The sequence below is a fragment of the Budorcas taxicolor genome, chromosome 16, assembly GCF_023091745.1.
Source record: "Budorcas taxicolor isolate Tak-1 chromosome 16, Takin1.1, whole genome shotgun sequence".
Lineage (NCBI taxonomy): Eukaryota > Metazoa > Chordata > Mammalia > Artiodactyla > Bovidae > Budorcas > Budorcas taxicolor.
This window is the reverse complement of record NC_068925.1, coordinates 13,045,330-13,178,329: the sequence shown is the minus strand read 5'-3', so window position 1 is coordinate 13,178,329 and position 133,000 is coordinate 13,045,330. Positions and strand designations below refer to the sequence as shown.

General features: G+C 38.2%; 2 protein-coding genes across 2 annotated transcripts; one reads left to right on the top strand and one right to left on the bottom strand.

Annotated features, from left to right (window-relative positions):
- Positions 1-23,403: 23,403 nt before the first annotated feature.
- Positions 23,404-108,448, top strand: CDC73 (cell division cycle 73). The gene is made up of 17 exons (XM_052653707.1): positions 23,404-23,543; positions 26,109-26,214; positions 29,780-29,849; positions 31,814-31,876; positions 31,956-32,008; positions 35,131-35,219; positions 38,661-38,877; positions 42,494-42,592; positions 44,429-44,507; positions 46,070-46,134; positions 85,124-85,181; positions 90,491-90,526; positions 90,823-90,910; positions 99,033-99,194; positions 101,729-101,829; positions 106,986-107,127; positions 108,019-108,448. Exons 1-17 carry the CDS (start codon positions 23,413-23,415, stop codon positions 108,053-108,055), a joined length of 1,596 nt encoding a protein of 531 aa, XP_052509667.1. The 5' UTR covers positions 23,404-23,412; the 3' UTR covers positions 108,056-108,448.
- Positions 67,378-68,646, bottom strand: B3GALT2 (beta-1,3-galactosyltransferase 2). The gene has a single exon (XM_052653708.1). The coding sequence runs from the start codon at positions 68,644-68,646 to the stop codon at positions 67,378-67,380; it is 1,269 nt and encodes a 422-aa protein (XP_052509668.1).
- Positions 108,449-133,000: the final 24,552 nt, after the last annotated feature.

The window sequence follows — 133,000 nt, the reverse complement described above, 5'->3', positions numbered from 1 at the left end:
CAAAATTAAGCCATTGATTGAGAACTCGTAAATCAGCAATATTGGATTTTAGAAGAAAGTGATCCAATGTAGAACGTGCATTCCAAAGAAAACAAAATTGTATTTTAAACATAAAATTAGAAAATAAAACTTAAAGAAACCCACGAGTGTTCACTCTGGCTTTGAGAGCTGTTAATGACAGGATTGTGTCATTGAGTCATGGTAATAATAGCCCTTTATGCATAGCTAGGTAAAAAAGAGGCGTGTCGTCCTTTATTTACTGGCATTGAAATCTATTTAAGGTCAAAGGTCAAATAGTGTGTCTAAAATTCTAGGCAATTGTTAGAACAAACCAGACCTTTTTTTGATGGTTCATTCTCAATTAGCTAAATTTAAGATTCATGCTACCAAGTTTCAGAATGAGAACTTCTGTTTCTAATAGTTCTTTTCCTACTTTCAAGTGGACCATGTTTCATTACTTCATAAAAGGATGAAGATTTATTGCAAAATCAAATATCCCAAAAGGTGTAAAGCTTTCTTTATAAATCCAAAATTAACTTTAAAAATAAAGATATGTTATCTACAATGTCTCGGCATATTGTCTGTGTGTGTGTGTTTAATCAAACAACAGCTAGCAATTCAGGAAATTTACTATGACTTTTTTGTTTTGATGTAGAATTTTACCTTATTGTCTCAAATTGTGTATTGTGAGGTAAAACAATTATGTCAGACTTTGATTTGAATATAGTATAGATGGCCTAGATTAAGGGCAAAACTATGGACAGATTTTTTTAAAGGGAGTCCCAAATGAGAGTTGTTATTGTTCAGTCCCTCACTCCTGTCTACTCTTTGCAACCCCATGGACTGTAGCACACCACTTCCCTGTCCTTCACTATCTCTCGGAGTTTGCCAAAACTCAAGCCCATTGAGTTGGTGATGCCATCCAACCATCTCGTCCTCTGTCATCCCCTTCTCCTGCTGCCTTCAATCTTTCCCAGCATCATGGTCTTTTCTAATGAGTCGGCTCTTCACATCAAGTGGCCAAAGTATTGGAGTTTCAGCTTCAGCATCAGTCCTTCCAATGAATATTCAGGACTGATTTCCTTTAGGACGGACTGGTTGGATCTCCTTGCAGTCCAAGGGACTCTCAAGAGTCTTCTCTAACACCACAGTTCAAAAGCATCAATTCTTCAGCCCTTAGCCTTCCTTATAGTCCAAATCTCACATCCACACATGACTACTGAAAAAATCATAGCTTTGACTAGACAGACCATTCTTGGCAAAGTAATGTCTCTGCTTTTTAATATGCTTTCTAAGTTTGTCATAGCTTTTCTTCAAAGAAGCAAGCGTTTAATTTCATGGCTGCAGTGACCATCTGCAGTGATTTTGGAGCCCAAGAAATAAAATCTGTCACTGTTTCCATTGTTTCTCCATCTATTTCCCATGAAGTGACTAGATGCCATGATCTTAGTTTTAATTAATTAATTTATTTTAGTTGGAGGCTAACTACTTTACAATATTGTAGTGGGTTTTGCCATACATTGACATGAATCAGCCACAGGTGTACATGTGTCCCCTATTCTGAAAACCCCTCCCACCTCCCTTCCCATCCCATCCCTCTGGGTTGTCCTGGTGCACCAGCTTTCATGAGTGCCCTGTATCATGCATCAAGCTTGGAGTGGTCATCTATTTCACAGAGTACATCATGAGAAACGCTGGACTGGAAGAAACACAAGCTGGAATCAAGATTGCCGGGAGAAATATCAATAACTTCAGATATGCAGATGACACCACCCTTATGGCAGAAAGTGAAGTGGAACTAAAAAGCCTCCTGATGAAAGTGAAACTGGAGAGTGAAAAAGTTGGCCTAAAGCTTAACATTCAGAAAACGAAGATCATAGCATCCGGTCCCATCACTTCGTGGGAAATAGATGGGGAACAGTGGAAACAGTGTCAGACTTTATTTTGGGGGGCTCCAAAATCACTGCAGATGGTGACTGCAGCCATGAAATTAAAAGACGCTTACTCCTTGGAAGAAAAGTTATGACCAACCTAGATAGTATATTCAAAAGCAGAGACATTACTTTGCCGAATAAGGTCCGTCTAGTTAAGGCTATGGTTTTTCCTGTGGTCATGTATGGATGTGAGAGTTGGACTGTGAAGAAGGCTGAGCGCTGAAGAATTGATGCTTTTGAACTGTGGTGCTGGAGAAGACTCTTGAGAGTCCCTTGGACTGCAAGGAGATCCAACCAGTCCATTCTGAAGGAGATCAGCCCTGGGATTTCTTTGGAAGGAATGATGCTGAAGCTGAAACTTCAGTACTTTGGCCACCTCATGCGAACAGTTGACTCACTGGAAAAGACTCTGATACTGGGAGGGATTGGGGGCAGGAGGAGAAGGGGACGACCGAGAATGAGATGGCTGGATGGTATCGCTGACTTGATGGACGTGAGTCTGAGTAACTCCGGGAGTTGGTGATGGACAGGGAGGCCTGGCGTGCTGCGATTCATGGGGTCGCAACAAGTCGGACACGACTGAGTGACTGAACTGAACTGAACTGAATATACTTGTTTCAATGCTATTCTCTCAAATCATCCCACCCTTACTTCTCCCACAGAGTCCAAAAGGCTGTTCTTAATATCTGTATCTCTTTTGGTGTCTCTTGTATAGGGCCATCGTTACCATCTTTCTAAATTCCATATATTCGTGTGTTAATATACTGTATTGGCATTTTTCTTTCTGACTTACTTCACTCTGTATAATAGGCTCTGGTTTCATCCACCTCATTAGAACTGACTCAAATGCATTCCTTTTAATAGCTGAGTAATATTCTATTGTGTATATGTATCACAACTTTCTTATCCATTCATAAGCTGATGGACATCTAGGTTGCTTCCATGTCCTGGCTATTGTAAACAGTGTGGTAATGAACATTGTGTACATGTGTCTCTTTCAATTCTCGATGTGTATGCCCAGCAGTTAGATTGCTGGGTCATGTGGCAGTTCCATTTCCAGTTTTTTAAGGACTCTCCATACTGTTCTCCATAGTGGGTCTACTAGTTTGCACTCCCACCAACAGTGTAAGAGGGTTCCCTTTTCTTCACACCCTCTCCAGCATTTATTGTTTGTAGACTTTTTGATGGCAGCCATTCTGACTGGCATGAGATGGTTCCTCATTGTGGTTTTGGTTTGCATTTCTCTGATAATGAGTGATGTTTAGCATCTTCTCGTGTTTGTTAGCCATCTATACTTCTTCTTTGGAGAAATGTCTGTTTAGTTCTTTGGCCCATTTTTTTATTGGGTCGTTTATTTCGCTGGTATTGAGTTGCATGAACTGCTTGTATATTGTGGAGATTAATTCTTTGCCAGTTGCTTCATTTGCTATTATTTTCTCCCATTCTGAAGGCTGTCTTTTCACCTTGCTTATAGTTTCCTTCACTGTGCAAAAGCTTTTAAGTTTAATTAGGTCCCATTTGTTTACTTTTCCTTTTATTTCAATTACTCTGGGAGGTGAGTCATAGAGGATCTTACTGTGATTTATATCAGAGTGTTTTGCCTATGTTTTCCTCTAGGAGTTTTATAGTTTCTGGTCTTACATTTAGATCTTTAATCCATTTTGAGTTTATTTATGTGTATGGTGTTAGAAAACAAAATTGTATTAAAGATTTACTGAGCATGGCCCCACCCATCAGAACAAGACCCAGTTTCCCCCTCAGTCAGTCTCTCCCATCAGGAAGCTTTTGGAAGCTTCCTGAAGCAATAAGCCTCTTATCCTTCTCCAAAAGAGGGCAGACAGACTGAAAACCATAATCACAGAGAACTAATCAAACTAATCACATGGACTACAGCCTTGTCTAACTCAATGAAACTATGAGCCATGTCATGTAGGGCCACCCAAAACGGATGGGTCATGCTGGAGAGTTCTGGCAAAATGTGGTCCACTGGAGAAGGGAATGGCAAAACACTTCAGCATTCTTGCCTTGAGAACCCCATGAAGAGTATGAAAAGGCAAAGAGATAGGACACTGAAGGATGAACCCCAATATGCTACTGGAGATGAGTGGAGAAATAACTTAAGAAGGAATGAAGAGATGGAGCCAAAGCAAAAACAACACACAGTTGTGAATGTGACTGGTGATGGAAGTAAAGTCTGATGCTGTAAGAAGCAATATTGCATAGGAACCTGAAATGTTAGGTCCATGAATCAAGATAAATTTGAAGTGGTCAAACAGATGGCAAGAGTGAACACTGACATTTTAGGAATCAGTGAGCTAAAATGGACTGGAATGGGTGAATTTAACTCAGATGACCATTATATCTACTACTGTGGGCAAGAATCCCTTAGAAGAAATGGAGTAGCCATCATAGTCAATAAGAGAGTCCAAAATGCAGTACTTGGGTGCAATCTGAAAAACGACAGAATGATCTCTGTTCGTTTCCAAGGAAAACCATTCAAATCACAGTAATCCAACTCTATGCCCCAACCAGTAACGCTGAAGAAGCTGAAGTTGAATGGTTCAATGAAGACTAAAAGACCTTTTAGAACTAACACCCAAAAAAGATGTTCTTTTCATTATAGGGGACTGGAATGGAAAAGCAGGAAGTCAAGAGACACCTGGAGTAACAGGCAAATTTGGCCTTGGAGTACAGAAGGAAGCAGGGCAAAGGCTAATAGAGTTTTGCCAAGAGAACACACTGGTCATAGCAAACACCCTCTTCCAACAACACAAGAAAAGGCTCAACACATAGACATCACCAGATGGTCAATACCCAAATCAGATTGATTATATTCTTTGCAGCCAAAGATGGAGAATCTCTATACATTCAGCAAAATCAAGACTGGGAGCTGACTGTGGCTCAGATCATGAACTCCTTATTGCCAAATTCAGACTTAAATTGAAGAAAGCAGGGAAAACCACTAGACCATTCAGGTATGACCTAAATCAGTTCAGTTCAGTTCAGTCGCTCAGTCGTGTCTGACTGTTTGCGACCCCATGAATCGCAGCACGCCAGGCCTCCCTGTCCATCACCAACTCCCGGAGTTCACTCAGACTCATGTCCATCGAGTCAGTGATGCCATCCAGCCATCTCATCCTCTGTCGTCCCCTTCTCCTCCTGCCCCCAATCCCTCCCAGCATCAGAGTCTTTTCCAATGAGTCAACTCTTCGCATGAGGTGGCCAAAGTACTGGAGTTTCAGCTTCAGCATCTTTCCTTCCAAAGAAATCCCAGGGCTGATCTCCTTCAGAATGGACAGGTTGAATCTCCTTGCAGTCCAAGGGACTCTCAAGAGTCTTCCCCAACACCACAGTTCAAAAGCATCAATTCTTCAGCGCTCAGCCTTCTTCACAGTCCAACTCTCATATCCCTACATGACCACAGGAAAAACCATAGCCTTGACTAGACAGAATCAAATCCCTTACAATTATGCAGTGGAAGTGACAAATAGATTCAAGGGATTAGATCTCATAGACAGAGTGCCTGAAGAACTATGGATAGAGGTTCATGACATTTTACAGGAGGCAGTGATCAAGACCATCCCCAAGAAAAAGAAATGCAAAAAGGCAAAATGGTTGCCTGAGGAAGCCTTATGAATAGCTGTGAAAAGAAGAGAAGTAAAAGGCAAAGGAGAAAAGGAAAGGTATACCCATTTGAATGCAGAGTTCCAAAGAATAGCAAGGAGAGATAAGAAAGCCTTCTTCAGTGATCAATGCAAAAAAATAGAGGAAAACAATAGAATGGAAAAGACCAGAGATCTCTTCAAGAAAATTAGAGATACCAAGAGAACATTCCATGCAAAGATGGGCACACTAAAGGACAGAAACGGTAAAGACCTAACAGAAGCAGAAGATATTAAGAAGAGGTAGCAAGAATACACAGAAGAACTATACAAAAAAGATCTTCAGGACCTGGATAATCATGATAGTATGATCACCTAGAGCCAGACATCTTGGAATGTGAAGTCAAGTCAGCCTTAGGAAACATCAGTATGAACAAAGCTAGTGGAAGTGATGGAATTCCAGGTGAGCTATTTCAAATCCTGTAAGATGATGCTGTGAAAGTGCTGCACTCAATATGTGAGCAAATTTGGAAAACTCACCAATGGCCACAGGACTGGAAAAGGTCACTTTTCATTCCAATCCCAAAGAAAGACAATGCCAAAGAATGCTCAAACTACCACACAGTTGCGCTCATCTCACATGCCAGCAAAGTAATGCTCAAAATTCTCCAAGCCAGGTTTTAACAGTACATAACTGTGAACTTCCAGATGTTCAAGATGGATTTAGAAAAGGCAGAGGAACCAGAGATCAAGTTGCCAACATTGGTTGGATGATCGAAAAAGCAAGAGAGTTCCAGAAAAACATCTACTTCTGCTTTGTCGACTATGCCAAAGCCTTGATTGTGTGGTTCACCACAAACTGGAAAATTCTGAAAGACCACCTGACCTGCTTCCTGACAAATCTGTATGCAGGTCAAGAAGCAACAATTAGAACTGAACATGGAAAGAAGTACATCAAGGCTATATATTGTCACCCTGCTTATTTAACTTATATGCAGAGTACATCATGAGAAATGCTGGGCTGGATGAAGCATAAGCTGGAATCAAGATTGCCCGGAGAAATATCAATAACCTCAGATATGCAGATGACACCACAGTTATGGCAGAAAGTGAAGAAGAACCAAAGAGCTTCTTAATGAAAGTAAAGAGGAGAGTGAAAAAGTTGGCTTAAAACTCAACATTCAGAAAACTAAGATCATGGCATCCAGTCCCATCATTTCATGGCAAATAGATGGGGAAACAACGGAAACAATGTGAGACCTTATTTTGGGGGTTCCAAAATCACAGCAGATGGTGAGTGCAGCCATAAAATTAAAAGATGCTTGCTCCTTGGAAGAAAAGCTATTACCAACCTAGATGGCATATTAAAAAGCAGAGACATTACTTTGCCAACAAAGGTGCATCTACTCAAAGCTATGGTTTTACCAGTAGTCGTGTATGGATGTGAGAGTTGGACTATAAAGAAAGCTGAGTGCCAAAGAATTGATGCTTTTGAACTGTGGAGTTGGAGAAGACTCCTGAGAGTCCCTTGGACTGCAAGGAGATAAAACCAGTCCATCCTGAAGGAAATCAGTCCTGAATATTCATTGGAAGGACTGATGCTGAAGGTGAAGCTCGAATACGTTGGCCACCTGATTCGAAGAGATGACTCATTTGAAAAGACCTTGAAGCTGGGAAAGATTGACGGCAGGAGACGGGGATGACAGAGGATAAGATGGTTAGATGGCATCACTGATGCGATGGACATGAGTTTGAGTAAGCTCCGGCCTTGGTGATGGACAGGGAGGCTTGTCGTGCTCTAGTCCAAGGTGTCACAAGAGTTGGACACGACTGAGTGACTGAACTGTGTTGAACTCTGAGTAGCTACAGAAGTGGTGTTTCGGAGGCAAAATTGTGACGTCTACAATGACATAAGAAGAAATATGCCAGCTGTTTATTTACATGAAAGCTGTGGCTATAAGACGGGATGGCCAGTATAGGTAGATCAAGGATACATTGTTAATTACAACCTGTGAGTATGCCTGCTAAGTAGCTTCAGTTGTGTCCGATTCTTTGCAGCCATGTGGATCATAGAGCTGTCAGATTCCTATGCGCATGAGATTCTCTAGGCAAGAATACTCGAGTGAGTTGCCATGCCCTCCTTCAGAGGATCTTCCCAACCAAGGGATTGAACCCACATCTCTTACGTCTCCTGCATTGGCAGGTGGGGTCTTTACCACTTGAGCCAACTGGGAAGCTCCAAACACAGTTTTAGGCATTCTATAATTTTTTTTTCATGATTCAATGTGTTATTCATTAAAAGAATTAACATATCTTTCAATGTTTTTTCAAATTTGTTTTTTATATTTTAATTTTCAATTAAAGCTCACACATTGTGTTTACATTGAAAGCAGTGTTTTCCCCTTCCTAGCATTGAAAGTCACTAAGATCAGTAAATGAGATCTCCTTGAAAGAACCTTAGGGGAGTTTCTCTAGAGTGGGTCCAACCTGTGGACCTTAGCCATCTAGGAACCTTTGAAAATTCTTCCTCCAAAACTCTTCCTTTAAATAGAATGTGATCATGAGTCCTCAAGGATCAGCTATTGTATTGCTGTTGTTTCCTTAGGGCTGTTGTAAAAAGAAACTACCACAAACTTAAAAGAACAGAAATCTGTTCTTTCACAGTTCTGGAAGCCAAAAGTCCAAATTATGGCAGGGCTGTGTTCCTTCTAGAGGCAACTATAGAGGAGAATTAATTTCCTTCCTTTTCCACCTCTGGTGGCTCCAAATGTTCCTTGACTTGTAGCCACATCCCTTCAATCTCTGCCTCTGTCTTCATATCCCCTTTTCATCTGTTAGTCTCTTACAAGGACACTGTGAATAGACTGAGGGCCCAGCAGGATAATCCTGGATGGTTTCACCTCTAGGCCCTTCACTAAATTACCTCTGCAGACTCAGTTTTCTACATAAGGTAGCATTCCCAGGTTTCAGGGGTTTGACCTCCACATGGTGAGTGAAGGACCATTTTGCAATCTACCACACATAACCCAGCCTAGAGAAATCCTGATATTTCGTTGAAGTCCTGTGTGTTTTGTTAAAATCCTGCGGATTTCACATTATATTCATTTTCTAGGTTTGTTTTACTGTATTACTTCATCTTTTATTATGTCAGCCTCTGTTCTAGACATAGGATACAAAAAGGTATCCCTCATAATGAGGAACTAATAAGAAATAACACTCTTATCTTTTCAACAATTTTTATTTAATTTTTATTAGAGTATGGTTGATTTACAATGTTGTGTTAGTTTCAGGTGTGTAGCAAAGTGAATCACTTTTAGTATGTATATAGTATGTATGTGTGTGTGTATTTATATATATGGGCTTCCCTATGACTCAGCAGGTAAAGAATCTGCTAGCAATGCAGGAGACACAGGGTTCAATCCCTGGGCTGAGAAGATCCCATGGAGGAGGAAATGACAACCCATTTCAGTATTCTTAGCCAAAAAATTCCATGGACAGAGGAAAGGCTACAGTTCAAAGGATTGCAGAGTTGCACATAACTGAGCAATTAAGCACACACACACATACATACACACATATATATATTCTTTTTTTTTTTTAGATTCTTTTCTGATATAGGCCATTACAGAGTACTGTGAAAGTGTTAGCCACTCAGTCATGTCCGACTACTCTTTGCCACCCCATGGAGTGTAGCCCGCCAGGCTCTTCTGTCCATAGGATTCTCCAGGCAAGTAAACTGGAGTGGGTTGCCATGCCCTTCTCCAGGGGATCTTCCCAATCCAGGGACCGAACCCAGGTCCCCTGCACTGCAGGCTGATTCTTCACTATCTGAGTCACCAGGGAATTGACATATATACACTATTATATTTTATGTATAGTAGTGTTTACATGTCAATCCCAGTCTCCCAGTTTATCCCTCTCCTCCTTTATCCCCTGGTAACCATAATTTTGTTTTCTACATCTGTAACTCCTCTTCTGTTGGTAAATAAGCTCATCTGTACCTTTTATTTTTAGATTCCACATATAATTGATATGATATTTGTCTTTCTGTATCTGACTTACTTCACTCAATGTGACAATCTCTATGTTTATCCATGTTGCTATGAATGGCATTATTTTGTTCTTTTTTACGGTTGAGTAACATTCCATTGTATACATGTACTATATCTTCTTTATCCATTCCTCCATTGATGGACATTTAGGTTGGTTCCATGTCCTGGCTATTGTAAAGTGCTGCAGAGAACACTGGGGTGCATGTATCTTTTTGAATTCTGGTTTTCTTCACATATATGCCCAGGAGTGGGGTTGCTAAGTCATATAGTAGCTCTATTTTTAGTTTTTTTATAGAACCAGCATACTATTTTCCATAGTGGTTGTGCCAATTTAAATTCCCACTAATAGTGTAGGATTGTTCCCTTTTCTTCATGCTCTCTCCAGCATTTATTATTTGTAGGTTTTTGATGGTGGTTGTACTGACCAGTGTGAGACAATACCTCATTGTAGTTTTGATTAGCATTTCTCCAATAATTAGTGCTGTTGATGTTTTCATGTACTTTTTGGCCACTTGTACATCTTCTTTGGAGTAATGTCTATTTAGATCTTCTGCCTAGTTTTGATGGGTTGTCTGTTTCTTTTTTTATATTGAGCTGCATGAGCTACTTGTATACTTTGGAAATTAATGCCTTGTTGGTTGCTTCATTTGCAAGTATTTCCTCCCATTCTGAGGGTTGTCTGCGTGTTTTATTCATGGTTTCTTTTCCTGTGCTGTACTAAAACTTTTAAGTTTAATTAGATCCCATTTGTTTTTTGTTGTTTTTATTTTCATTCAATAAAAAGTTCAGTGTAAACTTCATTGTTTACAAAGAAGTGTCATATTTTTACTTTGACATTGCTGTTAAAAACACCCCCATCTGAAAAGGTAAAAACAAACTTATGTGTACCCATGCACTGTCTTATTCTGTCCAATGTCTCCCCCTTGTGTTTTCCTCTCAAATAAACTCCAACTCTAAATTAAAAGCACATTAGTTTAAAACTTGGAGAAGGCAATGGCACCCTACTCCAGTACTCTTGCCTGGAAAATCCCATGGGCGGAGGAGCCTGGTAGGCTGCAGTCCATGGGGTCGCGAAGAGTTGGACACATCTGTGTGACTTCACTTTCACTTTCCGCTTTCATGCATTGGAAAAGGAAATGGCAACCCACTCCAGTATTCTTGCCTGGAGAATCCCAGGGACGCGGGAGCCTGGTGGGCTGCCATTTATGGGGTCGCACAGAGTCGGATACGACTGAAGCGACTTAGCAGCAGCAACAGCAGTTTAAAACTATGCCTGAAATTCATTACAAGCTTTTTGGCATTACAGAGTTTCTCATTCAACAAGTACAAAAATTACAACACATTATTTCATAGGAAAGCTTGATAAGGACTCCGGTTTTTCAAACAGCATCATTTTCCAATGCTCTGACATCAACTCGGTGTTCTGCAATTCTATTTAATTCTGACACTAACTACCCGGAATTGACACAGACCCCAAAGATCAAGGGCTCAGTCCTACAACACTGTCTCCACTTCAAACACGAGCCACTAATGGGGTGTCCAGGCTGCCCACACTTCTGCCTAGCCAGTAAACTTACAAGTTACTATGACCTCACCTCAGGTTCAATAATTGACAAAACAAACAAAACTGTATTTACAATTACAGTTTTATTATGTAGGATACAATCCAAGAACAGGCAAATGGAAGGAATGCTTGGGATGCAGCTGGGAGGAGGTTGGGTTCCAAAGTCCAGCACCCTCTCCAGGAGCAGCACCCTCCCAGCAAATCACCTTGTTCACCAACCTGGAAGCCCCCTGAAACCTTGTTACTCCAGAGTTGTATTAAAGTCCCATTGGGTGGGTGACACAGATTGGATCACTGACTTGGTGGTACTTGAAATAGTCCCTTCCTTTGAGATGTGTGTTTGGGGAAGGGGCAAGAGACATCAAAAGTCCATCTTTTAAGCAGAGTTAGTGCTTCCCTTCAGAGAAGGCAATGGCACCCCACTCCAGTACTCTTGCCTGGAAAATCCCATGAATGGAGGAGCCTGGTAGGCTGCAGTCCATGGGGCCGCTAAGAGTCAGACACGACTGAGCGACTTCATTTTCACTTTTCACTTTCATACATTGGAGAAGGAAATGGCAACCCACTCCAGTGTTCTTGCCTGGAGAATCCCAGGGATGGGGGAGCCTGGTGGGCTGCTGTCTATGGGGTCGCACAGAGTTGGACATGACTGAAGCGACTTAGCAGCAGCAGCAGCAGCACTTCCCTTGAAACTAAATATGGGGCCATCAAGAATAATTTCACAGGGACTTCCCTGGTGGTTCAGGGTTTAAGAATTCTCCTATCACTGAAAGGGACACGGGTTTGATCTGGGAAGATCTTCGGTCTGGGAAGATCCCACTTGCCGCAAGGCAACTAAGTCCGTGTGCCACAACTACTGAGCCCGTGAGCTGCAACTACTGAAGCCCATGTGTCTTGGAGGCCGTGCTCGGCAACAGGAAAAGCCACGGCCTGCGCATCGCGACGAAGAGTAGCCTCTGCTTACTGCAACTAGAGAAAGCTCGAGTAGCAGTGAAGACCTAGCATGGCCAAAAATAAATGAATAATAAAAAAATAATAATAACTTCATTAACATAAACTCAGTTATGAGAGAAAGAGACTCGATATGGATAACAAGACACTTCAATCACGCAGGAAATTGCAAGAGTTTTAGGAGCTCTGTGCTGGGAACCAAACCAGAAGCAAAACTCAAATATATATATTTTTATTACACCACAAGGACCTATCTGATCTTTTTGTAGAAACCCAGGGTAAGCCATAATGAATGGGCATGTCAAACATTATTTAAGTTCTTATACTCAGAAGGCATATAGCTAAGGTTCCTAATTCAAGAATGAAATGAATAAGAAAATATCCTTGATAGGTAGATTAGAATATCAGCCAGCATAGCAAGAAGGGAAAGGATTATGTCAAAAGTTACTCAGAATCTTTAAGTGTCAAACTGAGAGATATTTAAATGCTCTGAGCCTGGAGAACAGGGGACAGAAAAACAGATAAGGAGTATTTTATACCTATATGGAAGACTTGGAATTCCCCAAACAAGTATGCCCTGGACATACTTAAGAAGGAAATGAAAGATAAATCATGAATTAGGGGAACTTTTAAAAAAGTAGCTCTACTACTTTAATTCACTGAAGATTTAGCATCCTGTAGGCTCTAATGAAGAGTTTCCTAGGTGGTGCTAGTGGTAAAGAACCCACCTACCAGTGTAGGAGACATGAGACATAGGTTTGATTCCTGGTTCAGGAAGATCCCCTGGAGGAGGCCATGGCAACCCATTCCAGGATTCTTGCCTGGAGAATTCCATGGACAAAGGAGCCTGGCAGGCTACAGTCCATGAGGTCATAAAGAGTTGGACACAACTGAGCAATACACACACACACACACACACACACACACACATGCTCTAATGAAAATATTTATTTAGCTTTTATTTTTTATCAAGAACTTCTTAACTTCTGTGTCATTTCTACATTCCTAATATGTGTGTCCTTAAGTCTTTGGTCAATACACTGACAAGACCAGAAAATATTATGTTTTGAAATGTGAGCAAATTGTTTTTTTAAATCTTGGGTGAACATACAGATACAGAGAGCAAACTAGTACTTACCAGTGGGGAGAGGGAGGAGAGGAGGAGCAAGATAGGTGTTAGGGATTAAGAGGTACAAACTACTATGCATAAATAGATAAGCTACAGAGAGAAGGAAATGGCAACCCACTCCAATATTCTTGCCTGGAAATTTTCATGGACAGAGGACCCTGGTAGGCTACAGTCCATGGGGTTGCAGAGTCAGACATGACTAAGCGACTTCACTTTCACTTTAAGGGTATGTTGTACAGTACAGAGAATAGAACCAATATTTTATAATAACCATGCATGGAGTACAACCTTTAAAAGTTGTGAATCACTAAATTGCATACCTGCAACTTCTATAATATTATAAATCAGCCATATCTCACATTAAAAAAAGATCTTGGGTAGTCTTTAAGCTTTGCACTAGACAAATTAGTAACCAGAGTGCCATCTGGTGTTGAACAAACAGCATCTGTGATAAATGTTTCCTAACCTTTGCATTGGAGAAGGAAATGTAAACCCACTCCAGTATTCTTTCCTAGAGAATCCTGTGGACAGAGGAGCCTGAAGGGCTGCCGTCAATGGGGGTCGCACTGAGTCAGACACGACTGAAGTGACTTAGCAGCAGCAGCAGCAGCAACCTTTGCATTCCAAAGTTTTATCTCTTCTCTCTGTCTGTATGGAGGTCAATATTGCTTTGTGCTGTCCTATCTGTTTTCTTAAGAGGAGGCTGTACTTGTTACAGAACTCAGGTTCACCTGTTTGCTGCTCAAAAGCCAATAATCTGAGGGCAAGTGCCAGTAGAAAAGAAAGGTGATTTAACCAGAAAAGTTGACAATCTGGACTCATATCCAGAGACCAACCCCAAAGATCCTGCTCAACCACGATGATTTTTAAAGGGAAAAGTGGGGTGAAGGGAAGAATCTCAGTGAACCATGGAGGCAGGTGGTTGGGTTGTGCATCAGTGTCCCTTATGAGCAGACAGCAGACTGGCTGATTCTTCAGATGTTATCTTACCTGCAGGATCCGCCTGCAGGTCCTTAGGAGGTCTTTGGGGAGAAAGAGTTAATCATTCTTCAATTATTTAATTCTTAATTCTTACTTCTTTTTATCTAGGAAAAGAACTGACAGATTAGACAAGGCATGGTGTGCATTCAGGAGAGCATAACTCTGGAGTTAGGTTATATTGCCTAGTGATCTCATTCTTAGGTTCTTTGAAGGTCAGAGGGGACAGAAATGGGTAAACAGGAAAGGGGCAGAAGTTCAGTTCAGTTCAGTCGCTCATTTGTGTCTGACTCTTTGCAACCACATGAACCACAGTACGCCAGGCCTCCCTGTCCATCACCAACTCCCAGAGTCCACCCAAACCCATGTCCATTAACTCGGTGATGCCATTCAACCATCTCATCCTCTGTCGTCCCCTTCTCCTTCTGCCCTCAATCTTTCCCAGAATTAGAGTCCTTTCAAATGAGTCAGCTCTTTGCATCAAGTGGCTAATGTATTGGAGTTTCAGCTTCAACATCAGTCCTACCAATGAACACCCAGGACTAAGCTCCTTTAGAATGGACTGGTTGGATCTCCTTGCAATCCAAGGGACTCTCAAGAGTCTTCTCCAACACCACAGTTCAAAAGCATCAATTCTTCGGTGCTCAGCTTTCTTTATAGTCCAAGTCTCACATCCATGCATGACCACTGGAAAAACCATAGCCTTGACTAGACAGACCTTTGTGGACAAAGTAATGTCTCTGCTTTTCAATATGCTGTCTAGGTTGGTCAGAAGAGCTGCTTTCAATGCCCCATTGTCAGACATCATTTCATTTCTATGAGGCTGGGGGCCAAGGTTTATCTTCTGTAATTTTCTCATGCTGACATAGGGTGCCATCTCCTCCGAGGGGAAGATGTCAACACGGGTCTGTAGCATCTCTTTGTGACAATTTTATTTGCCCCCTTTACGTATATGGGCAGAGCAGGTTACAATTATTTTGATGCCCACAAAGATAGATTACTATGAGCAATCATGTTAATCCCATGGTCTTGAGGCCAGTTCTTAGAATCGCACCAGCCATAGGTTCAGTACTGCTCAGGTTGGAATCGCTATGTCATGTCCTCTGGTGGCAGTTACAGTATCTGTAAAACAATTCAGCAATGTGCATCAAACACCGAGTCTCTGACTCTGTTGTCCTAATCATCAACTGCTCGAGAATGCTGCTCTGTGACTTTGGGAAGCCTGGGAGACTTCAGCTTTTCTACAAGCAAGAGATGGCACAGTTCTGGGTGGGGGAGGTGCAGAGAGGAATTTCCTGGTGAATCCACTGGTTAAGACTCCACTTCCACTGCAAGGGGGTGTGAGATCTGTCTCTGGTTGGAGAACTAAGATCCCATATGCTGGATGGCACGGCCAAGGAAATATTAAAACGATAGTAATAATAAAAAAAGTGGCAAGGGACATAGAGGGACTTTAGTAACCCGTTTATTTTTCCTTGAATTGTATCTTTTATCCTTTCTGGAAATACATACAAGACAATGTAGGCAGAATTATGAAGGGAAAATGTTTTCCAAAGAAAGGCGAGTCAATAGTAGAAAAAAAAAAAAAAAAGGACATTGATGAGAGTGAGGGAGTGAGAACTTACACAGATTCTTAGATTTGTAAGAGGAAAGATGTTGTTATCTTTCAAGGGACCAAATTCTCATGAATAGTCATGGTGGTAGCAGAAGTCAGATTAGAGGTGACTGACAAAGGGATTGATTGTGAAGCTGTGGATGAAGCAGGCCCAGGTGGTCTGGACAGCTGAAGTGAAGGAAGGAGAAAAAAAAGGTAAAGGGGCAGGTCCAAGGCACACAGAGAACCTCTCAGCAATGCTCCAGGTCTGAGCCAGAAGGGAGGGACCTGGAGCCTGTAGAAGACCACTGGTGTCTTCACTCCATCCTCCTACTAGGTAACAAAGATCAAAATGCCAGACCCCCGCTCAGGTGAAAAGGAGGTTATCAGCACCAGGAAGAGGGGAAAATAACTCACACTTAATGATATGTCAGATGCTGCATTTGAGTGATTCCAGTATAGAAACTCACATGGCAAACAACAGCTTACTTGGAAAATCCAGTTGACCCTTGAACAATGCTGGGGTTAAGGGCACTGCACAGTCAGAAATCCCCACGTGTAATTCCTAGTTGGTCTTCTGTATCCTCGATTTCTTTATATTTAAGGTTCTGCATCTAGGAGTCCAACCTACCTCAGATTGTGCAGGACTGTAGTATCTACTGTTGAAAAAAAATCCGTGTATGAGTGGACACATTAATTCCGAATCTGTTGTTCAAGGATCCAGTGTACTTGACATGTTCTTTCATTGACTATTGTTAGCCACTCTATGAAACAGGTTTGTTCTTACCTCCATTTTACATATAAAGAACCCAAAGCACCACGAGGTTAAGTAACTTGTCTAGAGTTATATAGCTGATAGATTCGGTTTTTAATCCAAGTAGTCTGAAACCAAACCCCATGATGAAATATTTCTATCTCTAACCAGTAATGAAAACAGGAAGGGCAAGTAACAGGACCAAGGCTATACTTACTGCTGACAGAATTGAAATTTGATCTCAGGTTTCTCTAATTCAAATCTCATCAACATTCCAGTATGCTATGAGGATCAAGTACAGAAAAAAAGGCCCATTGAACTGTTTGCTGTAAAGTGTAAATCTTAGTGGGCACCTGAGGTGGGCCCAGCTAGGCCTACAGTGAGAGAAGTCAGTCTGGCCCTCTGTCCATTTACAAAGAGAAAAGTTGTCCTTGCCATCTAGGGTCTGGGTCCACACAAACAGTGAGGCCATGATGCTCTCCTGCTAAATACAGAGAATTTTACAGAGAACTAACTTCAAATGAGATCACTCTGTGACCACGGTGGATCAAGACAAAACAAGATCACTCAGGAATCAGATCTGAGCACACATCAAAACATGAGCACTATCGGGGCTCCTTTGCCAGTTACAGCTTAGGTCTCACTTCATTCCTCTCGCCTTCAAGATAAGACCAGATCTGGACCTTGACTGTTTCCATATAGCCTTTGAGTGAAGAGTGGTTTTTAACATTTTTTAAAGGTAAAAAATCCCCCCAAAACAGAGAATAATATGTGAAAAAGACCATAGGTAACCTGCAAAGCCTAAAATGTTTTTTCCATCTGGCCATTTACAGAAAAAGTTTATCAACACTTGTGTTGGAGAAAATTAAGAAATCCAGTCATAGCTGAGAAAAGCTCCACATCCATAAATACTTCCCCAAATTACCTTAGTCAGGCCCCAAAGCCTACAGTAATCCTAACATCCTGTTATGGAGATACTGTACAGATACACATAATGCGTAGTCTTTCTTAGAGCAAACAGTCAATATGCCCAACTTCCTTTGACTAATAAATGTATCAAGAACAACAGCCAGCAAACTCAAGCCAAATCCTCTCTGTGGGCTGTTTTCCTGTGACTTGAAAGCTATGAGTGATTTTTTGTAAATCAAAGGATTGTTTCAAATTAAACAAACAAATGAGGAAGAATATGTAACAGAGACTATATATGTCTCACAAATGCTAAAATATCTCTTATTCGACTGTTCAAGGAAAATTTGCCAACTCCTGGTCAAGAACTGTGAAGGGTCTGAGATTTTATTGTACTTACAAGCTGCCAAGCTAATTTGCATCAGTTTCATAGATGATGATAAAAGACACAAGATTCCTGGATCAGAGAAGGACTTTATTTTTGGAAGCAGTGGCTAGACTGTCAGCATGTTTACACTGGTTTCCTGAGCCTCAGTTCTAACAGGGAGATGTGGAGGGCCAGATGACACCAGTATATTCAGGGTGTTACTTTACAGAAAAAGAACCCAGGGCTAAGCATCCAGCACTTTTCGAGCAATAGCAAAGGTTATAACAAGATGCCATTAAAACCAGTCTCTGCCTGCCGGCTGAACAGAAGTGAGGTTGCAGTTACTTTGACATTTAGTTGCCTCTATTACTTTACACAGAAACTATTTAGAATCAGAAGATGGGTGAGCCTTGCAGTCTGGCACCCTCAGAAAGAACACACAGGGGCTCCCAGGGCCCTTGGTGGACTGCCTCTCCCCTACAGTGGGCTCCTGGTGGTCACTCTTTGAAGGTCACCGACAGAAGTGAAATTTCCACCAAGATTGAGTTCAGATCTTCATGTCTACAAACAGGACCCACAACTTTCTAGGTTGGACAGCTGAAATCTCTTCCATAGTCTCCTGTTTAAAGCCCTCATTCCTGGAATGGGGAGGTAAACTGATGTTTAATTGAGCTCTAGTATTTTGCTGAGGGCCTTCGTGTTGGGTTTTACTTTCTTTTCTTCGGAATAAAGTGTCAGGGGATCCTTCTGTTATCCGATCAGAAGAGTATCTGTTATCAGATATCTGTTATCCGAACTGCTCCTTAGTAAAACTGTTTTCTAGCTTTCTAACATTTTTTTTCCTGAGGCCTGTCTGCTTCTTTTGTTGTCTTTTAGAGGGAAAGTCTATGGGAAGAGGACAGGCAGAGACCTCATAAGTCCTTGCTTGAGCTGGTCCTGGGGTGATGAGCATAGTCTCCTCGGACCAGTGTCTCTGAACCAACTTTGCCTCAAGTCTCTGTTTTAAAGTTATAATTCCACCTGCTTCAAAGCCAGAGGTTTGTCCAACTTGTGTTTGGTGATGCTGAGCCTTTGGGCAACTTCCAGAGATGCAGCGTTGCACAAGCATATCTTTGGGGAACACTGCAGTTCTCGTGGGTTCCTTGCAATTGAAAACTGCCACTTCCATGTCCCAAACCTTCTTCCTTCATGTTTCACACCACAATATTAATTTGTATGCTTAGCTTTCTAACTGGCATAGTTAGGAATATCTAGTCCAGATAAACAGTTAAAATATTAAAAAAAAAAAGTCATCAAAGTCTTAGCGTTTATTTTGTGAACCCTGAGAAGTGTTTATACTGAATAGCCCTAGTTATATGCTTATAAGAATACAAAGCTTAACTTAATTCCAAAAGAAGAGAAGACATCATAGTATGTATTTTACATTTTATTTTACTATATAAAAATAATGTCAACACAATATTTTGTTGTATACAGGACTAGGGTTAAACTTCTCTTAATTTAAATTTCTTAAATTTGCAAAGTTGGTTTTATGAGTTAAATGAAATATCATTGTTTCTACACCATGGTTAAAATCATATTCATACATGTGTGCATATATAAATACATATATAAAAATAAAATATATGTAATTGTATTTAACTAAATGAAATGGTAATAACAGATATCTTTTTCAATAAATTCTTAGAATGTTACAAATAATGAGGAATTAATGTGTTAGCTAAAAATCCTAAATTCCAGATCTTTAACTAACTTTAAGACATGAGACACAGAATTAAATTAATTAATAACTAATCTTTTGATGCCCAGACAATTTCTAACTAAAAAGCAGAATGAAAAACCACTGGTTACTAAACATAATTTTGTTTACTCCTATTTTTAGGAAAAGCAATGGATTAACAAATGTCTCTGGGTGGTATGTATGCTTATTTTTACTACCTCCAAATTATTAAAATGATATAAAAATGTACACTCATGGAGAAAAAAATTAGCGAGATAATTACTGGTTTCCTGTCCTCCGATATACTCTTTTTTAAAATTATTGTTTAAATTTTGGCTGTGCTAAGTGTTGTGGTGCATGGGCTTATTTCTCTAGTTGTAGCTTGCAGGGACTTCTTTAGTTGCTGTGCATGGGCTTAGTTGTCCCATGGCATGTCAGATCTTAGTTCTCCCACCAGGGATCAAACCCAGGTCTTCTGCATTGCAAGGCAGATTCTTAACCACTGGGCCACCAGGGAAATCCCACTGGGCTTTATTCTACTAGTAGACTTCAAACTGAGAATTGTTAGGAATTCTTTAGAAGATGATAATGACTGGAGAAAATGAGCAGCTTTCATTCTAAGACCAACAAACAAGGCTAATTTCTCAATATTTTTCTGTTTGTTGTTGTTCAGTTGCTAACTCATGTCTGACTCTTTGTGACCCCATGGACTGCAGCATGTCATGCTTCCCCATCCTTTACTATCTCCCGGAGTTTGCTCAAATTCATGTCTATTGAGTCAGTGATGCTATCTAACCAACTCATCCTCTGCGATTCCTTTCTCCCTTTGCCTTCAATCTTTCCCAGCATCAGGATCTTTTCTGATGTGTCAGCTCTTCGCATCAGGTGGCCAAAGTATTGGAGTTTCAGTTCAACATCAGTCCTTTCAACAAATATTCAGAGTTGATTTCCTTTAGGATTGACTTCTTTGATCTCCTTGCAGTCCAAAAGGACTCTCAAAAAAGGCTTCTCCAGCACAATTTGAAAGCACTAGTTCTTTGCTGCTTAGCCTTCTTTATGGCCCAACTGTCACATCCGTACATGACTACAGGAAAATTTTCTAATTTTTCAGCTCTACAACTGACCTTGCCTTTTATTGTATTTTGACAGCAACATTACTGAACCAACATTAGTGAGGCAGTTTTAAGGGATTTAAAAACTAACTCATCTACAATTTTCAGCCCTTTGACTGTTACAAGCAATAGATTATTAATGCTACATCTCACTACATTAAGTATCATTACGCTCAAGATGTGGAGAAATGGTACCCCCTCCTACACTGTTGGTGGTAATATAAATTGGTGCAGCCAGTATGGAGAGCAGTTTGGAGGTTCCTTAAAAAGGTAAAACTAGAACCACCACAGCAATCCTACTCCTGGACAAATATATGGAGAAAACTCCAATTTGAAAAGATACATGCACCTCAATATTCATAGCGGCACTATTTACAATAGTAAAGACATGGAAGCAACCTGAATGAATGGATAAAGAAGACATAGTATGCAATGGAATACTGCTCAGCCAAAGAAATAATGAAATAATGTCATTTGCAGCAATATGGATGGAACTAGACATGATCACACTAAGTGAAGTCAAAGAAAAATAGTATGACATCACTTACATGTGGAATCTAAAATATTATACAAATGGACTCATTTACAAAACAGAAACAGGCTTACAGACATAGAGAACAAACATGGTTATCAAGGGGGAAAGAGGGAGGGGTAAATTAAGAGTTTAGGATCAGCAGATACAAACTACTATATATGAAACAGATAACAAGGACCTACTGTATAGCCTAGGAAACTACATTGAATATCTTGTAATAAACTTTAATGGAATAGAAAAAAAGAATAATTACCCTTCAAAAAAACCCACATAATTTACTCCAAAAGAGAAACTGGTTTTGGTTATTGCTATAAAACTGAATGTTCGTGTTCTCCTCAAATTCATAAGTTGAAATTCTAATTCCAGAGTGATAGTACTGAGAGTGAGACCTTTGTGGGGGTGACTAGGACCTTGCTCAAAAAAGACCTCAGAGACCACTCTTCCCACCAGATGAGGATGCAATATGAAGACTCAGGTGTTTGAAGCAGCAAGCAGGCTCTCACCAAACACAGTCTACCGGTGCCTTCATTTTGGACTTCCTAGCCTTCAGAACTATCAGGAATAAATCTGTCTATAGGACACCTAGTATACGTCATTCTCTTGTAGCAGTCTTAATGGACCAAGTCATCGTTGGTGTGGGAAACAAAGTTCAGTATCTTCTGAGGAGACTCTAATTGACTCTCCTAATGTATCATAAAACCCTGACTTCCTTGAATTCCTCTGCGGTGAGATAGTCAAGTAGTACTGGATGCTCTGATACAAGTATAAATAGAGTAGATAGTACTGGGGATAAATAAAAAGGTTATTTTTAACGTATTTGGGGTGAAGTTTAGGAAAATACTATTGTAACAGGAAAATTTACAGAATAGTCAAAATTTCTCAAATTCAGCTGCAAAATGGCTGAAGAGTGAATACAGAAAAGTGAACCACATTCTACAGATCTCTCTGCAGTGCACATAACGAAAATTGCTTTCTTTCAAATCGGGTAAAAGAATTTGGTTATGTCAATCACAAAGTTGACTTTTTTCCTTTTCTGCTATAGTAAGACATTAAAAAAAAATGGCCCATGGGATATGTTTAAGGTAGACATGCCACAGTAAACTGAATTTGTATCAATAAACTGAGCTTGTGTTCTCTAACTCTCCTATTAGCATCTCGGAAGACAGCTATTAAACTGTAGCCCCTTGAGGCTGGCCAGGAGAAGGGGACAAGACGGAAAAAGCCACCATCTATGGAACTGAGAAGGGGAAGATCCTATATTTATGATTTTTTGATTTGCATGATGCTTTTAGCTTCCATGTTCTCCATTAACCAATTGATTCTGTGAGAAGGTGTGTAACTTGACTGAGGTCAAAAGGCAGCTAACAAACACCAGTACCCCGGCATTGATCTTTGGCCTTTTTCACTAGGCGAGTCCACTAAAAACACAAAATAAAAAATAACCCCCAAAGCAACACCTTTCCCCAAACACCTTTCCCTTCTACAGGGGTTTATCAAGAGGCCATTTGTTAGGTGGGTCCAACCTCGTCGGGACGGCAACCTTGGCTCTGCAAACCTCTCACCAGGCTGCAGCCTGGTTAAAGGAGAGACCACACTGCACTGGCCAGCGGCCAACACTGCGGGCCCGTCGAGGAGCACCCATTGCGCGCTCTGGGAACTGACGTCCCAGATTCCCCGCGCAGGTGCGCGCGCACCTGTCGCCTGCCGCGTGCGCGCTGCGCGTGGTGGGGCGAGTCGGGGGCGGGGGAAAGGAGGATGAGGTCCGCGCTCCCGCGCGTGCGCCGGGCGAGGCTCCCCCGTACGTGCGCCGTACGTGGGCGCTGCGTCCCCGCGCCCTATGAGTTGCGGGCCGGGAGTCGGCCCCGCGCGCCAAGTGGGAGTCTGGGCGGGGCGTTTCCCGGGCGGGCGCGGCGCCCCCTGGCGGCGGGCGGCGGCGGCGCGCGCGGTCAGGCGTTCTCCGCGGGCAGCCCGCGGCGGGGCCTTGCCTCCTAGCGCGGGGTCCTCGGCGGCCTGGGTGGCTCCTTCCCCCGCTGCTGGCGTAGGCGCGGACGGCTGCCAGTGCGACTGCAGTTGGCTCGCGGCGGCGGCGGCGGCGGCGGCGGCGGCCGAGGCAGAGGGGCGGGGGGTGGGGGGGGCTGAGGCGACAGGCGAAAGGGGCGGCGGGCGCGGCGGCGGCGGCGGGGCCCGGGGCCGGCGGCGGCGAGGGGGGCGAAGATGGCGGACGTGCTCAGCGTCCTGCGACAGTACAACATCCAGAAGAAGGAGATTGTGGTGAAAGGGGACGAAGTGATCTTCGGCGAGTTCTCCTGGCCCAAGAACGTGAAGACCAACTATGTGGTTTGGGGGTGAGTCTGTTGCGGCGGGGGGCAGGGCTGGGCGCCCCCGGGTCCCCCTCTCTCTCTCCCCGAACCCCTCCCCCCCGCTCCCCTTGCGGGTTGAGGAAAAGGGGTGCTCCGGGGAAAAGTTTTCCCGGGAGCAGAAGTTGCAGCTCGTCTGTGAGGAGGGCGCGGGAGGAGCGGCGTTCGGAGGGGTCCCTCCTCCGCGGCTCCGTGTGGAGGTTTCTGCCTCCGTGTGGAGGTCTCTGCCCCTGTGTGTGGAGAGCCGGCCGGGTGCATAGGTGCATATAAAGGAGCGCCCCGCCGGGTCCTCGGGCGGCTCTTTTTGTCCTTTAGTTGTTGTTGTTTTTTTAAATCTCTCTCGGAGGCTCTTCTGCGATGGTCTCTGCTGGCCCTTTGCAGCTCCTGGTCGGTTCCGTCTCCTTTCGCGATTCCCTCAAGCAGAGAGAGAAGGGAACCCACTCCGTCAGGTTAGGACGGGGAAGATTTCGGCGACCTGGGACAAGTCGTCGGAATCTGTTGGAGGTGAAGGCAGGGGTCTCCCTCAGGGAGAAAGTTCCTGCTGAAATGAAGTCAACTTTGCCATTCTAAGTGGGGAACGAATAGAGTGTGCGATTGTGTGGGAAATGTGTGTGAAGAGTGTGTGTCTGGGAATGTTGATCCCAGTGAGGGTTGCCCGAGTTTAAGTCCTTAAGGAAGACACCCGAAGGGAGGTCTGTAACCTACATGGGAAAAGTATCTGAAAAAGAATAGATATATGCATATGTATTTCAAAAGAAAAATAGGTCTGATCATCATGAGGGGCTTTTTGAGTGAACCCTTCCTCTCTCAGTGACGTTTCATTTGGATAGCTAGAGCCCTAGACGAAAACTTCCATACTTATTTTGCTTGATTGAATGGGAGCAGTGGGCTTTAGGAAGAGTTGATGAAAAGCTAGGGGAAGTTTAGTTCCTTGGGTTTTATTTATTTAATTTTTTTGGCATCTTGGGCTGCTTATGGTTTAATTAGCTTTGTGCAGATGCGTAAAATCATTCTGAGTTTTCTGTGTGTTTTTTTTTTTTCCTTTCAAAAGGCAGATTTACATTTTAAAAACAAATTAACAGCTTATGTGACGAAAAGTCTATTTGATTTGGGGAGTAACAAGCTGGAAGAGGTTAGGAAGTCCTCTGCCCCACACATTGTGTAGGAGCTCAGCGCTGATTGGATTTTTAACTGATTGGTTTTTCTTTAAAAAATGGTTGAGTATTCACAGTGTAAGGCTGTTCAGTCCGAGAACTGGAAAATATTTTGAAAACCTAGGTCGGTGCCTCAAAGGAGGTTATCTCAGTCAGAGTGGAAGAGATGACACATAACTTGATAAGAATCGAATTCCAGTTCCTAAAGAGAGCAATCACTTCTAACTTGGAAAGTTTTCATAGAAGTGTGTTTGGCCTATGGACATGCTAGGTTTTTCTTGAATAAATGAATGAACAAATGTTAAGGAATGGATAGGAATTCTGAGGGCGAAGTAGTGGGCTAGGTCTTTCCAGCTGAGGGAACGGCATGCTTAAAGACCTGAGAGCTGGAAAGGAAATGTTTTGATAGCTGAGTGAAGCCAGTAGTAAGAAAAGAGTGCTTACAACAGTAGATTTCAAACTTTTGCAGCAGTGAATCACACCAGTACATGTATTTTCATTGAGTGTTATTCTCTGTGTTTAGGGAAATGCACACATATGCATGACATTAATACTTACCTTTACTGAATGCAGTGCATTGTTTTTTTTTTTTAATATATCACGATATCACGAAGAGATACAACTTGTTACTCATGTATTATCTACTTCATAGTACAGTGATTGATAAGTGATACGTGGTTTGAAGTATATTGATTTAGAGAAAAAGTGGAAATACAGCCTAGAAAAATAAGTTTGGGACTGATTATATTGGGCCATATTCAGATGAATTTAAACAATACGTTGATATTTCTAGATGGGGAGAATGTAATAGGACAGTGGGATTGGACACTAACATTTGTTGAGCAAGTAGTAGTATGTATTTGCATGAAAGGGCTTGCACTCCTGGATGACTGTTTTATCACAGGTAGAATTAGTTTTGGTTTTACATCACTAGTTTAATTTGAGAGAAGTCATAAGAATCATATCTCTGAAGTTAATTGTAGTGTTAAAGAATGTTGGTAAGGGTGTTTTCTCAGCAGAATCTTACTTAGAAGACATGATAAGTTTCTTGTAAGTTTAGCCTGAGTGACTAGTAGGCTTCTTTTAATCAGTTTGTTTCTTTTATGGATCCTTCCTAACTGATTAGGTTTCTCTATTAACAAAGCCCAGAAGCTAATTTGGACCAAATTCTAAGAAGTCTGTAGTAATAAAGTTTGAATAGTACTTTTCTTACCTCTTGCTTTTTGTCATTGTTTGCATTTGTGTTCCTTTTGCCCAAATGACATTTTCACTTATTAGATTTCATACTCTTAAGAATATTTTTCTTTGGATAGCACCGTGTGTGTAGATAATGCTATATGATTAAGCTCAAGGAGTTGTATTAGAATTGTGAGTAAAAATCTTGTCTTAATCATTTCAGGACTGGGAAGGAAGGCCAACCTAGAGAGTACTACACATTGGATTCGATCTTATTTCTACTTAATAATGTGCACCTATCTCATCCTGTCTATGTCCGACGTGCAGCTGTAAGTAGAATTCATTTAGAGACTTGTTTGAATTTGATAGTTGATCCTATTTGGTGATAACTTCCCTCATGAGTTTCAGATCAAAAGAATGAAAGGTTTATCTGTAAGAAAGTCTCCTGGAGGGTCAAAGTTAGATCAATTTATGTGGATTTTTAAAAATTTGTGTTTTTTTTTTTTTTAAACTTGTGAGTTGTGGGTAACGTTTATAGTAGTAGGAGTTTCAGAGCTGTTTTTTAGGGATGTTTTAAAAATTGTGTAAGCCTGTGGGAAGACCTTGATATTCAGAACTCTAGTTTCAGTTCAGTGCAGTTGCTCAGTCATGTCCAACTCTTTGCGATCCTGTGGACTGCAGCACGTCAGGCTTCCCTGTCCATCACCAACTCCTGGAGCCTACTCAAACTCAAGTCCATCTTATTGTTGATGCCATCCAACCATCTCATCCTCTGTCATCCCCTTCTCCTCTACCTTCAGTTTTGCCCAGCATCAGGGTCTTTTCCAATGAGTCAGGTCTTCACATCAGGTGGCCAAAGTATTGGAGCTTCAGCATCAGTCCTTCCAGTGAATATTCAGGACTGAACTCCTTTAGGATGGACTGGTTGGATTTCCTTGTAGTCCAAGGGACTCTCAAGAGTCTTCTCCAGCACTACAGTGCAAAAGCATCAATTCTTTGGCACTCAGCTTTCTTTATAGTCCAACTCTCACATCCATACTGACTACTGGAGAAAAACCATAACTTTGACTAGACAGACCTTTGTTGGCAGAGTAATGTCTCTGCTTTTTAATATGCTGTCTAGGTTGGTCATACCTTTTCTTCCAAGAAGCAAGCATCTTTTTATTTCATGGTTGCAGTCACCATCTGCAGTGATTTTGGAGCTCTAGTTTAATCTCAAAGAAAAAAGGATTTTTTGGCATCAAAAAGAGTCAGATTTAGTAGACAGCTTTTTTCCCTTCCCCCCTTTTTTTCCCCCTTTTTTCAGGGATTCTAGTTTCCTGACCAGGGATTAGACCCATACCCCCCCTGTAGTGGAAGTGTAGAGTCCTTTCCACTGGACTGCTGGGAAGTCCCAGTAGACATCTTTTTAAAATGAATTTTTAATCAACAAACTTTCTTCATTATTGATAAATTTATTTGTTTTCAGATGCTTGAAAGGTGCCTGCTTTCTGCCTTAGAGTGCTTGAACACTGCTTCTCTGAACAAGAAATATATATTTAGTGTCAAGTGTGTATTGAAAAATGCAATATGTGGGGTGAAACTATTTGTGACTTGGAAAATTGTGGTATAAAATAGCAGCATCTATAAAGAGCAGCAGCTCTATAAAGCTCTGTTAACTTAGATCTTTAAAAATGAAATCAGGCACTGATTAGAATGTTTTGTTGAATAGGTCCATTCATTTTGAGGTAATAAAGATAGTCCACACTCTTTGTTTAGGTTTACAGTATGTCTCTGGGGAATGACTATAGCAGGTAACTGATGCCATAATTGTTACTGTGGTCCTTAGGACCTTTGGTCACAAAAGGTTTAACTGTCATTTCTCTTGAATATTTGCTAGATTGAAAGGGTAGAATTTGGAAAGTCTAGGGTTCTACAAAATTTTTAACTCCTTTGTTGCTCTTTTGAGCAGACTTTCTGAAACAACTTTTTCTGACTCATAGCTCCTGTTTTCTGTTGGTGATAACGTAATACATAATTCATTAGAGACTAAATGATCAAGTATATTATCAAACTTAGATACAGTAATTTAAAGAAAATTAATTCAAATCTTTTAACTGTTAATGGTAGTCCATGCAAGCCCCAAAAAACCTGGGCGCTCTTACTTGTTTATACTCCTAAGCAGAAATTAAAATTTAACCAAACTTTTAAAAGACAAATTAATTTCAAGTGATTAAATATTGTTTATCTCGTGTCATCAAGGTGTATGTGCAGAATATTTGGTGCAGTTAAATATGGTCAGTATTCAGTATAAGGTAATTAGCCAAAATATTAAGGGTGCTTATTTGTTGTTGCCCATATAAAGTAACAGAGTTTATAACTGTATAATCCTGTAACCAGCTTTTCTCTGTACTCTGCTATTGTTTGCTTACATTATGAAAACTGTGGGGAAAACTGTGGTAATAACACAATTCATTGATTTTATCGTCCAAGGATGACTTGGTGCCTAAAGTATACCATTTTATTTGTTTTGCTCACCTCTTTACAAATTGCTAATATAAGAGAATAAAGGAAAACTACTCATTTAGCACAATAGACACATTTTCCAGATTTAATGTTTTACTCTTTCTCCTGCTTACAAAATTTATACACACTCAACGGTAAGAAAAGAGATATGTAATGTAGAAAGTAAACAGATGTCATTAACATTTTACTGTATAGTCTCCTAAATTTTTTCCCATGCCTAAACCACACGTAAATGTTCTTTAGTCATTTTCTTTTTTTCTTTATTGAAGTATAGTCAGCATTAATAGTAGTTTCAGGTGTACAACATAGTGACTCTACAGTTATATACATTGTGACTTGATCACCACAGTAAGTCTAACTAGTAACCGTCTGTCATCCTACAACATCTTAACAGTATTATTGACTATATTCCTCATGCTCTACATTACATTCCCATGACTGACTTCATAATTGGATGGATTGTTTTTTGATATTGAGTTGTGTGAGTTACTCTATTTTGGAGCCTAATCCCTTATTGAATATATTGTTTGCAAATGTCTTCTCCCATTCAGTAGGTTGCCTTTTCATTTTGTTGATGGTTTCCTTCATGGTGCAAAAGCTTTTTAGTTTGACGTAGTCCATTTGTTTCTTTTTTTATTTTGTTGCCCTTGCCTGAGGAGGCAGATCCAGAAAAATACTGCTAAGATTCGTGTCAAAAAACACACTGCCTGTGTTTTCTCCCGGAATTTCATTGTTGTATTTAATCCATTTTGAGTTTATTTTTGTATATGTTATAAGAAAGTGGCCCAGTTTGATTCTTATTCCTGTAATAGTCCAGTTTTCCAAGCACCATTTATTGAAAAGCCTGTCTTTTCCCCACTGTATATTCTTGGGACATGTACTTATGTTAATTATGAAAATTTAGTTTTAGTGGCTAATTTAGTTTATTTGAAAGAGTTCAAGTACCATATTTTGAGGAGGTGTGGTTAGGGTGTGAGAAACAAAAGCACTTTGGAAACCTTAAATAAAATGAGCAGTCTATGGGTCTAAATCCAAAACATCATGAGTAGAATTAATAAATACTTATCCAAGGGAAAAATAAGAATATAATTGGTATTTTGAAGAGGGTTAGGATTATTGTTTTATTTCTAATGGTTATCTTTTGTATATGTTACTGGAATTTTGAATATGTTACTGGAACTGAGAATAAAGTTACCAAAAATTAATATGCCTAAAAATTTTCAAGATTTTATTAGATTTGTTCAGCCTGGTTATTTTCTAGAAATATGATTCTAATATATGTTGCCAAGATAAGTTGGAATAAAATTCAGATGTTAAAAGTGTTTAACTTTACTAAAGTTTCTTATAATTGTTATCGATTTGATATCTATTTTAAAATTTTGGCTTTAGACCGAAAATATTCCAGTGGTTAGAAGACCTGACCGAAAAGATCTACTTGGATATCTCAATGGTGAAGCATGTGAGTAATTTTTAAGTTGCTCTCACTTTTAAACAGGAGTTGGTTTCCACTCCCTGTGAAATAAGAATCAGTGGGGAGATATTGTGAATTCTCATTATAAACTTCCCCTGCCTGCAACTCTGTCCACGTGCTGCTTTCTCTTTCCTATTACCGTGTATGCACTTTACTCCTAGGACCAGCTAGCCCTTCCCTGCATGTGGAGTCCATCGCCTTTTGCACTCTCAGAGACTTTTCCTTTATATTGTTGCTTCTCTCTTGCATCATCAGTTCTCTTCTGAATCATTCCCTTTAGGAGGTACACGGTAATGTCTCTCATTAAAAACTTTAAACTCCCTCCTTCCTATTCGCTGGGCTTCCCAGGTGGTGCTAGTGCTAAAGAACCTGCCTGCCAATTCAGGAGACATAAGATGCAGGTTCTACCTCTGGGTAGGAAAGATCCCCTGAGGAGGAAATGGAAACCCACTCCAGTATTCTTGCCTGGAGAATCCCATGGACAGAGGAGCCTGGCGATACAGTCCATGGGGTCGCAAAAAGTGGGACACAACTGAGCAGACTTAGCACACACACGCTTCCTGTTCTCTACTGCTCCATTTTTCTTCTCCTTTTTATTACAGAATTCTTTGCAGGAGTTGCGTGGTATCACTGCTTCCTCTTTACCTCTGATTCTCTCTTGAGTCTACTCTTCCTCACTGTCTCACTCACATCACTCTTACAAGGTCAGTGCTGACGCATGATTGGCAGATCCTTTGGTCTCTGCTTTTCACAGCTAACCTGACCTCAGTAGCACTTGATACTGTTGACTGCTTACTCGCCTTTGGAAAGCTTTTCTTGACTTGGCATTTGGGGCAACAGACTCTTGAGGTTCTCTTTTTACTCATTGTTCACCTCACTTTTTTTTCTTGATTCCTTATCTCCAACATTGACGTTTTACTGAGCTTCACATTTATAAATTCACTGTCAGCATCTTCTCTCGGGTATTGAACAGGTGTCTGAAATGTAACATATCCTAAATAGAGTGCTGACTCCCTCTTTCCCTTCTTGCCACAGACAATGAAAGAGCAGGTGTGGTCTCCCAGTGTTTCCATCTCAGCAAATGGTCCCCCATTCATGTAGTGGCTTAGGCACAAACCCTGGAGAAATCTTTGATTCCTAGTCTCTCACAGCTCACATCCTTTCCACCAGCAAGTCCTTTCTTTATCTTTGAAAGTATGACAGGTTCTTAGCATCGTATAACCACCCTGATCCACCTTCTTCCTTAGACCATTGCACAGCCCTCTTGAAGGTCCTTGCTGTTTGTTTCCTACCATGTAGTCTCTGCTCACCACTTAGAGGGACCTGTTTTTGAAGAGCATCTGAACTTAATTGTGTCACTCACCTGCTCGAGGCCATGCTGTGCCTTCCCATCACACTTGGAATACAGCTCATCCTCCTTCCCTGACCTGCACAGTCATGCTTCTGTTCATCTCTGTGACCTCATCGGCTCTCAGTCTTCCTGGCTCTTGTAGCTTTTTTGTCTTTAGATCCTATGCACTTGCTATTCCGAACTCTGTGTTACATTTTGTTTTACATTGTCACATGGCTCACTACTCGCCACCTGATTCAGAGCTGTGCGCTAATGTTGATCCCTCGTGAATTAATATGTACATCTATATTTTTATTTATGTTTTCATACACTTCTGCATACCTACATTGTAATATGTGGGAATATGTTCTTTGTAGTTGATTTTGGTCAGATTGTAAGTTAAATGGTCAAAAATAGTTTGTCCTCTTACATAACTTTTTATTACAGATCAATCTTTTATAATAAAATACTTTTACAAACTTGCTTTAAAACTTAGTTTTTTAAGAGACATAATCCTATATTAAGTAAGAAATGTAACAGATCTTGAGTATTTCCCTTGCATAAATTTCTGATCTTACATATTCAAATATTCATCTTTTCGCATATCTTTTTAAATCTTCAGCAACATCGGCCAGTATAGACAGAAGTGCCCCTCTAGAAATAGGTCTGCAGAGATCTACTCAAGGTATGTCTTATTTCATGTTTATACTGAACTTTTAAACACCTGTCCCCAAACTGTACATTTATTTCTTCTTTTCTTATAGTCAAACGAGCTGCAGATGAAGTTTTGGCAGAAGCAAAAAAACCACGAATTGAGGTAATGGAACTTTATTTTTAAAGTGATTCTTTTTTTTTTTTTTTTAAATGGAGATTGAAATTGTGTATAGTAAGGATTCTTCGCTCATCGTAGTCCTAAGAGCTTTTTTTCTTGAAAAGTGGTTATATTTGCAGTTGATTAATAATTAGCTTAAGCTCTTATATTCTATAAGATCTCTCACATACAGGCTGCATGATGGACAAATTGTTTTCTTTGCCTTTATATCCTTGTTGATGGAAGTGTTGGACTAGATGAGTAGTCAGAGCCTTTTCTATAAAGGGCCAGAGAGGCCCTCCTTCAGGCTTTTGGGGCCTTGTCTTAATCCAGCTCCTCCCCTCTGCACTGTAGGCAGAGAAGTGCATGAATGACAAGGTGAGGCTGTACTCCAAAAAAACTTCATAAAACAGGCGATGGGCCAGATTTGGCCTTTGTGTTGTGGTTCACTTTCCCTTGGAATAAGGTGGTGTTGGAGTTTGCTTCCCTCTGAAGAGCTGTGAACAGTTACTTTTTCCAATGTTGACTTATCAGGTTAGATAATTTGGTAGTATTTTATAGCCAGCAAGTGGAATATTACTGTTGGTAAACAGGACAGTTCATGTTGAATAGAACCCTGTAAGAAATGCAGTTAATGTTGAAAAGATAATTTATTAACTAGCTCGGTTGTCATAAAACTTTACAAAGTTTTAAAATGTTAGGAATTTAAATTGTATAATTACAGTACTGTGTAAGTTTTTAACAAGCCTCAGATCACTTACATATAAACACTCTGAAAATGGAAGATAATGCATTAGAGGCTTACTTAAAATCTGAGAAATGACTAAATCGGCTATAAATAAATGACCAGTATAGGAATAACACTTGTAATCACTGGTAGGGTTAACATTACTAGAAACTGTAAATGTTTTCCTTTGACACTTGTGTAACAATCAAATAGTTGTACCTTTTGCCTGCTTCATGAACAGCAAAGCATCCACAGTTAGAGAAAGATAAGGAAAGTAACTCTAGGGGCAAAGCTGGTTGGTAAATACATACAGTAGAATCACTGACAAAATTTGATCCCAAGATTATGTGATTTTGCTTCAGTGTACCCTGAGACTTGTTTTTTCAGATAATGATAGAGATAATTAGCTCATTGTTGTTATTTTGCGCTAGGTCATACTCTATGTACTTTATGTACATGATTAATTCCTGTAATCCTCACCATCACCTCCTGAAATTGGCAGCCACACATGTCATCTGTGAGCTCACAGGCTCAGAGAGCAGTGACTTGCTGGGGAGCACATAACCGGGATTAGAGCCCAGGCAGTCTGGCTCCTGGCTGCTCCCCTCTGCTGGGTACAGATTTTGTAACAGCAAAACTGAAATTTTCCACAACTCTTTCTGTGTGAAAGGAGGTGTAACACATTGTGTACAAAATAAGTGAATTTAAAAACATGATTTATTGGGGAAAAACTGAAATTCATGGTTTAATTATTTGAAAGAGTTGAATATCTCAGAATTGCAGATTTGCTAGAATTCTGAAAACTTTAAAAATTAACAAGAAATAGCATAATGAAATTATTTCCGGAGTATTTATAGGGTTAAAATGAATTACATGAGTAGCCATATTATACACTGAGAGTTTTCAGTTCAGTAAATATCTGTTGAGGGCCTGCTAGGCACTATGCCAGCAGAGAGAAACCTTGGGATCTGGTTGAAACCTAGGCTGCAGTTGTCTTTAAAATCAGTCTCTTAAGGAACTTGAGTAATATGTGTTAAACTTTTATTTTAGATGTAATTTAACACATTTGTTGAGATATTAATTTTTTCATTCACCCCGGCAAGATGGCTGTTTTAAGTTTAACATGGTTAGAACACAGAGCACGACGTTTTTCTGGTTCTGTAGAATCTACTGATGGATTTTATACAATTTCGTATTCGTTAGCCATAGACACTGACTCTGGTTCTCAGTTTTCTCTTTTGTTGAATGTAGGCATTGAACTAGATCAGAGTTAGTAAGTTTTGTTTTTTAAGTAACCAAACACTTTTCAGACTTAACTTTTACCTGAGATTCTAATATCTAAATAAGGTAGAAGCTGAGTTGCAAAGGTTGAAGTCAGGTATGAAATGGCTCATGGGCACTTTGTAGGAAGCACCTGGTGTTCTGAAGAAGATCCTTTGAAAAACATTCAGCTTTTACTTCTGGTGTTCTATGCTAAAAGATTCAAGACCTGGGGCAACATACGAAAACCATCTTGATCCAAGATGAAAGTTTTAACTGTGGTGAAGGCTCCTCATCAGTTCAGTTCAGTCGTTCAGTTGTGTCTTGACTCTTGGCGACCCCATGGAATGCAGCACGCCAGGCCTCCCTGGCCTTCACCATCTCCCAGAGCTTGCTCAAACTCATGTCCATTGAGTCGGTGATGCCATCCAACCATCTCATCCACTATCATCCCCTTCTTCTCCCACCTTCAGTCTTTCCCAGCATCAGGGTCTTTTCCAGTGAGTCAGTTCTTCACATCAGGCAGCCAAAGTATTGGGGTTTCAGCTTCAGCATCAGTCCTTCCAATGAACATTTAGGACTAATAAAGTTTAGTTACTTTTCTGAGGGGAAGGAATTTTTTGTTGTATATTGTCTTTCCGAATAAGAGTAGCTATGATATATTATGAAAGAAGCCTTAATCATAGGAAAAACTTAATAAAGTTTGTTTGTAAGCTTTCAGTTCTAATCTTAGGTGCTCCAGCATACATTTGTTACTGTTTTTATGTTCAGTTCAGTTCAGTTGATTAAGTCGTGTCTGACTGCGACCCCCTGGATTGCAGCACACCAAGCCTCCCTGTCCATCACCAACTCCCACACTTTAATCAAACTTACGTCCATCGAGTCAGTGATGCCATCCAACCATCTCATCCTCTGTCGTCCCCTTCTCCTCCTGCCTTCAATCTTTCCGCATATCAGGGTCTTTTCCAATGAGTCAGTTCTGTATGTAACTAAAAGTATTATAAAATTGACCCAAGGCCAGTGATGCCTGGGACTTTGTAGGTGGGAACTTTGGCAAAAGTTACTTGCAGTGTTTGTTTTTTTTTTGTTGTACTAAAAGTTAAGTGAAATTTTAAAATATTTACTGACTGATTATTTTCAGGATGAAGAGTGTGTACGCCTTGATAAAGAGAGATTGGCTGCTCGTTTGGAGGGTCACAAAGAAGGGATTGTACAGACTGAACAAATCAGGTAAGAATTTCTTTGATAGAAAATAGGCAATTTAGGATATATATATAAGTGTACGTGGAAACAGGGGTATTAACATGCTGTCTACATGTATTGCATTCTTCAGTGTGTGTTTCCCTGCTCTCAGTTTGAAAGAAGATGCTCGAGTATTTTTTATGATGGAGGATTGGAAGCCATTGTGCTTATGCTTTCTGAAAGTTTGTTGATTCTGTTACGATATTGATCTTTTTAAAAACTATTCCATAATCCAAGCCACTCATTTGTCATGAAATCTCTTATTGGTTTATAGCAGTGATTAGCAGACTTTCCCTGTAAAGTACCATACGTTAAATATTTACATTTAATGTGATTATTAACATGCTTAATTCTAGGTCAATAATTTGCTGCTGTTTTCTCTTTGTCTCTCTGTTCTTTTCAAAATTTTGTTCCCTAAAATGGAAATTAACTTGATCTTGGATTAAATGCATATTTGCTGTGATTCTGTTCTACCCTTTCGTTGGCTGAGTAGTGTGTGCTGCTGTTCTCTTCGAGTGGTTGCTGGGGTTCATTGCGTGTGGTGTGTGGGGTCACGGTCTGCCTGCAGGGTCTGCCACCTCGTGTGCAATGCAGGAACCTCAGCACCAGGGGCTTCCTGTTCTCTCTTGGCATTTGTGCTGCTGTTGTCGTACGTTTTACTGATACACGTAAACACCACAGTGCATTGTTCTTACTCTTGTTTAAACATCTAGGGAAAATGCTGTGTACTATCTCCATGCCTCTTCTTCCCTGTTGTAGACTTGTGTACCCATTTTTTTTCTCTTTGGCCTGACTGACTTACTGTTTTTGTTTTTTTAATTTAATGTTCTTCTTTTAACATTTATTTCTGTTTAGGACTGCTGGTGTTTCTTTCAACTTTTTTATTTCAGAAAAATCATCTCCCCCCCTTTTAAAAAATTTTCACTGGATATGGAATTCCAGACTACCTCTTTTTAAAGTGTGATATACCACTCTCTCCTTGATTGTGTTGTTTTTGGTTAAAAATCTGCTGTTACCCCTTTTTCTTTTTTTGGTTGCACCTTGTGGCTTGTGGGATCTTTGTTCCCTGATCAGAGATTGAACCTGAGCTCTTTGGTAGTGAAAGCATGGAGTCCTGACCACTGAACCACCAGGGAATTCTCTTCTGTATCTTTAAATGTGGCTTTTTTCCTTTGACTTCTTAAAAAGTTTTCTGCATTGTAGGTTTGGAACTATTTAATTAATCACGTAACTTGGGAGAGTGTTCTTCATGTTTCTTGTGCTTGAGTTTTTGAGGGGATTTTTGGGTTCATAATTTTCAGTGAATTTAGAAAAGCTTTTATTCTGCTTCCTCAAATTTTTTTTTTTCCTTTTCTCCCCTCTTTCTGACCTAATTACTCGTACTCGTAATTATTCAACAGCTCACTGATGTTCTTTTCTTTTTTTGAATTGGTTCTTTTTTCTGTTCATTTTGGATAGTTTCTATAGTTCTGTATGTAGTTCTCTCATTTTTTCTTAATGTAATCATATTCTTATTATATTGGTAGTCTCGAGCATCGTATTTTTTACCTTTACAAGTTAAATATACAGTCCGTGTCTCTCTTTGTTGCGTGTGTGGAATAGTTGTATTATTTTGGTGCCTTTGTCAGTCCTGCAGTGTTTTTCACTTTAGATTTCTCCTCATTCTGGCTCACATTTTCCTGCTCCTTTATATGCCTTGTACTGTTTGGATACCAGTCCTGGCTGGTGGGACTAGGTTTTGCTCTTCCTCCTGTGTGGGTGCTGGACTCCGTTCCCTCTAGGTGGTTCTGTTCCTCACTTTAGTTTCCAACTACCTATGGGCTAATCAGTAATCTGCCAGAGTACTCGAGGTGTCCTGTGCAGCTCTCTCTTCTCAGGCACTCTGGCCTGTGAGTTGGTGTACCCTTTGATCTTACTGGAATCCCAGCTCTGTTTCCCCAAATCAGGATATATGGTAAGTTTCGCCTGAGTTCTCCTCCCTGTGCTGTGTTGGGAACTTTGAAGGCTGTAAATTGCAACCTCCATAGGGCTTACTTACTTAGTTTTCATGTGTGAGAGATCACTGTCTTTCATTACTTGATAGAAGATATTGAGTAAACTATTGTTTCATATATTTTGACTGATTGTTTCAAGGTAGGAGGATTAACCAGTCTCTGTTACTTCATCTTGGCTGGAAGTAAAACTCCAGAGCTTGTCCAGTGCACGTTTTGATTATAGTTTAGAAAAGTGTTTGAATTTGGCTCAAGGTGTGCTGGTATGCTTTTGATTTTAAGAGAAAGTTGCATAGTATTATATAAAATAAGTCAAATGCTGATACATATTGAGCATCTGCTGTAAAGTACTTCCATACCTAATGGAAATAAAATAGCATACTGCATAATACTACCATGTTTACACCTGCAGGAATTCCTGTCTTTTCCCCACATGTTGTTTAAACGTATTTCAAGATTGTCATCTTGTGTTTAGAGTAATAATTTTATCAACTGCGGTTAAGGTATCCAAACTCTTTTTCTTGTTTTTACGTTGTGAGAAATAACACTAAGCATATGATTTTAATGAAATCTATACTTTAATTGTTGTCTGTTTTTTTTTCATTACTTCTGAAAGCATAGCTTCTGTTTGCTATTTCAGTGCTCTTTGAAAATGAAGTAAAAGAAAGAAAATGAGAACTTCAAAGTATTGTTTTATCTTCCAGACTTTAAAAGGGGTATATGTTTATGTGGCACATAAATGTCTCTGTCAGCTGTAAAATTGACATGTTGTATATTATAACATAGATTGAAACCTTGAAATAAATTTCAAGGAAAACCTAAACTTTGGATTCTTTACAGAATGAAATTTTTCCCCCTGCCTTTCAATGTGTTGTGTGCACATGCTTATGGGGGTGTGTGTGTGTGTGTGTGTAATTTGTATGCAGGATGGGGAGGGTTAGCAAATAAAAGTCTCATATAAAAGGCTTTTTTGTGGAGGGAGAGCAGAGAAAGGTTTATTACAGGGCCACACAAGGACAGGTGGCTTGTTCTCAGAAAACCCAAACTCTGATGGGTTTCAGCAAAGTATTTTTAAAGACGGAGGGAGCCGTGTCCCAGGATATGTGATCGGCTTGTGCAGAATTCTCTGATTGGTTGATGGTGATCAATCTAAAAGGTTGTATTAATTAATTATTTGGATAGGGGAAGAGATTTTTAAAAATGTGAAAAATATTGTGCATCGTTCCTCCTAAAAATTACTGATTTGCTTATAGTGTTTTTATGTGGACCCCTACATGGTTGTAAGTTATCAAGTGTGTCAGTTTTATATATATATGGAGGAAATCTTAATTATTGCCACTTAAAGTATTATTACCAGGAAGTTATAAATGTAGCAAAATATTTTATAGTGTGCTCAAGAGATCCTTGCTGTGAATATTAAAAAAGACGTTGCTTTCAGGTCTTTGTCTGAAGCTATGTCAGTGGAAAAAATTGCCGCAATCAAAGCCAAAATTATGGCTAAGAAAAGATCTACCATTAAGACTGACTTAGATGATGATATAACTGCCTTAAAACAGAGGAGTTTTGTGGATGCTGAAGTAGATGTGACCCGAGATATTGTCAGCAGAGAAAGAGTGTGGCGGACGCGAACAACTATTTTACAGAGCACAGGAAAGGTAATTATATTCCACTTCTTGTTTGTTAGTGTCTGTGTGTGTTTCAACTACGGTTGATTTTAAAGTTGGTTAAAATTTCCTGTGAGGAGGAAGTTTTTTGTATCTAAGAGAGCAGTAATCATTTAGCTTTCTAACTGATCTGTTTACCATTCCATGCTAGTGTATGATTGGTGGTTGGTCACCAGAGAAGCTGATGAAAAAATCTGAGTCAAAGTGCGAGTCCCTTTCTTTGCGCTTTGTTTGTAAATCCAGAGATTTACAGTTTTCTTACTGGTGAGATTTTTTGCTTAAACCCAATGAACAGGGAATCTTGATGGTAAGCTCGCTGGTCATTAATACCAATATTGATTTTTTTTCCTCACAAAGTAGAGAACTTAATGAGAATGACCCAACAAACATTAATTTGTTTGTGTATTTGATACATTCTCTTCTGTTGGGTGGTTGTGGCAGTGTTTGCTGGTTCCTCATTAATGGAGTTGTTTTGTTTTTGGCTGCAGGATGGTGGGTTTTCTTCATTTCCTTTCCCCTTTTTTCCTGCCTCCTTCTCTCTCCTGTCATCTTCTCTCGTTTCCTATTCATGATTATAAATAACTGCATTTAAAAACATCCTTGTACATACACCTTCATGCGTTTATGACTACATAGCAGAGGCATTAATGCCTAGAAGCCAGTTGCTGGTTAAAGGAGAATGTACTTTAAATTTTGAAAGATAAGAAGTTGAAAGATACTGGATATTCAGTGTCTTAATAGATCTCCAAAAAGGTTAAATCAATTCTGTTTCACTTACCTATTTTTACTTCTCTTTTTCTCCCACACATCTGAATTTTCTCTTAAATGTTAATTCTTCACTGAGACACAGTTCACAGTGATGATTTGGTGAGAAGATTTTTTAGAAAATGTGAGATTATTGATGAAAGTGAACTTCTTCATTGGTCTAGGCAGACTCATTTTGTTTGCACATTTTTTGGATTCTGGCCCTAAGTTCACTGTGCCATTTTAGTAGAATAGCTACTAGAAGGAATATATGAAGGGAATAATTTTTTTCTCTTGTACTTTGACTTGTTTTGTAGAGCAGTTGGTGTCAAGATTAAGAATCATTCTCCAGAGCTTAGAATTATGAAGAAATCTGAAAACACGAGTAAATCTTAAGTTTGTATTTAAGTGATCTGTTGATGAAAGAAAGTGAAAGTCACTCAGTCATGTCCAACTCTTTGCGACCCCATGGACTGTATAGTCCATGGAATTCTCCAGGCCAGAATACTGGAGTGGGTAGCCTTTCCCTTCTCCAGCAGATCTTCCCAACCCAGGAATCAAACCCAGGGTCTCCTGCACTGCAGGCGGATTCTTTACCACCTGAACTATGAGGGAGCCATCATAGATAGATATGTTGATACTCATTTTTAATGCCTAGGGTGGCTAATAGTTAAGTATTATTACTTATATTCTACCAGTGTTCATTGTAATATTTGAAATGAATAACTTTTTTGAGCTCTAGGTGGCAGGATTGTACCACTATTTCAAAACTAAGTGTTGTAGTAGAGTTTAGCATTGTTGGCACCAATGTGTAATTTAAAAATAAGTTAGTATTAGAAGAACTGTTTTGTAGCTAGGTTTGCTTCTGTGAGTATTAACATTTTAAAAAATCAAAATGACGATTTTGACTGGTAGGTAGTCCCTCTGTATACTGTTTTCATCTGACAAACTCTTAAAAAAAAAACAAAAAACTTTTAGGTGCTTATTGCCCTGAATGGCCCTATGATTTTAAACAGATCTTCATTATTACCACCTATCAGGGTTTTCTTATTAGCTGAGTTTCTTGAGCAAAAGTTATTTTTTCAAAATTCCATTGCAAGCACGTCTCAAAAAAGCAGTCTAATTTTATGATACTGTTTAAGATATACTTTTAAATTTATACACACTAATATATAGTCATTGTTGAAAAATTGATAAATCACTAAAAGGAAGGTATAATACTCACTTGTAATTCTACCACATAAAATTAGTAACATTTTAATTTTTTTCTAGAGTTTTAAAATAGTGAAATTTGCTTTTCATGTTTTCAGCTGTTTTCTTAATAAGATTAAGACTTTATTTGCATTTGTCACTGTGTTGACCTTTGCATTTCTGGTGCAAAAGCAGTGGTTAGTTAACTGCTGGTATCTTGATGTGAATTAAAGCATTGGCTCCGGTCTTTGCTAGTGGCCATTTTGTTCTTCACTGCTAATGATGTCCTTGATGAAATTCAAAAATTCACTAATTTTATTAAATCTTAACCTTTAGGTATATTCTTACCAGTATTTTCTGTGATGAAATCAGAACATGCAAAGCACTTCTGCATACCAAAATATGATTGTCTCCATGAAAAGCACATGTGCATTTGGCATTTTTTGGAAAATGAGGGAGGAACGGCTGTTGATTCAAGAAATGAAATTGACAGTATTTTTTTGTCAGTTAAAAGAAAGTTAGAATTTGTGAGGTTCCTTTTTGCTACTGAGGCCATAGCAGTTTCCTAAATTTAACATAGTGTCACACTTGGCTTGTCATTAACATTTTGTACATTTTGGAAAATAGTTTTTCATGAAAACAAGTTATTTTTACTTAGAGTACCTTTTCCCCTCATTTTTGAAGGAATTGTTATTTTAAAAATAGTTCAGATCTCTAATTTGATAAATATTATAACCTGTATAAACAAAGTCTCTTTGGGTGTGCCATAATTTTTAAGAGTAAGTGGTTGTGAGATGTATGTTTGTTGTCCTAAAGAATTATAGGAACTAGTAAGTACTGTTCCTGTGGCAGTGGTTAACATTATGTTTCAGGCTGTCTCTCCTCTCCTATCCATGTTTATTTGTGTAACGTTTATGTGACATCGTCCAGCAGGCACATGGGGGCACTGACTGGGGGTGCCTTGGTCCTGGTTTTCACAAAGGTTATATTCTTCAATAGGAGACAGAATGTTGCTTAAAATGATAAGTGATTAACAGGCAGAGTTAGAAGAGCCCCAGGGGAACTGAGGGGGATAGTCTCAGGTGAAAGAATATTTCATGAAGGAGTGGTCAGATTTGTCAGCTTTGTTCAATGTTGCTAAGGTTGTTCATGTAAAAGTTGTTATGTTTTTAAAAATCTTTCCAACTCACACAGCTTTGAAAAGTGCCTGTTGACTCCTAACAGTATCTCGAACTTTCAACCTATGAAGTGTAGCAGTCTGAAATTAGCACTGGAGTTCATCAAGAAGAAACTTTAATAGTTGATTTCTTTCAGAAGAATTCATTTCTTCTACAACTAAGACGCCCCCTTGACAACAAATCTGCTATACTTTTGTTTTTAAATGTTACCTTGTTTGCTGCTTACATTTTTTGAATAAATGGAGAATATCAATGAATTTATAGCCAGCTGTGTACTTTAGGTAAAATGAAAATAAGTGAATAACATTGGGTTTATAATAACTGGTCTTTGGATGAATTTCCTAGTAGTAGTAGATTTTTACTTTCGTGTGTAGTAATCATGCCTCATTATGATGTAGTAAGGGAAGAATTAATAGAGAAAACTGAATCTGAAATTGTTTATTGAGTATTTAATTTTAAGTGGACTCAATAATTGAAATCCATTTCTGTTTCAGAATTTTTCCAAGAATATTTTTGCAATTCTTCAGTCAGTAAAGGCCAGAGAAGAAGGGCGTGCACCCGAACAGCGACCGGCCCCAAATGCAGCACCTGTTGTAAGAACATTTTGTTGCTTCTATAGTAGTTTTATTAAAAGTGATTATTCGGTGTTATAATATTGAAAACATCTTTAAGTATTTATCTACTTATTTATTTTAGAATTGAGACATACAAAATTATATTTTTTCAGGTATACAGCACAGTGATTTGACATTTATATATATTGCAAATTAATCAGAACCAGAAGTCTAGTAACCATCTGTTACCATACAGAGTTATTGCAATATTATTTATTGACTGTATTCCCCATGCGGTATATTGCATCCTTGTGACTTAATTATTTTATAATTGGAAGTTTGTACCTCCTAATCCCTTTTATTTGTTTTGTTCCAACTCCTCCCAACCCTTGTAATGACCGCACATTTGTTCTACATCTTTCTGTGAGTGTGTTTCTGTTTTGTTTGGTTTGTTGATTTGTTTTCTTTTTTTAGATTCCACATATAAATGAAATCTATGAAGCCAGTTTCATAAGATTCAGCAAAGGAAAAATAACATGCAAATAAAACCTTTTTCATTTTATAATTTCTAAAAGTATGTCAAAATTTGGTAGAGTACTAATACAGTCTTTGCAAGAGTAAGTAGGTTTATTTGTTCATGAAATTCTTGGTGTTTAACCTTTTCAAGGTAGTGAATTTTTGCTAGTATTTAGATAAACAGGTCAGGTGACTTGCTGGCCAGGTATTTTTTTTTTTAATTGGAGGATAGTTGCTTTACAGTATTGTGGTTCTTGCCATATGTCGGCATGAGTCAGCCAGAGGTGCACATTTTTAAGTGCCTCTTTTTGTCAGGCAGTGTGCCGACAGAGATACAAGATGTGTAAGAGTGAAAAGCTTCCTTTGCACTTAGAGTCTAGTGGGACATACAGATAAATAAAAAAGGCAGTGATAGGTGCTGTTATGCAAAACAGTGTTTATAATTATGAATTGGTGGACTTGTTGAATAGCAATTGGTAGGAAACTTACATCAACTCCTAAAACAGTTCAACTGTTACCTTTGTGGTTGAATATTCTCTGTATTCTCATAATCATTAAACTACTTGAAAATTTTAATGTTTGGCATTTGACTGTGGAAGTATATACCTAGTGACACTCTTGAATGAATATGTTTGATTTGGAGTAATAATTGCGGTAGCATCCTATTGTAACAAAATGAAGAATATTTCAGTCTTTACAAATAACATGAATTTCCCAAGCAATTTTGGGAATATTCTTTAAATATACTTTTTTAGTTTATCATAGACTTTTATAGAAAGTATTGTGAATTAATTATATGTTAGATTGGCAAGTTTTTCTGAGTGTTTTAAGAAAACAGCTTTGTTAACTTCAGCTTTGCACTGTACTTTGATAAATGGGTTTATTGTCATTATTTTATTTATTTAATATAAGGATTAATAATCTGGGGAATAATTCAGTTAAAAGACTCCAACATGCCAGTTGAATACGGTTCGAATTAAAAGTTTGTTTTTTGTGTTAAAGAAAAATAATTCATGATTGAAGTGAGTTTATTTTTAAAGAAATTTAATCATAATGAAATTATTAAGTGCACCCGTGTTATTTCTGCAGTTTCTGAGAATTCTGTTTTTTGCCTTGGTGCACATTTACTTGGTGTTCTTTACCTCCTCCCTAGTTGGGTTGGTGTTCCAGCAGTAAACAGTATCTTGAAAATCAGCTTCAGATGATTCCCCAGATTTGTCTACTCCTTGTTTTGGTCTTATTGGCCAAAATATTAAGAGGAAACCTTAGAAAACAATAGCTTTATTGTAATTTTTATTGTAAGTATTAAGTAACAGTTTAGACAATATTGACATATAACTTAACGATGTTTTTCTGCAGGATCCTACATTGCGTACCAAACAGCCTATCCCGGCTGCTTACAACAGATATGACCAGGAAAGATTCAAAGGAAAAGAAGGCGAGTTCCTTGATCTTTCTCTTCCTCTTCCTGTGGTTGTGCTGAACCCGAGAGGCAGCGTGACCTCATGTGGGAGCAGGAGTTGGCAAACGTCTGCAGGCCATGTCTGTGCCACTACATGTTTTTCTGAATTACGTTTGTTGGAAAACAGCCACACTCATTCATTTTTGTTTTACTCTTGTCTCTAGCACTGTGACAGCAGTGTTGAATTGTGACAGAGATCATGTGGCCCACAAAGCCTAAAAATACTGTCTGGCATTTTACAGAAAAGTTTTGATGTTACTTTAACAGTAGTCTGTCTCGGTTTCCTTCTGTGTGTCATTACAATACCAATAGTATTTAGTAGTAGTCCCTATCTCTTTGGGTTATTGTGGGGATTAAACTAGTTAATAAAGTCCCCAGAATAGTGACTGGTGTATATAATACGCTACCTATAAATAATTGCTATTGTTAGCCTTAATTCTATCTCTCAGAAGTTTAATTTAGGGTAGAAACTCTACATATCAAATCATATTTCCCCAGTTATAAAGGTGTGCATTGAGGACTTGGGTGCATAGACTGGAGTAACCACTTGAGGACTGGCTTTGTGATGGCTCCATGGCTCATTCAGCAGTGAGCCGTTGCCGTATCAGCAAGGTGCTTAGTGAGGGTGGGACTGATGTCAGTGTAACTTTTCTTGGGCTCTTCATTTATCTCATTCATGAAAAAATGAGAGAGAAGCAACTGTAAAAGGGTAGCATTTATGATTTCTTTCCTGCATAATCTGAAATCCCCGTAAGTTTATTAAAGAGTTTGTTGCCTTGATGCAGTGAATTTTGTGTGCTTGTTTCATTGGCTGGATAAAGGTATGTACTGAACATATGGCGTAGAAAGATGGTAGTTCATCCTTTTATCCAATTTTTCTCTTGGAATGACTTTTGTCAAGTAGGGGTTGGCAGGTTACAGCCCATAGACCAAATCTGAATCTCCTGGGGTAGAATCAGGCTGTACTCATTTGATTACTTACGTTGTTCATCCTGCCTTTGCACTCCAACTGCAGAATTCAGGAGTTGTGACAGACTGTATGGTTTGCAGTGTGTAAAATATTTACCTCTCTGACCTGTTACAGAAAGGTATACTGAGACTCTGTCCTGGAGTGCCTGTCAGTATTTAGTGTTGCTTTTCTACGAATTACAAAACGTGTACTGGTGATTGTTACTTTGGAACACAGATCTTTATGGTAAAGAGTTCATATTAGGACTAAATAACTTGGGGATTATAAAATATTTTATTCAGTTTAGCTTTTTGTATTTCCAACCAGCTATATGACTTGACCACAGTTGTAGAGACAGTCCTAACCAGCTTCTGTACTTTGGGCCCATTGGTGTGTATTGTTTGCATCTTTGAGCTGGTATTCCTTTGAAAGTTTCCATCTTCACAAGTATGTAATTTAACTGTATGTCTAGTAGATTCAAGGCTTTGTTATTCTGTTGAGCTATCAGATATAATGTAGATTATTACTTTAGATTTGCTATTTATCATAAAATATATAAAATCTAATGGTAATCTCACTTTCTTTATAGAAACGGAAGGTTTCAAAATTGACACTATGGGCACCTACCATGGGATGACTCTCAAGTCTGTGACGGTAAGTCACTCTGACTGCAGAGGTTCTTTTGTTCCAGTCATTTTATGTGAGTAGCAGATGTTGAAGGAAATCTGTGTTCTCTAGTAGTTTCTATTTCAGACATTTATCTTTAATGACCAGTTGTGCTGACAGAGCTGAGGGATATTATTTGATTCATGGGTGTCTTTTTTATTTTTTAAGCTGAGTATGTTTAAATGAAAGTTGTTTTGATTAACTTGCAAGTAGATTGGATGCTACCTGGTTGGAGATTTTAAAGTTAGTGATGAGATACGAGGTTCCATTTGGGAGAGTTCTTTGCCATAATATCTCATGTCCTGAAAAGACAGATGGTAGTAGTTCATGTCATGCTACAAATTGCATACTTGACACATCCGAATACTTAATGTCTGTGATTGTAAGCCTTTGGCTCAGTTTTAGCAAACTTGTCTTTTTTATTTTTTAACCTCCTAAAGATTATTATTTCTAGATGATCTGACCAAAGCCCTATTTTTTTTTTTAGAAAAAATAAGTTTCAGTTGTACAGCGTTGTAATTTAACATCTGTGTATGCTACTGAGCGATCGCCACAAGTCTAATTATCATGCAGCTGATCCCCTCACCCATGTCTCTCACCTCCCAACTACCTGTATTTCTGGTAACCACTTATGGTTAATGCAGTCATCTTTGTATCAGTGAGTTTTTCTTGAGTGTTTCCATTTGTTTTGTTGTGTTTTTTTTTGGTTTCTGCGTATGAATGAAATCACATGGTGTTTGTCTTTATCTCTGTTTTGCTAATACACTTATTTTTAAACTGTCATCAGATTTGATTTTATATTATTAAAACTGTATGAGGATTCCTTATTCATTCAACAAGTGCTTATTGAGTACTTGTGTCAGACATTGTTCTGGTTGCTAGGGTTGTTGCTGTGAATAAACCGATAGGACTCTTTAGACAGAGGAGTCAGAGAAGCCTCTCTGAGAAGGTGACAGCTGAGGAGAGAATTGGTGAAGAGCATTGTGTGAAAGACGTGCGGGGGTCAGGACTGAGGCCCCATATGCTGCAGAGTGCGGGCCAGGTCACCGGAGTAGAGTGGGTGAGGGGAACATGATAAAAGACAGGTAAACCATTTTATGAGATCTGCTTGGTTTTTCCTGACTTCAAAAGGTAACTCACAGCTGTAAGATTTAACTTAAATTCTTAAAGATTTATTTATTGACATTTATTTGGGGGCAGAACTTGCCTATTGGCCATTCTCCAAGTGAACTATAGAACTGATGCTGTTACGTAGCCATCAAAGTGAGGTTTTTGTGGTTATTTTTGTCACTGTTGGTTTTACTTTTGTCTCATCTGAAATGCTGTGAAATAGATTTCATAATTGAACTTCTATGCGAGTAGTAAAATCTGTGATAGTTTTTAATAGATGCTTTTTACAGAACCGTTTTTCTAAAATCCAAGACAGCTTCTTAATTAAACAGGGTGAGAATGATGAGGCTGTACTTCCTCATCAGAGTCTTTGTTCCTAAATATACTTGTAAGAGGCAAATTTAAACAGTTCTATGGTGTATGATTTTACAGGACTAATCACAGAAACACATTGTGTAGGAATGCAGCAGAAAGACTAAACATGGTTAAATTGCTAGTACTTTTAGTGTTTTAATGCCTGGTTTGAATCTCTGTCCTGCTTATGACCTGATTCATTTTAGCATTGTTAGAGAATAATACACTGAGAACTTTGACTCTAAAAGCTTTGAAATTTTAGTTGAACTTCTAACTCATCCTTTCAGTGTAATTTTTTTTCTCCCCCCCCCCTTTTTTTTTTAAATTATTACCTGTTTGTGAGCTTGTGAGTTTCACCAGCTTTCTACCTTATTCTCCAATTAAGAAAGTTTCTCCTGTGAGATCCACGCAAATGTACAAAGCTATTAAGAGTATGTTAAAGGCTTTGTTGTACAGATATGACTTCTTTACTAATTTATGTGCAGCTTATTTTTGCTACCCTTGTTCTTCAGGGTTTTGAAATGCCTCGTTGATATACATAGTTATTAAGGTTAGTTTCAGTCTTCATTAGGATTGATCTACATATCTTTTAAGTTCAAGACACTAGAGTTCTCTTCGATTTTAGACTAAACTAGTAAGTTGACTTATGCAGACTAGAAAATTTTTGTACAAATGAGTTCTCTACATGTATTATACAGAAGGAATATGTGGGTTGTTTTTTTTTTTTTTCTGCATCTTTTTTTGATGCCCTGTGATGCTTGAAGGATCTTAATTCCCTGACTAGGGATTGAACTCATGCCGCCAGAAGTAGAAGTATGGAGCCCTAATCACTGGACCACTGGGGAATTTCCAAGGATATGTGTTTTGATAATACTTCGTAAGAATCATAATTGAAATCTATAGAAGTAAAGGCCCAGGCAGTGTATTTTGTAACGTTTCATGAAGATGATGATTTGTTTAAGTTTATTATAGAAACAGAAGCTCAGGCATCTTTAAAGTCACAAGTTTGTGTAGTTGGGCCTCTGGTTAGCTTTTGAATCGTGCCAAGAAATGCAGGGGCACAGGACCGTTACGTTGAAGAATAGCTGGGGGCTTTCCTGGTTGACAGACTTCCCTCCACATGTGTCACTTGGGTATCTAATGTTCAAGAAATACTGGATTAAACATATTTTGTGGTACAGGAATGTCGTCATTTTAAAATTCTAAATATCTTAACTGAAAGAGTGTGGACTCTTTCCCGGGCTTGTTTAGCCCCCAGGTTGGTCCCTTTCTCCCTCCTGTTGAGAACATTGCAGAGAACCAGAGTTGCATGGAATCAGTTTAATTGACGTGATCTTAGGAGTCATGGTTTGGGAGTAGGAACCGTTCGCTATGGAGGACATCAGAGTATATTTTCATGAATTTCTTTAATGAAAGGGGCCTTTTTAGACTAAAAACATGCCACTAGAAAGTGCTTTTCATTGTATAGTAAATAAGAGCTGGTGATGAACCTTTTTTTGTTGGGTGGTAGCAAACCTATGGTTCCATTGGAGAGGGAATGAGAAGATGTGGCAATCCTTCATCACGAACCGCTTTATTTTAACCTCCCAGTCTAGCTTGTTTATGTGAAAGGGCCACATATTCTAGCTCCTGTTCTTACTGAATATCATTGACTCCTTTTGCTGTTTTTATTTTTGAGGAAACCTTTTGCACTCTGAAATCATACAAATGAAAAGCTTTCATTTCAGGTTGTTACTTGAAGCCACTCCAACACTCATCATAGTTCTTATGATCTCTTTTTTTGGGAAACCATTTTCCTGATCGTAAACTGGGGTGGGTTTCCCATATCTGTGCGAGAGGTCTAATAATAGCACCATCAATTTTCACTTTTCAGAAGGATCCAGAATCTCAGTTTTCACAAAGTTACATTGTCAGTTACATTTGCTCATCTGGGCTCGAATTGTACCAAATAGTACCGGGGCTACTGGGGAGGTGGGTCCGGAGCCCAGGCCAGTGGGAGATGGGGATAGCTGATCAAGACTTGTTATGTGAGACTCGCCTCCCTCTACTTTCCCTTCAGCAGATGTTTGCTGGGTGCTTGTTGTGTGCTAGGCTAGGCTCACAGCACTGGTGTGCACAACCAGACAAGCACGTGGACTCTTTTTAAATGGACTGTTGGAGATGTGTGCTAGGCTAGGCTCACAGCACTGGTGTGCACAACCAGACATGCACGTGGACTCTTTTTAAATGGACTGTTGGAGAGGCACATGGCTGTCGTGCAATTATGACTGTGCCAGGTGTGTGCAAACCCATTGTGCCATAAAACCTAAAATTGGTATTCTGTGGGAGTCAGAACACTTCACTGAGGGGGTAGCTCTTGAAGTAAGGTCCAGAGTTTGAGTAGGAGCTGACATAAGTATTGCAGAAGAGCACATTTTTACAGCGAAGGATCAGAAGGCAGGAAGGAGCAATGCCCGGGGGGAAGGATGTGTCACTTTGAAAGATTGGAAAGGAGATGGGTTACTCTGTGTGTTTGAAGGGTGCCTCTGGCAAAGGAACTTTCCAGAGCTAGGTGCAGCTTGCCTGTCTGTGCTTGCCTGGGCCTCTTGATGCATTTCTGGGGTCCTTCACTGTGGCCCCACATGAATTTTATTTTATTCACCAACACTTTAAAGATCAGAGTCTGTGACATAAACAGTTGGCATTTACAACCCCTTGAGAAGCCTCTGGGCCCACAGTCCAGCATGACAGCCCCATGTCCACCTGAGCAGTTTACTTTCTCTACCTGCTACGAGTTCTCCGGGTTGCTCCAAGCCTCACTACTCTGGTCTTTTATGTCACCTTCTTCCCTTCTGTACACCACTTAGATTCTATTGGCCTTTGAGTTTGAAATCCCTGCTGTAAATAAAGGCAGTGCTGGCTTGCTAAAAAGAAGTCAGTCAGTTGGAAACACAAATTTAAAGCTTTGAAGTCAGTCCTGGCTTTGAATCTCAGCTCTTCCATTCATTCTGCCACTAATTAAGTTGAGATGGTTGTGTAACCTTTTTGCCAGAGGTTTTGTTTTTATAATAAGGATAGAATTTACTTTATAGTATTATTAATGAGTGAGTAAAGTGCCTAGCACAGAAGGGACTCAGTAGATAAATGATGGCTACTTTTATTATGAGTTTATAATTTTATGTATAATCTCAGTTTGTTGTATGTGTAAATGTAGGCAACTCTGCTTCCAGTGATGAACTTAATATTACATGTCTAATGATACAATTTTCATTCAAAGCTATGAAGACTGGTTTATTTAAATATTATGAGAACCCTTTTCTTCTCCAGTAACTAGAATGTGTTTTTATAAGCTCTTTATTCTTTGAGATAAAATCACTACAAAGATGTTATCATATTGAGGGTGTGACAGCTTAGCTAGTTAGGCTTTTCCAAGTTTACCTGCTAGGGCTCATATATATAAAGAGGCTTAATTACTTAAACTATTTATTTTGATCCAAAAAGTATGTAAAGTATTGAGATTTTAATGTATGGTCACATAATTGTAAGTAAGAAGATTACTTTCACAATTTTCTGCATTCTATATTTAGATTGGCATGTTTTTGCTTGAGAACATTACACTTGAAATAATTTTCAGAACTTGCTGACTCTCTTGATGTTTTGGGGAATGAGAGGGGCACTCTGTCCTTTGTCAGCCTGAGCAACATAAAGGTGTACCCCTGAACAAAACAGAGCATTGTATGTTTTCTGTCAGTCACTCATTATATGTCTTAAGCTTTTGAAAGTCAATTGTATATCTTTACCTGTTACATGAAGTAAATACTTAACTTTTAACATATTAATATTTTGTGCATAGTTTATTTTTTATTATATCTGCATTTTCATAGACTTTTCTAAGATTTCACCATTAAATTGAATGTTTTCTTTGTACTCTTAGCTTCACTTGGATCCCTCTTATAGTAGTTCTCCCCAAGTGATTTTTCCATACTGGTTTTTAAAAATTCTTTCATAATGTGCTTATTGTAGATTTGGGGCATACTCTTGATATGAGGGAGAGTGAGGAGAGCACCTATTTTGATTTCTTTGCCTCTTTGTTGCAACAGATTAGGTATTGATTTTTTCATCTGAAAAATGGGATTATGGTAACCTCCTTTGAGGTCTTCAGGGTTTTAAATGTGCACAGATGTACCTAGTTTAGCATTCTTCTTTCAGTGCTGTTGGTAGCACTGAATTAATTGTAGTTATTGCAGGAATATTTATATTATAGGTATTTTATAAACTTTCTACACTGAATAATGCAGTGCCCCCAACTCTCTTTTTTAAAATAGTTGGGCGGTATGTAGAGAGAACACTTCTTTGGGTGGGTATTCATCTCCTAACACTGATATCTTCTTAAAGGTATTAAAATCTCATTTTACCTTAATAGTTTGTTAACAGAATTGGCATTTTGATGCTGATATACTCAGAAAAAACAAATAATAGTACAGATCATGTCAATAAGTGTCAGGGAATTTTAATGCTTATAAAGTAAAATATATTGCTCTTTTATACTGTTGCTTTCAGTTTATGTATCTTGTTAAGATTATTGAAAATCCATTACACAGTGGATAGTACTTTCAGTGTAAGCCTAGATGGTTAAATGCCATTAATGTAGCTTTTCATTTCATTAAAGAGTAGTTACCAGTTTATCCACAGTATCTTAAAATTTTAACTTTGTCTATAACATACCTTTTAAATTTATCCTACCAGTGACCATATAGTTAACAGTATGGTCACACAGCTCCTGAGACCTATTTTGAAAGAAGCATAGACAGAGTTTTTTCTTTTGTGCATATATGACTCATAAGTAGCTGTAGCATTTCTACTAACAAAATGACATATTTCCAAACTGGTTCTGTTTTCTTCTGTTCTCACAATAAACACTATTAAAACACCCTGAAACAGAGCGATCTTAACACTATTATTAAAAATTATACAACAATTATTTAAACTAATTCTAGCACATATGTCAAGAATAACTTTGTCTATATTCTTCTACCTGGTGGCTCAGATGGTAAAGCGTCTGTCTGCAATGTGAGCATACTACAGTATAGTCTTTTATTCCAATTTCTGTTTACCTTCATCACAGCAACTTTAATATATTCCGTTTTAACAGAATTACTATCAATATTGAACGTATTTCACCGCTTTTAAATTCTAACTTCTGAGTGTAGTTTTAGACTGACTGTTACTGTTCTTTAACTCAGACATGATTTTATTTTATATATTTTTCTTCATTAATTTGAGGGGAAAAGATTATATTCAATATATGATTTCGTGACATGATTTGAATCAGTTCATTCATATGAAAAACACATGGTATATTGATAACTAGTAATTACTAATAACTAGTGAAGTCACTCAGTCATGTCCGACTCTTAGCGACCCCATGGACTGTAGCCTACCAGGCTTCTCCGTCCATGGGATTCTCTAGGCAAGAATACTGGAGTGGGTTACCATTTCCTTCTCCAAGGGATCTTCCTGACCCAGGGATCGAACCCAAGTCTCCTGTATTGGAGGCAGATGCTTTAACCTGTGAGCGACTTCACTTTCACTAATAACTAGTAATCAGGCATTTAGATATTCTCTTGATGGGTACTTTTCTGTTAGGCTATTGTTGGCTGAGTTTTTGTTTGCTGTATCAATTTCTAGGTCTTCATAAATTGATTTAAAGCTTCAGTGAATTTCCAATCTTTTATATAAATCCTACATTCAAGTTTTATTTTCCTAGTGTCTTAATATTTTTCTCTTAAAACTCATTGGATTGTTAATTCATCCCTCACTATCCCCTCTGTCCTACACTCTGACAACCGCATTTGGTCTTTAATTCTAAGTTTTGGTTTCTTTTCCAGGTCATTTTCTTGATGGATGTTTCTTTTAGTGTTGTTCTTCTTGTCTTTCCTGCTTCTCATGTTCCTCTGTGAGTGACTGTTTCCATGTTTATTTTAAATACCTGTTTTTAAAAAACTTAGTCTGGACAAATCTTACTGTTTAACTAAGGTTTTTAGTTGAAATTTCAGAATGGTGCTTTACTGTGAATAAGTTGAAGACATACACATATGAAATGCTAAGGAATTAAATATTGTAACTTTTTTTTAGTTTTGTTTTAATTGGAGACAAACTGTAGAACTCAAGTAGTTGTCTTGCTGTTGAAGTCATATTTTATGTTGTCATTGAAAAAGCATTTGTTCCTTAACATTTAGGTTTGTGCAGAAGTGTATAAGACCAAACACAAAATTATTTTGAAATCAAGTCAGTGTAACATTTTTTACAGATTACTAGTTAAGCCAGAAAAGAGTTGATTTTGGTGTATTATCATCATTTATCAACAGTGAATTCTTGACACTATCACACTAATCATTTACCTCCCCTAATTTTGATATTTTAGATGGTTTGGTCTTCTTTCAGTGTCTGTTTGTCATTTCTCTCTTTTATGTGTGTTGCCATTAATATCCTATAATTCAATTTTGTATTTAATATACCAAGCTTGAGAATTTAAATTATGCAGCTCTTTGACTTTTCAGAAGAATTTTAACTTCAATTATGCCAAAAGATTTTAGTTTTCTTTATAAATCCCCACAGCACCAAATTCAGCTTCTGATATGATTAGACTATTATAATTAACCCTAAAAGGCAATACAGAATGCTTCGTCATATCCTTAGGAATTGTTGGCTTTTAACATAGAGAGCTACATTTTAATAACCAGTCATTCTGATGGTAAATTTGTGGATACATTATAATTCATCAATAACTTTAGTGTATGTTATCACATCCGCCCCCCCTCCCCAAGTAACTTTAACAGGGAAAGTAAATCTTAAAAGCTTAACTATTTAAATACGTTGATTTAGGGAACAGTTTTTCTTTATCTGGATTAAATGTAATAGATATAATCGATTTAATACCTTGTAATAAATTGATTCCAGTTTGGGGGAGATCTATGACATGCATTTGGAGGCTTTCACGGTGGCTGCCTTCAGTGTGGGAGACCCGGGTTCAATCCCTGGGTTGGGAAGATCCTTTGGAGAAGGGAATGGCTGGCTACCCACTCCAGTATTCTTGCCTAGAGAATTCCACGTACAGTGTAGCCTGATGGGCCACATTCCATAGGGTTGCAAATAGTTGGACACGATTGAGCAACTTTATGACACATACTTGACTTATTTATAAACTTCCTGAGTCCTGAGTAGTTTTGAAAAGTTCAATAATTTTTTTTAGAAGCACTCATCATCAGCACAAAGGTCATAGGATAGTAGATTTTACAAAAACGTGCTTCCCCGTGTAACTTCCCCATGTAGCACATGGTAGTGTTACACTTGTAATTTACATTGGAACCCTGTTTGTAGATTACTGAAGACCAGTCCCTGGTCATACAATCTGGTTGTGAGTACCTGAAGAATTTTCACCACTGTCTTTGTAGTAACAGATCAAAGCATAAATAACTGCTGGGGATGAGCAGCAGTGCAGAAGGTTATTCACCCTGGCAGAGATCAGTCGTGTGGATCCCAGGTTGCCTTATAAGGTGGCCTTTCTTTAGCAGTTTGCCTGGCCCAGAGCAAGGCTGAGAAACTGGATAATATTGGTGTTTCATTGTCAAGCTTGTGAAACAGTAACATTTCAAATGCTAAATGCTGATTTATCAGTTTCCAGTGAGGAAGGTAATTGCCAAGGACAGCAGGCACTCAGTTCCTCTCTCCCTCAGAAACTTCTCGGAAATCAGAGATAGTATTTGTGTTTCTTCAGTAAAGTCAGACCAAGTGCAAAGGCCAGGAGACCTTTAGTAGTGACTGAATCCCTCCCCACTGACACCCCCACCCCTCCTTGTTTCTTAATTATGAAAAATTTCAGATATAAATATAATTAGAGAAAGTAGTATATGATTTTTTTAATCTGTCCATCACACAGATTCTAGGATTATTTTTTAATCACTTTTACTTCAGTTGTTCACCTCTCCCCCTTCTCCTGGACTATTGTGATGCAAAACCCAGACACTGACATTTTGTTCCTATGTACTTTGCACTTCTTAGGAAGAAAAATGGTCTTTTTTAACCTCGCATTATTACATATAACAAAACAAATAGTAATGGTTGGTATCATCTAATGTCCAGTTCATTATCCAGCTTATTTGATTTTTCTGAAAAATCTTTTTGTAGTTTGTTTATTGGAAGTAGGATCCAAAGAACCACTAGTAGTTAACAGGAGTTGCATTTAGTTGATAGGAATCTTACATTTCTTTTATTTTGGGTTAGAAATTCATGATTTTTTTGGGGGGGGTGCCATGGACCCATTGAGTAGACTAATGAATCCTTTGAGTCCTCTCTCTATCATGTTTTTAATGCATGAAATACAAAAGATAACACAGAAAGCCAATTGTATTATCAAAATTAAAAAAATACAAATTTATGATAATGGTACTTTGTGCTGCTTTTACTAATGCATTATATAACAAGATATAGGGACAAAACTAATAAATGCCAGAATTTTAAAGTAGTACTATGTACACTGTTTGAATATATCTGTAACAGTTGTGATATGAAAATATTCAATTCTGTTGGTGACAAAGCCACAACCATTGTTAATAGTACTGTGGTTTATTGCCTACATTCATGAGAGAAGGCTGTGTCAATTTCTGTTAGATATTGGTGAAAATTAAATTGTGGATTTTTTTCCCATCCAAATTGGGAACTCTGAATTCTATCCACAACGCCCTACTCTAGAGTAAGCATATTAAGAAAGCCTGGCTGTAGGTCTGCCTCACTGGCTCATTTCTGATTTTTCTACAGACTTACCTCAACCTTCCTGGCCTTTGTCTTTTTAGTTCTGTTTGCCTGGCTCATTTTTCCTGTTGCTCTTCATAAGACTGCCTCCTCAGAATTCAGATCTCAGTTTAATGGTCACTTTACCAGGAAACCCTCCCAGTTTTTTTCTGCAAGTAATTTTACGTATTTGTATACATGGATGGTTTCTTTGCCAATGAGGGTCTGAAGTTAGGAAACACATCTTTCTTGCCCTCCACCACATCCCCAGTGCTGAGGACAGAGTAGTGGTTACATGGGTGTTGCTTGAAAAGTATTTATTGGATGAATGAATCTTAAGCTCTTATTATCCATATATTTCTAGTTACTTTCCATCCTTCCATATGCGTGTGGACTAGTAGTTAAAATTTATTATCATTATTGTCGGTACTTTGTGGTGTGTAGGCGGTCAGGCCACTTGACGGTCCTCTGTACAGTTTCCAGTGGCTTTTCACTATGTTATCCTCGATGAATCAGGTTGTCACACGGCATCTTCCCTCCTTACCCCCTCAGTGCCCTGGCCAGCATCTTAGGCCTTGCCACTCATTCCCTTTCCCTCACCTCCAATAGCCGCTTGTCTTGAAGGCCTCTGGACTTTGCTTGCTAACATCTCTGCAGTTCTTATTTCCACACCACCACCATCCTTCCTGGTCCAGCTATTTTTGTTTCTTCCCTGGATTGTGCGGTGGTCTCTGAATTGGTCTTCCCGTGTCACTCAGTTATCTCTTCAGGATGCCTCACACCGAGAGAGGAGCTGTTAGGCGTGTGCTAGCCTCAGTGTTTTCTGTTTCCCAAATACTGCTATATCTCCAGTGGCTTTCCACTTCTCTTAGGGATAAAAGCCATAGGTAATCCTTACTCTGTGCTGTAAGTCTTCATGTGATTTTACCTGTTTTTACCTTTTTGTCAACAATCTTCCTCTTTATTTTTGTGCCTTGGTTTACTCCAACCTGAGGGCCATTGTACCTGCGGATTCCTCTTATTGGAATTGTTCCCCCTTTGCCTGATTAGTTATTGCTTAGATGTTAACATAAACATTTCCTCAGAGAAGGCTGTTCTGACTCTAGGCAGCACAGATTGGGTCCTTCTCCTGTTATGCTTGCAGAGCACTGTGTTTCTGTCTTTTGTGATAGATAAGATAGTTGTCTTTTCCATTTGTTGCTATGAAGATCTGATTCATGACTTTCTCTATCAAAGGAGTATTACTGCAACAACTTAATGATTGTTTTTGTTTATCATTGTATCTACAGCTCATGTATTAATGCCCAGGCTCTCAGTAAATATTTATCAAGTGGACTTTTGGAAGTTTCTTCAACACTAAGGAGGGCTTGACTCAAGAAATTTCTATTGAGCTAGTGTTAGAGTTCTGGAATTTAGCATGGTGAACTGGTCTGTTTGGGAAATGATGTTTCATCGGCATTGAGTTTCTGTTGAGGAAACTTAACACTTCTTGATCTTCTTCAGCGTCATGGTCGCTGCTTAGAAATGCACTGTGATATGGGGGACCTTCACATTTGTAGAACTGATTATAGTAATTATTTTCAGAATACTTGTGCTTTCTTTTTGTCAACATGTATTTACCTTTATGTTGCTTTACTTACAATGTGGATGAGCCCGTATCCAAACCAGTGGTTGACTCATCACTGTAGACAGAAATTGATTTTGACATCTTAAAAATGTTTCCTTTCAAGTAAGATGAGAATGCTGCAAACCAAAAAGGTGAGAATGTTTTATGGAGTCAGGTTGCAGTTCAGTGTTTATAATCTAGGATTTTTTGGTTTGTTTATTACAGCAGTGGGCTTCCCTGGTGGCTCAGTTGGTAAAGAATCTGTCTGCAATGCAGGAACCCTGGGTTCGATCCCTGGGTTGGGAAGATCCCGTGGAGAAGGGAACAGCTACCCACTGCAGTATTCTGGCCTAGAGAATTCCATGGACTGTGTAGTCCATGGGCTCGGAAAGAGTCAGACACGACTGAGTGACTTTCACTTTCACTTTTTCATTGTGGCAATAAACAGCATCCCCATGAAAGCAGTGGGATGATTTGAATAGCTTTGTGGTTTTTAAAGTATTGTTTTGACTGCTGTATGAGAAACAGTTTGGGTGACTGTGAAGAAACCAGTTGTTAAGGTATTGCTCACTTGAACTACTGGAGGTGTGAGGTGAGGAGAAGTGGGTGGATTTCACCAGGAATCCAGGTCTTGGGGATAGATTGATATGGGTGATAATAAGAGGAGGCAGTGGCAAGGATGACTCTGGAGGCGAGGATGACTCTTGATATTTTTATGTGGCCACTGACTGGATGATAGGATCTTTTATTTTAAAAGTTCTTAAATTTGGAGATGAGAGACGATAACTGGGTTTAAATATACTGTTAAATGTTTGTACTTAGAGATGCTCAAAACATACAACTACTTTAATTTGGAGTTATACTTGTGAACTTTGGTTAAGAAATTTCATTTTATTTTTGTAAGAATTAACTTTTGTTGTCTTTTGCTCAGTTATTAGCTTTTTCTTTTCTAAATCTGCCAGGAAGAACATTGTAACTTATTTCTTTTAAACCTTAGGCTGAGATTGCAGACGGTAAAGCGTCTGTCTACGATGTGGGAGACTCGGGTTCGATCCCTGGGTTGGGAAGGTTCCTTGGAGAAGGAAATGACAATCCACTCCACTACTATCGCCTGGAAAATCCCATGGACAGAGGAGCCTGGTAGGCTACAGTCCATGGGGTCGCAAAGAGTCGGACACGACTGAGCGACTTCACTTTCACGTTCACGTTCACGTTCAAGGAGATGAGAAGATCTCTGATAAAGGAATAGTTTTAAACAGTAACTGTGAACGTGCATTGCAGGCTTCTCCCTGCATTCATTTCTAAGCTCACAGCATTTTACAGTGCTGGGGCTCAGGCAGCCATGCTGGTGGTGACTTCCCTGCTGGTGGTTATGTGGGAGACAGTGGGCTCTCCCCCACACTGGTATGACTAGAAACACAGCTCCCAAGCGTGTTTCCCTCCTTACTCTTCAGTAATAAAATATCGACAGCACCCTGCTCTTGGGAGTATTGTGTCATATGCAGAAAAGCTACTTTGTTGTTCTTGTGAGGCTTGGCCATGAATGTGGACTGTGAAGAACTCTACAATTTTCAGCCTGTTTTCTTTAACAGAGAAGTTGTTCTTGGACCCCTTTACGCTCCTGACTTGTTCACATGGTGACACGCACAGAGGGTATGGTCTTATGGAGTATTCTGGGGTCATCACAGGACCGAGGAACAACTTGATTACTGCAGCATTTGCTGGCCGTGGGTTTTCTCTCACATAGGATTCTTTGGTGATGAGAAAAAATTGACTTTGGCTAACTGAAGCCAGAAAAACAAAAAGTATCAGAATACTATGAGTGAGTTCATAAAATGAGAGAACCAAGTGGTAGAAGGGACAGGAACGATAGCAGCTCTGGGGATGTAGAGAGCAAGAATTGGTGGGTAATCTCTGCAGGTACTGAGCCCAAATGAATCAGCCCCAGCCGTTTTGTATATGTGGCTGCACCTCAGTATGTGTGTATGTGTGTATTTCCTTCAGAATTCACATTGCTGTGAGAGAGGGTCTCTGGTTGTGCCACAGAGGCACAGTGCCAGGCAGGGTGTCTCAATTGAAAGTTTCCTGGAACTTTCTCGTTGGAGGATGGTGTAGCTTCCCAAAGGACATCTGCAGGTAGGTTAGAAAAGTTCTCATTGCCGGTAGAGACGAACACTGATTCTGGTTCTTGTTATATTCAAATACATGTTTTTAGTAGTCTTTTAGGTATGACAGTGATGCAGACAACCCTTATTAATTTTATTACATTGTGTAAATTAGTGTGTTTTAAACATTTAATTAAGACGTACACAGATATGAATTTAAGATTTGGCATATAATGTTATAGCTTTCTGTTGTTTAACATTTATTTTTTGTGATGCTGCTGGTTTGTTTTCTCCTTTGTTTTTTTTTTTGTTTTTCGCCTCTCTTCTTTTCTCAGCTATTTGTAAGACCTCCTCAGACAGCCATTTTGCTTTTTTGCATTTCTTTTTCTTGGAGGTGGTCTTGCTCCCTGTTTCCTATACAATGTCATGAACCTCTGTCCATCGTTCATCAGGCACTCTATCAGATCTAGTCCCTTAAATCTATTTCTCACTTCCACTGTATAGTCATAAGGGATTTGGTTTAGGTCATACCTGAATGGTCTAGTGATTTTCCCCACTTTCTTCAATTTAAGTCTGAATTTGGCAATAAGGAGATCATGATCTGAGCCACAGTCAGCACCTGGTCTTGTTTTTGCTGATTGTATAGAGCTTCTCCATCTTTGGCTGCAAAGGATATAATCAGTCTGATTTCGGTGTTGGCCATCTGGTGATGTCCATGTGTAGAGTCTTCTCTTGTGTTGTTGGAAGTGGGTCTTTGCTATGACCAGTGCAGTCTCTTGGAAAAACTTATTAGCCTTTGCCCTGCTTCCTTCTGTCCTCCAAGGCCAAATTTGCCTGTTACTCCAGGTGTTTCTTGACTTCCTACTTTTGCATTCCGATCCCCTTTAATGAAAAGGACATCTTTTTTGGGTGTTAGTTCTAGAAGATCTTGTAGATCTTCAAAGAACTGTTCAGCTTCTTCAGTGTTACTGGTGGGGGCATAGACTTGGATTACTGTGATATTGAATGGTTTTCCTTGGAAATGAACAGAGATCATTCTGTCGTTTTTGAGATTGCATTCAAGTACTGCATTTTGGACTCTTGTTGACCGTGATGGCTACTCCATTTCTTCTAAGGGATTGCTGCTCACAGTAGTAGATATAATAGTCATCTGACTTAAATTCTCCCATTCCAGTCCATCTTAGTTCACTGATTCCTAGAATGTTGATGTTCACTCTTGCCATCTCCTGTTTGACCACTTCCAATTTGCCTTGATTCATGGACCTAACATTCCAGGTTCCTATGCAATATTGCTCTTTACAGCAATATTGCTTCTATTACCAGTCCCATCCACAACTGGGTGTTGTTTTTGCTTTGGGTCCATCCCTTCATTCTTTCTGGAGTTACTTCTCCACTGATCTCCAGTAGCGTATTGGGCACCTAGCGACCTAGGGAGTTCTTTTTTCAGTATCCTATCCTTCTGCCTTTTCATACTGTTCATGGGGTTCTCGAGGCAAGAATACTGAAGTGGTTTGCTGTTCCCTTCTCCAGTGGACCACATTCTGTCAGACCTCTCCACCATGACCCGTTAGTCTTGGGTGGCCCCACACAGCATGGCTTAGTTTCATTGAGTTAGACAAGGCTATGGTCCATGTGATCCAATTGGCTAGTTGTCTGCGAAAAACAAAGGAGAAAAGGAAAGATATACCCATTTGAATGGAGAGTTCAAAGAATAGCAAGGAGAGATAAGAAAGCCTTCCTCAGTGATCATTGCAAAGAAAAAGAGGAAAACAATAGAATGGGAAAGACTAGAGATCTCTTCAAGAAAATTAGAGATACCAGGGGAACATTTCATACAAAGACGGGCTCAATAAAGGACGGAAATGGTATGGACCTAATAGAAGATATTAAGAAGAGGTGGCAAGAATACACAGAACTATAAAAAAAAAGATCTTCACGACCCAGATAATCATGAAGGTGTAATCACTCACACTCACCTAGAGCCGGACATCCTGGAATGTGAAGTCACGTGGGCCTTAGGAAGCATCACTATGAACAAAGCTAGTGGAGGTGATGGAATCCAGTTGAGCTGTTTCAAATCCTAAAAGATGATGCTGTGAAAGTGCTGCACTCAATATGCCAGCAAATCTGGAAAACTCAGCAGTGGCCACAGGACTGGAAAAGGTCACTTTTCATTCCAATCCCAAAGAAAGGCAACGCCAAATAATGCTCATACTACCTCACAATTGCACTCATCTCACATGCTAGCAAAGTAATGCTCAAAATTCTCCAAGCCAGGCTTCAGCAGTATGTGAACTGTGAACTTGCAGATGTTCAAGCTGGTTTTAGAAAAGGCAGAGGAACCAGAGATCAAATTACCAACATCCGCTGGATCATTGAGAAGGCAAGAGAGTTCCAGAAAAACATCTATTTCTGCTTTATTGACTATGCCAAAGCCTTTGGCTTTGTGGATCACAATAAACTGTGGAAAATTCTGAAAGAGATGGGAATACCAGACCACCTGACCTGCCTCTTGAGAAAGCTGTATGCAGGTCAGGAAGCAACAGTCAGAACTGGACATGGGACAACAGACTGGTTTCAAATAGGAAAAAGAGTACGCCAAGACTGTATATTGTCACTCTGCTTATTTTACTTATATGCAGAGGACATCATGAGAAACGCTTGGCTGGAGGAAGCACAAGCTGGAATCAGGGTTGCCGGGAAAAATATCAATTACCTCAGATATGCAGATGACACCACCCTTATGGCAGAAGGTGGTAAAGAATTAAAGAGCCTCTTGATGAAAGTGAAAGAGGAGAGTGAAAAAGTTGGCTTAAAGCTCAACATTCAGAAAACGAAGATCATGGCATCCGGTCCCATCACTTCATGGGAGATAGATGAGGAAACAGTGTCAGCCTTTATTTTTTGGGGCTCCAAAACCACTGCAGATGGTGGTTTGCAGCCAGGAAATTAAAAGCCGCTTACTCCTTGGAAGGAAAGTTATGACCAACCTAGATAGCATATTAAAAAGCAGAGACATTACTTTGCCAACAAAGGTCTGTCTAGTCAAGGCGTTGGTTTTTCCAGTGGTCATGTATGGATGTGAGAGTTGGACTGTAAAGAAAGCTGAGCGCTGAAGAATTGATGTCTTTGAACTATGGTATTGGAAAAGACTCTTGAGAGTCCCTTGGACTGCAAGGAGATTGAACCAGTCCATCCTAAAGGAGATCAGTCCTGGGTGTTCATTGGAAGGACTGATGCTAAATCTGAGACTCCAGTACTTTGCCACCTGATGCGAAGAGCTGACTCATTTGAAAAGACCCTGATGCTGGGAGGGATTGGGGGCAGGAGGAGAAGGGGACGACAGAGGATGAGATGGCTGATGGCATCACTGACACAGTGGACATGGGTTTGGGTGGACTCCGGGAGTTGGTGATGGACACGGAGGCTTGGTGTGCTGCGGTCCATGGGGTTGCAAAGAGTCGGACATGACTGAACGACCGAATTGAACTGAACTGGTTTGTTTTCCTTTTTCAGTGTTCAGGACACCGTCTCAGGTGAAATTCAGGTTGAGAGTGTGGAGGGTTCAGTTGGAAGTTGAATTAAATTAGGTTAGTGACCAGATGGAGGCAGTTGCTTTCTCTCTGGTCATCCTTCAGTTTGGATATTTGCTAGTAGAGGGAGGAGAAACACTTCCTGCAAATACAGAAATGGTTTTCTTCCTTCTGTGGTAAATCACATCTTGAAAGTAATAAGGCTTATAGTTACCTTGCACTTGGGGGAGGGTGTGTGTGTGTGTGTGTGTGTGCTGATGAAGTGGGCAGCAACAGGTTTCTTGCCAAAACTCGTAACGTCCCTTGTTAATATTTGGTGTATTAATACATTATCCATCTTCTGAGAGTCATGTTAAGTGATACACTGATACTTTGTGAGGTATGTTAGGGTGTGTGTAAGGTAGAGACTTTTTTGGCTCCTTAAATCTGTGTTAATAGTCAAATGTTGTCAAACCACGAAAAACTGAAACTAACCTGAATCAGCTGGATAAAATGAGTGTTAACCACCTCATGACAAAACAGTGGGTGACTAACCAGTAGAGTGAGAAAATATGGTGCTGCTTTTGTCTACTAACAGTAATCAAATTATACTTGAAAAGAAGCACCGTTTGTATAATTTCTCAGTGCCACCTGCCTATTTGTTTACAGATGGCTCTCAGTGCCCAAAAGAATAAGAGATAAGCAGTAATTTGTAGCTTTTCTAAGTTTCTGACCCCCAGACATCAAAACTGAAAGGAAGAAGAAATGACTGAGGGACCAGCTTTCCTCTCCTTCCCTGTCTCTGAATTTGCGCTTTACTCCCCTCTCTATTTGCGCTTTACTTGACATCAGGTCTCTCGCCAGTGTGGGAAAATGGTTGTGCAGCCTGAGAGCCTCACAGAAGGTGACGGAGGAGTGCAGACTAGGAAAGAGGACAGGCCGTTTTGCTTAGCTCTTAGACTCTAGCAGGAATCATACATGCAGAGTGTAGCAGAAGAGCATAATGGTGAAGAATCTGAGCTGGAACCCTGCTGCTTTACTGTGTGTGTGGTCTCAAATATTTAACCTCTTGCAGTCTTTCCTGTCCTTTACTGTTACTTTGAAGAATTATATACGACCGTGTGTGCACAGTCCTTTAACACACTACCAGGCACACAGTGTAAACAGTTCCTGCTGCTCTGCTGGCACTATTTTTATAGGGGTTTGGGAATAGATTTTAATAAGATTCCCATTGATTTTATGTGATTATACTGTATATTCCGAGGTGAGAACTTTAAATTATTTACTTGAATTAAAATTTCACCACCTATAATTTTAATCAAAATAAACTAGTGTGAATAGTGAAACTTTTGGTATTTTTATCTTACATAATATCTCTTGACACTTTGAGCATAAAGATTACATAGTTGTTCCTATAATTTTTTCTTTGACCAGACGTAAGTGCAGTCATTAAAATTATATTTTCGTGTATAATAAAAGTTACATGGTACTTGGCATAATTAATATTTGGTGAGATGTTTGAATAAGTATTGTGTTTTTAAAATCATAATATAAACATGAAAATCTTGCTGAAGAAATCAGCTTGCATATTCAGAATGGAAGGTCAAAAATAAATTAATGATAGAATATTTATTTTAAAATAAAGATTTTCAGCATTACTAAAGTACTTTATTATTGGATTCAGTGCTCTTTGAGAACTTGGAGTGTCATCAGATTCCCATAAGTTTTCAAGATGGTGTTATTAGGGATATAGAAATGATTTTAAGTTGACACCTGAGATAGGAATTTATTGTCTGTTAAGAATTCTGTTTTTCATTAGTTATCTTTTTAAACTTGAATTTTTCTGGCAGGAAAATACTATGCACTGAATTTGAACGAATAGTGTTTGGATTCTGTTTCTGAGTGTGTATACCTGTGCGTGCACACATGTGCACGTACACTTTTAAAAAAGAATTAATAGAATTCTCTATACTGAGGGAAGGTTCCTTTTACTTTTCATCACACTAATTTGGTATTATCCTCCTATGTGTGACCTTTGTCTAGTAATTTTGGTACTTAGTAATTTTAGTCTTTTTATGACCATACAGAATAAAGTAAGTGAAAAACAGACCTTACCAAGAGGTGGGGTAATATAGCTCAGCATTCAGAATTATTGTGTGTAGAACAGAACATTTAGATGACTGAATTAAAAATGGGAGATAAGCTGAGTATCAGTAGAATTCAACACATTAAATTTTAAGTACTGAAACATTCTCTGTGATTCTGAACTTTAATAGATGTTTCAGTGGATAACTCTTCAGAATAGAATCAAGGATAAAAATGATTGATGTTAGAATTAGCATAAATAACATCCTTACTAAATCAAGATTGATAGATTTATATACTGGTATGAAATAAAAGCACTGTTTTAAAATTGATGGCTTAGTGTTTCTTGATTTTAAAATTTGTAATGGAACCAACAAAATTTCTGAAATATTTGGACCATAACACTCAGTGAAGGTTTTTAGTTTACCCTTTTTATTAAAAACTTGGTAAAAGTGCATTGTATACATTGTTCATCCTAGAGTCAAGTGTTTCATCAAACATTTGTAGTTTTTCCCCCATCCCTCCCCCAAAGTTTTTAATCGGTGGAACAGGATATTTGTCACCCACCAAATTAAAAACTGCAGGCAGTTTGTAAACTTGGCACTCAGAGAACAAAGTAGGTGCCATAAAATGATGAAGTATCGGCATGTGTACACTTGATGTCAGGAAATAAACTTCCCATATGTTGTGGTTTGGCAGTCATGCATCTTAAAATGTATTAAATGAAACTGCTGCTGCACTCTATCCTTTATCTGTTTTCAACCGTGCATCCTGTTTGTGCCTGTAAGTAACCAGCGATTGCTTCAGTTAGAGGAGAATGATTTTTTCAGATATGCTTGAAGTTAAGTGGTGATGCTTCTTGAGAGTGCAATAACTGGCTGATTGAGGAAATCAGTGAAGTACTAGCTTGGCCCTGAACACCAACGAGAAAACAAACTTTCTGTTTTGAACATTTAATTTTTTTTTTCTTTTTATAAAAACTAGAGCCTGAGACACATTGATTTTTCACATTTTATCACATCATGTCAAAATAATTTCCCCCAATAAATGTGAGTACTGATAAAAGAAAATGAACATCTCAGTTGTTTTTAGAAAGTAAATACTTAGATGAGAACTTCATTGCTAAAACCTCTGAACTTTATAACTATGTTTATGGAGTACCTCAATTAAATCTTATTGCATGGAATATGGTTTTTAGAACCCTAGAATAGGTCAGAAAATTTGTCCTTTGCACAATTATAAAGTTTCCTTAAAATTGACAGTAATGTTTTATTTACATATATTGAAATGGAAAACTAAATCTAAAATGAAGAGTCTTTTGACCATCTCCATTTCTTAAATTAAAATTTACTTGGAAAACATGCAGATACATCCTCTTGGCCCCTAACATAAGATTCGAACCATTGATGTATGCATGCCTGTTATTGCGTGTTCATACACAGAATCCCCCATGTGGATTTTTTAAGTAGATTTTTTAATAGGTTGTTTTGGGATACTTTTTTGTTATATAATGTATTTTTAAGAATTACCTTCTTCAGAAATTAAAAAATATATTTTTGGATTCCTTTATGTGATGAGTTTTAACTAAAACTTGTTCCTATGCATGTAATCATAATCATTTTAACTACACATGCTTTTAGCAATATTTTACAGGTTGCATGTTTTGGGGGAAGAAAAAAAGTTGTCTTTTCTAATGTAGTTTACGGTGGCGATACCTGCCTGCCTTTTCTTTTGCTGCATTGGCACAAGCATTGTGCTTATTTTGTTGTAAATGGTTCCAGTATTTTATCAGTTCACTAGGCTGGAACTGATGAGAGGTAATTAGGTGGCTGTATTTACAGCTTGAATAAGAAACTCGCCAGTGATTGAACACAAACTCATTGGGAGGGGGCACAGGATCAATTCTCAACTTGGCAAGACAGATCCCCACATATACATCTTCCAAGTGCAAACGACGGATACTTAAAGAAACTTTAAATATCTTCTCTGCCAGATCTCCAGAAAAAACATAACCAGTCCCGGAGCAGAAGACAGGGTAGCGTTCACTAGGGTAGAGGTCTGGTGGCATGTACCACTTGCTGTCTTTGTTTCGATTGGGTGCATATCCCCTCATTAGGTAACCAGTAAAATAGTTATGTCTAGGAGGCAGGTCTGGCTTCAATAACTTATGTATTAAATACTCAGTATTGACAAACATGTCACTGTCAGTTTTCATTACATAAGGAATACGCGGACAGTATGTTGCAACCCAGTTCATGCCCATGAGTGTTTTAATGGTCAGATTATAGTATGTATCTAAGTATTCCTGTTGGATAATATCATGGTACTGTCTGCTTTCTTCCAGTATTGCACGTTGAAGGTAGCCACTTGACTTAATACTTACGCCTAAAAGAAAAATCCGTGTGATTTGAATACCAGGTGCTAGACTCTCATTGCCCCAAGTTTGCCGAATAGCTCGTCTAGCTTCTATTTGTCCAGGTTCCGCAGCGATTAGTAGTATTAAAAAGGGGGTTTTCTCCTGGCACTTTTCAGGTTCATTGATAATGTATTTGAAATGGTAAGCATTTGGATGTCCAGTACCTTTCTCATTGTAAATGCTTCCATTGGCACCGAGCGTGTTCTCCAGCCCTGTGACTCCTTGCAGTGACAGATCCGTGTTGTTGGGGTCAGTTGCTGTTTGAGGCCTCAGGGTCTGAGGGACAGTTTCTTTCCAAATGTTCCGAAGAGAGCTGTGGTTCGTCTCACTTTTTGTAGAACGAAATCCACGGAAAGTGTATGTCACAGGGTTTTCTTTGAATCCAGCTCTGCCCGGCAGCCAGTCATGATGATTGAAAAACAAAAACATAGCAAAAAGAAACACAAGAGAAAGTACACCAATAAGATGGGTCCGAAACAGAGACCTCTTGGCATTCCAGCTCATCTTTGCAAAGCAGCAGTGTCTCCTCCTCCACTGAAGCATGTTGTAAATATCCAGTAATGGATGAGAGATACTGGTGGCTGGGGAACGTGTCCTTCTCCTGAATCAATACTGTTCTTTGGTAGTCATTTTCTAATTCGGTCACGTCGTCTCCCTCGCAGTCATTCTATAAAGATGAATCATAAAAGTTTACAAAATGCTAAATACCACAGAACTGCTTTAAAGAGACTAATAAAATTAGGGCAGATGGGAATTTTTAAGCTGTGAAAATATGATCACCCAGGAACAAAGTTTATAATTTGTCTTCCCTTGGCAACCTAATGTCCTGAGAACAGGATTAATTTCTTTAAAAATATACCTTTGGAGCGTAGTGAGCACTTTTAAGAGAGGTGATGGATTTTTCTTCCACTTATTTCATCATCTCAGTCGCTCTGATCATTTGTTCTTTTGACTAAAGTTAAAGACTGAAAGTTGTGTGCATGGAGGAGAGAGAAACGCTGCTGGATTCCTGGGAGAGGCCGTGTAAAAAGTCCTGAGAGCAGATGGAAAATGTATTGGCATTAATTAAAATTGATTTGACATACCATTGGTGGTATGGTGCACAGTCAGTGGCCTTTTTTATAAAATGGTCATGTATCGGTTGTGGGACAGACGGTGCAAGGTTGATTATGGCAGAGTTCTGTTAGTCACAGTACACTGCCTGGCATGTTTCCATTGGCCCCTACTGTGTGGAGAAAGTCAATGAGAAGATGCACCTGTCAAAATTAATTTTCAGGGTTCAGTAACTTCAGTGCAAGATCTTAAGACAGTAATAAATGATGAACATTTGCAAATACCCTTTTCTCATTTTAACCTTCCATTTCAAATGTGAGGCATTCAGATCACTGTCTTTACTTAGACTTTAGATTGATTTTTAAAATATAGCAACTAATTATCTGTGGCCTTCACAGAGTACTATCATGTACTTCATTTGAATCTCCGTATTAGAATTAGCAAACAACTGCTTTGAACAGTCTTCCAAGTTTTTCAAAATACAGACATTAGGTACTGTTATATCCTCAGTTGTTGAAAATTTTAAATTTCACAGAATGCATTTTAAAAGATTTTTGAGTTATGCTGTGTTCTGAATTTGCATGTGGAGAATTTATTACATTTGTAGGACTTGAATGACACTTAGAGCCCTACATTTAGAAGATAAGAATTATGAGCTGTCAGTATGGGAGATGCATGATGCCACGTATTAAGAACTGATCTTCGAAGAAGTTTTTTAGTTCGTAGCACAAATTTGTTCCTGTTTTTTCAATTCTTAGTTTTTCTGGACCAAGGTGTGGGGGTAGACGATAGGTGAGGAGCTGTAGCTTGAATTCTATTAAAAGAGAATGAAAACTTTTTGAAATGGGGACTAATGTTTAATTTTAACTTTTTCAACTTTTGTGAAAATTATTTAAGGAAAAGAAAACTTGTCAATTAAAAATTTATTGTTTAAAAGCATTTGTTTATTAGAAATTATGTATATATGTGTGTGTGCATGTATTTAGCTTGTGATACTGAGAAGTTTATGGTTAATACCAAATATACCTAACTTTGATATGAAATTTAATTATTTGTGGGAAATAATGGCATTTACATGGAAGTCCTCATAAAATTGAATAACTAGAATAACATTCACTTATATAATATGAAGTATTTATAAAATATTGGTTGAAAGTATTAGACACATGTATGAATGAAGGTACTACTATTCTAGTAACAGCCACTAGGAGGAGCAAGTAGGTGGGAATTTGAATGGACTTCTAAAGTATAATAGTATAGGCACCAGCTTTTGATAATTTCTAGTATATGAAATGTACTTTTAGAAGTTACTGTTTTTTTTTTCAGAAATAAGAAATTATTTAATCATCTTGTGAGATAGGAGCAGTGTTTTTTTTTAATTTTTCAGGTTTTAAAAACATAGAATCTAGTTATTTATTTATTAGGATTTATTCACTTAAAGTTTAATTTCACATTATTTTGATGAAGACCAAGACTTCACTGTACCAGTAAAACAGTTCTGTTGTTAATTCAGCTGAAAATAATAGGGCTGAGTGTTCTAGTTTAGAAACTCACTTTTTTTTTCTTATAGTTGACCATTCTGCTGAGATGAGAAAACTAAGCTTTTATTTTCAAATGAAATAATAGATAAATAATAATAATTCTTCCTCCACCCCGTAAAGAGGTCAGTAGCTATGAGGGTTATGTATGTAAATTTAAAAGAAACAAAACTTGCTTTTAATGTTTATTTGATAATCTATTTTAAACATTCCAAAACTAAATTAAATGTATCAGCTTTCTGTTGATAGAGAATGCTTGAAATCTGATTGAAGTCTAATCATTTAGATCTTTCAAGAGTGTAAATTAGATGGTTTAAGAAGCAATAAATAGAAGGTCAGATATTTGAATGAATAAAGGACTGGAAAATGAATGCAGGTAAATATATTAGTAAACTGTATTTTTATGAAAATATGCCTGAAGTGATGTTTCTAAAGTATTTCAGTGTTACAGAAAAGAGCCAGTTATTATATATTGTAATCTGGCATAGTGCCCATAGTTTATGGTCCTGTGTGATTTTGTAGCAATATGCGATGGGGATGCATCTTAATTTAAATTCATGATATTTGTATGTTTGTAAATATTAAGCTGCTCAAACTTGAAATCTATATATACCCATTTGACAGCTCTCCTGTTGGTAAATGTAGTGCATATGTGTAGCCTTTAAAAATTCTTTATTAAAGGTTTTTCAGGTATTTATCGTAGTTGTTTTGTTAAAAAGAAAGTACAATTAAAGTAACGATTTCTCCTCCTATTAAATGATAAAATTCTTTTCCAGTTACTGCCTGTCATACATCAATTCTTAAGTGGTAATAAAACTAGAAAGTTCAAATATTTTGATATTCTAAATAGTCTTTGCACTTTTACATTGTCACTGTAGCAGTAGCTTGGATTTATATTTTATGGCTTTTTATGATAATATTGTTAAGTTATTCATGTGTACTTACATCTTATGGGTTGACGCTCATGGAGAGGATGTTACTGTAAAATGTTGTTCCCTTTCTCTCTCACACACACTCATGCACTGTTTTTATTATCTGGCTTTTAAAAGTGTTGATGTTTTTAGTCTGTTGGAACAGTTCTAGAGTTTAGGGGTGCTTGAATAAAAAACTCTGCACTCCTATTTTGAGATAGCTAGCTAATAAAAATGTTTAATGGGTGACTTTAACATTGAGAGATAAAGGCTCTGAAAGAGACTTGAGGTTTTTTTGTTTGTTTAATGCTGTCTGATTTCATTCTTTAATGGACTAAATGCTGTGAGTGAGAGTTGATGTTGAACTGTAATAATAATAGGCCTGATAGACTTGTTTAATCTTAATTTTAGAATAGAATGCTTGCATATATCTTTAACATGTTTGCCTTTTGTGATTTTTAAATAATGAGTTGTGCTATGAAGTTGAGCAAAAATCAGAATCTTTGAGGACCTGTAAAAATTTTTAGAAATACATGAGTTCCTGAGCCATGAGCTGCTATTCTGGGATTGTTACTAAAATAGTAGATTCATTTTTGCCCTGCACACACATACTGTGCCAGTAGTTCACTGTTACATATTTATATAGCCTGGCACAGTGGCTACATTTAAGTTGAATTTTTTGACCTTGTATTGCTGTTACATGGATATTTTTATTCAGAGTATTTTCATATTATGTTTTTGAGTTTCACTTTAAAAATGATTACCAAAACCAATCTTATATTTTGATCATTTAGAATCAGTCTGTTGCCTAAAGTAAAGTCTTGCTTTTAGCAATAGGGGTAATAGTAGCAAATATGTATATTTCTTGGTTTGAAGTTGTATTCATGGACATGTAAATCTCCCGTGGTAGTGTGCTGCACATAAACACACACTGCTTTCTGTGATCCTGTACAAATGCCTTCCTTTTAGTATCTTACAGTTCAGTGGTACTTAAGATTTGTTGATAGTCTTCAGAGGTTGTGTTCCTTACTTTTATTTAGGGAGATGGACATAGGGAAGATTTTGTTACTAAAACCTGCTCTATATTAAGATTTTGCTTTAAAAGGACTGAAAAAGCTCTTAATATTAGGATCATTTTTTTAAATACCATTTAGTGTAATTTTACTGCATTGACTCCTTTGATAGCCATTTTAAGGAGAGCCCTTTAATTTACTGGATAAGGATTAAGCTTGACCTAATTTGATAGAGGATTGCTGTGTTTTCTTTAGCGGGTTTCAGATTTTTTTTTTAAGTTTCATTTTTCAGAGAAGCCTTTAAGCACAGCTTGTTACTCTTTGCCTTTTCTGTAATCCATAATTACTGCGAGCTACATATTTACTTGAATAAAGCAGTGACAGCTTGTCTTCTAAACAGTGACAAATTTTAAAATCATATTTAGAAACCGTCTCATAGTTTCAAGGACAGTGAAATGTATGAACTTGTTTATTAGAGATTAGTGCCTCCTGGCTTATAAAAAGGCAACAGACATTTAAATGAGTATCACACACAAGATATCGACATACCTTCCTTGGTCAGGCCATTTATGTGGCGAGGATTATGCCCACTGAAGATACTTTTGGCACGCCATCGCTCCAGCAAAAAGATGCTGTCGAATACGCACACCTCCCCCAACAGTCTGCCTCCTGCGATTGCTTTTCACAGTGTCCAAAGTGTCCATCTGTCTGCTTGTCTTCGAGTTCCCTTTCTTGTTCATATGGGTGCTAATCTTCTGAGGTTTTTGCTTTCTTTCATTTTCTCTTTCTTTAAACAAAAGAGCTGTGGTGGTTCTTTCTGTTTGGAGCACTGTCGACTCTTCCCCACAGTTGATGCATTGAAGCTTTTTACATCTGCTGTCTTCCTGGCCGGACAATGCAGTGCTCTATTCTCTTCTCAGTATCCATATTTCTAGTAAGAACCCTGAGCTGCAATGTAAAGCAGCCAGAGCTAGAATGGAGTGCTTCGATTGTATTGGAAAAGAGCAGGATTTAACTCTCTCGTCGTTGCCTGGCAGCTGCGGGAAGGATTTTGAGCAGTTTCACTGGGGTTTTAGTCTGTAACATGAAATCCACGGTTCCTCAGCTGCACAGGCAGGCAGCAGTTTAAATGTGGGCTTGACAGATGCTCTCTCTGACAGAGCAGAATTTAACGTCACTGCTTGGCTGAATCCCACGTGATAGTTTGCATTCATTTTGATTAAAAACCCAAGGTAGGGAGAAGCTTAGAGATTTTGCTTCTTTGTGTTAAATTATATGTAGTCAATGTAAGTGTAGTGATAAGTGAATATACAACAATGGAAGGATTATGAAGTGAATGGTTATTTTATTTTTTTCAGCTTATCCCCCCCCCTTTTTTTTTTAACTTTACGTTCAAGCACAGATTTTTTAAATGTTTTCAGTGTTAGATGTTGGTTTTCATGTTATCTGCATGATTATACCGTGCATAAGCCATATAACGTTAGTATGTGACTTGGTGTAATTTAACCCTTTCATCGCACTCCTTCCCTTGAATTTTTTTTTCCCCTCAAATTGTTCTAACTTTAATTTTACTAATATCTAGTTACAACCCATAGACCATTTTTAATGAGTAACTTAGACATCTCCCCATTATTTTCTGGAGTTTATATAAATCAGCTGCCATGAATTATTGTACTGACACATGGTTTGATACAGCCACTTCTTTTTTTAATGTGCAGTTTCTTTCTTGAAGGCAGCAAAACTGTATTTTTAATCATTTTTTAATGTCATTTATTTTTTATTTTTCTTTTTATTTAAAATTACTTGTATGGTGGAATTCAACAAAATAATGTAATAGATAAAGCATAGTTGCACAGGATCTTGGTGGGTAGTGAGATCATAGTAATCATATTTATTTGTCCTAATATTTCAGAATGGTTTAGTAACTTGCCATCAAGCAGAGTTTTCCATAAACACTAGATACTCAGTCTGAAATATTTCTTTGTATGATTAGTCTGTTGGGCACCTTGCTGCTTTTTTTCTACAAGTACTGGGGCATTGTCCTTTATTAAAATAACTTGAGTTATCAGTTTTTCCTCAGATTTTAGGGACATTAACTCATAGAAATTTACCATTTTGAAACTTAAGCTATATATTTGTGGTCATATATTTTTGGTCCCACCTATTTTCCTACTAATATATGTTGTTTCAAATATAGATTTATATTTCCTCTAATATTTTTATTTTTTGTTTTTGTCATATTTTTTAGCATAAATGACAAATTGTTTTTTGTAGTTTTAGGAATCCTAAGACTTTTTTTTTAAAGGATGTATGTGATTTTCCTGGAAATGTTAGTCGGAACATTAAGAGTTTTATAGATGGGAAACCTAAGGCCTGGAGCTTTGGCTTTTCCTGGTAAAGTGTGAAGGACAGAACTAAAATCCAGGTTTCTTGGCATTTAGTCCCTAAGTCCACACATATTACATGTTCACTACTCCGTTCTTATTAAACTTAAGTGGCAGAGCGATGGTTAAGTGCCTGCTTAAAATGACTTATTTTATAAAAGTATAAGTAGATCTTACTAGGTCACTATTTATCAGTAATTCCTGACGTAGGATTTGACTGTGCTAGTAGCAGCAGTGACTCAATTCATGTTGCGTGCCAAGCCTGCTTGAGCTGTTATATAAATGACTCTTTTTCTGATGAAGTTTTATTATTGTAATACCCATTTTGAAGATGAAGAACCAGTGTTTAGAGTTATACAACAATTATCCCAAATATCGCATGATTAATGATAAGAAAGAGTCCAGCTGGGAATTAAAGCAAAAAGTAAGTTGTTCTCAACCTTATGCTGCATGGCCCTGCTGGAGAACTGTGGGAATTTTTTTTTGCTGTTACTAGTACAGCATGGGGCTTCCCTGGTGGCTCAGTGGTAAATAATCTGCCTACTAATTCAGGAGATGTGGGTTCAATCTCTGGATTGGAAAGATCCCCTGGAGAAGGAAATGACAATTCACTCCAGCATTCTTGCCTGGGAAATCCCGTGGACAGAGGAGCCTGATGGACTATAGTCCATGGGGTCTCAAGGAGTCAGACGTGACTGAGCACACCAGCACAGCATACCCAGAGATCATTCATAGGATTTTAAATGGATGTTTGTATTTTTGTTTTATTTACTTGATCAGTAGATAGGTATCTGATCAACTACTGTGTGCCAGCATTTGTAATTCGACACACCTTAATAAATGATACAAAGAAGATTTAGATGTATCCCTCACCGTTCCTCCAGGAAGGATAAAGCAGTTATTTTTGGCTGTTTTTTTGATTGCCCCACTGAATTTCTTATGGATCTTGACTATTAAGATAACTCCGTAGATAAGCTGCTGGTTACTGGTCCCTGCAGTGTTAGGTGGAGCCCCTGAATTCCCAGTAGACTATTGTCTCAACTGTGCTTGCAGAGGAGCAAGTGTTCATATGGCAAAGGAGACTCCTGAAAGCTCACGAAAGGATACCTGTGTGCCGAATCAGAATTTACTTTAAACTTTCGGGTACATCTGCATTCTGTTTCTTATGTTTAAGTTAAGCTAGCCTAGGAACTTCACAGAAAAACAGCAGTCATGAGATAAAAGTTCCTTCAATGACTTTTTCTAGCAACCTGCATGTTTCCAGCCAAGAGAAGCTGTAAAAATCTTATGACAGGCAAGCTTGTAGAAGCTCTTCCTTCAGTCTAGTTTCTTTTAAAATCTGAATTCTATGGTTAAACTTTCTCACTAAATGTGACAGATTTCTTTATCAGACTCAGCAGACTGGCAGCTATTTTGTTAAGTTTTATAGTTATAAATGTCTTGTAATTTTTACTTGCATAGGTCTGCTTTTTAATTTTATAGCACATCCCTGGTGGGAAAATAGGTGACTATTACTATATGCATCATGGCCAGAATTATCCAGGTTCCTATTAGGGTTTCCCCGTGCATGTCTAGAATATCCCTTAAGGAGCTAGAATTTAAAGACAGAATTTGCTGTGCCTCCTAACTCTTTAAGTCTTAAATGGGTACAGAAATAATATTTTTATTCACGTTGTTAATAGTTTTTGAGTGATTATTACATGATCAGTCAGGTATAGATTTGTTCAGTATGTAATAGGAAAGGTAAGTGATTTCATGGAATTACACTATGTATCTATATAAATTCAACTAAATATCTTTGGTAAAAAGAATGCTGGAGAAAGGAATGGGGAGATAGCACTTCAGCCTGGGTGGGTGATGAGCAAACAGCCTTGGGAGACATGAATCAATTTTCCCTTCATTGGTCTCCATTGCTGTTTATGCTTTAGTCTGGCTAGTAGGCCCCTGAATGCAAGCCATTTATTTCACCTGAAAAACTAGCTATCTTTTTCCACTGCTGGAGAAAAATCTTAATGTTTTGGAGCAGATGTAATTTCCAATGTAATATACTGAAAAATTCCATTTGAACCAATTAGTTAGGTAACACCTTCAGTTTTATTGAGATAATCAGCAGTTTTGCATGGCAGTGTTTACTTGGAGTTTATCTAGAGACTGCTTTGACTTAAAATCAAATGACATCTTTTTCACTACATAAAAAGATTTGGACAGATGGCATATTTTTGACTGTTTAATATTAGTAGTTTTCCTTTTTGAAAAAAAGTGGTTATGTTTATTAAGAATTTGGTATTTTCCTTTGACCTTTATTGATGTTTTACAAACCAGTTTTACTTTTCTTTGAACTCACAGAGCAGAAATTAGCTGATTGCAAATTAGCAATCTCAGAATGACCACAAGTGTCAGTGTTTGCCTGCCTGACTATTTTGCCTTCAGTTTTCATAAGCTTATGCTGCAGTTACTTATAATGTTTAAGAATTTCTTTTGACTTGAAAGTGGAACTAAATTTAAATGTCTCTTTGACATTTGTCCATTTTAATTCACACAAACTATTAATGATCCTAAGAGAAAAAGTAAGCATCTAAAATCAGCAGTAATTTGGAAAGTACTGTAATAATAAAGGCATACCTCAGAGATATTTGGGGTTCAATTTCAGGCTACTGTAGTAAGTGAGTCACAGGAATTTTTTGTTTCCCAGTGCATAGAAAAGTTATGTTCCTAGTATATTTTGTGCAATAATAGCATTGTGTCTAAAAAACAATGTACATATTTTAATTAAAAAATGCTAACCATGATTTGACAACGTAGGGGTGCCATAAACCCTCAATCTGTTAAAAAAAAGTGCAGTATATGCAGTGCAATTAAACAAAGTATGCCTTTTTGCTTGTATATGCTTTGGTTTCTCAGTAGCGCAGCTCTTTCTTTTCAGCATAAATCAACCAGAATCTTTCAGTTGTTTTTTTGGCACACACAGAATAATCTTAGAGGTTATAGCTGGGGCTATCAGTGAGGGTGGTATTGAGCTTGATACTGCTTTCCTAGGACATGTTCTAGAAGTTTACGAGGGAAGGTGTTCTGGGCTGACAAAATAAATGAAGGGCATTTAGTTAATGTGGCCAGGGAATGTAGTGTTGAGACAGTTTTTGAAAACAACAAAGACTAGTCCTGTGTTCTGCAGGACTTCCGAATGTCCTAGTGTGTGTGTGTGTGTGTGTGTGAGAGAGAGAGACCAGGGGTCCCCAGTCTCTGGGATCTAATGCTTGATGGTCGGGGGTGGAGCTGACGTAATAATAACAGAAAGTCCACAACAAAGGTAATGTGCTTGAATCATCCTTCACACCCCTCCTCCTTGGGTCTATGGAAAAATTGTCTTCCGTGAAACCAGTCCCTGGTGCCAAAAGCTTGGGGCCACTGTGTTAGACCATTTTTATTATTAAACGAACCTAAAACATAATTGGAATACAAAGTCTATTGCTAGGACACTGGTTTCCATTAAAAGTTTTGCCTATATTTATAGGTTAGTTATGTTACCTATGCATTTCATTTAAAATGGTTAGAGGGATCAGTGTAAAATATTCTTAACGGGGATGTGTTAAGTTTGATAGAGTTGCGAAGCGTACTAGGTCCGCACCTTTAAATTGTTTTTAAATCTTACTGGCCAGTAGCTGTAATTCTTTGATTCCCAAAATAATCAAATTAATATAATTCCAAACATGTAACCTTTGATAGAGAGAGCTGGGCAACAGAGTATTGTTTATTCACATGAAACAAAAGAAGAGCCAATTTACAAGCTATAGAGCAAAATTATAAGCTGTATAATAGGTTTGAAGAAACCCACGTTGAATTGTCTTCAAACGTAATCATTTAATTGGACCCTTCAGGTTGTACTGTAGTGGGATTGTTCCTAGTGAAAAAGTATTACTTACATTAGAATAATGGAATTTCAGAGTAGAATTGGACCTTTGAGGTCATCTAAAAATCTAGTTTCCTCATTTTACAGGCAAGGTAACCAAGAACCTGAGAGGTTGAGATTTTTCTCAAAGGTTTGCTCTTAATGTAGCAAAGCCACATTAAGCTAGAACCTAGAGCTCAAGACTTGTATGTAAGTCAGGTGTTTTTTTGCACTGATTTACTCTGTCTCTAGTTACGTGTATTTGTTTTTAGTCCATGGACCCATGAGATTCACAAATGATCCTGTGGACCTTCTACATTACCTGTGTCCCTCTTCCACTATAAAAACAATTCTACTGACTTTTAAGTGAGAAAGATAAAGCTTTTGTTACACCTCAGTGAGAAAGAATTGTTCATTATGGACTTCGATGTTAAAGGAGATCGGTACACACACTTTGGTTTGTTTCCAGTTGCAATGCTCTAATTAGCATTTTATCTAAATTATTTATCTGTAGATTTAAGGAACTACATTCATGTGGACGTGATTCTTTTAATCTCCAGATAAATAATTTTTAAAAAGCTGACATTTTCCCAATATGATAGAATGCCTCTTTAAAGAGTTTCACGTTATATCTCACTCTTTTGAAAATTTTTATTGCTGTATTTGTCTGGGTTCTCCAGAGAAAGAATCAATAGGGTAGATTGATTGATTGTGAGGAATTGGCACATGTGGTTAGGAAGACTGAAAAGTTCCAGGATTTGCTGTCGGCAGGCTGGTGACCCAGGGAAGCTGATGGGCTAGTGCAGCTCTCGTCTGAGCCCGAAGGACTGAGAACTGGAGGACTAATGGTGTAAACGCTCCAGTCTGCGTCCGAGGCAGGAGAACACCAGTGTGCCCCCTCGACGCAGCCTGGCAGAGAGGAATTCTCCTCTGTTCTGCCTCTGTGTTGTCTTCAGTTCTTCAGTGGATTGGACGAGGCCCGTCTGCAGTGGGAGGACAATCTGCCTTACTCAGTCTACAGATTCAGAAGTTCGTCTCAGCCAGACGCATCCTCATAGACACGTCCAGATAATGTTTTAGCCAAATGCCAGGGATATTAGTTCCTTATCAAATCTTTTCTCCTGTTCTTTGGATTGACTTCTCTGTTGTTAGTGTCCTTTGATGCATGAAAGCTTTTAATCTTGATCAAGTCCAGTTTATCTGCTTTTCTTTTGTTTTCCTGTACCTTTTATTTTTTTTTTTTTTTTTTTTTTTTATTATTATTATTATTTTTTTTTAATTTTAAAATCTTTAATTCTTACATGTGTTCCCAAACATGAACCCCCCTCCTGTACCTTTTAGTACTACTTTCACATATCCGTGAAACTGATGTCAAATCTAATGTCATGAAGCTTTTACGCTTTGATTTTTTATCTGTAGGTTTTTAAATTTTTTTAAAAGTTCTATCTCTTAAATTTAGGTTTCTAATCCATTTTGAGTTATTAATAATTTTTGTAGATGATGTAAGATAGTGGTCCAGCTTCATTCTTTTGCACGTGCATATCCAGTTTTCCTAGCACTGTTTGTTGAAAACTATCCTTTCCCATTGCGTGGTCTTAGCTTCTGTGTCAAAAGTCAGTTTGCCATGTACGTGAAAGTTTATTTCTGGGCTATCTCATTCCGTTGGTCCATGGATCTGCCTTCGTTCCCTGCTACAGTATTTTGATTATCTACAAGTTTTAAAATCTGGAAGTTTTAGTCCTCCAGCTCTGTTCATTTTTCAGAATTAGTTTGGCCCTTTGGGGCTGCTTGAAATTCCACATCAGTTCTAGGATAAGTTTTTCTTTCTGCAAAAACACCTTTGGGATTTTGAAACGGATTGTATTGGATCTATAAATTGCATTGGGTAATTTTGAAATCTTAATGTTATTAATCTTAGCAGTCCATGAACATAGATGTCTTTCCATTTGTTTATGGCTTTAATTTCTTTCAGCATCAATCTAAAGTTTTCAGTGTAGTTTTTTTTTTAACTTCTTGATTAAATTCTTGAGTATTTGATTTTTAAATGCTATTCCAAATGGAATTGTTTTCTTAATTTCTTTTTAAAATTACTGATTGGTAGTGTATAGAGATGCTGTGGATGTTTGTGTATTGATTTTGTATCCTGTAATTTTGCAGAGATAGTTGATTAGTTGTGTAGACTACAGTATAGTGTGAAGGTAACTTTTGTATGTACTGGGAAACCAAAAAAAATTTGTGTGGCGCACTTGATTGAGATACTAGCTTTATTGCAGTCGTATGGAGCCAAACCGGCAGTATCTCTGAGGTATGCCTGTATAGACACACTGTACTGGGTTTTAGAAATGTGTCAACTGTTTTCTGTGTTAGCAAACATTGTATATGTATACTCCAGGTTATGACTAGTCTAAAAAACAAAAAATAAGTTGTACTTAAAATTTGTGTCAAGTTTCTTGCTCCTGAAACCTTTAGTGCTTTTCAGCCTCTTTGTGATTTGCTCAGAGTTGCAGTTTCCTTTTTGTACCTAGTTTTTCCAAAATGATTTTCTTAAAGACTCATTCTGGAACTTAAAAAATTCAGGTGCTTAAAAAAAATCCTAATATTTGTGAGTTCTGAATATCAAATACAGATTTCATGGGAATAAGTTATTTTTTAAAAAGACAAAACATGCAAGTGTATAATTAATATTGATTTACTTTTTAAAAATGTTACTTTTTGTCTCATAAATACAGTAGTCAAAGAGGTAGATTATCAACTCCTAGAATCTGTTTGTGTGTGTGTGTGTGTGTGTGTGTGTGTAGTCCATATGTTTTCTTCATTAAGAAATTTTAGTATCATTAATTTTTATATAAACAGCATTTTCCAGAATTAAATATTGTATATTTTTCATACTGATAACTTATTACAAATATTTTTCTTACAATATTTTATATTGTGTTATTTTCTACTTGTTTAAGTGGCAGATACCAGTGTTCTTTCTCCCAATACCAGAAGATGCTAGATTCTCTTCACTTGCTAAAAGAAAGCAAAGAGGGATTGTAAACAGTTACTTTGTTTCATTGTGTTGTTTTGCAGATAACGATTCTGTCACTGTTTCCCCCATCCCTTTTTGCCAGTTACTTCTTTTCCAGAATGCCTCAAGTCTTGGTGAAATCATAATGATTCTGACTTTTTAAAAGAAAGCAGGTTTTCCTCTCCAGTTAGCACAACTCGTCAGCTCCTTCAGTTGTTTTGTGCTGATACTTTTCTTCTCCCAGCTGAGTAGCATTTTTCCCCCAGTCCAAATATCTTTAAAAATACAGAGTTGTCAGTCTGTTCCCTGTTACTGCCAATTATTATTTCTTCATTTTGTTTCTTTTATTCTTTGTTTTCCTTCTATTTCAGTTTCTTAACATATGCCAGATAGACCTCTGTGTAGCCTTTGAAAAGCTATTTTACCTCTCTTTCTTCATCTTTAAAGGGTGCTGGAATTAGGTTATATGGTTTCTGAGGTCCTTTATGTAGTGACTTATACAAAATGCAGATCAGAGTAATATGAGCTTTTAGCTGCTCTTGTATTGGTTAGGGAGTCCTAGAAATGGCTGTGAATTAACCATATGATTAGCAGAGGTCTTTGCTGTTTTCATTTCAAGGAGCTCACAGCCTATTGAAGTGGCATGGCTATATATGTGTGTGCCTTTGAACTTATTTGTGTTTACTTATCCAAAATTAAGCAAAGTTGTACTGTAGTGACTGACAACTCAAAATTTTCAGTGAATTTGAGAAGACAAAATTAGATAAAACTCTCCTGGTTGCAGTTAACAGATTCTGCTCTAGTAAGTAAGACAAAAAAGTGTGTGGGTTGCATAGAATGAGATGAGGAATTTTAGTGTCTCTTGGAATCAAGAAGATTCCAAGGATTAGCGGGAGAAGAGGTCTTACAGGCTACTAAAACTAGATAGGTGTTTTGGAGGGATATTGTATTCCATGTCTCTTCTTGCATGCTGGTAACTTCTTTACATCATTCTGCAGATGGCTTTTCTCCATGAGTCATGAGACACGATTATCTGTAATTTTAGACTTAACTCCTTATAGGCTTATGACTAGCTGACTCCCATTTATAAAACACAGAGAACTCTCTATAGACTGAACCCAGGACTAGCCAGCCTTCTAGTCAAATGTAGACAGAAGGAGGTCTGCATATGTGCGTGCTCATTGTTCTTCCTGTCTCTTTTTCTTCATTTTTCTTCCTTCTCTGTGTACTTAAACTGACCCAGTTTACATGTATGTGCTGTGCTTTGTCGCTCAGTTGTGTCCAAACTCTTTGTGACCCCATGGACTGTAGCCTGCCAGGCTCCTCTGTCCCTGGGGGTTCTCCAGGCAAGAATACTAGAGTGGGTTGTCATGCCCTCCTCTAGGGGATCTTCCCAACCTAGGGATGGAACCTATGTCTCCCACACACTGCAGGCAGATTCTTTACCGTTTGAGCACCAGAGAAGTCCCAGTATTTACATGTAAGAATTCAAAAGGAATATGGTTAAAACTTAATCTTGTTATTATATAATATCTAGTTGTTTCCTCCTTATAAAAGAAGATAGGAGAGAAAGCTAAAATCTCTTTGGTTAATTTCTATTTTGGCTTCTGGTTTTTAGAAGTCTAGAATTGAGTTCAGTATGACCAACATTTGTTGAGCATCTGTTGTGTCCTAGGTACTAGATTTACAAAGATGAGTAAAAGCAGTTGTGTCCCCTAACATGAACTTAGAGAAAAATACAGTGCATTAAATGAAGTTAAATGTTGAAAATGGTCTCCACCTTAATAGTGACTCACTTTCTTTACATTTAAAATTTTACTTGAATATAATTTGCTTGTAATATAATGACCATATCATTAGTAATCTTGACAAATTTTTACAAAGTTAACACATTCATGGAACCAGCATCCAAAGTGACTGAGTCTCAACCACACCAGTGTATATAACTAAATGCATAATAGTGAAAATATTTGAAAAGGATATTCTGTCCTCAAGTGCTTTTTTCCCCCAAAGAGTTTTTGCTAGTTGCCTCTGCTGCTGCTGCTTTTTTTTTTTTTTTTTTAATTTAGCTTTTTAGCTTTTTTGAGGGGGAAGGTATGCATGAGGCGTTTGGAATCTTAGTTCCCCGCCCAGGGATGGAACCTGTGCGCCTTGCATTGGAAGCAGAGTCTTAACCACAGGACTGCCAGGGGAGTCCTCTTTTTTAACCTTTCTTTAAAAAAGCCTTTAAACTGAATGCCAGGAATCCTATTGTATTCCAAGTGAAATGCATTCTCTGTGCATTTTACCACAGTAAAATATCAGATTCTGAAGAAACTGTAATATGATGAAAGTGAACATTGTTTAGCAGGACTTCTTTAGAAATGTTTCTGTGGTTGTAGTAGTGATTTTTCTTATTACGGATTTGTGTAATTTTCCTGATACTTATCAAATTTTCTTCACTTAAGTACAGCTAGAATAAAATCTTCATGAGTTACTAGCTGTTTTGAAATTTACACTTGTAGCTTTCTATAAAGAAAAATATTTTAATGAAAATTTAGTGTGAATATGATTGAAACTATTGCAGTAAAGATAGAAAACTTTTGAAGTCTGTTAAGCACTTCAGAGGTGTCTGTTCTTGAGTATATAATTGATGTACTTCAATCCTTAGCATATTTCCTTACATATATTACGTGCTTTGTAATTACTTGAGATTTGTTATTCAGCTTCTAAGAAATTTTCAACCACTCTTAAATGTAACACATATCATGTTTGTAAATGGATTATTTTCCCTGAATAGTTTAAAGATGTTTAATTTGAAATATTTGTGTTTTTTAAAGATTCACTCAAAGTAACACTGTTTACATCTTTCTAATGTGAGATTATGTATCACTTATTCATTTTGAGATTCTTAAGGGGAAAAAGATTGACTTGATTTTAAAACCAGTAATGACATTTCTGAGAATATTAAAATTGTCAGCAATTAAGTAAATCATTGAATATTTGAAAAGTCTTACATACTTACAATAACTAATGAATAGTAACAATTTAAGTATATTTTCAACTAAAGATTTCTCTTAACCATCTCACAACCAGTAACATAAAAGGTAAGGTGCTTGTTTGTTTTAACTCATAGCATGTTCCATGACTGAGGGAGAGATAGACATGAATTTTTTTTGCAGTAATTAAACAAAAGTGTTTATTGTACAAAGGAATTTTAACAAATCAGTTTCTATTCTTTTAAAGGAAGGTGCGTCAGCCCGGAAGACGCAGACTCCTGCAGCACAACCTGTACCAAGGCCAGGTAAAAATAGAAAAATTTTAGTTTTCTTCTGTTATCACAACTGAAATTTTTGATACTTTGTAATGCTTTGAAGGAATTAAATTTTACTTAAAACTAGTATATAAGAATATTTACTTGAGTAAATAGGTATAGTTGAGTTACAGAAAATTTTAAGAAAATATTTTTAATTTTAGGAAAATGTTTTAAAAAGCTTTTTATTACATACCCATTCTCTCATCAGTTTCTTGTTTGAGTTCTGTGATAGTATGGTGGATGTGACTTTTGTCTTTTCCTGTGGAAACATAAAACCATAATTTTAATAGATTGATAAGCAGCTTTGATGTTTAGGATTTCAGATATCTGTATCATTGAGCATATTAGGTTCTAAAATTTTAAAAATATATACATTAATAAACAAGGCTAATACTGAAATTTTTTTTTTTAATTTAAACCTTACATGTTTTTGGCTATACTTCACAGCCTGTGGGATGTTTGTTAGTTCCCTGACCAGGGATTGAACCCAGCCCCTCAGCAGTAAGAGCACAGAGTCCTAACCACTGGACCACCAGAGAATTCCCTGAAGTTATTTTAAAAATATTTTCTCTCCTTTTCCTGGTACCTAAAAAGATTGATCTTTATAAATGCACGTAGATACAGACACTATGTTCATTTTCAGTGTTTTGGGCTTGATTTACTGTTCATTTGTTCATTTTATTTTAGTGTTTAGCCTAGTCTAGTATCAGTGCTGTTAAAAGTGGCTATTAAGAAAATGGTGTTACTTGAAAAGGCCCAGTCAGGAATTTAACTGGTTGATCTTCCTTTTCAATTTGTTAGTGTCAGTAGTGCAGATTTGGATATCTTTTTATTCATAGTATGTTCACACATAGGCTGATTCTAAAATTATGTAATTATAAGTGTTCAGATTTTTGGAAGCACATTAAAAGCATGATGGTAAGAGAGGTTATATTGGGATGGTATTGTAGGCTCTTTGACTATGTCTTGGATCCACCTGGATCTTGACATGACCAGTATTTTCTTTCTTCCTTTTAATGACATTGGGTTGGTTTGAAATCTTTGTTAAATTTGGAGCACACTGGATATAATTTATATCAGATGACAGAACTATGGGACATTTTCAGGAGACAAGACCATGCCAAAGGCTGTTATGAGAGTACAAGAAAGAACAATTAAATCCAGTTAAATATTATTTGAATGCCTTCCATGTGCTCAATGCCAGAAACAAGAAGGAGCTAAAGGAGCTCCTTACAGGAAGGAAGAAAAAGTCAGGGAAATAGGAATGGGCAGGCTGACATGGACCCCAGGAATGCAGCCTGGAATATTGTAGAGGCAGTGGGATGATTGATGTAGAATTCTTTTTTTTCCCTTGGACGGGAAGGATGGTTAGTCTAAGGAAGATCACATGAGAAATTCAGAAATAGTATAAAAAGGAAAAAGTCACCACCTGAGGATTCTAGCTCTGTTCTGTGCTGTGTATAAATAATTGTCTCTATTTCACATTTGCTCAAAATCACATGGCAAGCAAAGGAAAGGGATCGGGGTGGCACTAACACCTGCGTAAACCAGCTTGTGTGCATGTGCCATGGAAGAGGGACAGGGAAGGGGGCTGGGCCCTCCCAGCTAGTTTGTAGTCTTGGAGAAGGTCACGTGTGAAGCAGCGAGCTGTGGGTCCTTCACCTCCTAATCTGCCATTCTTTCTCAGTTCTGCCAGGGTGCACTGGTGATTAACATGACTGAAATAAATCTTCGAGAATATCTCATAATATGATAGATATTCTGATGCCCATCAGTGTGAGGTCTGGTTTCACTCACTAATTGACCCCCATAGATCCACAGTCCCAGAGGTAGAGATTGTAAGTTTTAGTACTCACTAGTCAATAAGACTGACTTGAGTGGGTGTTAGCAGTTTGTCATCTTTGTCTTGATTTGTGTATTTTTGTTTTGCAGATTGTTAAATGTATTTGCTTTTTGGGTGCTACCCAGTTTTGAAGGGACATTTTGTAATATAGGGTAGGCTCATCTGGATTAGCTTTTTAAAATAGAAAAAAACATAATACTTCTGGTAGTGTAACATACATGAGACAGCATAGATCTGTATACTGTTGTTTGTTAGGTAGAGTTTGAATTATTAGGAAATAGGGACTGAACCATCTATCCTTTTTGCCTTCAGTGAACGGACTCAGGGATGGTGTTCCATTTTTGTTCACTGTTTCTTCTTATTTTTCACCAAATATTTTGCATTAGTTTTACCAGGCAAGTCCCTGGATAAATGTAGTATTTTAAAGTGTTACAATCATTCCTAATTTCTAAACATTCATTTAGGGAATGTAACTAACAAGAGACACATGTTTTCCAGTGAGTTAAGAAGCACAGCGTTTGATAAGCTCCACAGTGGAATTTAATGTTATTTCCTTTTTTAGCCAGATTAAATCTCCTGCACACATCCCTGCTCTTGCTGCCTCTTTCCAATGTGTACACAATGCATAAGCCACTTCTCTGGCTTTCAGTCATTACTTCTGTCTTACAGATAGGCTGATGTGGGGAGGTGACTATCCATAACCCTATAGCTCTAGTTTATCTGCTCTCTTAAGATCTGCACGTGAGATTGAGAGAGGATTAGCCCTTTGTATATTTTAAACACATTTCTCATGGTCTTCAGTCATCCACTTCAGAATGTTAGGTGGATTGCCTCATTCCATAGTTTTAAATCAATGTGCTGAAGGTTTTCAAATTTGTGTCTCCAGTTCTTCTTACCTCTGGTGTCTTATATTAACTGTTTAACATTTGGATGTACCATAGGTATCTTAAAACTGGCTTAAAGCCTTTTTTCTTTGATATTTTCCCCACAAGGTATTCACATTCTTCTGCTTCTTCACAAGTAAATAACACCACTGTCAACTCTGTTTCTTAAGTCCAAATCGAGTTATTCTTTATTCTTCATATTTGCTTATTCTTCTAATATGCCAGTGAGTTTTGTCAAATTTACCTTTTCTGTATTCCGTATTTATCTATTTTCTCTTTATCTCCACTGCCGCAACTCAAGTCTAAGTTACCATCATTTCTCTAGACCAGTGCATCTAGAAGTATTAGTCCCTGACCTGTTTTTTTCTGGTCCTTAACAAGATACAGATAGGAGTTGGGAGTACAATAGTGTTAACAGCATCCAGGTGTATGGCCAGGGTTCTAGCTGTTCATTTTTATTGCATGTTATTCAGTCGGTCTTGGAAAGTTTACCGAAAACCCTTGCCTTAATTAACCACATTTAATTTGGGTGGCACCACTGTAGAATATTGGTGATCATCCTGAGCTTGCTGCTTACACAGTTGTCCCCCTCCACCCCCCCTTTTTTTTTTGCTTGTCCGCCTTTGACTTCTCAACTAAACTTACTATTTTTCCCCTTATAGAAAGTGTAATGTGAAAATCAAATTATGTCACTTTCTGGCTAAAAAGTTACAGGATTTTCTAACAGAATTTAAATATAAGCTTAACATCACCTAGAAAGCCCTTCATGAATTGGCTCCTACATATATTTTTAACCTCCTGTCCTGCACCCTTCCTTTTGCCTGTCTGCACATTTGCAGTTCCATAAGCACGACAGTTTCTTTCTGCCTTTGGCATTGGCCCACATTCCTACCTCTTATCTAGACTGTTCTTTCACTTATTCTTTGCAAGTTTGCTCCTTTTTATCCTTCAAATCTCAGCTGAAATGCCATTTCCTTTGAGAGGCTTTTTCTAAGCATTCTGTCTAAAGGACACTTTAATATCAGTGTACATTCATTTTGTTCCTTAATATTGTGTATTCAGATTTGTTTTTATGTGTTTATTTGCCTGTTTTGTTATGGTCTGGTTCCCCTCCTTTACTTGAATGGTCTTTGAGGGCAGGGATTATTTTTGTTTTATTTATCATTATAAAAATAAAAACCTAGCAGAGTCCCCTGTACATGGGCTCTGAATAAATACTTAAGGAGAGAATATAATTCTATTTGGAAGCAAGTACAGCAACAGTAATTGCCTATTCTCAGCTTGTCAGTGGTCAGTTATGGTGTTTGCTGAAGGCAGTGGTTGTGGCAGTTCCGCTGCAGTACATTTAGCATCAGCCATGGCCATGAGGTTCAGTAAATAGTAAATATAAATATGCCCAGGATCTGGAGAAGAACTTACCTTGCTTTGTTGTTCTTATGAGTCTTACAACAGAATCAAGATGTAGAAATTGTTGTCTCTCTTTTATGGCTGAGGACAGCTGAAGCTGAGTGGCATTGATCTCAGTGTGCTTGAGGGGTCATTGTCTGGAAGGTGGCAGAATGGAGGCAGAATCAAGCTCCAACTCCGGGCTCTTGCTTTCCTTCATGCTCCTCATGGACTCAGCATTATTCCACTCTTCCCTCCTCCTGCCTTTAGATCAAGCTCATCCTTAGCATGTTCATCATTGTGTCTCTGCCTTGGTCCTTAATTGTAGTTTGTTTTTTTTTTAACTAAACATCTAAAGTTTATTTTTAACATGTGAGCTTCTATGTTTCGTCTTTTTCTAACTCTGTCTTCTCAGCCTTGATTTTAACGAATCTTTCCTTATATTCCTGAGTCCATTATGAGCTTCCTTAGTATATCTGATATTTTAGTCAAAGATTGCTTTGTTCTCCTTATTCATTCTCCGAGCCACTCCTGTCTCCAGTTTGTATATCTGTCTGTCCATCCCACCTTTCCTTTATTCCTCTGTCAAATTCCACGTGTTTATTGAGATTGTGTTATATTGCAGATGATAATGTCTTGCTCTACATGTTGATGTATCCATGAGTCCTGTTTCTAAAAATAATTTAAGAAAGTTTTAGTATCTGTTTCTCAGCAAAAAGAAAGATGAGAACACTTTGCATGTTCAATTTTGCATGTTCAACACTGGAGTGGGCTGCCATGTCCTTCTCCAGTGCATGAAAGTGAAAAGTGAAAGTGAATTCGCTCAGTCATGTCCGACTCTAGCGACCCCATGGACTACAGCCTACCAGGCTCCTCCATCCATAGGATTTTTCAGGCAAGAGTACTGGAGTGGGGTCCTATTGCCTTCTCTGTCTCAGTGCCTAGCAATGCTATATATCCACTTTGTTTATAACTACTGATTGTTGAACTGCTGAGGCACTACAGTGATTTTCTGAAGCAGAGAAATAGCTTCATGTTATTTAAGAAACTTACAGTACATTAAAAAAAATTTTAATGAGTCATGTGTAAATACAAATTTTTTGGCCTTATTTGCTTTTAAGTTTGAAAATAAGAATGTGATTTTTATAACACTCAAATATTTGGATTTTTTTCCTTTCTTACAGTTTCTCAAGCCAGACCTCCCCCAAATCAGAAGAAAGGTAAAGTGTGTGTGACTCTAAACTTGCTTTAAAAAGTAAGCTCTTGCTTACACAACTAGGGCTGATGGCCTTCTCATGCAGTTGTAGCAGATGTTTTGTGTTTGGTGTCCATTCTGAGTGGTTAGTGCTCAAGCTGTCCTGATCATTAACTAGTCTGAATATCACTGCTGCTTAAAATATCTTTTAGCTAAAAGAGTGAAAAATATAAATTTGCAGGCTTTTACTTTTTAATTAGGAAAGTAACTATAATTCCTTTAAATAACCTATTTGATACCTTGAAAATTCTGTCTTCATAGGATCTCGAACACCCATTATCATAATTCCTGCAGCTACCACCTCTTTAATAACCATGCTTAATGCAAAGGACCTTCTCCAGGACCTGAAGTAAGTAATTTGCTAAACTGTCCTCTTTGTAAGACATAGAGCTTTTGTTGTGAATTACTAGTTACTGATTCAGTATTTCTTATTTTGAGAAAACGAACGTTTGATTTCAGTGCTATTGGCTTTGCAGATAGTCTCAAATATAATTTTCAAAAACAGAATATATTCTTTTATATCTGAATCCTTTAGGGAAAACTATAGAAACTCTTGGCAAAAGTCTTAATGAAAAAGGTTATCATTTAATTTTTAACATGAATTGTTTTGCTTTGGCTAGAGAGCTTGAAGGGGTTGTAAAACAAATTCAGGTTGTCTTCTCCCCATTTCCAAGTTCCAGTAAAGAACCAGAAAAGTAAAATGTACTTTAGATTAATAGATGCATATACCCTAGAGGGAGGAGGCAGTGGCGCCCCACTCCAGTACTCTTGCCTGGTAAATCCCATGGACGGAGGAGCCTGGTGGGCTGCAGTCCATGGGGTGGCTAAGAGTTGGACACGACTGAGCGACTTCCCTTTCACTTTTCACTTTCATGCATTGGAGAAGGAAATGGCAACCCATTCCAGTGTTCTTGCCTGGAGAATCCCAGGGACGGGGGAGCTTGGTGGGCTGCCGTCTAAGGGATCGCACAGGGTTGGACATGACTGAAGCGACTGAGCAGCAGCAGCAGCAGAGGGAGGAGGAGGGACCATAGTTGGTGTTTGTTTTTTTTTAATTGTATGATATTTTTATTTGAGGCTGCAAAACCAAAAATGAGCAAATAAATAAACATCAAAAAACTTGAAATAGGCTTGTCAAATGATGTAAGTTTCATCCTTTCCAGGGAAGCAGAAGGTAGATCAGTGCAGGTTACCCTCAGGGCCTCATGCATCCTGCTTCACTGCTGCTTGCTCTCTGCTGGGTTTTGATCCTTCTTTGGGTCCTAGTCTGGATCATTTTCCTCATCTCCTACTTCTTCCCCTTCCTCATCCGCTTCTTCACCTTCTTCATCATAATCATCATCGTCATCTTCAATAGCTTCTCCAGTAAAGTATAACACTGATCTTGGGATTATACGCTCACGTAAAAAGTGACCAGTTTCAAAGTCTGCAGCGAGGATAGTTTCAGAATCATGATCCAGATCTCCACTCTCAGGAACTTAAGGAGGGGCAAAAAGAGAAAGAGTCATTAGAAACTGTTATGGTCACTATGAACTGTCCCATGTCCCTTGTGTTTCTGCTTCCTCTTAAATCATTTTCAAAGTGGCATTCTTCCCTTTTTTCCAGTCTATCTGGTACCCTATACCACCCATAATTTCTGGTCCATCAAAAGAAAAGGGATCAGAATCATTTGGTTCTGACTTCATCCTATATGTCTTTGTCAACACTTCATTTGTGAAATATTCATTGGGTTGAAAGTAAAATTCTAAGACAAAACTCATAGGTTGACCAGCATCTGAGAACTTCACTTTAATGTCTTTCTGGTGCTTCAGAATAGGTTCTTCATGTTCCTGAACCATATCACTGAGCAAGTCAGCATTCTCAAAAACGGTCAAGCAAAACTCAGGAATGCCCTTGGGGTCTTCTTTTTCTTCATCCTTTTTCTCATCTTCAATCTTGGCCTTTTTTTTTAGCTCCTCTGAAATTTCATCTTCCTCATCTGGTTTCCATTCACATTCTTCTTCTGTATGTTCATAAATGTCATTAATGGTCTCAAATTGCTTATCAAACAGAGGCTGATAAAGAACAGCATACGTTCTTTCAAGATCATGAACTTCCTCATAGAATTTGGCTTCTGTCGGTGCACATTTAACTTGAAGGTTTTTGAGAGCATTCACTCGTCTTTTAACTACCCTAGGCAAGCTTTCAGTATATCCTGTTGGTGTTTCTACCAGACCATCAAGTCTTTCTTGAAGGGCTGCAAGAATCTGAGGATTTTGCATCATTTGAACAGTCAGCTTACATGCTTTGATTTTTGTTTCTTCACCAGTTTCTTTTACTTCTTCAACATCATCCAAATCTTGATCAAGTTCAGACTGTTCTTTGTTGTCAATGTCTGTTGTGTTGTACAAATGCCAAATATCAGTGGCTAGCACGGGGAGCCAGGTGGCCCAAGCTGTGCAGGCAGTGACTCAGGGCGGCAGGAAGAGCAAGAGGCGACGATGAGGATGCTAGAAAGGGGACCATAGTTTGTTAACCTAGACATTAATTAGTAAAAGTTGGTTGAAGAAGCAAAGAGGGAACCTATATCCTGTGTTAAAATTTCCAGATGCTTAACTTTTGCAGTAAAAGATGACAGTTCTTAAAGAAACAAAAACCACCTTCAAAAAGAAAATCATGCTGCTTCTAGATAACTCACAACTTAAAAATGAGTAGCAAAATACGTTGTAATACTTACTGACTCTAGGCTTTAATCGATGCGGAATTGAATTGTAAGTGCCAATGACCTAAGTAGCTATATAAAATCCTGTGTAACTGGCACATGCAGATGTATCTCTGGTATTTTTTCTTTAATACTTATGAGTGGAATTTTTAGTGACCTTTTTTCCAATAACAATATGGAAAGAAGGAATTTTTAGGTTTTATTTCCTCATATTTTGTTAGGCTTTTTTTTTCATGGAGTTTAATATTGAGACAGTGCTGTGTCTTACTAAATAATCTACAGTTCCTCAAGTAATCTGCTGCTGCTGCTAAGTCTACAGCTGGGCATATATGAAACATAATTGTTTTTGCCCACCTCTTGAAATAGATTTGATAATAATTAAAAGTAGTAAGTAGTACATAGAAGTCGCAAACTAAACTTTAACATCTTTCTCGTTAGCCTTCCTACCAAGAAAGCAAACAGTTTTAACAGACTACCTTCTTTGGATAGATCATGCCTAATTTTTCTTCTGAGTTTAAAACACTCCCTTCATTGTTTAACACCTCATTGCAACTGACATCTCCCCTACAGCTTGAGTCAGCTTGAGGCTTTGCTATGTAATTAATGCATAATTGAAACCTCCTCCACACAATTATAGTACTGGCTGTATCCCATAGCTCATGTTGGCATAGATTCTGTTTGGTTTCATGTAAACTGAGGATTCTTCAGTTTTCTAGCCCTTCAGTAAGTAAATGAAATGAGGCAAAATAAATCCTGCCCTCAGCTTTAACATTCTAAGTAACAAAATTAAGGTTCTATTATGAAAGTATTAAGAAGTGCTTTGACATTTAGAAACATGATCTTGAGAGAAGTTTCACTGGGCCCATGAGCTTATTTAAAATAAACTGGTTGGATGGTGCTTGTGATTTTGGCTATGACAGTCCTCACATAGGGCAGAGTTCCAGCGGGGAAAGATTACACAGAGGGAGTGCTCCAGAGATAGACTGAGAGTTCCCCTTGCATCAGTCAAGCACTGTTCAGCACATGTTTATGGGGGGCTACTTAAGGCCTGGGAAAGAGCAGTCCTGAACTCACACTGGACCATGAATGCTCCATGTACCCAGCTGCCACAGCGGTGCAGAATGCTTCAGCCACTTTGGAAACCTGTATAGGAATTGATTTATTACATTGAAGGTGTTATTGCACCATCTTTATAATAGCTTACTTTTTGATGGTCAGAGGTCAGCTGTGATAATCAGTACTTGGAAGGATATCTGCTCTGTCTTGTTAAAGGTCATTGTAAATCTGTTTATCTGCTATACCTAGGTGTAGATTTCTTACGTACCCCTCCGTGGGATTCATCAGAATTGAATCTGTGGATCTGTGTTTTTCATCAGCTCACAAAGTCTTGGCTCTTAGCACTTTAGACAAGACCCGTTTGTTTTCCCTTCTTCCCTTTCTTCTCCTCTCTTCTTTCTGGAACTTAAATGAGGCCTACTGTAGACTTTCTCATTTCATCATCTGTGTCTGTAATACAGTTCTGCTTTCCTTTTGTTTTTCTGTCACCTGCATTCCTGATCATTTTTGAAGACTTTAACTTCTAGTTGTCTGTTCCTTTGGCTATCTCCTAGTGTGATGTTGTCTATTCATTTCGTTTTAAAATTCAGATGTCTTATTGTTTCTATTTTAGAGGTTCTATTTAGTTCTTTTTCAAATCTTTGGTGCTCCTTCGCACCCCCTTGCCTTTTTTCAATAATTTCTTTTTCCATCTACATACTTGTAGGCTTGTTTCACAAGTTTGGTCTTTGGTAGCTGCATCATTGGAAGTCGTTACTAATCGCTTTCTTTTATCTGTTGTTTCATTCATGATACCTTGTTTCCTTGTGTTTTAAGGGGTTTTTCTTTTTTCTCTTAACTGTTCATTTAGTGGTTTTCTTTGTTTTCATTTTTGTAATTTCTGTTCATGCTCCTTGGAATTTTTTCTTATAGAAATTCTTTGAGTTCCAGAATGAAGATTTGCGCGCGCGCCCCCCCCCCCCCCCCCCCCCGCCAAAAAAAAGAGGTTTAATTTCCTTTGGTCCACAGTTGGTATTTTTACATTATTTCTTGGTCCCAGGGCTCCTGGGCAGGGCCTCTGGGTGGGGGTCCCTATGCAGTACTTGGTGGGGGAGTGAGGGGAGCGGGGGCTGGTTTTGTCTCAAGCACTCAGAACTCCACTGTCCTGCCTGGGCCTCAGTGTCCCCACTAGGCCCCTGGGAGGGGCCAGGATTGGTGGTTTGAAGGTCCTCGGGAAATCGATGAGACATAAAATATTTTGGGACTATGGCCTTACCTTCTCTCAGCATCCAACCCCCCCCCCCCACCCCCGCTTCCCCCTCCAACACACACACTCCCCTGAACAAAGTATTTTCATTTCACTAAAACTGCCTGAAACTTCTGTGGGTACAGAAACCACAGACTGATTGGCAGGAAAAAGTGGGGTAGATGTAACCGGAAACTACTCAGGGCCAGTTCCCCTCCCTGCCTTGGTTTCTTTTCCCCCCTAACCTAACAAGTTTGGCCCAGAGTCTGCTGGGAAACCTGATGCCTGGAGCTGCCCTGGTAGGGACCCCCACCCCACATGCATCTGGCTATGGCCTTTACCCCTTTCCCCCAGACTCTTAACTGGTAACACTCTGACATGTAGAAAAACAAGACAAAAAACAGGAAAACCCATATAGGGCAATGATGTGGGAAGACAACCCACATGGGTGTCTCAGGAGCCCGCCTCTTCCTGTAGTAGAGGCGGCACTCTGAGGGCTCCCCTGGGCCTGGCCCTCTCTGGCAGTTGCTGGAGCCCCATCGGCCACTGGGCCTTGAGGGCAGTACTTGGGGTCATATATCTGCTGGCCCAGGCCAAAGACCTGACCACTTTGTTTGGCTCCCTGCATGTAGCCCATCTACAGGGACATGGAGGGATTGTCACATTTGTCTGTCCCCAGCTTTGTGTTGCAAATGTGCCACCGGGTCCCTGGAGCCGTTGTGCCCACCTGGCTGTCACACTTGTTTGTGCTCATCTGGAGGCTGGTGGTCAAGTGGTCCATGGGGGCAGGATATGGTTTTGGGGGTCATACAGATGCAATCTGGTGCCAGAAGCGGTCATGCCCGACTGACTGGCACATTTGTTGGTGCCCATCAGGAACCCAATGACGCACTGGACCACCTTCATGGTGGCATCATCAGTCTCACCCCTAGTTCTCCCAAGTATTTGATGCCAATGTGCATGCTGCTCTGCATCCCCTTTGTCTTGGCCTTCCTGGCCAGGGCAAGAAAGAGACACCTACACCTACATCAAGTTCCCTGCTTTCAAACAGGTCGTTAGCTTCAAACAGGTCGACAGGGTTCATGCCGTAGCTGACCGTGGCCTTGAAAAGGTTGGAGAGGTTTTCTAGCTGGTGCCACTTCTGCGTGGAGCGGTTGGTCTTAGGGATTGATCCCAGCTGCAGTTTATTCATGCGTGTGCACAGGATGATCCCGTCCTTCAGGCCCTTCTGGAAGTCCGGGTTGATGGAGAGGCCGGTCAGTCCTCTATCCAGCTTCGGAGCTCCACCTCCTCCAGGGTCAGTTTTGGACTGGAGCTGGTTCTTGACCGTGGCCGAGATCCTGTGCGAGGGCTCCTTGTTGGAGTGCGTGGGGTTTAAGATTTGCTTTTGCATTTGATAAGCACCTGGTGGCATAGCCAATCCAACATTGATAGCTTCACGTTAAATTCTCAGTTTGAGGTTTTTTTTAACAGCAGATATTATTGCTAATTTTTTTTCCCCTGCAAATTTCAACTTCTTTTATTTAGAAGAAAGGAAAACTGTATTTTTAATCTGGGAAATACTGATGAAATTGTTCATTTTTCAAAATGATATATAGACTTAAAATCTGGAATTTGTGTAATGATATCTCATTTGCATTTTATATTATACTAAGGAAATTATTTTAGAGATTTGTTACTTGTTTAAACAGCGGTGACTTTAATCATATTACCCATACTCCTTCATAGTTATAGAATGTTAAGTGGAGTAAATAAATAATGGTAGAGTCGGTGGATGTCAGAATATTTCTCCAGATTGCAGATATCCATCCAGTCAATTGTGCAGTTCTGGTTCTTTTTGTTAGATAATTTTTTGTGTTAAGTATTAAAAATCAACTCAAAGTAGCTTTATTGTAAAAATAATTGGCTCAATGTAACTGAAAAGTCCTGGCTTCTGACACAGTTGAATTCAGTGCTAAATGAAATAAGCAGGAGTTGGTGTCTCCATCTCTTAGGCAGGTTCTCCTTCTTCAGGGGCAAAGATGACTTATCAGAAACTCCAATTTACCAGTCACCACAAAGAGACAGTGCTCATTTCCCAGTAATTCCAGCAAAAATCCTGGGATTAAATCCTGTTTACCTGGCGTATACAGTGTAACAGGTGTATTTCTGAACCAACCACTGTGGTCAGGGTTGTTAATTTTTGCTTTAAATCCAAATGAGGTCCAATTTAAATTCTGAGATTTGAGTTTTCTTTCAGTTGTCAGGGTGTTGGTTAGGGCTGAGATGAGGTTAGGAAAATGGGTGAGCAGTAGGTTTATTTCTGGTTTACATTATATTGAACCCCAGAGGCCTAACTTTATGAAAGAAGGAATTTCTGTTAGATTCTCTACCTTGAGCAGAATATGGGATTTGTTTCCTCTTCCAAGAGTCTAGTGAAGTAAAGTAAGAGACAAAACTTAACTTTAATTAGTTTGCCACTGCCTTCCATGGGTTGAAGTCTGCAGTGTTATCCTGACCTTTTTGAGTTTCATTCTTTACTCAGTTCTCTGGCCCAAGGATTCTTTACTTCTTGCCAGCTAGCTCAGAGATGCCTTTAGAATGTTCTTTATAATTTATTCCACATTGAAAAGCTTTCTGACAATTTCTTTTAAAGTTAAACATACCCTGCGATCCAACAGTTCCACTCATAGGTATTTATGTAAGAGAATGAAGTGAAAACATATGTCTGTAAAAAGGCTTATACCAGAGTGTTTATAGTAGAATGTATAAACAGATTGTGTCAGATTCATACAATAGAATTTTGCTCAACAGTAAAACAGAATGAACTGCCAGTGTGCCCCTCAGCATGGATAAATGTCAGAAACGTTAGATTGAATGAAAGGAGCCAGGCATGGAAGAGTACATTCTTGTGTGATTCCATATATAGAATTCCTGGAAGTCACCTGTGATGATGGAAAGCAGAGTTGTGTGGTTGCCTGTTGGGGAAGAAGTGTAGAGATTACTGAAGGGTGCAGGAGGAAATTTCTCTGGTCTGTTGCACGTGTTCTATATCTTGGTGGGCGTGGTGGTTACCTTGTGGAAAGGGGTATTTGGTGACACTCCTTGATGGATTGAATCACCTATCTATATCTAGCCGCATCAGCTCCATTTCAAGTGATCTTTGATTTATAGTAAAATTTCCCTTTTCTTAGCATTTGAGAAATCAAGGATTAGTGTGGTTGTGTATGGAACCATTGGGAATGCTAAGTGTCACACTAACACACACAAATTGCATCTGAATGTGAGATTCTGAATGTGAGATTCACACACAGCGACTTCTCACGTAAGTGAGCTTGACTTCTGTTTGGCGTGCAAAGGAAAGACCCATATTCTGTATATGCAGATTGAGTTTATTTTTAAAATAATGTTTTTGGTTTAAAACTATCATTTTAAAAGTAATTTCAAAGTACAGTTTCTTTTCTCATTTAAGATTGTTGTGGAATCATTTTGTCTCCTGTTTTTTAAAAGATTTGTTCCATCAGATGAAAAGAAGAAGCAAGGCTGCCAACGAGAAAATGAAACTCTAATTCAGAGAAGAAAAGACCAGATGCAACCGGGGGGCACTGCCATTAGTGTCACAGTTCCTTACAGAGTAGTCGACCAACCCCTTAAACTCATGCCTCAGGACTGGTGAGTTAATTGATGCTTTTACATAGTCCTTCATTTGTTGTGTAATTAACAAATACCAAATTTTATCATGAATTCGAGATATTGAATTCTATCCTTGAAACCTGTGTTAGTATCTGATTTAGTCGTCAATAATATTATCATTCTAGTATTAAGTAAATATAATTTGGACGTCTATAACAAGAAGCATAAACTTGTGGAAAACAGTGAAAAGTTTTTCCACTTGTCCACTTATTCTGGATCAGCTTTTGGAACAAAACTTTCAAGTAGACTAATGTTTTAGAGAGCCTATATTTTAGATTTTTGGTTTGGAGAATTCTAATTTTCCTTGGTAAAGAAATGGTAAGTGAAAGCATTGTTACTTTCATTGTGAGGGGATAATTTAATGAAAATAATAACCTCATCGTCCCAGTTCAGCTCTTTTATTGAATTAAAATATCCTTTAATAAAATATTGAGCTATTTATAATATAAAGTGCCTATATATTCAAATACATGAATTACCTTAAATTATTTCATTAATCTAAGCCAGAATAAAAATACATAGTCCGAGTGTGCGTTTCTCTGATAGAGAGAGTGTAACACATTGACTCATTACCCGAAATTTACCCTTGACGTACTCATTAGTCTTCAGATATTAGAAAATCAAGCCAGTGAGAATACTAGTATGTTAAAGATTTTAGTGAAGACTCAAGGGCTGTCCTATTAGAATTCTGTCCTAGTACCTAACAGAGATACTTTGAGTTACATATGAAGTATAAGAAGAGAATTTCAGGTATGTTTAAACTTTGTAATAAGTAGAAAGGTATGTCATTTGTACGTTTGCACAGATTTGCAGGGAGCAGTCATGCAGGGTGTGCAAGTGCCGTCACTGTGCATTGTGGTGCTTTTGTATATTAGCTTGGGCCCTGGCCATCAGTGTCAACCTAGGGAAAGTATTTTCCTTCCCTTTGTTCTTCTCTTCTCTGTTAATTGTCCTTTTGGGAATTCACTGGGAGTAGTATTTTTATTATCCTGCTTCCCTGCTGACCCTGTGAGACACAGAAGGATCTGGGTGACTTCTATCTGACAAATTCCCTTTTGTTTGGCAGGCACCTTTGTCCTTCAACTAGTGTGTGCTGCAAGTTACATCATAAAATTGAGAGGCTATTTAATAGTGTGCTCCATTCCCAAAGATGGTTTAGGTAGTGTGGAGCATATATCCTATGAAATTTTTAATTTAAGATTTAATTTTAACCATAAGAGCTTTTGAGCTGTTAAGAATTTTAAGCTGTGGCTTTTCACAGTAACTATGTTGTTGTAGGTCTTTAACTTGAAGGTAACCTTGGCTTAATATTCTCTTGGATGCGTAAAGTCTCCATCTAATGCAGTGATTATCACAGTATGGTCTGTGGTCCTCTGGGCATTCCCAGGGCCCTTTAAGGGAGTCATGAGGTCAAAACTGTTTTCCAGTATAACAGTGAGTTGGCTGTTGTCATGATTTATCAGTCCCCATATAGGACGGTAGCATGACCGGTCATTGATTCTCCCCTCTCTGTTCACACCCTCCTTTTCTCCACGCTCTTGCTCTCTCCCCACTTCCTGCCTCCTGGTCTCCAACATACTCTGCTGTTCTGTAAAATAGGGGTAATAGGTTACCTCACAGGATTATTTTGAAGTTTAAATGTATAGACATGAGTAGGCTGTGTAGACCAGCACTGGCACATAGTGAATGCTTGTAGTAAATCTTACAATGTTGGTTATTATTGTTAATGTTATGATTTTGTTTCCACTTCTTTAGTTGTAGGCTTAAACTGTTTATGGTAGTTGTTTTTATTGTAATTTCTCAAGTTAATTAATATTTTGTAAACTAATGAAATGTAAGGCCCCAGAAAGAGATTTGTGCTTTTTTTAGGAAAAGGAAGTTAAATGTCTGGGAAAAACAAGTTGCTTTAGCGCACGCGCACACACACACACAAAATAGAGAATTCAGAGTGAGTGAAATAGTTGTAAAACAATTGAAAAAGTTTAGGTGGTTTCTATACTCAGATTATTTTCCAGATAATCAGAAGAACTCAAACTAAGGTGTTGGAGCTTTAGTGAATAGTGAATTCAAAATAGTGAAATACTGTAATTTATGATATTTTTAATTAAACATTTAAGATGTGTTTGAATTGTAAATGATTTTAAAACTAACTTTTTCAATTAACAGATACACTATTGTTCCCTATTACATTAGAAAAATAGGCCCACTAATTAACAGATCGGGCAGAGATAAAAGGCTGAAAGGATCTCATGTAAGGACTGTGCATGTAATTATGTTTAAATGACTTAGGTGTTGAAAACAATATATGGGGAATATAGCAGTCGTTAACACACTCTGTTGCTGTAACATAAAGAGAATGGTGGACGTGCAGCACTGTGTTTCCCCTCACAGACGTGTGGACAGGAGACTCCACTGCAGGAGTGATGGTGAGACTCGTTCCCTAAGGGTTGTAGTAACTGAGAATGCCTGAGCCACTCAGTTTCCGCTCTCCCCTTCCTCTTCTCCACTAACAGGGACCGGGTTGTAGCAGTTTTTGTGCAGGGTCCTGCGTGGCAGTTCAAAGGTTGGCCGTGGCTTTTGCCTGATGGATCACCAGTTGACATATTTGCTAAAAGTAAGATTCTCTTTATTTTTTCTACCTATCTAATGTAGAAATGTTTTTGCTTTATTATTTAAGAGAAAGAGCCATCTATGGCTCTGCACATGTGATGTGTATATCAAAGGATTCTTATTAAGTACCATATATTTTTACTTTTAAACACCTGTGAAATATTTTAAAAGCCTTTTTTGGAATATTAATATTTTCTGTGTATTTATATCTAAAAGTGAATTATTGCCTGTGTTTCAACATTAATAATTACTTTGTAGGTTGCTTAGAAATCATTAATCTTGTTGTGTGTACGTACATGTAGAATTGATCGCCAGTCTTTAAATAGGCTGACTTTTGCTGAACTAACAATGCCACTTGACTGTTGGCTGCTGTTCCTGCTGCCTGAAATGGTTGCAGCAGAACTGGCCCTTTTCTGTTTGTTCAGGTCTCAGCCAATTACTCTCTCCTTTAGGGAGCTCCCTCCTCTGACCATCCTGGAAGTAGCCATTACTTCCTCCTGGTGATCTCATGGTAACGTTCGTTGCTTGACCTGACCTCATTTTTATATCTGTATTGTAAGTCCTCCGTGGCTGTCATGCCGTTTCTAGGATGTGAGCAGCGTGGTCTGACTCACTGACTCTCGTGTCATCAGCACAGAAAGGAGCACGGCATTGGGAACCATTTTGTAGACACTTGTTAAATGTGTAGATTTCATGTATCATATCTTTCATTGATCACATTTTGGCATTATTGATACACCAAAAGAAGAAGAATTGAAGTCTGACTGAATAGCAATTCCATGAACTGTAGCCTGTCAGGCTTCTCTTGTCTTTCGAATTCTTCAGGCAAGGGTACTGGAGTAGGTTGCCAGTACCTAGGGGATCTTCCTGACACAGAGACTGAACCTGGGTCTCCTGCATTGTAGGCAGATTCTTTACCATTTCAACCACCAGGGAAGCCCTTTTATACGTACGGATATTCAAATTATTATTTAATTTGAGTCCCCAGTGAAGTTAGTATCAGTAATAAAATCGTATTTTAAAAAGCATCCTCATAAACAAGTACGTTTGTTAGAAATAACAACTTTAGTTATTTTGAATGTAGATTGTGCTACTGTGAAATCCAGCTGTTTGTTGTTTTAAATAAAGCAGTTTAGTTTTTGTCAGTGGTGCCACCATTCTTTTAGGCCAAAACCTGCCCAAGCTTGAAAGCTTTTAATCATTATTCTCCTACCTTCATTCAGTTTTTAAAATGAATGCTAATATGACTATAGTTTTTTTTGTTATATCTAAAACCTGAGTAATGCACAGATATGATAACTAGAAGTCAAAGATACAGAGAGAGTGGGAATTTTAATGAAAGCAAAATGTCACTGAACACTAGTTTTGTTGTGTTTTACCTACTTGCTTGCCTTGTTGACTAGTACTGTAATAAACAATGGTTAGAATGTCTTGAAGATGAAAATACTCTCCAAATTTCATTAAGAACATAACTTTTAATTGGGTTTTGTTCAGATCATTAGTCTTCAGAAATGTAGATAAGGACTTAGAGATTTTTTTTAAATGAACAATTATGATTTTCTTCCATGAATTATTCTTTCTCGTAAACCTTCCTTCTTTACTTAACCAGCATTTAAAATGAAAGTACTCTTGCCCTTCCATCTAAAACACATGGAAGAAAAACCCTTTCCTCTTCCCTCACCTTTTCTTCTAGCTTCCTCTCCTTTCCCTCCACAGCCAAGTCTTTAAAACAGTTGTCTTGCTTTCTGTTTGATCGCAGGCAGCTGTGGTGGTACCTGCTCACCCACTGAGCTGCTCCCACAGGGATCCAGATATTGGCTACTTTTGGTCTCCTTATCATATTACTCTTCATCCATTTCCTCTTCTTAAAATGTTCTTTTCTGAGGGCTTGTTACATTTACTCAGACTCTAGCTATTTTTCCTCTGGCTTTCAGTGACATCAGTGACATTTTTGTGTTCCCACTTCTCTCCTGCTTTAATTATAGACACGCACTCGAGGAGATCTGGTGGCTTCCTGTCACCATCTCTGTCCTTAGTTCTAAGTTATGTCTCTGGCTGATGTTCTGGGCCTCTCTGTCTCACCGATGACCAGGTGGCTCCCTGTGAAGTCCCATTGGTGCATCGGGCTCTGCCTCTTCTGAGAGGAATCTGTTGTCTTATGTTCTCCATCCTCCCCAGACTGTTCTTTTCCTCAGTGTTTTTAGTAATTTGCATAAGCCAGAAACTTAGAAATATGTCATCTCCTAGCTTTTAGCTGGACTTCCCTGGTGGCTCTGATGGCAAAGCGTCTGTCTACAATGCGAGAGACCTGGGTTCGATCCCTGGGTTGGGAGATTCCCTGGAGAAGGAAATGGCAACCCACTCCAGTACTCTTGCCTTGAAAACTGCACGGACGGAGGAGCTGGTCTCCTTGCTGTAAATTAACTCTTGAGTGTTGTAGCTTCTCACCTTTCCCCCAATCTACATGGAAAATGATAATATCTGTATAGCATAGGGGTAAACTGAGGGTACTTGGTAAAAAAATTATTTTCTTTGTGCTGCATAATAAAATAGAGAGGTTTAGAGAAGATCTTAGATATTAAACTCTATAAAATTTTGCCAAATAAAATCTTTTCAAAATTATGAGAAATTTGAGCTTGATACTGATTTTTAAAAATACTGTTTTTTAGGCTTCAAGTCCAAGATTTTTAAATGACAATTTCTTGAAATTTTTTAGTTATCATTGAGAAATTTTTCTGATTTAATAATCTTCTCTATTATACTGCCCCTTTGTGATTTTCCATGCCATCATGTATCTACCAAAATGGTATATAAGAACACCTTTTCTGTTTCTTTTCTTTGTTTCTGCAAAAAATGTATCGACAACAGTCATGTAGTTTGCAGAAAATGAACAACACATTTTGTAAGGTTTTGCTTTAGTACTCCCAGATAACTGTCTAGTTATAAAAGAATCTTATTTCTTCCATTTTTGGTGAGGCCTAAAAACTATGTCTTTTTCTGAGTAAGAAAGATATTTTATGGTGATGTCTTGGTTTAAGTTTGCTTGCCACCATTGCTTCATGCTAATAAGATACTTTGTGTGATGAAAGAAATTGTTTCCTCATTTTGTAACATAAACTTTTTGAACTCTGATATTCAGTTTTAATTTAAAAATTATGTATTCTGTTGAATGCTATGTAAACTGTATCTATTGAAATTAGTAAAGGGGATTATTGGCCCTTGTGACTTTAAATAAGTCATTTAAAAAATTACAACTCATGTATTTTTAAGAATGATTCGAAACAAATGAGAAGATCGGAAAACAGAAACATGTAATGAGCAGAGTAGAGAGTACTGAATAGTGACTTCATTTGATTTAAAATTTTAAAGAAACAAATATTTTCTCCATATATAATAAGTATTTTGAAAATGGCTTTTCTGAATCCATAACATACAGCCCCTTTAATGAACTGGTTTAAATTGATTAATTTGAATTAAATTCAGAATAATATACTCAGTGAGGAGAGTATAAAAGCAAATACTTTAGCAAATAATATACTCAGGAGAGTATAAGAGCAAATACTTTAGCAATAATGTTTATGTGTTTTTTGGGCTGTCGGAGGGTCACAAATGGTTTATTTTGTATTTTAATCAAGAATTAGACCTTGATTAATTATTAACATCAAAAGCCAGTAAGCCTGCAAATGATATGGAACAAGCAGTCTATAAAGAGCTATTAAAAACAATTAACAGTCAATCATTTTCTCTTTAGAAACTCCTAATTACTAGATCATAATGGTTATAGTAATGTTTATATCTTGAATGTTGGAAGAAAAAGTAAAAAAAGGAAAGAAAAGCAAAATGTCCTCCATGTGCACAAGTAAAACTAACACTCCACTGATGATAAACTGATTACAAATACCACTAGTGATAAACTGCTGAGGATAAACTGCTATCTATCCAACCAGGTAGATGATCAAGGAGGAAGATTCAGAGTCAGTGTTTTGTGGTCAAAACCTATCAACCTTGGTAGCATACATTTGTTGGGAAGTTTTGTCCTAGAGTCTCTAATCTCCCGAGAGATAGCTTTTGAAAGTGAAAATAATTTCACCTTCTTGCTTCAAACTACCCAGTGGTTTATTATCACATTTGAAGTAAAATTCAGATTTTTTTTTTTTTAATCATGGCTGAGTAGGATCTACACGTAGGACATTGCCTACAGAGAGTTGTTCTTGGGTAGGGCATTCTGAGCTTGCTCCTGCCTGAAATCCTGTTTCTCAGGATCTTTGCTAGACTCTTTTCATATCAAGTAAATATCTATTTCCAGGTCAACTTCTCTAGAGACCTTCCAATTCCTCTTCCTTTTTCATCATTTCTTACCATGTCCCATCATTTCTTACCATGTCCCACTTACTAATTACCTCTTGAATCTTTCCTGTCATATGTGTATGTTCTCCCCAGTAGAGCAGATCTGTCTGTCTCTCCTCTAGGTTTTATACCATATCATTGGTCTCTGCTAAACACTTTGCAGAGTGGGTCGTCATATCTCTTAGGCAACCATGCAAGCTCCTTAATGTGGCCTTTAGGACCAGCATTGCTCAGAACCTCTGTGGGCTTATCCTTCATCCATTTCCCGTGTTACTTTGCATGACGCAACTTTGTTAAATTTCTTTAGTTTCTAAACTAAACTAGTTTCTCTTTGAACATGCTCTTTTGTTAACTGGGTCACTTTTGTTCTGTGTTTGCCTAATTCTTATGCCACCCTATCTATCCAAGCCTTTTCTGAATCCCGTAATCTGGGTAAACTACTCTCTGGTGTTTCTGTGATATTCTACTACCTTTATCATGCTGTATGTGAGTAGGCATTTTCTTCTTATCCTTCACTGGATCGTACGCATTTTATTTTACTTCATTCTTCATTGCAGTCCCCAGTGGCTGGTGTGTATAAGCCTCAGTAAATTTTTGTTGAATTAAATGTTTTGGGGGATACTACAGTGCTTAGCCTCTATTTTAGAGATCACTTAGGTTGTAATGAAGCTTTTTCGGTAGAAGAAAGATTGAACTTTGTTTTCTTTAAGTTTTTTTGGTTAATGTCTGTGGTTGGTTTTTTATTCCTTAATAAAATATTTTTATAATGTTGATTGCAGTTTGAATAAAGAACGTTATTTCTCCTGCTTCTAGTTAAAGCCTTCCATCTCAAATATGATGAAGTTCGTCTGGACCCAAACGTTCAGAAATGGGACGTAACAGTATTAGAACTCAGCTATCACAAACGTCATCTGGACAGACCAGTTTTCTTACGATTCTGGGAAACATTGGATAGGTAATCATGATCCTAAAATGCACGTACTTCTGCTTTATTGCAGTAGTTTTCCTGTCTCTCGGTTGTATTTTAGGTTCCTTAAAGTTGTGAACCATATCCCGCAGCTCCCCTTTGAAACATTGCCTAATTTGATGTTGATCTAAAATAGGTAATTAGCAAAGTATCTTTGTTGTATTGACTTTGGAAACAAAGGGAGAAAGGGCTTAAAGCTTAGTAGGGAGAACACTAAACCTGAGTTCAAAGACTCAGATTTGGTCTTGGTTTTGCAATTTGGCTCTAATGAGCCCTGTGACTTGTCTGAACCTTGTTTTCTGTCTATCCAAGGAACTGGCTTTAAGCAGTCCTGTCATTTTTTGATAGGACCTTTCGAAAGGTTTCTGACTCAAGGTATGGGTACCTGGTAGCTCGTGAAAGGAATTTGGTTTTTGAATTTATCTTAATTACTAGGATAAATTGTTTTTTTCTAAAGCCCTTTACAATAATATCAGTTTTATAATTGGAAAGTAAGGACAGCGTATGATCACAGTACCACTGAACCTGTTCTCGTTTGAGGTACTTTCTAAAGCCTGTAACTTTCTTGGGTGTTTCCTCAGAGACAGAGATGATTGAGATTACCCAGTGGTTGTAATTGATAATATATTAAAGAGAATCATTAATTATCTTAGCCAGAAGCTCTTACATTGTAGAAATTAATAAGATGAATGGTTTTTCTGGCTTACTTCAGAAATCTTTATATTCCCAAGGGTTACAGTATCTACTTTTTAGAAAGCAAAACATCCTTTTCCACTGCTGATTTTAAGCTTTAAAAATACCAATACTTATTTTTACATGTAGTATTCTAAAAATTCTAAAATTCCTATAATCCTTATGACCTATTATAATATTTTTCAGGTACATGGTAAAGCACAAATCTCACTTGAGATTCTGAGTTACTTGTTTTCTTGCTTTTCTGGAAATCTGAATTAAGACGATAACACCGTGGATACACCATGCTCTAAAGACTGGGACTGAAGCTTTATGAATTTATCAAGAACTTAAAAATGAAGAAGGTCACGGATCGATCTTTTATAAAACCTTATTTGATGATTTATGCTTCAAAGGGATGATGCCTATCATCCATATAAGCAAACTTTTTGGCTTACAACTATTTTTTTAATATTAGTCTTCTAGTCTGTAATGGAAATTGTATATTTTGATAGAAGTTTTTTCTCCATTGGTTACATTAGCATCACTTAAAATTTGTTTCTCTAGAAAATAAATACAGGTTACAAATGTGTGTATATGTAGAGGTTATAAGGCTCTCTAAGCCATCTTGCTTCTGATTTTTCATTGCTCTTTAATTCCTTTTATTGAAAATACTATGTTATGAATGGTATTAAATTTTAGTCTCTGAAACTTCAAAAACCAAGCAAAGGGATGTGACTATTTTGAATGAATCAAAATGTCAGCCTGTATGTATACTATACTTTCTCTTTATTTAAAAAGGAATAATGAAAAATCAAGAACAGTTCTTCAGCTTTGGTTGAACTGTTCAGTTTTTCAAGACTTCTTTACTTATAATGAATACATTGAATGAATGTACATTCTTCTCACTGACTTTGGTAATTGTAAAACTTTGAGTGATATATTTCTATCTGTGATATCTTTCCACTTGAAAAATCTCAAAACACAAGATTAAAAACCTAATAGGCTATAATACTTTTTATTTTGGGAGCCAGAATATGATTCGGGGGAAAGAAATGTATAAGTCCTTCTGCAGTGCAACTTTATCTTTTCTCATAAGTCCACCTTCAGTTCTTCCTTTATATGGTATAGGATTTTGAGTCTTCTATTTCTAGGCATGTTCTTATCTTCCATTATCTTTAATATTGATAACCCTCCCAGACACCAAAGAACATATTTGCTTAATTAAGTGTCTGAACAGAAACAAGATGAAAACACTGGTATTTTTATGTGTGTATTCAATATCATATAAAATATAAAACCTATATTTTAACTTAGTAAAATATTTTACTACTTCTGTACTTTAGACAGAGTGTTGCCTCCAAGGTACAATGAATGAACATTTTTCTTGAGTCTTGATCCATCCTTTATTCCTTAAAAAGCAACTTGGACCCTTTACTCCCCTAAAGAGTTTTTACCACTAGAATTGTTGCTGATCATTCATCTTATGCCATTCCCATCCTTCCCCTCCCTCCACATTTAGCTCCTTTCTGGGTTAAGCTGACATTACCTAGCCTCATTTTGAAATCTAATGCTGTCATAAAAATGGGAAGCACTTATTATTTATTTTTTAAGTAACCACAAAAGTCCATGTCAGTAATGAATAGGAAAAGTATTTATTCATATGGAATTTACTAGGTTCTTCAGGAAAAAAGCAGTCAGCATTTTAAATTATTAGGATTTAGGATATGTATAAGATTTGAACAGATTGTGCACCACCCCCCCTTCTTACCTTCTCTGCATCCTTTCTTCTTGAAAAGAAAACTCAAATTTGTTCACATTAGAATTTCTCAGTATATAAGTCTGTTTTCAAAATAAATTATGTATTGTATGAACTTTCTCCATGATGAAATAGTCAAGGACTAGAATCTGTAATATTTTAATGTAAGATTACTTGTTAAGACTACTACAAGTGGACATGAACTACCTTTCTATAAAGATTTTTAGTATTTATACTTATGTATGAAATTTACTTTTACAGAGTGTGGTTATAACTCAGAACATCTGCTTTCAATAGGGTTTATTTTTCTATCTTGAATTTGCCTTACGTGTATTCAAAGGCTCTGGAAATCATTAGGAAAAGTACAAATATGCTATTTCATGTATCTTAAAATCAGACCTTTAATACATACTTAATTTCTTTTCCTTTTTAAAAAATTCATTCCCTTATCTAGGTCCATGGAATTCATTTTATAGCCATGAATTCTAAGGGAAAAAAAAAACAAGCTTCTGGCCAATCACTCTTCCTTTCTCATGACTCCAGGTCCTATAGCAGTGCCTGTCACAGTGCCTTGCACATAGTAGGCATTCAGTAAATGTTCTGTGCATGAATGAGTGATGGAGTCTCAGTATAACTGGTTTATTACGAAGCGTTGACTCTACTTGATCTTGGAGCTTAAAAATACAGAATTACAGTGAATGAAGTGTCCTATGCACATATTTTGATGGAAATGAAATACACATTAGTAAGCTTGATTTATCCACAAGTAACTGGAGACACCCGTGTCTTGTCCCACCAGTAAAATAAAGCTCCTTTTCTTCATTCATAGGATACCTTTCTGAGTCGGGCAACAATCAGAAGCTTGTGGGTTTCCATCAGCAGCTTTCAACTCTGACTGTATACTAGAATCACTTGGGGCCCTTTTAAAAAATTCCATTACCTGAATCCTATTTCTGATTTTATTTGTCTGGGATGAGACCCGTTCATCAGTATTTTTTAAAAGTCCTTCAGATAATTTTATGTTGAAAAAGGATTGAAAATCACTGGTTAAATATGAAAACAATTAAATATTGTGTCGTCTCCTCCTTTTTTTGTTTTTGTTTTTTTCGTTTGTGGCCACCTTTTGCACTAGACCATCCCCATTATTGGTGGTATTGGCCTATGGTTCCAGATGACAAATTCAAGTCTTATTTATTTAATGTAGGAATATTTTGTTTAATATTTAAATAATGTTTAATATATTTCCTTATAAACTAGTCTTATACTTTATGATTTGTTTCCCATGTATCCATCCTTTACTAACTTTTTCTTTCAACAGCAGCATGACAACAGTCCAAAAGAAATAACTGATTCATAATGAGGAAAATTTCATAATTTTTAAGTTAGAAGGAAATAAAGTATTAATTTCTTATCTGCCATGCAGAATTAGAGTTTGCTTATGAAGGGAAAGAGGCATACTTTTTAATTGGTCTACACAGAAAAGTAAAAGTAAATTATTCATTTAAATAAGATTCATTATCTAATGAACATTGAAGGAAATATTTTTCCTAAATAAAAAATATTGTGACTCCTAATAAAATTAAAGTGATGACATTGTTCTTTTTTTGGAAGGTGGGGAGGGGGGTATTTAGTTGCCATATTTCTTATTACATAGCAATTCTATTTTATTGGTATTAATAATAGAAGCTGTGATGATAGGGTATACATATGTGGCCAGGAATAAATTGCCACTCTTCCAGATAACGGTTCCATGAGTCTTACTAGTTTATAAATTAGTTTATAAAATTTTTTAAGACCAGTGGTATATTTTATAATATTACAAATGCATTCTTTACAAAAGCTGGTCAAAATTAAAAGAACCATGAAAAATAATGGCATTAACTTTAATATTTATGACTGAGCTTTTATTATTCAGTTGGATTTGATGTGGAATGGACTACTCTAACTATGGCATATTAACTTTAGAAATGAAAGAGGGGAGAAATGACTGAATTTGACTTAAGAATCAGATTAGAAATTTTGAAATGCCACGTGCTACGTGCTCTGGCCAGCTCGTTGCCACATTGCCAGCTCATTGCCGACTCAAGACCCCAGCACGGTTTCTACATTAACCTGTTGGAATAATAAGTAAGAAAAGAAATTTAAATGTATAATAGATGTATAAAGAATTACATTTAGTAAATGGAAAACACTTGCAGGTTATTCGTCTGTTTTTTTATGTATTATTTTAGGTAGTGTTTATAAGAATTTCTTGGGAGTTATAAATGTGTGCTATTTAAGTGAGTAAAGTTAAATAAAACTAGGTTTATTGCCGAAGTTCAAAAAGTGGGGTGATACTATGTCAAATTTTAGTAAATGACCTACCTCTCAGAATATTGCCACTGAATTCCATTTCTATCCACTTCAAATTCACCAAAAGCTATTTAACCCCCATGTTTGATTTTAGTGCTTCGTATGTAATGCAGTTGATGTACATGGTATAGGCAGTATAAGTGATTGTTTATCCATCAGTTTTTTTATTTCTCAAAGTGGTTCTTGAATAGAGTTTAAGTCGAAACCTGATAAAGTGTTCTACTCATTCTAATTTAATTTCACTGGATTTTAAGTCTCAGGTTTAATTGTGAATAAAACGTTTTGTAGTGCTTTCATACTACTCCCCCCACCCCAGTATGCATGCATGCATGCGCACACACACACACACACACACACACACACACACACTCACTCTCTCTCTCTCTCTCTCTCTCTCTCTCTCTCTCTCTCTCTCTCTCTCTCTCTCTCTCCCCACCAAACAAGAAGACAGAAAAATTACATTCAATCAAGAAGACAAAAACTGTAGTGTGGGGTAGGATATAGATGATAAGTGATTCATGAGATTTTTTTTCAGGCATAGTATTCCTCTGCTTGGAAAATACATGCAATATAAGTTTCCACTTTGAAAACTAAGTACATATATAGTCACCTTTTCTGTTAATAAGTTAAACCATATAGCGACTCATAGTTCTTCATAAAGATAATAAACTATGTGTCTGGCTGAACTTACAGCTTGGTTATGGTCACGTTTCCTGTATCCTTGTTGTAATAGAATTGAGTGTATCTTGATAAATTACATTATCTTTACAGTTTGAGCATCCCAACTTTTAAAGTTTCAAAAAAAAACTACTCCCACATAATCAAATCATTAGCAGCAGCATCATATCGGTGGGGCCAGTAATAATGTGTGAATCTTCTGCAGCAGAATGTCTTTAATGAAGAGTTTAATGGGCCATATTCAAACTTAATTTCCATCCAATTCATAAGTGCCCACTAAATAAGTATTTTATTCTGCTCCCTGTTCCTTAAACCTCTGCTCTTGGGTGAGCTTTCACCTAACTAAAATAGATGTAGCATGAGTTGTAAATGTTGAATTTGTTTTAGGGCTCAGAGGTGCTAGTATATAAGTAACAGCACATTGCCAAATAAGGTTTTTTCCTCTCATTTTCTAAAACACTTTACTTTTATATTTAATTGTATAATGATCAGCGTTTATGGTTGGTTAGAAGACTTTCCCTGTCAGTTTTATTAAATAACCACAGAAAAACAGTAAAATTAGCCCTGGAGAAGGCTGTGCTGTTGAATCTGCCTCATAATTATTTGTAGATCCTTTGGCATAGAATTATTTATAGTTTACAATTCACCCTCATCTAGAGAATGTTGATTTATATCATGAAACTGATATGAATAGGGCTGAGACCATAAGAAACAAGACATCTGAGAGATTCTATTTATCACATTTGGATATTTTATTGGGCTTCATTTGCCAAAAAAATCCAAGTGGAGGTTCATTTGGGTCATACAACATTCACTGTGAAAAAATATGTTAATGTATATTCACAGAACTGCCATCATGCAGTTTACAGTGTTAAAGATGTAAGTGTGGTGATAGCATTGATTTTTTCTTTTTTAAACTTATTAAATAACATGAACATGTTTCTCTTTAAAATGGAGTAATGTGAAGATTTATCAAGTCAGTGTATTTGTAATGGTTGGGGGAGATCAGAGGAACTTGTTCGTGGCTCATTAGTTATTTTAGCCCAGCTGGGCGTTACTGATGTTTATGGTGGTTTTGATTTTAAAGAGTTGGCATTCTTAGTTATGCATTTTTATTCCATAATGCACCACTGAGCACAAAAAGGAAGTATAAAAGAGTTACTGATGATGAAATAAATTGAGGAGCATTAATGTAGTTTAAAGCAAGTTGATGTAGGAATTTGAGGAGAAAAATTATAAGGGAACTCCACCCCATGGAGAAATAAAGTAGGATTTGGGCAGCAGTGTAGCCTTTTTGGGGTTTTGGTCATACAGTGACTAGGCAGAACTGTGGTGTGATACTTCTCCGAACACCCCCTCGCCCCCCCCCCCCCCCCCACCTCCACCAGCATTTAGCTGCAGGTGGTGGTGGTGAGTCAGTCGTGTCTGACTCTGCAACCCCATGGACTGTAGCCCCCCAGGCTCCTCTGTCCATGGAATTCTCCAGGCAAGAATACTGGAGTGGAGAGCCATTTCCTTCTCCAGGGGATCTTCCTGACACAGGAATCGAACCTGCATCTCCCATGTTTCCTGCGTTGGCAGGCGGGTAATTTACCACCGAGCCACCAGGGAATCCTAGCATGTGTTCACTTTTATAAAACGTGACTTTTGCAGCTTCCCCAGCTTAAACTTTTTATCTCCAGTTAGGACTTCAGCTTCATTAACCAGATTTAGACCCAACCTGGTGGTGTATAGAACCTGAATCTAGCTCTAACTGATTGGTTAACTCCGAATCACCAGGGTCTGACCCTTCCCGGACAGGTATTCTATTTATGGTCCTCACCTGATCCCATCCTTTCTTCTTCCTGTCCAGGGTTCTGTTGGCTTTTGCACTCCTGACATTCCCTGACCCTGAGTCAGCTTACCACAAAAATTCGCCCCCAAAGCCAGCCCCTCAGGGGAAAACAGATGAAAGTGTCCTGCTCTGTTTCACAGAGAAAGGCATCTCTTACTCCCGGGTTAAAATTCAGCAACAGAATACAACTAAGAACGTTTTCTGTTTTCCACAAGAAATGAAAGTTTTTAAAAATGTGTAGCCCCTGAGTGCTTTCATAAGACTGTAAGGTTTATGATCCCGTCACCATTTAGCCAAAAGCAACTTTCTAAAAGACTTAGGCATTTGGTAGAGTGTGATTATAAATGTGTTTCAGCTCTCACCAAGGATATTTAGATTATGTAAACTTCCCTGGATTCACTGTGAGAGAATCTCAAATGAATATGAAAGACAACCAATTAGAAATCACCCGACTGTAACCTTTGCCAAGCCACTCAACCTCTCAACACATCTTTTGCTACATGGTGATGGTAATAGCAACATTATAAAGTGGTTATGGAAATTATGTGTGTAAACAGGATATTTATAGATTTAGTGTTTGGCTATATTAGCAGGCTTTTTTTTTTTTTTTAACCCCTGAGCTACCGAGGAAGCCAATAGAGGGGATAGGTTTAGTTGCTCAGTCGTGTACAACTCTGTGGCCCCAGACTGTAGCCCGGCTGCTCTGTCCATGTGATTTCCCAGGCACAAATACTGGAGTGGGTTGCCATTTCGTTCTCCAGGAATAGAGGGAATAGGGAGAGAAAAAAAGTATTGGGTGGTGAATAAAAATGTAAAACCACTAAGTCCTTATCTTTCATGAAGAAATTCAATTGATAATGTCTTAAATTGAAAATCAAGAGATAATGACTTTGAACAAGTTGTTTAGAAATACAGAGTTTTGACCTGGGTTCCTCAGAATGCAGACCCTGAGGCAAAGGCAGACAAGCTGCTCCTTTATTGGGGACAGAGAAGGATAAAAGGGGAAATAAGGGCACTAATGAAAGGTGGTTGCCAAGGTGTAAAGCAGGTCAGCCTCTCATCAAGCACAACCACTGGTTCACTCTCGCAAGAACATCCAGTGAAATCCCATATAAATGACCATGACTGGAGACAGCCCATTCTGGTGGGAATCCAGGAAATATTTTCCTGGAGGTTCAGTGGTAAAGAATCCTGCCAATGCAGGAGACTTGGGTTCAATCCCTGGATTGGGGAGATCCTCTGGAGGAGGAAATGGCAATCTACTCCAATATTCTTGCCTGGAGAATCCCATGGACAGAGGAAGGACTGGTGGGCTACAGTCGATGGAGCTGCAGAAGAATTAGATACAATTTAGCAACTTAACAATAACAGGGAAGAAGACAATCACCAGCTTCCATATCTCACTGGACAAAGGTTCACTTCATATTAAGCAAACCATCACCAAGTGTGCCAGCTGATACCTCAGTGCCAATAGGGAAGTCTTCATGTGAGGTAAGGGGCATAGGAGGTAGGAGGTGGACTGAACGTGAGAGCCTGTTTGCACACGACTCAGGGAAGTGACCTAGAGCCCCAGAGCTGGCTCCTGCAGAGATGACGGAAGCTCAGGCTCTGAAGTTGCACTTAGGGGTGTTTGATAAAAAGGGTAATAGTGTTTTAAAAGCAACTAAAAGAACAAAACGGAATTTGATTTCCTATGGAAAAAGGAAAAAAAAATTTCCTACAAGAAAAGGCAATCAGGAGTAATAAAAATTAGGACAAGATTCTTGAAATATAATTTTAGGGTTTTTATTCATATGCATGTATTATGCAATGTAATCCCTATCAAAATACCAATGGCATTAAAAAAATCTAGAACAAGAAAGAAGGCGATGGCACCCCACTCTGGCACTGTTGCCTGGAAAATCCCATGGACAGAGGAGCCTGGTAGGCTGCAGTCCAGGGGGTCGCGAAGAGTCAGACACGACTGAGCGACTTCCCTTTCACTTTTCACTTTCATGCATTGGAGAAGGAAATGGCAACCCACTCCAGTGTTCTTGCCTGGAGAATCCCAGGGACAGGGGAGCCTAATGGGCGGCTGTCTATGGGGTCGCACAAAGTCGGAAACGACTGAAGCAACTTAGCAGCAGCAGCAGAACAAGAAAGGTTAAAATGTGTATGGAAGCACAAAAGACTCCAAATAGCCAAAGCAATCTTGAGAAGGAAAAATAAAGCAGGAGGAATCGGGCTCCCTGACTTCAGATGATACTACAGGGCTACCATAATTAAGACAGTATGCTACTGTCATAAAAATAAAGACATAGATCAATGGAATAGGATAGAAGACCCATAAATAGACCCAGATGCCTATGGTCAGTCTATGATGAAGGGAAGAAACTGCAATGGAGAAAACACTCTTCAACAAGTAGTACTAGGAAAACTGGACAGCTACATCAAAGTTGCTTGGCGGGGGGTGTTTTGTGTTTTCATAACTAACTGTAAAATTTTTTTTTCTAATTCTGTGAAACATGTCATTGGTAATTTGAGAAATGCAAATCAAAACTACAGTGTGGTATCACCTCATACCAGTTAAAAGACCATCATCAAAAAATCTACAAACAATAAATGCTGGAGAGGATGTGGAGAAAAGAACCCTCTTTCACTGTTGGTAGGAATGTAAATTGATAAAGCCACTATGGAGAACAGTATGGGTGTTCCTTAAAAAAAATTGAAAACAGAGTTACCATATGACCCAGGAACCCCACTCCCAGAGAAAACTATAATTCTAAAAGATATGTGCTCCCTAATGTTCATTGCAGCACTATTTGCAATAGCCAGGACATGGAAGCAATCTATATGTCCACCAGCATGAGTAGATAAGATGGGCTACTACTCGGCCATAAAAAAGGACAAATTGTGTCCTTTGCAGAGATGTGGATGACCCAGAGACTGTCATACAGAGCGAAGTCAAAAGAGAAAAAAATAATGCGTATATGTGGAATCTGGAAAAATGGTACAGGTGAGCCCATCTGCAAAACAAATGGAGACACAGATGTGGAGAATATTCATATGGATGCCAAGGGGGAAAGGGGGATGAACTGGGAGATTAGGATTGACATGTATACACTACTATGTTTAAAATAGATAACTAATGAAGACCTACTGTATAGCTCAGGGAACTCTGTGGTGATCTAATTGGAAAGCAAATCCAAAAAGGGATATATGTATATGTGTGGATGATACATTTTGCTGTACAACAGAAACTGACAGCAGTATGAAGCAATAATACCTATTTTTTTTTTCCTTAAAAAAAGCTATTTTGTAAGAATTTGTCTTCTGAAGAAAAGGAATAATGGAAAACCCTTGTGTTGCTATCCGGGTCTGCCACTTTTCTCAGACATATATGTAGTTATCAATAGCTTTTTGAAGATAGTCCTTTGATTTTAGTGTTGAAAAAGAATTGAGAGTTAAGAAGAGAGAATAAAGTAAAAACAGGACAGAAGTCATGTCTCTGCCATGCAGCCTTGGAAAAGATTAACAAGTCAAAAACACCAGGACCGTGGAGCTGAAGTTGAATTTATCTGTTTGTGTGTTCTGGGGACAGAACCAGGTCAGAACGTCCTGCTGGGATTTATCTGTTGTGGAATGGAAGTTCCCTGGGTAAGACTAAAAGCATTTAAAGCAGGGTATAGAATAGCAATGGTTGGAGAAGCCCCTCAGGTTTGACCCTTAATTAAGCCAAGCTAATTACATTAATAAAAGATTATCCAGAGCTATTCCTGTCAAAAGCATTCAAATTACCCTGCACTTCTGGCTGCAATTTCACTGGGAAGTGAAAGCTAACAAGACTAAGGGGAGTGACCCAAATCATATGACATTAGAGCTCGGAAGGAAGGCAGAACTCAAAGTCACCCAGTGGAGAGAAGTGGACTTGAGGAACATTAGCAGCTTTCACAGTGCACAAAGGCACACACTTTTACTTAAATTGAATGCACTCAGATTCGGTTAAGTGGGGTGTTAGACGATGAAATCCAAAGCTTTTAAAATGTTACCTAAATTTTTTGGATGAAAATTCTTTGAAAAGTTAGTTTATTTATAGCAGTATCACATATATGAAAAATGAAACTCTTAAAAAACGCACCGGCTCAATGGACATGAACTTGAGCAAACTCTTGGGAGATAGGGAAGAATAGGAAAACCTGGCGCGCTACAGTTCATGGGGTTGCGAAGAGTCAGACAGGACTGAGCGACCGAACACACACACAAAATACTTGAGACTCTCCTCTTTCACTTAGTTACTTGAATTCAAAACGACACTTTTTAGAATGAAAACAGTAATAATATGAACTGTAATCTGGTTCCATTTTTACTCATTCATAGATAATACCTAGCACAGTTCTAGGTAAGTTCCTGGTCCCTAGAATATAAACTGTCTTTATGGAGTTTATACTCTGAGGAAGACGGAGAAAATGAGAAATATGTAAAATATATTGTAAATGCAAACTAGAAACAAGTAGCTAAGAGAGAAGCACTGAGGGGATGAGTTTAAATAAAATTATTAGGGGAGGCTACTCTGAGAAGATGACATTAAAGCTCAGACCTAATAGAAATTATGCAGAGAGTGGAGAGAAGCCCTCTCCTGCCAAGATGGAAGTAGTGCATACACTCTGAGGAGGAAGAGAGCTAGGTTTGTTCCAAGATCCAAGAGCAGACAGCTGTGACTGGAGCCTGGCAAACAAAGAGGAGAGAAGGAAGGATGAACTAGGGAAGAGGAAAACCAGGGCGGAAATGTCTGGTGACTTGGCAACCTCGATGTGACCAGTGTCGCTCACTGTAGCTAAGTTCAGGGAATAGTACGGAAGAGCCCGCAACAAGACTCCTGCCAGGGTGAGCAGGAGAGAAAGCCAGCAGGGAAACACACACACCTCTGTCTCTCACATTCAGCTAAGAAGGGGATATTGGTGGGGGAAACTTAGAAGGTTTGAGATTTCTGTCCCAAAGACAGGAAGCATCAGAGCATCTTTGTGTTCTGATAGGATTGTGAATGGTCCAGGGAGAGAGTTATGGTTGAGAAGCAAGAATGGGGCCCAAGAGACAAGTGAAAGACAGACTGTGAAGAGAGACAAAGATAGGAAAAAACTGGACCCAAGTTGAGGTGCGGAATTACTGGTAGAAGCTTGGAGAACACTGTTCCCTGTCTCCGTCACCTCCTGACCTCAGAATTTCTGAGCTACACCATCACACTCATTTACACTTTGACTCTCAAATCTCTTTCTGGATTCAAACCATCGACACATCCCATCTGCTTTAAAATCCCTAAGAATTCTGTGTAAATAATTGTTTGCTTTGCTAAATGCACAAATGTTTGCAAAGATGGCACAGCCAAATCAATACAAGATTTTGTGGTTTGTTTTGTTAACACAGTTGTCCTACAGTTTTATTTATACAACATAATGTGATAAGCAAAACATTTTAGGACAAAGGATAAATTAAAGGTGGCCCCCCAAAGTGGCAAGATCCAGAATTACCATATAGAGTTTTCCATATATTCTTCCTCAGTATCTTTTTTATATCACCAGTATCTGGGGACTCATTTCCATCCACGCCACTTGCACTTTTCATATCTGCATGGCATCCAAGTTCTTCCTCGGATATAATATCTGCAGTGCTTTGTAGAATGTGTCCCTTCTTTGAAAATGTGTGTATTTATATATTCCTATATCCCCTCATTTACTTCCCATTACCAAATTAAGAAAGAAATAATAAATGTACCAAAAAGCATATGCTGTGCTTGTCCAACTGGATAGATAGATTATTTTCAAATATAGTAGCAAACGCTGCTTTAGTTTAAAAGAGTTTTTAACTTTTCAAATCCAAATGCACTGAGTTATTTTAAACTCTGCCACCATCAGTCAGTCGCTTCGTGTGGAAGAACATGTAACTTAGATAAAGCTAAAGAGTCTGGAGCAATCACCACAAATCACCAGTGAGAAGGCTGCTTGCAGTTGTGAAACAGACAGAAAGGCAACCCCTCCCCAACCCCAAAACACCCATGAGGAAGTTGATGTGGTGTTAGAGCCAATACCTCATTGTTGTTCAGACCATCTGTCATCCCACTGGACCACACAAATAGGAGTCAAGAGGAAATTCATCTTTTATATTGACATCACACATGTCGTTTTTTTTTTTTTTAAGGGGCATTGGTAAATTTCATTTGATATAAAAATCCAGACATGTCTACCTAAAAGAAGTAGTGAGAAAGTTTAAAATGAAGTTTCAAATCTCTAAAAGGATGAAAATTATCTAACAGAGGGCATTTCTAGTCTTCTGTAGAAGAAAAGCATTTCTCCTGAAGCATGAATTTTAGGCAATTTTATTCGTGCAATGCTTGTCTATGTTCACAAATCCATGTCGCAGGCTAATTTAAATAACCTAAAACTTTCCCAAGTGCCATTAAACTCAAAGTGGCATTCTATTACATACCCACCAGGATGGCTAAAATTAAAAATCAAGATAATAAATGGTGGTGAGAATATAGAACAACATGAATTCTTTTATGTTGTTGACAGGAGTATAAACTGGTAAGCTGGTAAATACAAATTTGGAAAACTATAAGAAAATAACTACTAAAGCTAGTGGAATGCCTGTAAATGTTGAACAGCTGACTCTCAGGAGAGCACTGGACAGGACTGGGAAAGAGGGGTGTGGATACTAATATTGCCTATGATGTAAATGCTTCCCTGAGAGCCAATTTCAAGCTACTAATGTGCCATCACTGAAGAGGAACTTTCTGAACATCTTACCTTTGACTGGAGCCAAATATATACCTTCTCCACAATCCTAAATATTTCCTCCTAATTACAATCCCAAAGAGATGTATATGTATAATGTTCACCAAAAGCTACATACAAGAATATTTATAGCAACAAAATTTATAAGTCAGAAACAGGCAACAACCCAATTTTCTTTCTCCCCTCAAGCAGCCACTCATCTCAATTAGCCCAAAGTAGGCAGAAGTATTGTCTATTATTCACTACAATACCTTCTAGCACTAGAAGAACTCCTCGTAGACAGTTGATAGTAAGTATTCACTATGTAGCCGTTGACTGAAATAACAGATTAACTGATGAATCAACAGCAGATGTCTTTTTTGCCCCAGAAAAATAATCAACATTTTCTTCTTGGATGTTCTCAATCCAATCTGGACTGGAGATGAAGAAAGAACCCTTTGGAATATTCTTGTGCTTCAAAAGAGTTTATGAATCTGAAAATATTTTAGGAAGAAATGTACTGATCACATTTGCTTCCTTAACCATTGAGTCTGTGCATGCCAGTGCTCATTTGCTTCCTACTTTAGCCCTATCGGGACAAGTTAAGGAGCCACCCAAAAGAAAAATGCAGTGTACCACCTCACCCTGGCAAATGTACTCATTTGACAGAAAAAGTTGTTTCAAATTGTAATCACTAAAGACATGGACAAACTTAGCATATTAAAAAGCAGAGCCATCACTTTGCTGACAAAAGGTCCATATAGTTGAAGCTAAAGCTATGGTTTCTCCAGTAATCATATACCAATTTGAGAGCTGGACCATAAAGAAGACTGAGCACCAAAGAACTGATGCTTTCGAACTGTGGTGCTGGAGAGAATTCTTGAGAGTCCCTTGGACTGCAAGGAGGTCAAACCAGTCAATCCTAAAGGAAGCTCACCCTGAATATTCATTGGAAGAACTGATGCTGAAGCTCTAATACTTTGGCCATCTGATGCGAAGAGCTGACTTGTTGGGAAAGACCCTGGTGCTGGGAAAGATGGAAGGCAGGAGGGGAAGAAAATGACAGAGGATGAGATGGTTAGATAGCATGACTGATTCAATGGACATGACTTTGAGCAAACTCTGGGAGATAGTGGAGGACAGAGGACCCTGGCGTGCTGTAGACCATGGGGTCACAAAGAGTCAGCTGCAACTTGGGCAACAACAAAACACATTGACTCCCACACATGGGAGACTGTGTTAATCTAAGACATGATTTTTGAACCTGGATTAAACTTTTTAGGAGATATGCTTAGAGTCCTTTCTTCCCCATGGGATTTCAATGGAGAAATCTTAGAATCCTTGCCTTCAGCATGGCTTTTTAAAGAGCAATTCTTGTTGCTATTCCTGGGGAAACAGATCTGTAAAATCCTTAATAATTTTCCAAGATATAAAGTGAGCAGTCCTTTCAGGACATCAAAAATACTGTTCATCTGCACGGTCTTCTGTCTCCCAAAATCTGTGTTCTCTTCCTTATTGTCTAGTCTGGGGTTGAAATAATCCATTAAAATGAAAATCAGTCATCAATAATGTAAACCAAACCAGAAGGAGATTTTTCAGTGTTTCTCTAAGCCAAATGTTTAGATCTGCCTTATTAAAAATCACTTATATTTGAAATTGTTTAAAATCTCATTTGATTTATTAATCCCCAGAAGTATATAAATGGTATATAATTATTCTACTAAGTTACAGAGGCTGATGGATAAGATTTTATGTCACCTAGTTGGGGGGCCACCAGAAGGATTCCTAATTATAGTAACAAATAATTATACTTCAAACTCTATTTCTTTTAAGAAAAAAACTACATTATAAAGTGGAATTTTATTTTTAACACACAAAGAGGATGCTTCCTTATGGCAAATATAGATGGAGATGGACTGGGAGTAGAGAAGGAAATGGTGCAGCCCTGAGAAATGAAAATGTGCAACAGAATGATCTGGAAAACTTACAGACTCAGCCTGGTAGGGGTCTGTCTGTTTTAGAGAGAATTAGTAGAAGAGCAAGAAAGATGTTGATGCCTTTGATCAATGAGAAACCCTGGAGAGGCGAGACATAGAGTTCAGGGTTAAAAAGAGATTAAAAGCAAAATGCTTAGAGGAGACGGGTGGCAGAGAGAGCCAGAAATTCTCTACGTAAGGGGAGCCGGCGAGCACAGGACCACGATCAGTCTCTAATTTCTCACACTTTGTTCAGATCTTTCTCCAAACCACAGATACCATATTATTTCACAGCATGTGTGCCAGCTTTAACTATGAAATATTTTAAAAAACTGTCCCTGAAAGGATGCAATTTCCCTTCAATATCATAATTAAATAAATGTAGTTAAAAGGAAGCTTTTTTAAAATTTTTATTTTTAATTTATTTTACTTTACAATATATTGGCTCTGCCATACATTGACATGAATCCGCCATGGGTGTACATGAGTTCCCAATCCTGAACCCCTCTCCCACCTCCCACCCCATATCATCTCTCTGGATCATCCCCGTGCACCAGCCCCAAGCATCTTGTATCCTGTATTGAACATAGACTGGTGATTCGTTTCTTACATGATAGTATACATGTTTCAATGCTATTCTCTCAAATCATCCCACCCTCTCCCTCTCTCTCAGAGTCCAAAAGTCCATTCTATACATCTGTGTCTCTTTTGCTGTCTCACATACAGGGTTATCATTACCATCTTTCTAAATTAAAGGAAGCTCTTATAACAAGCTTAGAAACGAGATCATCTTTCCTCGAGAGGTGGCCTTCTTTTATGGTCCAGATGGCAATGCTGACCCTTATTAACACAAATTGTACAGGAGGCAGTGATCAAGACCGTCCCCAAGAAAAAGAAAGGCTAAATGGTTGTCTGACGAGGCCTTACAAATAGCTGAGAAAAGAAGAGAAGCTAAAGGCAAAGGAGAAAAGGAAAGATATACCCATTTGAATGCAGAGTTCCAAAGAATAGCAAGGAGAGATAAGAAAGCCTTCCTCAGCCATCAGTGAAAAGAAATAGAGGAAAACAATAGAATGGGAAAGACTAGAGATCACTTCAAGAGAATTAGAGATACCAAGAGAACATTTCATGCAAAGATAGTCACAATAAAAGCCAGAAATGGTATGGACCTAACAGAAGCAGAAGATATTAAGAAGAGGTGGCAAGAATACACAGAGGAACTATACAAAAAAAGATCTTCATGACCCAGATAACCATAATGGTGTGATCACTCACCTAGAGCCAGACATCCTGGAAAGTGAAGTCAAGTAGGGCTTAGGACGGATCACTATGAACAAAGCTAGTGGAGGTGATGGAATTCCAGTTGAGCTATTTCAAATCCTAAAAGATGATGGTGTGAAAGTGCTGCACTCAATATGCCATCAAATCTGGAAAACTCAGCAGTGGCCACAGGACTGGAAAAGATCACTTTTCATTCTAATCCCAAAGAAAGGCAATGCTAAAGAATGCTCAAACTACTGCACCATTGCACTCATCTCACATGCTAGTAAAGTAATGCTCAAAATTCTCCAAGCCAGGCTTCAACAGTACATGAACCGTGAACTTCCTGATATTCAAGATGGATTTAGAAAAGGCAGAGGAACCAGAGATCAAATTGCCAACATCCGCTGGATCATCGAAAAAGCAAGAGAGTTCCAGAAAAACATTTACTTTTGCTTTATTGACTACACCAAAGTCTTTGTGTGGATCACAACAAACTGTGGAAAATTCTGAAAGAGATGGGAATACCAGACCACCTGACCTGCCTCCTGAGAAATCTGTACGCAGGTCAGGAAGCAACAGTTAGAACTGGACATGGAACAACAGACTGGTTCCAAATAGGGAAAGGAGTACGCCAAGGCTGTATATTGTCACCCTGCTTATTTAACTTATATGCAGAGTACATCATGTGAAATGCCAGACTGGATGAAGCACAAGCTGGAATCAAGATTACTGGGAGAAATATCAATAATCTCACTCAGATAACACCACCCTTATGGCAGAAACTGAAGAAGAACTAAAGAGCCCCTTGATGAAAGTGAAAGAAGAGAGAGAAAAAGTTGTCTTAAAGCGCAACGTTCAGAAATCTAAGATTATGGCATCTGGTCCCATCACTTCAAGGCAAATAGATGGGGAAACAATGGAAACAGTGACAGACTTTATTTTTTTGGGCTCCACAATCACTGCAGATGGTGATTGCAGCCATGAAGTTAAAAGACACTTGCTCCTTGGAAGAAAAGCTATGACCAACCTAAACATCATTATAAAAAGCAGAGACGTTACTTTACCCACAAAGGTCTGTCTAGTCAAAGCTATGGTTTTTCTATTAGTCATGTATGGATGTGAGAGTTGGACTATAAAGAAAGCTGAGCACTGAAGAGTTGATGCTTTTGAACGGTGGTGTTGGAGAAGACTCTTGAGAGTCCCTTGGACTGCAAGGAGATCCAACCAGTCCATTCTGAAGGAGATCAGTCCTGAATATTCATTGGAAGGACTGATGCTGAAGCTGAAGCTCTAATACTTTGAGCACCTGACTCATTGGAAGAGATCCTGATGCTGGGAAAGATTGAAGGCTGGAGGAGAAGGGAACAACAGAGGATGAGATGGTTGGATGGCATCACCAACACGATGGACGTGAATTTGAGTAAGTTCTGGGAGTTGGTGATGGACAGGGAAGCCTGGCGTGCTGCAGTCCATGGTATCACAAAGAGTTGGACATGACTCAGTGACTAAACTGAACTGAACCTATCGCCTAAATGGTGCATGTAGTTTATCCAAGCAAAACAATGACTGTTAGCAGTCCAGATTTACACAGAAGTGTCTTCCTTGATAAAATAAAACTTCTCAGAAAAGATTAATCTGAGCCTTTCTTAACACTGAGATCTGATGTAGCTGCTAACTGCTACATGTATGTAAAAATTACAATTTTTGTACCAAATATATGTTGGAGGGAACCAAATTAAACCTATTACCCTAATTTCAGTTGCTTTGGAGAATAATGTCACTGATACCATAGGGTAGTCCAGTACAGATAAAAATTCATTTAAATAAAAGAATTCAATTAAATCAAACATGAAAAAAATTCTCTTTTTAAAGTAAGAGTCATACAGTTCTCTTTATTTAAAAATTTTAAAACTGGTCATCGTTCCCTGATATATATATACACACATTAAATCTTTGCATCTTAAACTGATACAGTGCTCTATGTCAATTATATCTTAATAAAAATGGAAGAAAAAATAAAATATTTTAAAAAATTAGAAAAGGACATCTTGGTTGGATAATAACCATGCTGAAAATTATCCCTTACACAATCAGGCTGAGACACTGTATAGAAAGAACAACTGGAGAAGACAGCTACACCATCAGAAACATAAAATTCTGACAAAATCAAACCAGATGCAAAGAATAGCGATTATAGTGAAAGTTCTTACAGCAGTATCCATGAGTACACAAAGGTGGGACTGATGTAAATTTAATAACTTTTCCATAATGTAAAATGTGTTCAGAAAATGACAAGAAACAAACTCTAGGTTCAAGTTCCATGATGTGAAGTATCACATCAACATGCTACCTAGAGAAGCTGTGTAGGAACAGGCTAGGGAGGCAGACTCTGGAGGTGGGCTCCGATTCCCGTCTCATCTGTGCAGCCGCTGGCCCTGTCCATGGTTCATGACACCTGCGTGTCCTCCTGTGGGCCCTGAGACGGCACACAGGTGCCCCAGGGTCACACGTCCAGTGATTCAATTGTTCTCTATGGACCCCAATACAGAGCCAAGTTCTCCACATTGCAGAACCAGAAAGGGGTCTTGATCAATGAGCCCAGCAGTTTCTCAGAAACAGCACAAGAGAGATCACAGGTCACTTAGAGTGCCAATCCTTAAAAGCAACCCCATGAAGTAAACATTGCTATGTTCATTTTTCACATGAGGGAACTAAGATTGGGATGTCTGACTCTCCATGGCAACAAAGCCACTGAATGGTAGAGCAGCTTTTCAAGCCCTAGCCTGGACTCCCCAGGACTGCCATGCAGGAACGGTCCCCATAAATGCCCTTCTTCCACAAGAAAGATGTACGTATACGGATATCCATATTTTTATAATCTAGCCCAGCGTTTCACGAGCGTGATCTGGGAACCCCTGGGGGTGCTCAAGACCTTTTCAGGGAGACCATGAGATCAAAACTATGTTCATAATAATGAGAAAACATTAGTCGTCTTCTTACTCTCACTCCGCTTTAAGCCCACAGTGACGTTCACCAGAGGCTGCCTGACCTGTGATGTCACAACAGATTGAACACAGAAGCAGGTATAAGAATACGCCTGTCTTCCATTAAGCCAGACATTAAAGACATTTGCAAAAAAATAAAAACAATGCTACTCTTCTCGCTAAAGTTAATTTTTAAGTTTTAGAAACTAAGACTTTTTTGTTAGGCTGTGCCACGCAGCTTGTGGGATTTTAGCTCGCTGACCAGGAACTGAGAGCAGGACCTCAGTAACAAGAGCACAAGTCTTAACCACTGGACCACCAGGGAATTCCCAAGATTATTTTTCGTTAAAACATTATTTATGTTAACATGTAATGGGGTTTGCTATTTTTAAACAAATCATCCATACATTAAAAAATTATTTTCAGTTTTAAGTTTGAATATACTAAGTATCTCTAGATATATATACTCACAGAGAAAAGCTTTTTTCAGAGCCTCAATAATTTTCTTATAGTCCAAGAATATGTCTAAAAATTAATTACACTTCCATTTACAATAATTTTTAAGAGTCTAGAGATACCCTAAGAATAAAACTTTGAGAACTCTGAAGAATATGCCACTATCAGCACCAGAGCATAGAGAGAAAACAAGATCATATAAACAGTGTTTGTGTTTGTTTTTCATTTTTATGGGAATATAGTTAATTTACAGTGCTGTGTTAGCCTCAAGTGTACAGCAAAATGAATCAGCTATAACACTCCCATATCCACTCTTTCTTTAAGCGTCCTTTCCCATATAGGCAGAGCATCAAGTAGAGTGCCCTGTGCTGTAGGTCCTTGCAGGAGTGTGCGCTAAGTTTCTTCAGTCGTGTCTGACTCTTTGCTTCCCTTGGACTGTAGCCCACCAGGCTTCTCTGTCCATGGGATTTTTCCGGTTAAGAATACTGGAGTGGGTTGCCATGCCCTTCTCCAGGGGATCTTCCTGAGCCAGGGATTGAACCCATGTCTCCTCCATTGTCAGGAGGGTTCTTTACCACTAGCGCCACCTAGGAAGCCCACAGTAGGTCTTTATTGGTTATCTATTTTATACAGTAGCGTGTCTATGTCAGTTCCGTTCCCTCAACGCATCCCTCTGCTCCCCATCCCCTGCAGCCACAAGTCTGTTCTCTACCTCCCTGCCGCTGCCTCTGTTTTGCAAATAAGATCATCCATATATTTTAAGATTCCACATGTAAGCAACATCACATGACATCTATTTCTCTGTCTTACCCACTTCACTCAGCATGATAATCACCAGGTCCATCCACGTTGCTGCAAGTGGTTTTCAACGGGCACATATTTAGCCTGGCAGTGTTTGGGGTACCCTGAAATTCAGTGTCATTTTCATCCCTGTGTCTATTCCCACTGAGGCTACTTTTCTGTGAGAAAAGACCTTCAAGGGATTATTGTCAGGTGATGTGGTACGATTTTTTTTTTTTTAAGTTGTGTTGGAATAGAGTGAAGTATGAATTAGAATGTGAGGAGCTGAATGCTTTTATCACATTTTATTGCATGTCTTTTAGTGAGTCCAGATTGTAAAAGATTGTCAAAATAGCTTCAGCAGACTACAGCGAAAGAGGATGAAGCACCTAGCTTACCACAAATTGTGACAGCCCCTAACTTTAAAAACAATGTACGTGTATAATATAAATGTCACCACAATGAAATCTTTATATAATTTCTATTATATCAGGATATGTTACATACTCTGAGATAGATAGATACTATATAAATAAATCGAAAGTTAAGTCTGAAAAAGAAGAAAAATTAAGGCGTTCACTTGATCAGTGTGACAACTTTCTTGATACATAAGTGCCTACCTAAATGCTCAGAATGTAAACTAATACCTCTATATGTAATACATATATTTAAGTGGAGTTGTTCATCTCTAGTATACCTTCGAAGTAATCATAGAAGATTATTAGAATGAATTAAAATTTTATTATTACATGGTTTAAAAAGTATAATTACCACAGCCTTCAAGAATGAAAATTATGATGATATACCCATCAAGATGAAAGTATATCAACAAAACATTTAGTGCTAACCAAACCCTGGCATACCCATACATAATCTATGTCGTGGCAGAGGGGTAGGAACGATACGGTAGCAAACATATCTGCCACCATAATAAAGCAGGAGCAAACCTCCACCAGGCGTTTTGATTCCAAGATTTCTTAGATTCACCATTTGACATAAACTAATTCAAATGAGTACAATAGAGCAAAATCCATGAAAGGAATGGGAAATATTGTGAAAGAGAAACATGTGCTCAGCATAAGCTCATAACTTACCTCTCAACCACAAAGAGAACACAATCCAATGCTGCTGAGTCTTCCACAAACACAAAGTCATTTTTTAAAAGCAGGTGGTGATGTGGTGGAAGGAAAGAGATTTGACTTTAATATTTAATGTTATTCGAGTTAGCAAACATTAACTCAAGATGATTTTTCTCTTTGATTTACCTAAAGGTCAACTTCTGACTGAAAAATTTGAGTCGCAGGTGGGATATTTAATTTCTTAGATGACCTCCAGTGGTCATCCAAGACACACATTGGCATGAGAAATTGAGTTGTTTATATTACAAAGTATAAAATGATCAGACAACAAGGAGGATCCTGAAAATATCCTTTAAGAAATGAAAGACATTCTCACTTGATAAGATAAATCGAGTGTATCCAAACACTTAAAATGTATACCATTAATCCTGAAATTTTAATTTTAGGAATGTATCCTAAACGAAGAATTTGACAAGGACTCAAAAAATGTTACGAATAGGAAAGTTTATTTTAGGCCAGCTTAACAACAGATTATAATGTCCAGCAATGCCTAATGTTTAAACAAAGGATGATATATCCATAGAGTGAAATACTAATGCAGCCATCAAGGATAATATTGATGCCGCATTACTGAAAAGAAATGTGTGAGCAAAATACTGTTGAATTAGAAAGCAAGTTATAATCAGGGTAAAATCGCATATCTTTTGATACTATCCAGGCTAAAAAATTGTGTGGAAAGTATATAATAAGTAATCAAAGGATTAGAGATTAAGCTTTGGGTGGTGAAATTATAGATTTCTTAAATGAATTAATTTTCTACTTTATTCTAGAATAAATAAGCCTTGCTTTGTAATAATGAATATATTTTTCTACAAAGTCACATAAAGGGATATTGATCCATGAGATTACAGCCAATTTCACACAGAAAGTTATTAACATTTTTTTCCTTATCCAACCAGTTTTATCTCTAACGTTCATTGTTGTTTAGTTGATAAGTTGTGTTTGACTCTTTTGTGTCCCCATGGACTGTAGCCCACCAGACTCTCTGTCTATGGGTTTACAGGAGTGGGTTGCCATTTCCTTCACCAGGGTATCTTCCTGATCCAGGGATCGAACCTGAGTCTCCTGCAGGGAAGGCAGATTCTTTACTGCTGAGCCACCGAGGAAGCCGATCTGTAACAGACTATGCAGTTATCTCAGGAAAGTCTTTCTGACTCACATGTTTTATCTTTCTCTTTGGTAAATTGAAAGACAAAGCAGTATTTGGTTCACACTTTTTTCGTAGGGCTTTATTTTTCAAGTGCACATTTATTTACCAAACAAGAAAGCATGTTAGAGTTGTATTTTTTATTCTTTTTTTTTTTGCCTTATTTGTAGTATTTATTTATTTATATATTTTAAATTTAAATTTATTTATTTTAATTGGAGGCTAATTACTTTACAATATTGTATTGGTTTTGCCATACATCAACATGAATCTGCCACGGGTGTACACGTGTTCTCCATCCTGAACCCCTCTCCCACCTCCCTCCCCATACCATCCCTCTGGGTCATCCCAGTGCACCAGCCCCAAGCATCCTGTATCCTGCATCGAACCTAGACTGGCGATTCATTTCTTATATGATAGTATACATATTTCAATGCCATTCTCCCAAATCATCCCACCCTCACCCTCTCCCACAGAGTCCAAAAGACTGTTCTACACATCTGTGTCTCTTTTGCTGTCTCGCGTACAGGGTTATCGTTACCATCTTTCTAAATTCCATATATATGTGTTAGTATACTCTATTGGTGTTTTTCCTTCTGGCTTACTTCACTCTGTATAATAGGCTCCAGTTTCATCCACCTCATTAGAACTGATTCAAATGGATTCTTTTTAATGGCTGAGTAATACTCCATTGTGTATATGTACCACTGCTTTCTTATCCATTCATCTGCTGATGGACATCTAGGTTGTCTCCACCTCCTGGCTAATATAAACAGTGCTGTGATGAACATTGGGGTACACGTGTCTCTTTGAATTCTGGTTTCCTCGGTGTGTATGCCCAGCAGTGGGATTGCTGGGTCATAAGGCAGCTCTATTTCCAGTTTTTTAAGGAATCTCCACACTGTTCTCCCTAGTGGCTGTACTAGTTTTCATTCCCACCAACAGTGTAGGAGGGTTCCCTTTTCTCCACACCCTCTCTAACATTTATTGCTTGTAGACTTTTGGATAGCAGCCATTCTGACTGGCGTGAAATGGTACCTCATTGTGGTTTTAATTTGCATTTCTCTAATAATGAGTGATGTTGAGCATCTTTTCGTGTGTTTGTCAGCCATCTGTATGTCTTCTTTGGAGAAATGTCTATTTAGTTCTTTGGCCCAGTTTTTGATTGGGTCATTTATTTTTCTGGAATTGAGCTGCAGGAGTTGCTTGTATATTTTTGAGATTAGTTGTTTGTCAGTTGCTTCATTTGCTATTATTTTCTCCCATTCTGAAGGCTGTCTTTTCAGTTTCCTTTGTTGTGCAGAAGCTTTTAATTTTAATTAGGTCCCATTTGTTTATTTTTGCTTTTATTTCCAATATTCTGGGAGGTGGGTCATAGAGGATTCCACTGTGATTTATGTCGGAGAGTGTTTTGCCCATGTTCTCCTCAAGGAGTTTTATAATTTCTGGTCTTACGTTTAGATCTTTAATCCATTTTGAGTTTAGTATTTTTTATTCTTAAATAAATGCTTTTATCTAGGTTATTTTATAATAGAGTAATAAGTCTAATTTAAATACAATACAAAATAATTGACCATTTTCTTCCACCACTGTTAATTACTTAGAACATGCATTACATCTTTTATGTGATGTGGGAAAGAATGATTTCTTGAAGACATCTGAAACCAACAACCAGGAGCAGCATTAGTGAAGAAAGCAGACTTTGTCAGGATTACATGTGTCTGGATGGAGAAAAACTTGCTACACCTGACTGATTATAAGGAATCTGAGCAAAAAACAGATAATCATGATCAATTTTTCTCTAAACAGACCAGAAAGTAAGTAAATTTGACTCGTGGTTTAGTAGGCTGTATTTATCTAATTGTCCATAGCAATAAGGTTAAAAGTATTTATAACATTCAACTATAGCAATACAAACCAGATATTATTAGGGCCAATTCTGGCCCTCATAAGTTAGTATCTTTTCACTGTTGTATCTTGATCCATTGCATTGATCCAACAGGAGCTGAAATTTAAAACCAATTGCCTTTTGATTCCTTTGTTAATAGGACCCAAACCAACATGGATCACCCTCT

Bases quoted from the DNA above. Each gene is read 5' to 3' on its own strand.
- B3GALT2 (XM_052653708.1), bottom strand. From the start codon at position 68,646: ATGCTTCAGTGGAGGAGGAGACACTGCTGCTTTGCAAAGATGAGCTGG.
- CDC73 (XM_052653707.1), top strand. From the start codon at position 23,413: ATGGCGGACGTGCTCAGCGTCCTGCGACAGTACAACATCCAGAAGAAG. The intron at 23,544-26,108 runs GTGAGTCTGTTG...TAATCATTTCAG, and splicing joins ACCAACTATGTGGTTTGGGG to GACTGGGAAGGAAGGCCAAC. The intron at 90,527-90,822 runs GTAAAGTGTGTG...CTGTCTTCATAG, and splicing joins TCCCCCAAATCAGAAGAAAG to GATCTCGAACACCCATTATC.